The 121,896-nt window shown below is 42.6% G+C and overlaps 1 protein-coding gene across 2 annotated transcripts; it reads left to right on the plus strand.

Moving 5' to 3' along the window:
• The first annotated feature begins 45,860 nt into the window (after positions 1-45,860).
• Positions 45,861-97,524, plus strand: LOC122941334 (zinc finger protein OZF-like). 2 transcript variants are annotated; one of them, XM_044298471.1, is made up of 9 exons: positions 45,861-46,078; positions 68,852-68,967; positions 69,416-69,577; positions 71,662-71,785; positions 72,942-73,039; positions 80,188-80,299; positions 82,239-82,336; positions 82,463-82,574; positions 96,174-97,524. In XM_044298471.1, the coding sequence occupies exons 2-9, from the start codon at positions 68,890-68,892 to the stop codon at positions 97,361-97,363; spliced, it is 1,974 nt and encodes a 657-aa protein (XP_044154406.1). In that variant the 5' UTR covers positions 45,861-46,078; positions 68,852-68,889; the 3' UTR covers positions 97,364-97,524. The 2 variants fall into 2 exon arrangements, with proteins under 2 accessions (XP_044154406.1, XP_044154407.1); XM_044298472.1 differs by lacking the exons at positions 45,861-46,078; positions 68,852-68,967 and adding an exon at positions 69,794-69,863 and having other exon boundaries at positions 69,455-69,577.
• The last annotated feature ends 24,372 nt before the right edge of the window (positions 97,525-121,896 follow it).

Consider the following 121,896-nt stretch of genomic DNA (forward strand, 5'->3'; position numbering starts at 1 on the left):
CCTAAAATAGAACCCTTTGGCCACAATAAGCAAAGGTATGTTTGGAGAAAAGAGGGCACAGAATTTCATGAAAAGAACACCTCTCCAACCATTAATCATGGGGGTGGATCAATCATGCTTTGGGGTTGTGTTGCAGCCACATTTCACAGGGAAAGGATTCAATGAAATTCCAGCGAATTCTATAAGCAAACATAACACCAACTGTAAAAAAGCTAAAGTTGAAAAGAGGATGGCTTCTACAAATGGATAATGATACAAAGAACACCTCAAAATCCACAATAGACAACCTCTGAAGGTTTTAGCATTGGCCCTCACAGTTCCCTGATCTGAACATCATTGAAAATGTGTGGATAAACAACAAAAGGTTTACAAACTGTTATACTTGCCAAAGGGAGTGCCACTAGGTACTAACCATGCAGGGTGCCCAAAGTTTTGATTTAGCATCCATTTTTTTTTGTTATTTTGAAAATGTAAACAATGAAAATAAAAAATAGTTTTGGCTTAAGATACAAAAGGAATGTGTAATTTATGTTTTTTGGAGATCATTTAATCTTCAAATTGTTTAACTGTTGACAGCAACAGTAATTTTGACAGGAGGGGGGGGGGGGATGGTGCGCTGTATGTCTGGTTTTGGTGTAAAAATGTTTCACAACATTCAATTGCAGTTTCTGTGACACTTAGGAGCCATGCAACTTTTCAAAGTGGTCTATGTTTAAAGCTTAAAAGTTAGATTAGATCGGGAGTATAGCACACTTACTATCTGTGACATTTTGAAATGTCGCAACTACACCAAGCAGGCCCTTGGTATGTTTATTAAGACTAAGTCATACAACATACAGCAATTTCACCAAATACATGAAAACGGTGCACCATTTCCTAAATTTGGGGCAACCACACAATATTATGGCATCTGGACACAAGTATTTACAAATCTGCAGGGAAATCACTCAGCTTTTCTAAAATGCTGAATGGCAAATTTGCCTGGTTATGCAGTAATGATTCCCCCTTTCCTATAGTGCTGCATTTATGTACCATAGATGGACATTTTCTGTCTAGTCTGCAGGAAAGTTGGGGTACATTCCTTGTAGAGCTGTAAAAGAAATACCTGAATACTAAATCATCCTTCTTGCACCCATTCTTGCAATAGCTAGGCAGATTTGTCCTTTGGGAACCTAGGAAAGCTGGGTAATTGCACATTATAAGCAAGTTTACATACATTCCACTGTAGATTTTAATTTTAAATTTTAAATGCTGAAAATACTTTTAACAAGGTAAATGAAAACAATAAACATATACAGCTCACCTATCCAAGGTGTATTTCTTGCCTTGGAGCTTCACTGGTTCCCTCTTTCACATCCGTCAGCTCAGTAAAGCTTACAAACGCCATTAGGGCACTTTCACACGTGGTAGATTTTGTTGCTGAAAATTTATGTGACTGAAAATCAGCTCCGTTCATCAGCCCCTTTCCCCAGGCTTCTGGTTTCAGTGATATCATGCTCATGCACCTAGTCAGTCTCCAGTCAAAGATGATGGAGATGAATGAAAGGCTCCTCTCTGCCTCCAATATTGCAGCAAAACTGCTTGCATTTGTAGCTTGATGAAAGTCTTGTAGACATACAGTACAGACCAAAAGTTTGGACACACCTTTTCATTCAAAGAGTTTTCTTTATTTTCATGACTATGAAAATTGTAGATTCACACTGAAGGCATCAAAACTATAAATTAACACATGTGGAATTATATACATAACAAAAAAGTGTGAAACAACTGAAAATATGTCATATTCTAGGTTCTTCAAAGTAGCCACCTTTTGCTTTGATTACTGCTTTGCACACTCTTGGCATTCTCTTGATGAGCTTCAAGAGGTAGTCACCTGAAATGGTCTTCCAACAGTCTTGAAGGAGTTCCCAGAGATGCTTAGCACTTGTTGGCCCTTTTGCCTTCACTCTGCGGTCCAGCTCACCCCAAACCATCTCGATTGGGTTCAGGTCCGGTGACTCTGGAGGCCAGGTCATCTGGCGCAGCACCCCATCACTCTCCTTTATGATCAAGTAGCCCTTACACAGCCTGGAGGTGTGTTTGGGGTCATTCTCCTGTTGAAAAATAAATAATGGTCCAACTAAACGCAAACGAGATGGAATAGCATGCCGCTGCAAGATGCTGTGGTAGCCATGCTGGTTCATGCTGCCTTCAATTTTTAATAAATCCCCAACAGTGTCACCAGCAAAGCACCCCCACACCATCACACCTCCTCCTCCATGCTTCACGGTGGGAACCAGGCATGTAGAGTCCATCCGTTCACCTTTTCTTGCGTCACACAAAGACACAGTGGTTGGAACCAAAGATCTCAAATTTGGACTCATCAGACCAAAGCACAGATTTCCACTGGTCTAATGTCCCTTCCTTGTGTTCTTTAGCCCAAACAAGTCTCTTCTGCTTGTTGCCTGTCCTTAGCAGTAGTTTCCTAGCAGATATTCTACCATGAAGGCCTGATTCACACAGTCTCCTCTCAACAGTTGTTCTAGAGATGTGTCTGCTGCTAGAACTCTGTGTGGCATTGACCTGGTCTCTAATCTGAGCTGCTGTTAACCTGCGATTTCTGAGGCTGGTGACTCGGATGAACTTATCCTCCGCAGCAGAGGTGACTCTTGGCCTTCTTTTCCTGGGGCGGTCCGCATGTGAGCCAGTTTCTTTGTAGCGCTTAATGGTTTTTGTGACTGCACTTGGGGACACTTTCAAAGTTTTCCCAATTTTTGGACTTACTGACCTTCATTTCTTAAAGTAATGATGGCCACTCGTTTTTCTTTACTTAGCTGTTTTTTTCTTGCCATAATACAAATTCTAACAGTCTATTCGGTAGGACTATCAGCTGTGTATCCACCTGACTTCTCCACAACGCAACTGATGGTCCCAACCCCATTTATAAGGCAAGAAATCCCACTTATTAAACCTGACAGGACACACCTGTGAAGTGAAAACCATTTCAGGTGACTACCTCTTGAAGCTCATCAAGAGAATGCCAAGAGTGTGCAAAGCAGTAATCAAAGCAAAAGGTGGCTACTTTGAAGAACCTAGAATATGACATATTTCCAGTTGTTTCACACTTTTTTGTTATGTATATAATTCCTCATGTGTTAATTCATAGTTAGATAAAGAAGATAAATGTTCCAGGGCCAACGGTGCTGCATCCTCTCCACCCGCTTATCAGAAAGTGAGGAGGGCATGCCTAGATGGTGCAAACAGGGGCTTTGTAACTTTTTTACTCTAGAAAACTGGTATAGGGCCATAAGTTCCCTCCTTAGTGTACAGCCACATGTAGAGATTCTGCTGAGGATTTTCCATCATGAAATCCACAGTGGATCTAGCCAAAAACCTCCACCGCAAAAAAAAAAAAAAAAATGCCCAAAATAGGAGGGCTTTTGAAACAGCATTGTTGCCACAATCCCAGTGTTACCAGGGCTGCAGTGCAAGTCATTTACGCTGCAGGTTTACTTTGCAGCGTGTGGAGGGGATGTCGTCCACTTATGCCAAGTGTAGTGGTATATTTACACGTCACTTTTTGATTCAGCCCTGTTTTTCGCACACACTGTGAACAAAACAGATTAGTTTGGATGATAACATAGAAATCCCATCACCTGATGATCTCATATAAACAATGTATTCAGTCACAATTGGGGTCATTTATCAAACTGGTGTATAGTAGAACTGGATTAGTTGCCCATAGCAACCAATCAGATTCCATCTTTCATTTTACAAAGGAGCTGTCAACACTGAAAGGTGGAATCTGATTGGTTGCTATGGGCAACTAAGCCAGTTCTACTTTACACCAGTTTGAAAAATGATCCCAAATGTGTTCATCTTCTGCAGATGAATCCAGTAAGGAAGAAATAGAGGTATGTCCCAATCCATATTCTGAAGAATGCCCAGAAAGTCAGAATGACCCAGTGGATCATCAGGTAGATGGAAATACCAAATGCTGTATATGCATGCCTTCTTAATTGTCCATCATTTGTTTCATATATGGTGTATTAGGTTAAAATTCTGACTGATTTAAAAGTTGAGGACAACACAGAAGAAGAGACATGTGTGGTTAAAAACCAGCTGTGTAAGGCCTCAAGCACACGACCGTTGTGTGCATCCGTGGCCGTTGTGCCGTTTTCCGTTTTTTTTCACGGACCCATTGACTTTCAATGGGTCCGTGGAAAAATCGGAAAATGCACCGTTTGGCAGCCGCATCCGTGATCCGTTTTTCCTGGCCGTGAAAAAAATATGACCTGTCCTATTTTTTTCACGGCCAACGGTTCACGGACCCATTCAAGTCAATGGGTCCGTGAAAAAACACGGATGCACACAAGATTGTCATCCGTGTCCGTGATCCGTGTCCGTTTTTTCCTATCATTTCAATGGCAAACTTGACTTAGATTTTTTTTTCATTTTTCATGTCCGTGGATCACGGATCACTGACCTACGGACTACGTTTTTGCGAACCTTAAAAAAAAACGGTCGTGTGCATGAGGCCTAAGGAGAAGGAAAATTCTACAGATGTCAGCAATGGTACGTGATAGACTTTAAAGCACATTTATCATCTAAAAACAACCTATTTTAAAACATTTTATCATTTACTATTTAACTATCTGTTTGAAAAAATACATACCCCATTGGTTCAGTAAATGAACTCAAGTGAGAGAAAATCTGCATCTCAGGGGCAGCAAACCACTTTCTGGGGAGCTTGACACAGAGCTTCCACTGTAAGGTCAAATAGTTTTTTTTTTTATATCTTATCATACTTACCTACTTTAAAATTATCATCATATAAAGGAAAAAAGGCAAGAAGTGAAAAATTAAACAACTTGTAGGAAGTATCAATGAATTAATAGAAAACGGTGTACAGTAGAAACACACATAAACAACACAAATACATCCATACACAGAAAAGGCAAGGGAGGGATTTTGGAAAGAATAGAAGAAACTGAAAATAAATCAAAGTGAGAAATGTAATGTCTATTCCCACACTCTGGTAGTTAAAATAAAAGTACATAGCCTTTTACCGATACCTCAGAGAAAAGAAGCCAGTAAATTCAGCATTTCTACAGTCATAAACCATAGCAATCTTCCACATAGTGAAGGCATTCCATAAATCCGCCGCCTTAACAGCGACCTCCACAGTCCCCCACCCCTTAACACTGACCCGCCCACAGTGCCCCGTCTCCTTAACCCCTTTAGGACACAGCCATACTTCACCTTAAGGACCAGGCCATTTTTTTGCAAATCTGACCAGTGTCACTTTAAGTGGTGATAACTTTAAAACACTTTGACTTATCCAGGCCATTCTCAGATTGTTTTTTCCGTCACATATTGTACTTTATGACACTAGTAAAATGAAGTAAAAAATAATAATTTTTATTTATAAAAAAAATACCAAATTTACCAAAAATTTGTAAACAATTGCAAATTTCCAAGTTTCAATTTCTCTACTTCTATAATACATAGTAATACCTACAAAAATAGTTATTACTTTACATTCCCCATATGTTTACTTCATGTTTGGATCAATTTGGGAATGATATTTTATTTTTGGGGGATGTTACAAGTTTAGAACCAAATCTTGAAATTTTTCAGAAATTTTCAAAAACCCACCTTTTAGGGACCAGTTCAGATCTGAAGTCACTTTGTGAGGCTTACATAATAGAAACCACCCAAAATGACCCCATTCTAAAAACTTCACCCCTCAAGGTATTAAAAACTGATTTTACAAACTTTGTTAACCCTTTAGGTGTTGCACAAGAGTTATTGGCAAATGGAGATGAAATTTGAGAATTTCAATTTCTTTTCAAATTTTCAATTTTAATCGATTTTTTACAGTAACAAAGCAAGGGTTATTAGCCAAACAAAATGCTATATTTATTGCCCCAATTCTGTAGTTTGCAGAAACACCCCATATGTGGCCGTAAACTACTGTACGGGCACACAGTAGGGCGTAGAGGGAAAGGTGTGCCGTATGGTTTTTGGAAGGCAGATTTTGCTGGACCGTTTTTTTTACACCATGTCTCATTTGAAGCCCCCCTGATGCACCCCTAGAGTAGAAACTCCATAAAAGTGACCCCCATCTAAGAAACTACACCCCTCAGGGTATTCAAAACTGATTTTACAAACTTTGTTAACCCTTTAGGTGTTCCACAAGATTTAATGGAAAATAGAAATACAGTTTTAAAATTTAAATTTTTTGGCAGATTTTCCATTTTAATAATTTTTTTCCAGTTACAAAGCAAGGGTTAACAGCTAAACAAAACTCAATATGTATGGCTCTGATTCTGTAGTTTACAGAAACACCCCATATGTGGTGGTAAACCGCTGTACAGGCACACGGCAGGATGCAGAAGGAAAGGAATGCCATACGGTTTTGGAAGGCAGATTTTGCTGGACCGTTTTTTTTGGACACAATGTCCCATTTGAAGCCCCCCTGATGCACCCCTAGAGTAGAAACTCCAAAAAAGTGACCCCATTTTAGAAACTACGGGATAGGGTGGCAGTATTGTTGGTACTAGTTTAGGGTACATATGACTTTTGGTTGCTCTATATTACACTTTTTGTTAGGCAAGGTAACACGAAATAGCTGCTTTGGCACCGTTTTTATATTTTGTTACTTTCAACATTCATCTGACAGGTTAGATCATGTGATATTTTTATAGACCAGGTTGTCACGGAAGCGGCGATACCTAATATGTATGCAATTTTTATATTTATGTAAGTTTTACACAATGATTTCATTTTTGAAACAAAAAAAAATCATGTTTCAGTGTCTCCATAGTCTGAGAGCCATAGTCTTTTCAGTTTTGGGGCAAATATCTTGGCTAGGGTATGATTTTTGTGGAATGAGATGACGGTTTGATTGGCACTATTTTGGGGTGCATATGACTTTCTGATTGCTTGCTATTACACTCTTTGTGATGTAAGGTGACAAAAAATGGCTTTTTTTACACCGTTTTTTTTGTTTTTTCTACGGTGTTCAGCTGAGGGGTTAGATCATGTGATATTTTTATAGACCAGGTTGTCACGGAAGCGGCGATACCTAATATGTATACAATTTTTTTATTTATGTAGGTTTTACACAATGATTTCATTTTTGAAACAAAAACAAATCATGTTTTAGTGTGTCCATATTCTGAGAGCCATAGTTTTTTCAGTTTTTGGGGCGATTATCTTAGGTAGGGTCTAATTTTTTGCGGGATGATGTGACGGTTTGATTGGTACTATTTTGGCGTACATACGACTTTTTTTTATCACTTTTATTACCTTTTTTGGGAAGTAAGGTGGGCAAAATTTCAATTTCATCATAGTTTTTTATTTTAAATTTTTATGGCGTTCATCGTTTAGGTAAAGTAATATGACCGTTTTATATATCAGGTCGTTACGGACGCGGTGATATCAAACATGTGTAGGGAATTTTTTTTTTTTTCATTTTTAATCAGTGATAAATGTGTTTTTTGATTTAAACTTTTTTTTCACTTTTTTTTCACTTTTGTTTGACCCAGACCCACTTGGTTCTTGAAGATCCAGTGGGTCTGATGTCTGTGTAATACAGTACAGTACCCTATATAGTGTATTGTACTGTATTTTACTTACGCTTTGTCTGAACAGATCTCTGCCTTTAGCACAGATCTGTTCAGCACCATGGACAGCAGGATGCCTGAGAAGGCATCCTGTTGCCATGGGAACCTTCCCTGTCTGCCACAACTGAGCAGATGGGGAAGGGGAAGAAAGGGGGCTCCCTCTCTCTGTGACCCCATCCTGTCTGGGGGCTGCAAAGGCACAGCAACCCCCGATGGGAGAGGGAGGGAGCTCTCTGACTGTTAACCTTTTCCATACAGCGGTCTGTACGGACTGCGGTATAGAAAGGGTTAAACGGCTGACATCACAGCACAGATGTCAGACGTTTATACCAGAATATTCAAGCCTCCCGCACAGACTACAACCCCCCCCCTGCACCACCTGCCGGCATAAAATCATTCAGGGGTGCAGGGGGGGGGGTGAAAAATCTATATTTTCTGCATTTTAAAGTTTCTGATCCCCGATCAGAAACTGCAGAAAGCGCAGCAAACCGCAGGTTTGAATTGACCTGCGGTTTGCTGCGATCACCGACATGGGGGTGTCACAGGAACCCCCAGCGCATCTAGCCAAGGTGCCTGCTCAATGATTTGAGCAGGCATCGGGTTCCGATCACTGCCCGCCGGGCGGCGGTGATTGGAACCATACAAGACGTACCAGTACGTCATGTGTCCTTAAGTACCAGGACAACATGACGTACCGGTACGTCATGTGTCCTGAAGAGGTTAAAATGGGACCTCCACAGCAGCCCACCCCCTTCACTTTGACCTTCACCGCAGCCTGCCGCTTTAACAGGGAGTTTCACAGCACACCACCCTCTTGACAATGACCTCCACAGAGGCCGGCCCCCTTAATAGTGGCCTTTACAGCAATCTGCCCCTTAAGACTGACCTCCATAGTGGACCATCCCCTTAATTGTGACCTCCACAGCAGCCTTCCCCTAGGGTGGCCAGAGGTCCAGTTTTAGGGCGGACAGTCCAGCTTTCAGACTCCCTGTCCTCCGTCTGGCGTAGGGCCTGGACGGACACAGGGATGACTTTTTGAACAGCTCACGCTCAGACAGCAGCAATGTGCTGTCTGAGCATGACCTGAAGGGAGAAAGTCACCCTCACTCCCACCCCTGCAGCTGACAGAAGTTTATTTTTACCTTCATTTTTTCAATCCCTTTCGGCTCAGGGATGGGAGGGGCATGGCCTAACCAAATCGGGGGCGTGGCTTAGAAGGCATGAATTTACTTCAATAGCGATTATCCTGGTGACAGATTTCCTTTAAAGCTCACCTACAGCACTGAAGAAAAATGGCTGGGTTGTTATGGAAACCTGGAGTAAAACTGTGTATGTGGAGGCTAACGGCTTGCAAGATTCTATTGGCTGATAAGGGTCATGTGTCTTCTATTGGCTAATGCTTTTTTTGGGGAATATCTCAGGAACAGTACGTCCTAGAGAGCTGAGACCCGGTCTAAAACCTTCCCGGACACCTGGTGTACCTGTGTGCCAAATTTGCAATAAATGAGATGGTACGGATTACATTAGCAGACATACATACACACACACATACACTCACCTTTATATATTAGAAGTTTAACATTAGCACCAGAATCTTTTCTATAACTATGGCATTATTGTATGTTATTTGTGTTTGCAGAGTGCTGTGGCATTGTGATTTTTCCTTCGTGTTTCTAGCCATGGCAGCCTGCACGTGCGCATTGGGATGTGCTGACTGACCCCCCTTTTTTGTAGTTGTTCTATCCAGAAGATAGATGATCACTATAAAAAACTCAGAAAACCCATTTAACCTGTTTGGGACATAAGACGTACAGGTACGCCCTGATGTCCTGGTCCGTCCTATGTATTTACGATCACCGCTGCTCGGCGGGCGGTGATCGGAACAAGCTGTCTGCTCAAATCATTGAGCAGGCACCCAGGGACAATGCGCGGGGGAGGTCCCGTGACTCCTCATGTCGGTGATCGCTGCAAACTGCAGGTCAATTCAGACTTGCAGTTTGCGGCTTTTACTGGAGGTTGCGGCGGGCGGCGGTGCCATCGGGTCTCCGTCTGGCTGTAGGGGGGACCCGATGGCATGGAAGGCAGCGGCGCTGCCTTCCTGTGATGAGCCTGTGAGATCCAGCCCCCTGGATCTCACAGGCCGGAAGCTGTATGAGTAATACACACTGTATTACTCATACAGCCAATGAATTCCAATACAGAAGTATTTGAATGCATTGTAATTGGGATTGGACCCCAAAAGTTGAAGTCCCAAAGCGGGACAGAAAAAAGTGAAAAAAATTGATGAAAAAATAAAGTTTTCCCCCAAAAAAATTCTGTTTTATTTTCAAGTAAAACATTTTTAAAAAGTATTTAACCTAAATGGTTAACAACGTTTGTAAAATCAGTTTTGAATACCTTGAGGGGTTTAGTTTCTAGAATGGGGTGGTTTCTATTATGTAAGCCTCACAAAGTGACTTCAGACCTGAACTGGTCCTTTAAAAAGTTTAGTTTTTTTCTGAAAAATTTCTAGATTTGCTTCTAAACTTCTAAGCCTTGTAACATCCCTAAAAAATAAAATATCATTCCCAAAATGATCCAGACATGAAGTAGACATATGGGGAATTTAAAGTAATAACTATTTTTGGAGGTATTACTATGCATTCTAAAAGTAGAGAAATTGATGTGTAAATTTGGTATTTAAAAAAATATATATAAATTTTATTCTATTTTACCAGTGTCATGAAGTACAATATGTGACGAAAAAACTATCGCAGAATGGCCTGGATTAGTGAAAGCGTTTTAAAGTTATCACCACATAAAGTGACACTGGTCAGATTTGCAAAAAATGGTCTGGTCCTTAAGGTGAAAATGAGCCCGGTCCCTACGGGGTTAAAGATGTTCTGTGTGGTTACATAAATTACACCCTCAAATTAAAAAATGTTCTCTTATGATCCAATTTCTTTAAAAATACATTTAAAATGAATTTGCACAAATACAGTCACAGGTTTATGGCCTCCTTTAACATGTTGCTGACCTAGGATGAGAATGCTCGTCCTAACTGGCTGGTACTTAACGCACTAGGATGAACATTTTTGTCCTAGGATTAACCGGCTGCCCCACACCTGCTGGCACGATCAGAAGCAGGGGCCTGGCTGATACTGACAGCCAGGCCCCTGCTGTATCTGCCAGCATCGGTGAAATCACAGATGCTGGCGGATTATTAAAAAGTATTTTCCCCAAATAAAGTAAAACAAAATTGGTAAAAAATAAGGGAAAAAAAAGTAGACACATTAGGTATCACCGCATCCGTATTGACCGGCTCTATAAAATATCACATGACCTAACCCCTCAGATGAACACCGTAAAAAATAAAAACTGTGCTAAATAAACCATTTTTTTGTCACCTTAAATCACAAAAAGTACAACAGTAAGCGATCAAAAAGGCGTATGCCCACCATGTCCGTAATAACCTGCTCTATAAAAATATCACATGACCTAACCCCACAGATGAACACCATAAACAATAAAAACAATGTAAAAAAGCAATTTTTTGTCACCTTACATCACAAAAAGTGTAATAGCAAGCAATCAAAAATTCATATGCATCCCAACCGCCATCTCATCCCACAAAAATCATACCATACCCAAGATAATCGCCCAAAAACTGAAAAAAATATGGCTCTCAGACTATGGAAACACTAAAACATGTTTTTTTTTTGTTTCAAAAATGAAATCACTGTGTAAAACTTACATAAATAAAAAAATTATACATATTAGGTATCGCTGCGTTCGTGCCAACCTTCTCTATAAAAATACCACATGATCCAAACTGTCAGATGAATTTAGTAAATAACAAAAAAAGGTGCCAAAACAGCTGTTTCTTATTACCTTGCCTCACAAAAAGTGTACCGTAGAGCAACCAAAAATCATATGTACCCTAAACTAGTACCAACAAAACTGCCACTCTATCCAGTAGTTTCTAAAATGGGGTCACTTATTAGGAGTTTCTACTCTAGGGGTGCATCAGGGGGGTTCAAATGGGACATGGTGTCAAAAAACCAGTCCAGGAAAATCTGCCTTCCAAAAATCGTATGGCATTCCTTTCCTTCTGTGCCTTGCCGTGTTCCCGTACAGCAGTATACGACCACATATGGGGTGTTTCTCTAAACTACAGAATCAGGGCCATAAATATTGAGATTTGTTTGGCTGTTAACCCTTGCTTTGTAACTGGAAAAAATATATAAAAAATTGAAAATCTGCCTAAAAAAATTAAATTTTGAAATTCTATCTCTATTTTCCATTAATTCTTGTGGAACACCTAAATGGTTAACAACGTTTGTAAAATCAGTTTTGAATACCTTGAGGGGTTTAGTTTCTAGAATGGGGTGGTTTCTATTATGTAAACCTCACAAAGTGACTTCAGACCTGAACTGGTCCTTTAAAAAGTTTAGTTTTTTTCTGAAAAACTTCTAGATTTGCTTCTAAACTTCTAAGCCTTGTAACATCCCTAAAAAATAAAATATCATTCCCAAAATGATCCAGACATGAAGTAGACATATGGGGAATTTAAAGTAATAACTATTTTTGGAGGTATTACTATGCATTCTAAAAGTAGAGAAATTGATGTGTAAATTTGGTATTTAAAAAAATATATATAAATTTTATTCTATTTTACCAGTGTCATGAAGTACAATATGTGACGAAAAAACTATCGCAGAATGGCCTGGATTAGTGAAAGCGTTTTAAAGTTATCACCACATAAAGTGACACTGGTCAGATTTGCAAAAAATGGTCTAGTCCTTAAGGTGAAAATGAGCCCGGTCCCTACGGGGTTAAAGATGTTCTGTGTGGTTACATAAATTACACCCTCAAATTAAAAAATGTTCTCTTATGATCCAATTTCTTTAAAAATACATTTAAAATGAATTTGCACAAATACAGTCACAGGTTTATGGCCTCCTTTAACATGTTGCTGACCTAGGATGAGAATGCTCGTCCTAACTGGCTGGTACTTAACGCACTAGGATGAACATTTTTGTCCTAGGATTAACCGGCTGCCCCACACCTGCTGGCACGATCAGAAGCAGGGGCCTGGTTGATACTGACAGCCAGGCCCCTGCTGTATCTGCCAGCATCGGTGAAAACACAGATGCTGGCGGATTAACCCCTTGTATGCCACAGTCACGCTGACCGCGGCATACAGGGGGTTTGCGGCCGCTTGTACATCCCCATCAGGTCCCCATGCTGTGGTGACTGGGACCCGATGTTTGCTATGGCAGCCCCGATGCCTTGAACAGGCATTGGGACTGCCAGCTACGGAAGCCCAGGAGATCCATCCCCAGGGCTGGATCCCCTAGGCAACTGTTAGTGGGACAAAAAATAAAGTGAAAAAAGAAGTAAAAAAGAAAAGTTTTACCAAAAATTTTTAAGTTTCAAGTAAAAAAAAAAAAAAGAACCCTTTACCCAAAATAAAGTAAAATATATATTTTTTAAAATAGGGGGAAAAAGAAAAGTAGACATATTAGATATTGTCGCGTCCATATCAACCAGCTCTATAAAAATATCACATGACCTAACCCCTCAGGTGAACACCGTCAAAAAAATTAAATAAAAACTGTGCTAAAAAAACTTTTTTGTCACCTTACATCACTAAACGTGCAACATCAAGCGATCAAAAAGGCATATGCCCTGGAAAATAAGACCAATCTAACCATCACCTCATCCCGTAAAAAATGACCCCCTACCTAAGACAATCGCCCAAAAAAATTAAAAAAAACTATGGCTCTCACACTATTTGTTTCAAAAATGTTTTTATTAAATGTGTTAAATGTAAAAAAAAAAAAAGGTATGTACATATTTGGTATGTCTGCATCTGTAACAACCTGCTCTATAAAAATACCAGATGACCTAATCCCTCGGGTGAACACAGTAAAAAAAAATATATACTGTTGTCACCTTACATCATAAAAAATGTGTAATGGTAAGCGATCAAAAAGTCATATGCACCCCAAAATAGTGCCAATCAAACCATCATCTCATCCCACAAAAAATGATACCCTACCTAAGACAATCTCCCAAAAAATAAAAAAAACTATGGCTCTCAGACTATGGATACACTAAAACATGATTTTTTTGGTTTAAAAAATGATATAATTGTGTACACCTTAAATAAATAAAAAATATACATACTAGGTATTGACACATTCGTAATGTCCTGCGCTATAAAATATCACATGACCCACGTGAACACCGTAAAAAAAAAACGGTTGTCACCTTACATCATAAAAATTGGAAAAGAAAGTGATCAAAAAGTCATAAACATCCCAAAATCATACCAATCAAACCATCATGTTGTCCCGCCCAAAAAAATGAGACCTTAACGAGGACAATCGAACAAAAAAGAAAAAAGAAATATGGCACTCAGAATATGGAGACACTAAAACATGATTTTTTTAGTTAAAAAAATGCTGTTATTGTCCAAATCGTAATTAAAAAAAAGTATACATATTAGGTATCACCGCGTCTGTAAGAACCCGCTGTATAAAAATATCACATGAACTAACCCCTCAGATGAACACTGTAAAAAAAAGTAAAATAAAAACGGTGTAAAAAGAGCCATTTTTTGTCACCTTGCATCACAAAAAGTCATACGCACCCCAAAATTATACCAATCAAACCGTTATCTCATCCTGCAAAAAATGAGACCCTAGCTAAGACCCTCAAAAAATAAAAATAAAACTATGGCTCTCAGAATATGGAGACACTAAAAAAAAATAAGGTATCGCCACGTCCGTAAGCACCTTCTATATAAAAACATCACATGACCTAACCCCTCAGGTAAACACCGTAAAAAAAATGTGTCAAAAAACCTCACAAAAGGTGTAATAGCAAGCAATCAAAAAGTCATATGCACCCTAAAATAGTTCCAATCAAACCATAATCTTATACTGAAAAAAAAGCCCCTACATAAGACAGTCGCCCAAAAAAACTAAAAACTCTGGCTTTCAGAATATACAGTATTTTGATTGCTTTTAAAATGTAATACATTATCTCTATAATGCATTGCATTTCAATAGCAATGCTATTCAAAGATTGACCAGCAGGCTGTGCAGAGAGGCACAGCCTGCTGGAGATAACTGCAGACAGGCTCGGGGCCCTGATCGGAAGCAAGGTAAGCTTCCCAACACATCAGCACCTCACGATCGCATTTTCGGGGTGCTGATGGCCGCATTTCCCGCTGCTCTATGACATTGTCTGCCTACCTTTAAGTCTTCTGAAATAATGACGCCTAAATCCATTTCCTCAGATACTGAGGTTAGGACTGTATCACTGATTTTATATTCTGCTCTTGGGTTTTTATGCCCCAGGTGCATTATCTTGCACTTATGAACATTACATTTTAGTTGCCAGATGCTTGACCATTCCTCTAGTTTTCCTAAATAATTTTCCATTTGGTGTATCCCTCCAGGAACATTAACCCTGTTACAAATCTTTGTGTCATCAGCAAAAAGACACATCTTACCATCGAGGCCTTCTGCAATTTCGCTGATAAAGATATTAAACAATATGGGTCCCCGAACAGATCCCTGAGGTACCCCACTGGTAACAACACCATGGTCTGAATATACTCCATTGACTACAACCCTCAGCCACTGCCTAATCCATTCAACACTATGGGAGTCCAAGCCCAAAGACTGCAATTTATTGATAAGCAGTCTATGTGGGACAGTATCAAAAGCCTTACTAAAGTCTAGATAAGCTATGTCTACTGCACCTCCGCCATCTATTATTTTAGTCACCCAATCAAAAAAATCAATAAGATTAGTTTGACATGATCTCCCTGAAGTAAACCCATGTTGTTTTTCATCTTTCAATCCATGGGATTTTAGATGTTCCACAATCCTCTCCTTAAGTATGGTTTCCATTAATTTCCCCACTATTGATGTCAGGCTTACTGGCCTATAGTTGCTCGATTCCTCCCTACTACCTTTCTTGTGAATGGGCACAACATTTGCTAATTTCCAATCTTCTGGGACGACTCCTGTTGCCAGTGATAGGTTAAATAAATCTGCTAATGGTTTTGCTAGTTCACCGCTGAGCTCTTTTAATAGCTTTGGGTGTATCCCATCAGGCCCCTGTGACTTATTTGTATTAATTTTAGACAGCTGACTTAGAACCTTTTCCCCTGTAAAGACACATGCATCAAAAGATTCATTAGTCTTCTTTCCTAACTGAGGTCCTTTTCCTTTGTAAAAACTAAACAGAAGTATTCATTGAGGCAGTCAGCTAGTTCTTTATCTTCTTCCATATACCTTCCTTCTTTTGTTTTTAATTTTGTAATTGCTTGTTTTAGTTTCCTTTTTTCATTTATGTATCTGAAGAATGCCTTATCGCCTTTTTTCCCTGACTGAGCTATTTTCTCTTCTGCCTGTGCTTTAGAAGCTCTTATAACTTGTTTGGCCTCTCTCTGCCTAATCTTATAAATTTGCCTGTCATCCTTGTTTTTTTTTTTTATAATTCCTAAATGCTATCTTTTTGTTTTTAATGATTTTGGCCACTTCTGCTGAGTACCACGGTGGTCTTTTCCTTTTTTTGTGTTTACTGACAAGCCTAATGCAATTTTTAAGTAATCCTATTTCTCCTGGACTCCCATGAAACTGTTCCAATCTGATAGGGACTCGTATACCACTAATCTAATCAAAAACTTTTGTTTTTGTGTGGTGTGACTCAGTCACTGTACTTATAGTAAACCACACTGACTGGTGATCACTAGATCCCAAGTTTTCCCCTACAGTAATATCAGATACCAAATTCCCATTTGTGAAAACTAAATCTAAAATGGCCTCCTTCCGGGTTGGCTCCTCAACTACTTGCTGTAGAGATAATCCCAGTAGGGAATTTAGAATATCTGTACTCCTGGCAGAACTAGCTATTTTGGTTTTTCAGTTTACATCAGGAAGATTGAAGTCTCCCATAATGATAACTTCCCCCTTCAATGTCATTTTAGCTATTTCCTCAACTAGTAGATCATCTAATTCTTTGACTTGGCTAGGTGGTCTATATATCACACCTACACGAATTACCTTATGATTATCAAGCTGCAAGGTAACCCAAACTGACTCTAAATTGTTCTCGCTAACTTGTATCAAAATTTCACATACAGGGCCACCCCTCCCCCTTCTTGTCTTCTCTGTCTTTCCTGTATAGAGAGAACCTTGGTATTGAACCTGCTGGATTATCACTCTTTTGCCCCCCTTTCCTAGTTTAAATGCTCCATATCAAATACTTGGAACTGTTCACCGAGGACATTCGTTCCCTTGAGAGAAAGATGCCAACCATCTTTCTTGTACAGTTCTTTTCTATTCCAACAAGGGCTAACATGAGACACAAAGCCGAACCTAATAATTCATAAACTCTTATTCATGAAGTACAGTAGGTCTCAGGAGCCATTGTGGTTGGTATTTTATGTGCTGTTTTGGTCTACGTGCATATGGTGTCCTAATACTCATGCTATTATTGAGACATTTATAACAGGTTGCCCTCCATTACTTCATATGTAGAGATATTTTGACATGGTCTACTGCATTTGTGTGGGTATGGGTCTAATTTTAATTTTCTTTTGTGATTTTTAATATACTATAATACACAAGATTATTGTTTTAATAGTCAAACCATTGTGTGGTGTTGTACTTTTTGGAGGTTTTTGTTATATATATGCAGCATTCTGTTGGTGTATCAAGCCCGTTCTTTATAAGTGTAATCATCTTACCTGATATTGGTAATGTTGGTAGGTGAGGAATATTTGCTAAACTGTACTTTGCTTTATTGATGCAGTGCTTTGATAATTAACTTATTTTCAAATTTTCCATTTAATATTAGTCATTGTATGAGAAGCGTCCAGTGGAAACATTTTAAAGGGGGTTTCTTATCCCAAAAAGTGATGAAATGATTGTGGGTCTGATTTGTGGGGGGCTAACTGCCTGGACAGACCAGCCTTATTGATGATTTAGTATTGTTTCCCTTTAAAGTTTGGCCTAACACAGTAGTCATTCCAGTCACGAGTTCTGTAGGTACAGTAAATGTAGTATAGCCTACTCATTTTTGGTCAGAATTTCGGAGGTAAAATCCCACGCATTGAAAAAGTGATAACATATTGTATCTATATACTAGGGTTGAGCGAAGCAGAATTTCCATGTGCTTCAGGGTAGTGAATCGTTTTTCCCTGAATGGTGGAAGAAATTCTAAAAATATCATACTTGCCTCATCCATTTGAGCGCCGCCGCCATCTTGATCTTACACAAAATACTTTTCTCATCACTACTATACACCATTACTCTCTGTGATAGGAAAAGCCCTTTAATTCCTTAGGGACTTAGGACATGCCGGTAGGTCCTAAGTTTAAAAAAAGATTGCAGCACAGCAGGGGTTAATTGTGACAGGATGCCCGCTGAAATCATTCAGCGGGCATCCTGTCACAACGCCGGGGGGGGTCAGACCTGCAATTTGCGGCTTTACCGTACTCATACAGCCAATGCATTCCAATACAGAAGTATTGGAATGCATTGTAAAGGATTAGACCCCCAAAATTTCAAGTCCCAAAGTGGAACAAAAAAAAAAGTAAAAAAAAAAAGTTGAAAACATAAAGTTTTCCCCCCCAAAAATTAAAAGTTTCAAGTAAAAATAAACCAAAAAGTAATTTTCCCCAAATAAAGTTAAAAAAAAGGTAAAAAAATTGGGGGGAAAAAGTATACATATTAGTTATCGCCGCATCCGTATCGACTGGCTCTATAAACATATCACATGACCAAACCCCTCAGATGAACACCGTAAAAAAATAAAAAATAAAACTGTGCTAAATAAACAATTTTTTTGTCACCTTACATCACAAAAAGTACAACAGCAAGCGATTAAAAAGGCGTTTGCCCGGGGGCGTGGCCGGAAGCTGGCATGAGCAGACACGGTTAGCAGTAGCTCCAGACCTCATACCCTAACTTTCCATTTATCCTGAACTTACCGAACGCCAACATTTCCACACCGAGAGGTAAGAGATCGGGTAGATCTCGTGCACCGAAAATGTCCCGAAACAGGGCTCTGACCGCCACAGAAAAGCTCAAAGAGTTTGCCCGCCTGGATAATCAAGATGGCGGCGGAACGGGAGCGCAGTCACGTGCATCATTGGCCTCTGGGGAATCGCTAGTGGAAGCGGAGGAAGCGAATCAGAGTGAGCCTTCACTTAAGCAGGTGACAGAGCAGTTACTGCTGGCCATCACATCCTGCCGGTCCTCTCTGTCCGGAAAGATGGAAGAGGTAAAAGTGGATATAGGCCTGCTGAGGGCCGATATGCAGAACATGCGCAAGCGCATTAAGGAATCGGGGGTGGAGGATAGAGTGGATCCGATACCGGCGCAAATATCCGACCTGGAAAGGAAGGTTGAATTTTGGCAGCAGAAATGCGATGACTATGAGAATCACACTCGCCGGAATAATCTGCGCATAGTCGGACTTCCAGAAAGAGCAGAAGATACTGACCCCAGTGCTTTTGTTACATCATGGCTGAAGTCCACCTTTCCTGACACAACCTTTTCCAGCGCGTTCATTGTGGAGAGAGCCCATAGAGTTCCCGTCAAAGCACCAGTAGTTGCTGGCGCGACTACTGACTAATAATCGAGATCACATTCTTCAATTGGCAAGGCGTAAACAGAATACCTGCTTTGAAAATGCCACGATCATGATCTTCCCGGATTTTTCCGCGGAGTTACAGAAACTCAGGGCCACATTCGTGGCAGTGAAGAAACGCCTCCGGGAACTGGACATACCATACTCTATGGCGTACCCAGCCCGCCTGAGGATCACTGATGGGGAAAGGAGTTGATTCTTTGGTTCGCTGGCGGAGGTTGTAGCCTGGTTGGAAAGCAGACCCCGTCCTGACAGAGAACAAAAATGACTTTGTCCATGGGGCACGTGTGATATGTAACAGCGATGGGAAGAGGATGTGATAATGGGTTGTATATCCTCAATAATGGGGTTGCAATATCTCTTCCCACATGTCTTGTCGCAGGTAGTGACCTGTCTGGGGGTAATGTTTATGTTCCACCTAGTGTGCTTGATTACCAGTTCCTGAGACGTTTTGAGATGCTGTAAGTGATGGGTTCTGTTGGGTGTACCGGGAGGCCTCCCATCTCCGGATATCGGAGTTTAACAGTTCACTGTTGTAGGTGCACGATGTGTCTGATGTAGGACGCGCGTGTGAATAGGTGGAGGAGGGATGCCTCGCCGGGACCTAAAAGTTGATAATGATGACGCTCTCTTATTACTTGTATGCAGAATTTAGGTTGCGCGTATATGCATTTCCTATATAACTGAGTGAAAGTTAGGGTATGTGTTTTCTGTACATGTTACAGCTACCAACATCAGTGCGATTGGTAAAGTTATACCATTAGTACTCCCCGTTCAAGAGTTGCCACGGGGGTGTTTGACCTTACTTATTCAATCATCACAGGGCTGAAAGATGCCTGTTTGGAATGAATCGCATTCCAAGCCCTGTTTTTGGGTATTGTTTTGTGTAATTTTTTACATGTTCATTGGTCCGTACTATGTTAATATTGCGTCATTAAGTCCACCAAGGCACACCATTGCTAAGATATCTGATAGGGAGGATGGGATTTGTGGGGATATGTGTTGTATCCGAATCATTGTGTTTTACATGCTTAAATGGCAGACATGAGAATAATGTCGTGGAACATCCGGGGTCTAGGGAGCTCTAGGAAAAGAGCTATGGTGTTCTCTGAGATAAGCAAATTTGACCCACACATATTTTGTTTGCAGGAAACCCATCAGACATTAGACACGGTCAGGCGACTGAGAAAACCGTGGCAGCAGTGGGCACAGCATTCATGCTATACAAATATGTCCAGAGGAGTGTCCTTAATGATTCATAAGTCATTGAGATGGGAACTTGAGCAGCTACAGGTTGACCTGGCTGGTCGGTACATATTTGTGGGGCACATATACAGGGCATCCTATATGTGTTGATAGGAGTGTATATACTTCCTCCATCATCTTTGCAAATACTCCATCAGGCTGTTAGCTTTGCCGTTTCTTATCCTTCGGCTAGGGTGATTTGTATGGGTGATTATAATATGACTATGTCTAATATCTTGGATAGGTTTCACCCAGGGGGGACCTCGAGCGACGATGACGGGTATGGCTCCCCTTTAGCTAAATTGCTGGCAGAGGTTGGGTGGATAGACATGTGGCGACTTAAACATCCTAACAATAACGTTTATTCCTGCCACTCTGCCAGTCATAATAGTCTATCAAGAATAGATTATATTATGGGGAATTCTGAAGTGTGTTCAATTGACTACCAGATTGTGTTTGGTGTGAGAGGGGTATCTGACCATTCACCAATACTCTTAACCTTTTTGTCCGGACATAGAAGGGTCGGTCGATCGATGAAGATACACCCCTTTTGGCTCACCCTCTTCTCATCCAATGACCGTATACCGGATCAGTTGGCAGTATTTACAGAGGTACATAATGACAATGTGGATCCCTTGCTGAAATGGGATACACTAAAAGCGTATTTGAGAGGGTGTTTGAAGTCCTCGATATCTTTTGTGAAAAAAGCCTCAGCTAGGTTAGAAGAAGAGATGGCTTCAGATTGTTCTGCTCTGGAGAGGGTATATATTGATGATAAAATGTAAAAATCAGCGGCTCACCCTATATAATGAATGGACAGGGTGCACACCGCTCGGTCCACCCAGACCGCACGGAAGGAAAAAATTGTATAATAAAAGAATGAGGGGCACTCCGTATAAGGGAACAGGAGACAATGGTTCACAGTATAAATTTAATGTCACATCAATTCATTATACATAAAATCAACCAATAAGATCAATAAAATCAAATAAATTCTGTATCACATTAGAAATAAAATCCTGAATCAGTGGTACTAATTCAAAAGGTCCATAGAACAACAGGCATCCGATATTCAATCACCACAGATGGTAAGGGCAGATTGCCGTTTCCAGGATATATCTTTCGGATGTATCACAAAGAGATACAAAAATTCATCATTGTCCAATGTGTAACAGCCGGATTCTGACGATATTATGGTCAGATATTGAACAAGAATGTTCTCTTGTATAGTAACACAGTGACAGCCGAAGTCTCTTACCCTCTGTGTGTCCACACCGCTTACATGAAGACTCGAGGTAATGGCTGGATGAAGTTAACGCGGCGTCCCACGTGGTATAGGGTCTGACGTGACGTCTCACGTGACTCACCAACTTAGATAGTAGTAGCGTATTCCTGTAGCGCTCACCGGCTCTGTGTTAAGCTGGCTGTGTAGATGACCCCGACCGAAGCAATCGCTCAACGGTTCACTCGTAGTGTTTAGGGGAGAAAAGGCTCACTGTCTCGACTTGCCCAAACGTGTTTCGAGGTATACACCTCTTCCTCAGTGGTGGAGACAGTGAGCTCTGAGCAGCCTTTTGTATCCTCCCAGGAAGCCAGCTCAGGTGGAGCTGCTTTAATTGCCACATCCGGAAAACATGGTATCGGAACCTGATTATGTTCTATATCAAATCCTGCAACATTCATATTATAAATACTATAAACATAAAATATAAAATATCGCAACATCATACCATCTGTTCCAGAAAAGCAACTGGCAAAGTGGTATCATCCCACAATCTATTCAATACTTGACATCTGCAATGTCCAGTCAGATGTCAAATGACAGACCGCAGCTATATATGGAATGTTCCCACAGACCTCATAGTTTACCACACTAACATAACATATCTCATTATAATAAAAATATAAATCTGGCCAAATGACATTGCCGATAACACTATCATATCATTTTCAAATAAAACGCACAGAAAACGCATATGCGTCTTCAATGCGTTTCTGATGCGTTTTTTATAAAATTATTAAATAATGCTAAAATCCCTTCAAATATAACAAAATAACCTTCTTATAAAATATACGAAGCATCAAACAGTCAATTTCTTCCGAAATAGAGACCTGGGGGAATCCCCCCAAAGAGGCATAATATCCCTTCCAAAAAAGGGGGATGTAGGTGTCTGTTTGTATGTAGATAAGGGAGGGGAGCTGGGCAGGGAGGCAGGAACAGGGCGCTGAGGAGACAACCAGAACCCTGAATCTACATCTCCACCCAGCTCCCCCCCCCCCCCCCAACCCTCAGAGGAATCCAAATAGTTCCCATTCTGCATTCAAACCCCTAGGAATAAGGGATTCAAACTAAAAAATACGGCGTGATTCCTGTCTGGACATGGCGGCCACATGATTGCCACCTCTCCATGGTTTTCTCACTCGTTCTAGTGCAGTAAATGTCAAGGATGAGGGGTCACAATTATGGACATCTTTAAAATGTTTTGAGAGGGAATGTAGCAAATAGCCCTTTTTAATATTTGCCAGATGTTCTGCCACTCTCTTTTTCAAGGTCCTCTTGGTCCTTCCTATATACTGTTTCTGACAACTGCATTGTAGAAGGTAGATTATATCAGTCGAATCACAGGTCAGACATTCTTTAATGTCGAACCTGAAGGAATTTTGGGTCGAGGTGACACTTGTGGTTTTCCTTGCAAAATTCGTCATCTTGCAGTTACCACACCGCCCACATCTATGGAAACCACCCCTTGTCAACCAATTCTGCCCTTCGGTGGAGCCTTTTTTACTCCTTTTCAATGTGGGTGCTATCTTGGATGCTAATGTGACCGCTTTAGTATATGTGATCCTCGGGTCTCTAGTAAGAGATGAACCTATGATCTTATCATCCAGGAGAAAATGCCAATACTTTCTAATTATTTTTTCTACTTGTCGGTATTGGAAGTTATAGGGCAGGATCATCCTCAAAATCTCATCTGTTGGGGTCGCAATTTTCGGGACAAAAAAGTCTTGTCTATGCATATTCCTGACTTTTTCTAAAGCTTTTTTTACTGTCTGATTAGGATATTCCCTCTCCAGGAACTGCTGACTAAGAGTAGTGGCTTCTTCCTCAAATTGTTTCTGGTCAGTACAATTTCGCTTTAATCGTCTAAATTGGCTAACTGGTATGTTAAGTAGCCATTTTGGCAAGTGGCAGCTAGAAAAGCGGATATAGCTATTCCTAGCTACCTCTTTCACGAAAGTACAGCATTTAATCGTATTTCCTTTTATCGCCACCTTGATATCCAGAAATTCAATCTCTTTGTGGCTGATCTTCGGAGTAAACACTAAGTTCCTATCATTCTCATTGATCTCTATCGATTCCCTCGTGCCTTCCCAAATGAATAGCACGTCATCAATGTACCTACGCCACAGGACCAGATTCCCCCCCCCAGTCTATGCCTGATGGTCTCACACTCCCACTGGGCTAGGAAGAGATTGGCATAGCTGGGGGCGAATCTGGTACCCATGGCGGTACCTGTAAGCTGAAGAAAAAAGTCCTGCTCAAAAGCGAAATAATTGTGTGAAAGAATATATCTTACTCCCTCCAATATGAACATTAACTGGTCATCTTTGAGAGTGTTCGCCTTCTGAAATTGCTTCAACATTGCATCAATTCCCATCTTATGTTCAATCACGGTATAGAGAGAGCTGACATCAAGTGTGCCAAGCAGCCATCCCTCCTTACATTCCAAGGATTCCAGCAGTTTGACATATCCGTCGTATCTTTGATATAGGAGGCTGTGGTCTTAACTAGAGGTTGAAGCCAGCGATCAATATACCGCGACAGATTTGACGAAATTGAATCAATTCCCGATCTTATCGGTCTCTCTGGTGGACAGAACCGAGGATCACATATACTAAAGCGGTCACATTAGCATCCAAGATAGCACCCACATTGAAAAGGACTAAAAAAGGCTCCACCGAAGGGCAGAATTGGTTGACAAGGGGTGGTTTCCATAGATGTGGGCGGTGTGGTAACTGCAAGATGACGAATTTTGCAAGGAAAACCACAAGTGTCACCTCGACTCAAAATTCCTTCAGGTTCGACATTAAAGAATGTCTGACCTGTGATTCGACTGATATAATCTACCTTCTACAATGCAGTTGTCAGAAACAGTATATAGGAAGGACCAAGAGGACCTTGAAAAAGAGAGTGGCAGAACATCTGGCAAATATTAAAAAGGGCTATTTGCTACATTCCCTCTCAAAACATTTTAAAGATGTCCATAATTGTGACCCCTCATCCTTGACATTTACTGCACTAGAACGAGTGAGAAAACCATGGAGAGGTGGCAATCATGTGGCCGCCATGTCCAGACAGGAATCACGCCGTATTTTTGAGTTTGAATCCCTTATTCCTAGGGGTTTGAATGCAGAATGGGAACTATTTGGATTCCTCTGAGGGTTGGGGGGGGGAGCTGGGTGGAGATGTAGATTCAGGGTTCTGGTTGTCTCCTCAGCGCCCTGTTCCTGCCTCCCTGCCCAGCTCCCCTCCTTTATCTACATACAAACAGACACCTACATCCCCCTTTTTTGGAAGGGATATTATGCCTCCTTGGGGGGATTCCCCCAGGTCTCTATTTCGGAAGAATTTGACTGTTTGATGCTTCGTATATTTTATAAGAAGGTTATTTTGTTATATTTGAAGGGATTTTAGCATTATTTAATAATTTTATAAAAAACGCATCAGAAACGCATTGAAGACGCATATGCGTTTTCTGTGCGTTTTATTTGAAAATGATATGATAGTGTTATCGGCAATGTCATTTGGCCAGATTTTTATTTTTATTATAATGAGATATGTTATGTTAGTGTGGTAAACTATGAGGTCTGTGGGAACATTCCATATATAGCTGCGGTCTGTCATTTGACATCTGACTGGACATTGCAGATGTCAAGTATTGAATAGATTGTGGGATGATACCACTTTGCCAGTTGCTTTTCTGACACAGATGGTATGATGTTGCGATATTTTATATTTTATGTTTATAGTATTTATAATATGAATGTTGCAGGATTTGATATAGAACATAATCAGGTTCCGATACCATGTTTTCCGGATGTGGCAATTAAAGCAGCTCCACCTGAGCTGGCTTCCTGGAAGGATACAAAAGGCTGCTCAGAGCTCACTGTCTCCACCACTGAGGAAGAGGTGTATACCTCGAAACGCGTTTGGGCAAGTCGAGACAGTGAGCCTTTTCTCCCCTAAACACTACGAGTGAACCGTTGAGCGATTGCTTCGGTCGGGGTCATCTACACAGCCAGCTTAACACAGAGCCGGTGAGCGCTACAGGAATACGCTACTATCTAAGTTGGTGAGTCACGTGAGACGTCACGTCAGACTCTATACCACGTGGGACGCCGCGTTAACTTCATCCAGCCATTACCTCGAGTCTTCATGTAAGCGGTGTGGACACACAGAGGGTAAGAGACTTCGGCTGTCACTGTGTTACTATACAAGAGAACATTCTTGTTCAATATCTGACCATAATATCGTCAGAATCCGGCTGTTACACATTGGACAATGATGAATTTTTCTATCTCTTTGTGATACATCCGAAAGATATATCCTGGAAACGGCAATCTGCCCTTACCATCTGTGGTGATTGAATATCGGATGCCTGTTGTTCTATGGACCTTTTGAATTAGTACCACTGATTCAGGATTTTATTTCTAATGTGATACAGAATTTATTTGATTTTATTGATCTTATTGGTTGATTTTATGTATAATGAATTGATGTGACATTAAATTTATACTGTGAACCATTGTCTCCTGTTCCCTTATACGGAGTGCCCCTCATTCTTTTATTATATATTGATGATCCCACAGACCAGAACAAACAAAACTGGCTTATGAAAGGGAATCAATATCTGACTCTTCTGAAGGAGAAGGCTCAGCGTAGATTATTTTTCACCAAGCAATTTTATTTTGAAATGGGAAACCAGTCCAGTAAGTTGCTAGCTCATATTATCCGTCAGAATCAGGCCTCCCCAGCTATTCTTAGGATAAAGAGTGCAGGTGGTGATCTACTAACTGAACCTGATGCCATTGTCAACAGATTCAGAGAGTACTACCAGCTGCTATATGCTAAGAGGGCAGACTACACGACAGATGAGGTGAAAGATTACTTAGCAGACATTGAAATCTCCAAGCTATCACAGGAATCAAGGAATGTGTTGGAAGCCCAGATAACAGCTCAGGAGGTCTCAGATGCTATATCAGCACTTGCAAGAGGGAAATCCCCTGGCCCGGATGGGCTGCCTGTGGAAGTATACTCCAAATATGCTGCTTCTATGTCTCAACCTCTGCTGCACATGTTCATTGAATCCTTTCGCCAGGGGCGGTTGCCATCTTCCCTTTATGAGGCATCTATTGTTATCTTGTTGAAACCCGGGAAGGATTCGCTGGAATGTGGCTCTTACAGGCCGATATCCCTGCTGAATCTGGATTACAAAATTTTAGTGAAGATTTTGGCATCGAGGTTGAGCGGAGTGGTTACTCCATTAATTCATCCGGATCAGTTGGGATTTATGCCTGGGAGATCTACATCGGATAATATCCGAAGGGTGCAGGTGATCACGCAGGTAGGCTTAGCTAAACATCAGAGGTGGGCATTGGCTTCACTTGATGCGGCCAAAGTCTTTGACTCTATCGAATGGCCATATCTACGTACCACACTAGAGCAATTTGGGTTTGGCCCTAATTTCATTAAATGGATTTCCATATTATATAAAGAGCCGAAGTCCAATATTTTAGTGAATGGATTATCCTCCAGTAGCTTTCAGCTAGGTAGAGGCACACGGCAGGGCTGCCCACTCTCCCCCCTGCTCTTCGCATTGGCCATAAAGCCTCTGGCTATACGCATTAGAGAGGATACAGTATTTAAGGGAGTGAGTCTAGGTCAGGGGGAAGATAGGGTAGGCTTGTACGCAGACGACATGGTACTCTTCATGTCTGATGTAGATATCACACTCCCTAGAGCGGTAGCGCTGATTGACGGATTCAGCCGCATTTCTGGCCTCCTAATTAATTGGTCCAAGTCCATTCTTTTCCCATTGTATGACATGGAGTGTGTGCAGATTCTTAATGGTGACCTACCTATAGTGACTAGCTTTAAGTATTTGGGGATCACTATCTCAAAGGATGCGAGGTCCTTCCATGTCTCCAACATTGAACCTCTGCTGGAAATCTGTAGGGAAAAGTTTAGGGTTTGGGGTGCTCTGCCACTATCGGTGGCTGGCCGTATCAATTTGGTCAAATTGGTTGTTTTACCCAAGCTCTTGTATGTTCTGGAGCATGCACCATTTATTGTCCCAAATAAGTCTTTCTACAATACAAATCTATGATGGCACCTTTTTTGTGGGGGTCTAACAGACACAAGCTATCAGTAGATACATTGTGCCGACAGAGGGGATGTGGGGGTATGTCCTTACCGGATCTATATATATATTATTTGGCAGGGCAGCTACGATATCTGAGAGCCTGGTTACATATAGATGTCCAATCGCCCAGGTCGGAGTACCTTCTAGCTGAGTTTTTGAATATTAAATCACTGTTGCCTGTTCTGGAGAAACCGAGTCTGTTCACTAGACAACTACTGCCAATCCATAGACTAGGTGTTCAGGTGTGGAAAGCGTGTAAATCCCTACATGACTATTCGGACAACATACCAGAAATCCCTCTTTGGGATAACCCCATGTTCCCATCTTTAACATTACTTCCCGGAATTCAATTCTGGAAATCGCATAATGTGCATCTGTTGGGGGATGTGTACGAAGGTGGTAATTTTTGTACTTATGAAGCGTTATGTAGTAAATATGATTTACCCAGGAGTTCATTTCATAAGTTCCTTCAGATACGCCATGCTCTACAGACACATTTTGGTGCGTCTCAGATCCAGATAGCTAAATTTCCTATGATTGGGGTGATCTGATCTCAGGGCCCCAAAGGATTTATTTCAGGATTATACACTCACTTGCTGAATGCTAAGTGTAAACTAGCCCCATTGCAGGTTATATCAAAATGGCAAGCTTTGATACCAGACCTCGCTGATGAGGACATTGAAGATTTATTAGAATCTCCTGTGTTGGTATCTCCGGCCATTAACAATAAGTTCATACAGTTATGTATAATACACCAAGGGTACTTATCTCCTCTGTGCCTATATAAAATGGGAGTACTTACACACTCGTGCTGTCATAGGTGGGCCATGGACGGTGCTGACTTTTGGCATCTGATATGGTCGTGCTCACATATTCAGAGGTTTGGACGAAGGTTACTGACTTTTTAACTATTATTTTGGGACGTCCTGTACATATGGGTCCCAAAGTATGTCTCTTTGGGATTTTGGATGAGGAGTTGTGGGATCATTATGAGAGAATATTTTTGAGGGAGACTTTATTTTTGGCACAGAAAGCTCTAGCGATTTGGTGGATGGGGGAGAGAGGTCCTACATTGAATCAGTGGAAAGATTTAGTAAATGCCATTATTCCGTATGAAAATATTGTATATAAAAATAGGTGATGCACCTCGAAGTTTACTAAAGTATGGGAAAGACGGTGTTCTTCACCGCAATCGATGTATTCTAGGCAGGATCTTTCTAATTCACTGGCTGAAGTATCGAGACGATTGTGAACTTATGTCTTTATTTGAACGCTCTGACTGTAATCATAATAATGCATGTGGAACTGTGTCTGTGGTGATATAACTGACCAACTTGACATGTACGGACTATGTTTGTGATTTCTGTATGGTACATACCATTGTGTGCACTTTCTATGACTTGTGTATTTTTATGCTCAATAAAAAGAATAAAAAAAAAACTATGTAAAACTTACATAAATAAAAAAAAGTATACATATTAGGTATCGCCGCGTCCGTATCGACCGGCTCTATAAAAATATCACATAACCTAACCCCTCAGATAAACACCGTAAAAAGTAAAAAATAAAAACTGTGCTAAATAAACCATTTTTGGTCACCTTACATCACAAAAAGTGTAATAGCAAGCGATCAAAAAGTCACATGCACCCCAAAATAGTGCCAAAAAAAATTCATCTCATCCTGCAAAAAACAAGGTAATCGCCAAAAAACTGAAAAAATGATAACTCTCAGACTATGGAAACACAAAAACATGATTTTTATTGCTTCAAAAAATAAATCATTGTGTAAAACTTACATAAATAAATTAAAAAGTATACATATTAGGTATCGCCGCATCCGTGACAACCTGGTCTATAAAAATATCACATGATCTAACCTGTCAGATGAATGTTGTAAATAGCAAAAAATAAAAACGGTGCCAAAACAGCTATTTCTTGTTATCGTGCCTCACAAAAAGTGTAATATAGAGCAACCAAAATTCATATGTACCCTAAACTAGTACCAACAATACTGCCACCCTATCCCGTAGTTTCTAAAATGGGGCCACTTTTTTGGAGTTTCTACTCTAGGGTTGCATCAGGGGGGGCTTCAAATGGGACATAGTGTCAAAAAAAACAGTCCAGCAAAATCTGCCTTCCAAAAACTTTTCTATTTTCCATAAATTCTTGTGGAACACCTAAAGGGTTACCGACATTTGTAAAAACAGTTTTGAATACCTTGAGGGGTGTAGTTTCTAGAATAGGATCATTTTTGGGTGGTTTCTATTATGTAAGCCTCGCAAAGTGACTTCAGACCTGAACTGGTCCCTAAAAATTGGGTTTTTGAAAATGTCTGAAAAATTTCAAGATTTGCTTCTAAATTTCTAAGCCTTGTAACATCCCCAAAAAATAAAATATCATTCCCAAAATGATCCAAACATGAAGTAGACATATGGGGAATGTAAAGTAATAACAATTTTTGGAGGTATTACTATGTATTATAGAAGTAGAGAAATTGAAACTTTGAAATTTGCTATTTTGTACAAATTTTTGGTAAATTTGGTATTTAAAAAAAAATATTAAAATGATTTTTTTTAACTTCATTTTACCAGTGTCATGAAGTACAATATGTGATGAACAAAAATCTCAGAATGGCCTGGATAAGTCAAAGCGTTTTAAAGTTATCAGCACTTAAAGTCACACTGGTCAGATTTGCAAACAATGGCCAAGTCCGTTAGGCGAAATAGGACCGAGTCCTTAAGGGGTTAAAATATCTACCTTAATTTGTTTTGCAAAAGATGAAATAAAATCTGTTTCTATTTCCAACAGATGACTACACCAAAAACTTTGTGGGAACTATATTATCTCCTGAAGAAAAATATAAGGATATTCCAGAAGATAATCGTGGACAACATTCAACGGCACTTACTAAAAATATACTGTTTGTCCTTCACAGCAAAGATCTGTCTACTGCCCCCACCAGTCACAAGACACCTTCAGCTGGTCAATCACAAATTATAAAAAAAAAAGTATAGGAGATAAAGGAGTTAAAATATTTCACTGTTCTGAATGTGGGAAACATTTTAAAAAGAAATCTATTCTTTCTATGCATGAAAGAATTCACAGAAACGAAAATCCATTTTCATGTCTGGAATGTGGGAGACGTTTTTACCATAAATCACATCTTATTGTACATCAACGATTTCACACAGGGGAGAAGCCATATTCATGCTCAGAATGTGAGAAATGTTTTAGACAAAAATCAGAACTTGTTCAGCATCTGAGAACTCACACAGGAGAAAAAACATTTTTATGTTCAGAATGTGGGAGATGCTTTTCACAGAAGTCCGACCTTGTTAAACACCAGAGAAGTCACACCGGTGTGAAGCCGTTTTCATGTTTGGAATGTGGAAAATGTTTTACCAGGACATCACACCTTATTGAACATGAGAGAACTCACACAGGAGAGAAACAATTTTCATGCCCAGAATGTGGCAAATGTTTTAGACAGAAATCAAATGCTGTTAAACATCGGCGAACTCACACAGGGTTGAAGCTGTATTCATGTTCTGAATGTGGAAAATGTTTTGCCAGGAAATCACATCTTCTTGAACATCAGATAACTCACACAGGGGAAAAGCCATTTCCATGTTCAGAGTGTGGAAAATGTTTAATTAGGAAATCACATCTTATTGAACATCAGATAAATCACACAGGAGAAAATACTTTCCCATGTCCACTATGTGGGAAATGTTTTAGCCAAAAGTCTAAAGTTGTTAAGCATCAAAGAATGCAAACAGGGGTAAAACGCTTTTCATGTGTAGAATGTGGGAAAAGTTTCACCAGGAGATCCACACTTGATAAACATCTGAAAAATCACACACAAGAGAAGATATTTTCATGTTTAGAGTGTGGGAAATGTTTCACCAGAAAGTGGTACTTCGTTGAACATCAGAAATCTCATACAGGGGAGAAGCCATTTTCATGTTCAGAATGTGGGAAATGCTTTAGCCTTAAAGCAACCCTTGCTCAGCACAAGAAGCAAATGCATGTCAACATTCAGACTGTAGAAAATATTTTACCTCAGATATAGTGCTTTAGGCTAGTTTCACACTAGTGCCTAGTATCCAGCAGGCTAGTCTCTCTGCATTATGGCATTGCCGGAAGCTAAAGTGTCGCCGTCCAGCCCCATTAACTATAATATGGACCAGTGGAGATCTGGCCAGAAGCCCAGAACCCATCAAGTATCCCGAGAATCAACTGGATGAAAACTACTGAACGCGTGGAAAAATAAAAATATAAATTTAGAAATTGAAAACAGATTAGATGTATCTGATTTGATTGCCATGCTAATTGTTTTTCTTATTTCTTCTGCACTATGCACAATTCATGTCTTCCTTTCACTCATAGGAGATGTTACCATTGCTAAAGCCCCTTACTTGCTGGGACAGAAAGAAATCGAACTGCACATGACTGTTAACCCTGGATGCTGCTGACTCAGAAACGCTCTCCTTATTATTGGACTACGTAATTCACTAACCATCTTGGCAGCACTTTCCTTTTCTGTATTAAAGGGAAACTGTCAAATGGAACATAGTGTCTGAGCTGCAGGCATCGTGTTATAGAGCAGGGGGAGCTGAGCAGACTGATATATAGTTTGTGGGAAAAGATTCAGTAAGACTTGTATTTCATTCATTTATTTTTCCTGCTCATTCTGGGCTTTGAAGTCAGGGAAGTGGTCCTATCAGTGACTGACAGCTCTGTGTATGCACAGTCATAGAGGGAATGCTGTCAGTCACTGATAGGACCACTTTCTTGACTCAATGCAATTGGATAAAATACAAGTTAGGGCTCATGCACATGAATGTATTTTCTTTCCATATCCATTCCTTTTTTTTTGTGGACCATATGCGGAAGCATTCATTTCAGTGGGTCTGCAAACAGAAGTTACTCTGTGTGCATTCTGTTTCCTTATGTCCATTCCGCAAAAAAACAGAATATGTCCTATTATTGTCCGCATTATGGACAAATATAGGACTGTTCTATTAGGGGCCAGCTGTTCCGTTCCGCAAAATACGGAATGCACACGGACGTCATCAGTATTTTTGGTGGCTTCATGGCAGGGAGTTGTTAGGTCAAAACATTTGGGGCTTGAGCTCCAGATGTTTTGTCCAGTGCCTCGAATGTTATGCTGGTAGCATTTTTTTGTATTTGGCTATTCCAGGGCCCTTTAACCCCTTAAGGACCAGGCTCATTTTCACCTTAAGGACAAGGCCATTTTTTGCAAATCTGACCAGTGTCACTTTAAGTGCTGATAACTTTAAAACGCTTTTACTTATACAGGCCATTCTGAGATTGTTTTTTCATCACATATTGTACTTCATGACACTGGTAAAATAAAGTCAAAAAAATTAATTTTTTTGCATAATAAAATACCAAATTTACCAAAAATTTTGAAAAATTAGCAAATTTCAAAGTTTCAATTTCTCTACTTCTGTAATACATAGTAATACCCCAAAAATTATGATGACTTAACATTCCCCATATGTCTACTTCATGTTTGTATTATTTTGGGAATGATATTTTATTTTTTGGGGATGTTACAAGGCTTAGAAGTTTAGAAGCAAATCTTGAAATTTTTCAGAAATTTACAAAAACACAATTTTTAGGGACCACTACAGCTCTGAAGTCACTTTGCGCCCAAAAATGACCCCATTCTATAAACTACACCCCTCAAGGTATTCAAAACTGATTTTACAAACTCCGTTAACCCTTTAGGTGTTGCACAAGAGTTATTGGCAAATGGGGATGAAATTTGAGAATTTCATTTTTTTGCCTAATTTTCCATTTTAACCCATTTTTTCCACTAACAAAACAAGGGTTAACAGCCAAACAAGACTGTATCTTTATTGCCCTGACTCTGCCGTTTACAGAAACACCCCATATGTGGCCGTAAATTACTGTACGGCCACACAGCGGGGCGTAGAGTGAAAGGTACGCCGTATGGTTTTTGGAAGCCAGATTTTGCTGGACAGTTTTTTTGACACCATGTCCCATTTGAAGCCCCCTGATGCACCCCTAGAGTAGAAACTCCATAAAAGTGACCCCATCTAAGAAACTACACCCCTCAAGGTATTCAAAACTGATTTTACAAACTTCGTTAACCCTTTAGGTGTTGCACAAGAGTTATTGGCATATGGGGATGAAATTTGAGAATTTCATTTTTTTGCCTAATTTTCCATTTTAACCCATTTTTTCCACTAACAAAGCAAGGGTTAACAGCCAAACAAGACTGTATCTTTATTGCCCTGACTCTGCCGTTTACAGAAACACCCCATATGTGGCCGTAAACTACTGTACGGCCACACAGCGGGGCGTAGAGTGAAAGGTGCGCCGTATGGTTTTTGGAAGCCAGATTTTGCTGGACAGTTTTTTTGACACCATGTCCCATTTGAAGCCCCCCTGATGCACCCCTAAAGTAGAAACTCCATAAAAGTGACCCCATCTAAGAAACTACACCCCTCAAGGTATTCAAAACTGATTTTACAAACTTTGTTAACCCTTTAGGTGTTGCACAAGATTTAATGGAAAATAGAGATACAATTTCAAAATTTCACTTTTTTGGCAGATTTTCCATTTTAATATTTTTTTTCCAGTTACAAAGCAAGGGTTAACAGCCAAACAAAACTCATTATTTATGGCCCTGATTCTGTAGTTTACAGAAACACCTCATATGTGGTTGTAGACCGCTGTATGGGCACACGGCAGGGCGCAGAAGGAAAGGAATGCCACATGGTTTTTGGAAGGCAGATTTTGCTGGACTGGTTTTTTGACACCATGTCCCATTTGAAGCCCCCCTGATACACCCCTAGAGTAGAAAATCCAAAAAAGTGACCCCATTTTAGAAAGTACGGAATAGGGTGGCAGTATTGTTGGTACTAGTTCAGGGTAGATATGATTTTTGGTTGTTCTATATTACACTTTTTGTGCGGCAAGGTAACAAGAAATCGCTTTTTTGGCACGTTTTTTATTTTTTTATTTACAACTTTCATCTGACAGGTTAGATCACGTGGTAATTTTATAGAGCAGGTTGTCACGGACGCAGCGATACCTAATATGTATACAATTTTTTTTTATTTATGTAAGTTTTATACAATAACTTCATTTTTAAAACCAAAAAATTGTTTAGTGTCTCCATAGTCTGAGAGCCATAGTTTTTTCAGTTTTTGGGCGATTATCTTGAGTAGGGTCTAATTTTTTGCGGGATGAGATGACAGTTTGATTGGCACTATTTTGGGGTGCATATGACTTTTTGATCGCTTGCTATTACACTTTTTGTGACGTAAGATGGCAAAAAATAGCTTTTTTTACACCGTTTTTTTTTTTTTTTTTTACGGTGGTCACCTGAGGGGTTAGGTCATGTGATATTTATATAGAGCCAGTCGATACGGACGCGGCAATACCTAATATGTATACTTTATTTTTATTTATGTAGGTTTTACACAATGATTTTATTTTTGAAACAAAAAAAATTATGTTTTAGTGTTTCCATAGTCTAAGAGCCATAGTTTTTTCAGTTTTTGGGCGATTATCTTGAGTAGGGTCTCATTTTTTGCGGGATGAGATGACGGTTTGATTGGTACTATTTTGGCGTACATGCGACTTTTTTGATCACTTTTATTACCTTTTTTGCGAAGTAAGGTGGGCAAAATTTCAATTTTCTCATAGTTTTTATTTTTTTATTTTTATGGCGTTCACTGTGCGGGGAAAGTAACATGACCGTTTTATAGATCAGGTCGTTACGGACGCGGCGATACCTAATATGTGTAGTTTATTTTATTTTTTTAATTTTTATTCAGTGATAAATGTTTTTTTTTTTATCTTAACTTTTTTCACTTATTCTTTTTATTTTTTGACCCAGACCCACTTGGTTCTTGAAGATCCAGTGGGTCTGATGTCTGTAAAATACAGTACAGAACCTATATAGGTTTCTGTACTGTATTTTACTTACACTGAACAGATCTATGCTTTCAGCACAGATCTGTTCAGCACCATGGACAGCAGGACGCCTGAGCAGGCGTCCTGTTGCCATGGGAACCTTCCCCGTCTGCTCAGTTATGGTCAGAACTGCGCAGACGGGGAAGGGTAAGGACGGGGCTCTGGGGGGGCTGTCTGGGGGCTCTCTCCCTCTCCCATCGGGGGGCTGTAAAGGCACAGCAGCCCCCCGATCGGAGAGGGAGGGAGCTCCCTCTTACTGTTAACCTTTTCCATACAGCAGTCCGTACGGACAGCTGTATGGAAAGGGTTAAATGGCTGACATCGCATCAACGATGTCAGCCGTTTATACCAGGGTGCCAGCAATGTGCTGGCACCCTGGTATACCCACTGTACACCAACGATTACGCAATAGGAGGCGGGCGGGGGATCGCGATCCCGCCTGCCGCACCGCCCGCCTCCCGCAACGCCCCCACCGCCTGCGACACCCCCCCTGCACCACCCGCCGCCATCAAATCATGCAGGGGTGCAGGGGGGGTGTACTATATTGATTTTAGGCACTCTAAAGTTTCTGATCCCCGCGGTCAGGGACCGCGGGGATCAGAAACTGCAAAAAGCGCAGCAAACCGCAGGTCTGAATTGACCTGCGGTTTGCTGCGATTGCCGACACGGAGGGGTCACATGACCCCCCCCTGGCGTTTTAACAGGATGCCGGCTGAATGATTTCAGCCGGCATCCTGTTCAAATTAACCCCTGCGGCGCCGGAATGCCGATTTTAAAGTCAGGACGTACCGGTACGTCCTTGGTCCTTAAGGACTCGGGAAATAGGGCGTACCGGTACGTCCTATGTCCTTAAGGGGTTAATATTAATTGGACCTGGGCAACCCACCACAGATCATCCCCCTTGTACTTGTTCCGCTGATCGGCTACTTGCGGGCTGCGTGGGCATGAATTTAATAACTTCAGTGCGCAATCCTGTCCTGAGGCGTGTGATCCTGCAAGCCCCGCAGCGGGAGGTCATGGGTCTCGCGGGATCACGCGCCGCAGAACGAGATTGTGCACCAAAGTGACTGAACTCATGCCCACGCAGCCCGTAAGTAGCGGATCAGCGGAACAAGTACAAGGGGGAGGGGGGATGATCTGTGGGGTTGCCCAGGGTCCACTCATCAATAATAAAGGGGGCAAGCAAAGATTTTTGCAGTGGTGAGGAAATGAAACATAACAGATATTAGAAAGTTACTGAATGTTGTATTATATATTGACTGCAGTCTGCAGTACTGCACTTCATTTGCGTAAACCAGAACACCCCTTTAAGTATGCCTTTAATGTGCAATTTCAACACAGTGGGCTTGTGCCCCAGATGTTTTCAGACCCTAGCAACACCCCTGCTCCGTGGTTTGAGAACCGCTAAATACATACGGTCGTGTGGATAAGCCCTTATACTGAATCTTTTCCTACAAAACTATATATCAATCTGCTCAGCTCCTCCTGCTTTATAACATGCTGCTGGCAGACTACACCACATTTTTTTTTAGTGGTGATAGATTCCTTTGAACAATGGCAACCTGTACACACAATATTGGTCATTGCATTTCTTTCACCTTGCCTTCTTTTCACTTCCTCTTTGCATTGCTGTTTTGGGGGGTTTTCAACATTATTTATTGTATATTAAAAAGGTTTTTTTTTTTTTAATCTACATGTATTTCTTAAGTCTTTAGCAGAACACAGAATATGGGGTCTTACCATACACCTAAAACTGTAACTAGCAAATAAAAAATAAGGTTGCTCTCCTCGTGCCCCTTTGTAACAGATCGTGTCTGCAGGGGGTGCTGCTCACATGAGCTGGGAGAGTCTTTGGAAGTCTTTTTTTGTACTTGCCATGATGTAGTGGGACACTCCAGATGAGACGTGCCTGGCAGCCACATTCTGTTTTGGCCAGTGTATGGTATGGTCAGGTTGTGCGATAGCTTAAGTCATTACAGCACTTAGTCTGTGATGCAATTAAACTTGGTAACTTTATTGTGATCCAGCAAAAGGATATAGCAAATAGTTCAAAAGTAGACGGTCAACGTTTCAGTCCTTCCCAGAGCTTGGTCACTGCCTAAGGTAAATATATACAAAGTAGCATATAAGTGTAAATTTACAAAAAGTCACAAAGTTACATAAAATGTCATATTAATGTATAAGCAGTAAATAACAGCTGGTATAGCTAAATGGCAGATATATGGCTACTGCAGCAGTTAGAATCCACAGGAAACTGAAGAAAGTAAATGGATCCCTCGTAAGAAAATAAAGGCCCATACCTTGTAACACTAATTTAGTTACTGCCATAAATATGAAGATCACTAAGGTAAGTGAATGTCAAGTCAGGAGAGATAAAGGAATGACAGGACCAATATGTAATGAAGAGGCTGGGTATCGGCATTTAGATAATTGACGGCTGAGGAGAAGCGAAGGTACGCACACTAGTCTGGCTGGATATCTAATGGACGATACAGCGTTCTTAAAGGGGTTCTCTGGGATTAAGAAAGTACAGCAGAGAGGAGGCTGAGGCAACTCTTAATTCCTGGAGAACCCCTTTAAATAGACCCTGCACATGTCAAGCGCGAAGAGAGGTTGTCTGGGTGACAAGACACCACAGGGAGACTGTGATTGCTAGAGGCTGTGCTGCAATGAAATACTAGTGTGAAGCAGGGAAATTATATCCCATTGTGCCTATTTAAGGCTGGCTTTACACTCTCTGCATTCCAGCATTGCCGGAAGCTACCACATTACCATCAGGCCCCATTCACTATAATAGCGAGCGGCAGAGATCCGGTCGCAACCCGGGGAATATGCAGAGAATCGACCGGACAAAAACTGTTGGGGGCCAAATGGAACTGGTGGGTGTCAAGCCGGAACAGCCTTAGAACGCTGTATCTGAGCAAGGTCCGGAAAGGGCTGAAAGGTCGGCCATCTGTGTGTGGATTGTTTTCTATATTCTTTTGCTGGATCACAATAAAATGACCATGTTTAATTGCATCACTGACTGAGTGCTGTGGTTTTTACAATTATATGTTGACGGGAAGTGCTACTGTACCACAGTGCGCACACCAAACCTCCTCCTCAGCTCACGTTTCATTTTGATGACATACTGTAGACCACAAACGCAACTGATAATACACAATGCCCATAGATGTACACCTGCTAAAAGAGCATATGTTGTACCTGTTTCCTGTAGTATGGCTTACAAAAAATGCTCCTATTTATGATATTGCCACAAATTATACAGGAGCCACAGGGAAATGTGCCCTTCAATGTATTCTTTAACCAGGTTTCAGGTTTAGGGCGTGTATTTAGACTGTGTACCAGACGATCCCGTAAGTTGGCACTACGGCGATACGTGATTGATGGGCGGTCTGGTATCAGTGGCCCAACATCTGGGTCTGACTGCAAGATAGACCAGTGGCACTGTAAGATGTCACAAATCTGTTAGTGAGCTTTATCATAAGTAGCAATAATTCTAGGTGTAGAATCATCTTCATTGCTAACCTTCGGAACCAGAAGTTTACCACGATCGACACTCATAGAATGATGAAAGGCCCTTCTCAGTGTATACAGGGGGGTACCCACGGTTCATAAACCATCTCAAATCTGATGCAACCGCTCTGAATTCACCCAATTCAGAACAATTCCTCCTAGCCCTGAGGTATTGCCCCTTAGGGATACCTCTTTTCAGTGCCAGTGGGTGGCCACTCTCCCAATTTAGGAGGCTATTCGTGGATGTCTGTTTTCTGAACAGATTAGTGGCAATCCTTCTATCAGTTCCTATCGTGATCATCAGGTCTAAAAAATGCAATCTGACGTTCCTGCATCTCTGATGTGAAAAATAGACCCATCTGATTCACATTTAATGCTGTTACAAATTTGATGAAGCTATCTCATGCCCCCTTCCCTAATATCAGCACATCTTCGATGTATCTGATCCACAACTGTATGTTTGATGTATACTGCTCCATCATATCGCCAAACACAATCTCTTTCTCCCACCAGCCCAGGTACAGATTTGCGAACGTCGGGGCGCAAGGACTGCCCATAACGACGCCCCTGAGCTAGTAGTAGATATGCTGGTCGAACAGAAAGACATTGTGAGGACAAAGTTCAACAATTGCATCAGGAAGATGTTATGGTGGTGACAATTTTCACCTCTCTGTTGAAGGAAGGCCTCGACAGCCCTACACCCAGATTCATGAGTTATAGAGCTGTACAAGGCCTCCACATCTAAACTAGCCAGCCATACATCCTCCTCACAATAAATCCCCTCTAACTGCTGTAGCACATCCATAGTATCTCGGGCATACGAGGGCAGGGCCACAACGAATGGATGCAAAATCCTGTCCAAGTATGTACTAATGTTAGCAGTAAGACTGTCTATGCCTGAGACAATAGGTCTGCCCTTCACTGGTGTCCCTTGCTTATGTAGTTTGGGTAGTCCAGTTAATTTTTGCTGATCAATATGTCCTCACATGCGTCATTTAGTAGTGTCGCAAGCTGGTCCCTAAAAATGGGAGTGGGGTTAGTAGAGAGGCGCCTATAGGTACTAGTGTCCTCCAACAAGTGGAGGCACATTGCACGGTAATTTTCCTGATCCATCATTACAATATTGCCTCCCTTGTCAGAGGGCTTAAAAATAATGGTTATATCCCTCTCTAGCTCCTCCAGTGACTGTCTTTCTTCTGAGGTCAAGTTGTCCCTTCCCACGGGTGTATCCTCTAAGGCCTCTTTCACACGGGCGTCATGTTTTTTGCCCGGATAAGAGGCGGGTGCGTTGCGGGAAAATGCGCGATTTTTCCGCGCGAGTGCAAAACATTGTCATGCGTTTTGCACTCGCGTGAGAAAAATCGCGCATGTTTGGTACCCAGACCCGAACTTCTTCACAGAAGTTCGGGCTTGGGATTGATGTTCTGAAGATTGTATTATTTTCCCTTATAACATGGTTATAAGGGAAAATAATAGCATTCTGAATACAGAATGCTTAGTATAATAGTGCTGGAAGGGTTAAAAATAATAAAAAAGTTAACTCACCTTCTCCTCTTGTTCTCCTCATCCCGGTCTGTTCTTTAGCTGTGGGCTGAATGACCTGAGGTGATGTCAGATCACATGCTCCAATCACATGGTCCATCACCATGGTGATGGAGCATGTGATCTGACATCACCACAGGTCCTTCAGCCCACAGCTAAAGAACAGACCGGGATCTACGCGAACAAGAGGAGAAGGTGAGTTAACTTTTTTATTATTTTTAACCCTTCCAGCACTATTATACTAAGCATTCTGTATTTAGAATGCTATTATTTTCCCTTATAACCATGTTATAAGGGAAAATAATACAGTGAATAGACTGTCACCTAGAACCCATGCGTGAAAATCGCACCGCATCCGCACTTGCTTGCGGATGCATGCGATTTTCACGCAACCCCATTCATTTCTATAGGGCCTGCGTTACGTGAAAAACGCACAAAGAGGAGCATGCTGCGACTTTCACGCAACGCACAAGTGATGCGTGAAAATCACCGCTCGTGTGCACATCCCCATAGAAATGAATGGGTCAGGATTCAGTGCGGGTGCAGTGCGTTCACCGCACGCATCGCACCCGCACGGAAAACTCACCCGTGTGAAAGGGGCCTAATTGTTGGAGGTCCCGTGTCACCACATTCAGGAAAGTGTCAATCGGGGAGCTATCACTTACTGGGGGGAACATTTTGGATGGATTTCTGAGGTCCGTAAAGGGGCCATCCCCAATCAACCTATCTCCCTACTCAGATAGACCTGCCAGTAGATGCACATCCTGGGGGTCCTCTAACTCAATACTTAGCTCTTCACACTTTCTCTTATCATGTATCCTGAAAACCTTTTTCCATTTGAGCCTGCGTACAAACAACTGCAAGTCGTTCACCCAATTAAATAAATTAAACTTCTGAAGGGGTACAAATTAAAGGCCTTTCTTGAAGGAGCCTAATTTGCATAAGGGAGAGTACACGTTTGGACAAGTTGACCACATGAAGTTCCTCTACTTGGGGGCCTCAGGGGCTTTCTTGTGGCGTAATAGGTAGTTGGACACTGGTGGGTAATCTGAAAAAGGTTAGCAATAAAGATGATTCTACACCTAGAATTATTGCTACTTATGATAAAGCTCACTAACAGATTTGTGACATCTTACAGTGCCACTGGTCTATCTTGCAGTCAGACCCAGATGTTGGGGCACTGATACCAGACCGTCCATCAATCACGTATCGACGTAGTTCCAACTTATGGGATCGTCTGGTACACAGTCTATATACATGCCATAAACCTGAAACCTGGTTAAAGAATACATTGAAGGGCACATTTCTCATTAAAGGAGCGTTTTTTTGTAAGCCATACTACGGAAACAGGTACAACATACGCTCTTTTCACAGGTGTACATCTATGGGCATTGTGTACCTTATCAGTTACCGATGTGGTCTACAGTATGTCGGCAAAACGAAACGTGAGCTGAGGAGGAGGTTTTGTGAACATCTGTCAGACATTCGTAATCAGCGTGACACATCTGTGGCACGTCATGTGTGTGAGATGCATGACGACAATCCTGATGTATTGAGAGTGCAGGGGATTGAACAGGTCAATATGTCAGATCTGTGGTGGTGACATTGACATACCCCTGCTTCGCAAGGAAGCAATGTGGACCTTTAGGCTGCAGACTGTTCATCCAAAAGGGTTAAATGAGGCTATTTCGTATTCCTGCTTCATCTGATGTATCTGCTGTGTATCCACTCTGTATGCTAAACCTGAGATGTACATCGTTTATGATGTGTGTATACTGCTTCATCTGCCTTTTTTTAAATCTAGTTCCGTATCTGGTACATGTGGGTCCCCATTGGGTACTGGTTGTATAGATTTAGATATCCTGATATATATATATATACCTCTGTTTTCCTTGTGCAAGCCTGCAGCAGTTTACATTATCACTGACTGATGAGGCAACAACGATGGTTCTCTCGGCCTCCGATTTATTTCAGGGGGGAGATAGATGTGTCATTGCTTAGCTCTCTATTTGAGTTCCCTGGGGGTTCCATACCAATGTACTCACTGTGAACCAGGCTAAGGATATGGGCCGCGAACTGGATTCCCCCATAACACAAGCGCGCATGCGCCAACTCCCGGGAACGTCACAGCTCATCGGAGTACCCGCCAGAGGGCGTGAGTTATGAACACACCTCCAGTTCTGACTGGCGCTTGTACTAGCGCACCCTCCCGGGGGGTGGAGTGTTTGCTACATGTACTCAGCGTGTGTTCGGCCACGTACGGCCATCATAGCGCCGGAGCCCGTGCACACAACAGTGCAGGGCATTTATCTCTTTACAGACGTCTTTGATTTAGCTCCTGAAGATATGTGGCGCATATATGTCACATTGAAACACATAGAGCCGATGTCTGAATTTTCTAACATGGAAGTTTCTGACATGGTTTTTTAGAGTGATAACGTTTAGATTTTTTATTATCATAATAAACAAATTTAACTCACCCCATCCACTTGGTCGCGTCGCTGATCTCCTCTTCTTTCTTCAGGACCTGGCTAAAGGACCTTTGATGATGTCACTGCGCTCATCATATGGTCCATCACCATGGTTATGGATCATGTGATGAGCGCAGTGACATCACCAAAGGTCCTTTTCCTCCCAGGTCATCAAAGAAGAAGACAGAAGACAAGCCGGGCTGCGTGAACAAGTGGATGAGGTGAGTTTAATTATTTTTTAACCCCTCCATCCCTAATTTACTTAGCATTCTGTATTAAGAATGCTATTATTTTCTATTATAACCATGTTATAAGGGAAAATAATAATGATCGGGTCTCCATCCGATCGTCACCTAGCAACCATGCGTGAAAATCGCACCGCATTCGCACTTTCTTGCGGATGCTTACGATTTTCACGCAGCCCCATTCACTTCTATGGGGCCTGTGTTGTGTGAAAATATATAGAGCTTGCTGAGATTTTCATGCAGCGCACAAGTGATGCGTGAAAATCACCGCTCATTTGCACAGCCCCATTGAAGTGAATGGGTCCGGATTCAGTGCGGGTGCAATGCGTTTAGCGCCCGCGTACGGCCATCAGAAAAAACTCGCCCGTCTCAAAGATGTTATGTAGGCCTTCGTATTAACTATTTTTAATTACTGTAACTTTCGTACTCCTCATCGGCTAAAAATACTCCTCGAAAATAGTAAAAGGCAAAAAAAATGCAGCACGACCTCTGATTCTGACATAATAGCCCGTTACAGGGGGAATAAGCCACCATGGTCTATGGAAGACTCAACAGCTCCTGCAGTGTCCAGGCCACGGCGGTCACGTGACCACCAGGCCAGGCCAGGAAGCGGTACATTGCTTTCTTGTTGTGTACACAGCGCTCCTTCAGCTCTGTGTATATTCTCACACAACACAGAACTGATACATGAAAACAAAACTCATGTACACAGACTGATTGAAATGAATGGGTCAGGATTCAGTGCGGGTGCTATGCGTTCACTTCACGCATCGCACCTGCACGAAAAACTTGCTTAGGTGAAAGAGGCCTTACTTCTTTCTTACACCCCTAAGCAGGAGAAAGGGGAAGAAGGTATGTTCAGATCACACATACACACTCTTATCAGAACCTAGGTGTGGAGAGAGACCTCTTCCACTGCTGGGGTCTCCCCTTGCTCTTTTCTTACACCCCCTAAGCGGGGGAAAGAGAGGGGGGGGAGAAAGCACACTAGAGTTGCCCACACACACACTTCTTTCAGGAGTAGTGTAGAAGGAACTTATGTTTTCAAGTTTGGAGTACAAGGTTCGGGTTATCTAAGAATTCTGTTATGGATTCCGCTACCACGGACCAAAAGTCACAAATTATAGTGTTCTCCATGTTTGCGACTTTCTTAGCTTCTCAACACTTTTCTGAAGTGGCAAAAAAGGGATGGGGCTTTCCACTGCCCCCTGGGTTTACTATAACTTGCATCAGAAACTGGCATAAGTTATATAAGCCTCTAGCTGGTGTAGACTTGAGTTTCTGGTGAACTGAGTGCCAGAGATGCAAATTATTTATTAGAAGTCATTTGTTTCATCACATGTTAGGCACATCTTACTCCAGCTCAGGGGGACAAAGACTGGTGTATGGGAACACCAGGCTTGATGAATGTCCTCCACTGTGGGCAAAAAAAAAAAAACGCCTGAAAAAAACACAGGTGGCAAAAAATAAATAAAATAATCACTTTTTTTATAGGTAAAAAGCGCCAGAACTATATTCACATGTGTAAGGAGCTTAAAGTGCTTGTCTGCTTTTTACTATTGACCTATCCTCAATATATGAGACCAGCGGCAGTCCGACTCACGTCACGTCTGCTGATCAGCTGTATGAAGAGAAGGCAGCGCTCCTACAAGTGCTTTCTTCTTTGCTCTGTAGAAAATTTTCCCTGCTCACTACTGCAATCGCTGAGCAGGTAAACAGATCAGAGAAGGCAGCACTTATACCAGCGCTGCCTTCTCTATAAACAGCTGATCGGTGGGGGTGCCAGGAGTCGGACTCCTGCCGATCTGATATTGATGACCTCTCCTGAGGATAGGTCATTAATATCCCAGAAAACCCCTTTAGTCCAATGTACCCCTAAAGGCTACAACTGGAAACTGTAACCTCTATCACAAAAATAAGCTCTCAGAATATAACTCCCCAATTTTTTTTTTTTTCAAACAGTTGACAAAAGTAAAGCTATATGTAGCACAAAACGAGAACTATCACTCGTCCTGCAAAAAACAAACCATCCTACTACTACAGCACCTCGGAGGGGAAATAAAGAGTTGTGAGTTTGTAACCCTCGAAATGCAACAACGGAAAGGCGAAAAAAGTAGCTTCTCCTAAAACCTCTACACAGAGCAGCCCTCAGGAGGGGAAGTGCGAGTCTGTCACACACAAGCGACGCACACAGCTCTGCTGCCTGCACGTACACGCTGCAAAACAAAGAACGTGCGCATGGCCCCGCCCAGGAGTGATCACGTGACTGTGACGTCATCAAAGGTCCTATGCACACAGGACTGTGTACCTGACTGACCACATGACTGTGACATCATCAAAGGTCCTATAGCTGCTAGGATGTAACCGCTGTGGATAAGTTAGTGATCAGGGTATGTGTGATCTGTATTTATTGTTATCATGTACTGGGGTCATTGTGCATAATAATACACGTGTGTGATAGATACTGCGTATATCTGTAGTGCAGCTGTATAGTATAGGAATGTAAATAATATACTGTATGCAAGTTATGCAACTGTATGTATTATATACTGGGTATATGTATGGGCTTGTATATAGTGTAATGCTAGTGTTTTATAAACCTATGTATAATGTAAATATCTGGCTGTAAATATAGCTCTGTAATATATCAGTTCATAGATTTATCACATACATTATTAAATAGCACTAGCAAAATAGTGTGTGTGTATATATATATATATATATATATATATATATATATATATATATGTACAGTGCTCCAGACAAAAAAAAAATATCAAGGAGCCATTGGCTCCTAACCTGAAAAATGTAGGAGCCAAATGATATTTTTAGTCGCCAAATGTAAAGGTGTTCTGCACTTTGTTTTAACTGATGATCTATCCTCTGGATAGATCAACATCTGACCGACGAGGGTCCGACACCCGGGACCCCCGCCGATCAGCAGTTTGAGAAGGCAGCAGCGCTCCAGCAGCGCCGCGACCTTCTCACTGTTTACCGCTGGCCCAGTGACGTCACGACTAGCATCACCTAGCACGGGCGGGGGCTAAGCTCTGTTCCCTTGAATGGAGCTTAGCCCCGCCCACGCTAGTTGATACTAGTCGTGACGTCACTGGGCCACTGGGGTTTATAAAACACTGTCGGACCCCCGCCGATCAGATGCTGACGATCTATCCAGAGAATAGATCATCAGTTAAAACAAAGTGCAGAACCCCTTTAAAATACATATGATATAGCTGGGATGCTTAGGAGCATGGAGTTTTCTAAGCTACAGCCCACGCAGTTAAAGGGGTTGTGCACTCATTTCCATGACCTGTCAGTCTAGCCAGATTCGCGTTGCTAATCCCTAGGTGCTGGGTCCTGGCTCATTCGCTTCCAGGCCTCCGCTTCTTGTCTTGGGTTTCTCCATGAAAACATTTGCCTGCAGTGGCATCAAGACAATCACTGGCCACAGTGTGAGGGCGGATCTTCACCCAGCAGACGTCTGCAGCATATGTCTCCTGGATGAAAGCCTTTTTTTCTTAAAGAGGCAGAGCAGAGGGTCTAGGTGCAAATGGCGACAAGACAATTGCCATTTTGCAATTCTAAGTCTCATTGGTGACCATTTTGGTCGCCATCTGGAGCTCTAATATATATATATATATATATATAAAGTACATATATCTTAGGGAGTAGGTGTTAGGGAAACATCCCTTTACCCTATAATTGTTGAAATCCAAATCTAAAAGGGATCGGGAGCGCTCAGGAAGCTAACAAACATTGGATGCATGTGGATCAGATTTCTCTTTAATTCAAAGACAAGATCTCAATAATATAGGGTTGAAACCGAAAAAAAAAACATCTCATGACAAACATGACATTTGCAGTTAGAAGATATAAATCATAAGACCATACGTATGTTTCCATTCCTCCCCCCCCCCCCCCACACACACACTTCCTGAGACTCATACTATACTATCTGCTAGAGAGGAAACTGTGGGTGGGGGTGGGTTCTATCACACACATAAACTGACTTTTTGACCTTGTTTTTAGACATTATTATTATCTGTCTATTTAACCCTGTAAGCTCCATTTAGGACCTGACCTAAATCTTCTATATGCACAACATGGAGGACATGTTTATAGAAAATTGATTCTCATCCCCCAAAAATCCCCCATTGTGAGATATCTTCAGTTCTACAGCTGGTGCAGGACAGAAGATTTTCTCAATAGTCTCTATAATGTCTTCTCTTGGTACATACTTTGATTGTGCACATAAACAGTAGCCTAAGCAATACATATGCTATGAGGATAACTATTGCGACTTGGACAATCGCTTGAAGAATTCCCATGAACCACCCTCCGAAAGTTTTGAATCAGTTGGCAGGGTTGAGGAAGGAAAAGGTGCCTTCCTACCATCAGTCTTTGCACTATTTTCCTGTAACCAAGAATAAATCAAAAATAGGGTCCGCTCACCTCTGTCCCCTCAGGGCAGGTGCTCTAGTCCAAAAATTGAGACACCCCTCAAAGCAAATTAGTAATAGAAAAATGGGTTGGACTGGCACTCATATAAGGAATAACACGGTTTATTACATATGAATACAATGTGAAATGTAGTTTTCTTCACCTGTCACAAATAAAATACGAATAAAATACAATGAATGCACTATTCAACCTAAAATCTTATTAAATCACAAGAAAATAAAATTATAAAAATTGCAGGAACCGCAGGCACCAACCGTTCACAGAATTCACTGGTTCTGGTTGTATGTCCAATGGTCGATGATGCCACCGGTTACTGCAAACCCATATGGTATTAAAACAAGAGTTACGTTTCTATGTATTATTCCACCTAAACAATTCCACAAGTTAGGAGATCTCAGAAGCGCAAGGTTCAGAGCTTTCAATGAGTTGGTACTAGTATTTTCAAAAGTATAGCAACTTTTCAATATAATAATAGTGTGTCTTTATCCTCAATGTTGCAAGACAACGTTTGATAGTCAGTGTTTAAGATGATAATTCCTGCACAGCAAATTTTCAGGAAGACAGTGTAGCAATTTCCACAGCTGACACTGTTCAAACAAATTGTCCGCTGTTTATAGTTACCCGCAGGGATGTTTTCTTTGGGTTGGAAGCTGTTATTTAATCCACCATGTAATGCGGTCCTATTATTTTCTTATATGATAGCGGCAATGACCGTTGTAGTAAGTCTCAATTCAATGAAAGAGTTGTAAGTTTTCCCACAGGTGTGGGCTTACCTCCGCCTGCGCTCTGCTCAGTGGGACTAGTAGATGGTCTTTTTCGGCCGCTCAATGTGCCGGCGTCCCGGCTGCGGTATTCGCGTCCCTCGTGGCTCTTCACTGCTGCTTCTCACGTGGTGTACTTACGTGAGGTATGCAGTCGCTTGTTTCTGAGCGCTGGCGGGATGACGTAATCACTCTTTTCCGGTGCGTGTCCAGGAAATCTTTCTCTTTGTATAAGTGCACTTATTTTCCAAGATAGGATGCGGGGTCTTTTAGTCTGGGATGTTACCCAGATGCTCACCAGGTGGTGAGCATCTGGGTAACATCCCAGACTAAAAGACCCCGCATCCTATCTTGGAAAAGACCCCGCATCCTATCTTGGAAAATAAGTGCACTTATACAAAGAGAAAGATTTCCTGGACACGCACCGGAAAAGAGTGATTACGTCATCCTGCCAGCGCTCAGAAACAAGCGACTGCATACCTCACGTAAGTACACCACGTGAGAAGCAGCAGTGAAGAGCCACGAGGGACGCGAATACCGCAGCCGGGACGCCGGCACATTGAGCGGCCGAAAAAGACCATCTACTAGTCCCACTGAGCAGAGCGCAGGCGGAGGTAAGCCCACACCTGTGGGAAAACTTACAACTCTTTCATTGAATTGAGACTTACTACAACGGTCATTGCCGCTATCATATAAGAAAATAATAGGACCGCATTACATGGTGGATTAAATAACAGCTTCCAACCCAAAGAAAACATCCCTGCGGGTAACTATAAACAGCGGACAATTTGTTTGAACAGTGTCAGCTGTGGAAATTGCTACACTGTCTTCCTGAAAATTTGCTGTGCAGGAATTATCATCTTAAACACTGACTATCAAACGTTGTCTTGCAACATTGAGGATAAAGACACACTATTATTATATTGAAAAGTTGCTATACTTTTGAAAATACTAGTACCAACTCATTGAAAGCTCTGAACCTTGCGCTTCTGAGATCTCCTAACTTGTGGAATTGTTTAGGTGGAATAATACATAGAAACGTAACTCTTGTTTTAATACCATATGGGTTTGCAGTAACCGGTGGCATCATCGACCATTGGACATACAACCAGAACCAGTGAATTCTGTGAACGGTTGGTGCCTGCGGTTCCTGCAATTTTTATAATTTTATTTTCTTGTGATTTAATAAGATTTTAGGTTGAATAGTGCATTCATTGTATTTTATTCGTATTTTATTTGTGACAGGTGAAGAAAACTACATTTCACATTGTATTCATATGTAATAAACCGTGTTATTCCTTATATGAGTGCCAGTCCAACCCATTTTTCTATTACTATTTTCCTGTAACCATTTGTCTCTCATGGCTTTCACCTTTTCTATTCCATCTTTTACCTTGGGGATCTATATAATGGCAACAAGCAGTTCCTACAACCTGACACATACCTTCTTCCTTTGCTGTCAGTTAGTCTAAAACCAGGGTGTGTTGATTGGTGACAAAGATTATCTGGTTCTGGACAATGTTAGAGGTGTTCATGAGTCTTAACACCTCCCATATCTAATCATCCAAATAATAAGTTGCCACTACTAGCTTGTCCCACATCTGCATTACCATGGGGTACAAGAAAAAGGTACTGAAAATCTTATTGGAGATGCTCATCTCTACTACGTGAGGTTTACCATTTGGTCTGGATGTATTGTCCTTTGCCCTTCGATACGGAGTATGTTTAGGTATAGCATTTATATCTATGTTGGAATGGGGTATTACAAAGGTTACAGGAGTAAGCCGGACAATTGTGCATCAACCAGTGACATTTCTGGGCAACCACTTGTATGCCTTATGCCCACAGACCTGGAGTATATCTTCTGGAACTGCAACCACCATACTATTAAACAACTGAGTTATCAATTTGGCCAGTCGGACACCCTCTGCCAGTTTTGGTCCCTTTTCCTGACCCTCTGAGGAGTTAGAGGTTACGGTACGGTTGTTGCAGGCCAGATTCTTACTCTTTACAGGAGCTATAACAACACACTGCACCAGGCTGTTTGGGTTAGAGTCATTGCAGCCAAATTTGTTATGAGGACTAAAAGACATACCTTTCAACTGTATTTGCAAACAATAACAGTGTGTCCAACTTGGAAAGCATGACGCATTGCACCACATGTTCTCGTTCCAGGGGGTAGAGCTATAATCAACTGGTGGCCCTGATCTGTTTACCATGAACCAAGGGGGCTCATCCAATCCTGCAACGGGTAAGGGTGCTCCCCTGTCTCTAGTTTTAGACTTAACCTGCTTCATGATGAACAGAGACACTTGCGCTGCCGTTAGATATATCTCTGAGGCTGATGTTATCACCTTGTTTGCCGCTACCTAGTATTGGATTGAATGTCCAACCTGTTCTCACCTTTAATAGGTGGCTAATAGCTATATATATATATATATATATATATATATATATAATACCGGCGCTGGCATACAGAGAGGGGAGGGGAGGGTGAGGATTATTACATGTATATGCATAGGACGCTAATTACAAGATCTCTACCTGTTATCTGATGAATAGCCGTTCCGCGATGTGGTGTGATCCCGTTGTTCCAGGAAGTGCTGTATAGATCTGATGAGACGCTTCTTGCTCTAACTCTATATAGCTATTAACCTGCTTCATGCCTGAGAAAAAGATAGTACAGTTGGCCAGTTCAGTCAACTCAGTCCCTCAATTTTTCAACGTCATTCAGTCCTTCAAACAGCACCTGATGGTGCCGTATGAAAGCATTGTCCTATTCATCATTCAGTGGACGAAACACTGCTGACACGCTCAGGGTCAGTACCACTGTCAGCAGGAGGATCTTCATCCTGTGGTTCCAAGACTTTCTTGCAGGGAGAACTGTGTATCCAGTTGGGTTTTCCTTCAACCTTTAAAGCGGTGTGGGTGGTCAACAGTACTTGAAAGGGACCATCGAATCTTGGATCTAGTCCTTTTCTCACATGCCTTTTTATCACCACCCAGGCTCCAGGCTGCAAGCTGTAAGTTCCTTCTACGGATTTAGGATCTGGAAGTGAAGCAAACACTTGTTTATGAGTATGTTCACGCCGTTTTGTGAGGGCCTGGACATACCCACCGAGATTGTCATTGTTCATCTGTAACTTCTGGGGGAAGTACAACCCAAGCCTGGGAGCGCACCCAAACAAAATGTCAAAAGGAGACAGTCCTGTTTTTGGTTGGGAGTGGTCCTAACAGAATATAAGGCGAGAGACAGACATTCTGGCCAAGGTCTTTGGGTTTCCTGCATGGCTTTCTGGATCTTTAATTTCAATGTGCCGTTGAGGCATTTAACTCGGCCACTGCTTTGGGGATGGTAGGCTGTGTGGAATGCTTGAGTGACCCCTAGCGCCTGCATGACCTCCCTCATTACTTCTCCTGTGAAATGGGACCCCCTATCTCTCTCAATGACTTCAGGAACACCGTACCTGCATATCAGTTCACTGACCAATTTCTTTGCTGTATTTTTTGCATTTGCCTTTGCTTATTGTGAAGGCTTCTGGCCATCCTGAAAAGAGATCAACACACACAAGAACAAACTTGTACACACCTACCTTAGGTAGCTGTATATAGTCTGTCTGCAATCTCTGAAATGGGTAAAAATGGCCTCAGGGTGTGCTTGCTTGGAGTCTTCGCAACTTGACCGGGATTATTCATCGCACAAATCATGCACCCTTGTACAAACCGAGCTTCTACTGTGGAAAACCCTGGTGCAATTCAACCAGCATTTACAACACTTGCCATAGCACCTTTAGACAGATGGGTAGGCCCATGGGCCTCCTGTGCCATAGCAGGATACATTGGACAAGGTAAACAAGTCCTTTGCCCAAAGTTCTTTTTCCTCAGGAGGGGCTTGATCAGTCATTTTCTGGAGCATACTTACAGACACGTCTTCTGGATTTTTACTGGGATGGGGACAGTCTTTAAAGGCTGTAGTGCGGCTTGTTGGGCCGCTTTGTCAGCTCGATCGTTACCTTTTGCCTTACACCGTGGTGTGCCTGGTATGTGCCTTGACCTTGCTGATAGCAACTTCCTCTGGTAAAAACAGAGTTCATAAGTTCTAGTATAGAGTCTTTATTCTTTATAGGCTGGCCACCAAATAGGTCCATAGTCATGTGCAATACCAAAAGCATACCTTGAGTCTGTGTAGATGTTCACCTTCTTCCCCTTGGCCATTTTACACGCCTCAATGAGTGCCTTTAACTCCACCTCTTGTGCTGACATGTGAGGTGGGAGTAGTTCTCAGCTGTACCTACCTCGTGCTGTGTGACCACTGCATATCCAGTATGGAACCGGCCATCCTCTCCAATGAACCTGCTTCCATCTACAAAGTACTCAAAGTCAGGATTTGAAAGAGGTTTTTCATGAACATGTTCAAACCCAGACATTTCCTGCTGCATTAATTGTACGCAATCATGAGGGTCATGTTCGACAAGATCAGTTAAAAGTTCTGATACACCTCCCTCCCCCAGTTCTGAATCTGTAATCAGTAACAGAGTAGACGGAGTAGTACAACGTTTGAATGAGATGTTTGCAGGCATGAGGAGTGCACACTGTAGTCTTAGTTGTCTGGTCATGGAGATATGTTTTGGTTGCACTTGAGTGAGAATGCCTTGAATGTCATGAGGAGTTTGAACAGTTACAGGGTAGTCCAGAACAATTTCAGAAGCTTTTTCAGTGATAGCTTGCACTGCCGCTACTGCCCTGACACAAGAGGGGGCCTCTGGCAACAGGATTGAGACTAGCAGAAAAGTAGGCAACGGGGGCGTTGCCGATCTCCGTGTTTCTGAGTCAGTACAGCAGTGTTATGCCCCTGCATTTCAGAACAAAACAAACAGAAAGGTTTGTCATATTTTGGAATGCCGAGAGCATTTCAAAGTATGAAAGTTATTAACAGCTTCTTCTGTAAGATGAAAGGGATCAGAAGACAAACAGTTATAGAGGGGCTGCATTAACATAGATGTGTGCCGTATCCAGGGACGGCAGTATGAGACAAGACCCGAAAATACTCTCAAGTTCTGTGCTCCTTTGGGTACCTGTATCTATTCCACTGCCTCTTTTCGTTCAGGGGTGAGGTGCCAGGCACCGTGTGACAGGCAGTGTCCAAGAAATATCACCTTTCTTTACAAAACTGCAGTTTATGCCTAGAAGCTTTACACCCATTTTCTTGGAGAAACATTAGGAGTGGCAGCTCCGTTTCAGCACACCCATAAGTAAGTCATCAACATATTGCAATAAGAACACAGTTCCAGGAGGGGACCAGTTGGCTAGGGCAGACTGTAAGGCCGGACTGTACATGGTGGGCGAGTTCTAGGCATATGCTGTGAAGATACGAGATGTGCAGCACCTGAAACTACGGATACTGGAAGCCTGTGCTAGCATTTCTCCTGCGGTGTTGCTATCAGTGTGTGAAGAGTGGGAGCAGAGGGTTGCATTGACAATCCAACACAATGGGCAGCACATTGAACACATTTTATAAGTGGTCAGAAACTTGTAAATAACTTATGAAAGAATAAAGTTACGTTAAAACCAAGCACACCATTGTTTTTCTTGTGAAATTCCCAATAAGTTTGATGTGTCACATGACCCTCTTCCTATTGAAAAAACTAAAGTTGGATTCAAAATCGCCAACTTCAAAATGGCCGCCATGGTCACCACCCATCTTGAAAACTTTCCCCCCTCACATATACTAATGTGCCACAAACAGGAAGTTAATGTCATCAACCATTCACATTTTATTAAGGTGTGTCCATATAAATGGCCCACCCTGTAGATTGCCAGGAGGCAAAGCTGAGGCGAAACGCGCGTCGGGGTTCCAGCCTGCCCTGTGTCCGCTGTCTCTGCCCTCCGTCATGTCTCTGGGTATGTTTGTCTTTCCAGCAGGTACCGGGGAGAGTTTCTTCTTTATAGCTTCCATAGTGATAGCTTGGTGTAAGGGGGCGTATTTACTTGAATACTTCAGACAGATACTGTGTCATTATCTTTTCTGTCATTATTGTTATACTATTTTGGGCCCCACACCTATATTGACTCTCCTTAGGGGTATGCAGTGGAGTGAGGACCACAGTTACTTGTATTTGTTTTGTACCAAATAATATCTACTTGTAAATTACCCCACTGCATACGGCACATACACTTTACATGTGTTCCATCTGTTTGGCGGGTTATTGAGACACCGGGGGGGGGGGGGCGGTCTATGGCATCCAGTCTGTTTGCTGATTTTTTCCAAATTAATTCTGTGTAATAATGTCTCATATTTATGAACTTTGATCAATTTATGATATAATAAAGTATTTATATTTTTAAATATACTGGGCATTCTATGGTTGTTTTTAACAACATTTTTTAGGCTTATATGATTGGTTCTCTGTCTGCCCTACCCTACGGCTATTTAGTGAGGCCTTCTTTGTTGGTTCTATATAAACAAATTCAGTCCAGTAGTCAAAGTGTAACGCAGTGTTATAAATTTGTATTCCCAAATTCTTCTAGCTCTTTGGGATTTGAAGTTACCTTTTAATATGAGAACTTTCATGTGTTCTTCATTGTGTCCTTGGCTACAGAAATGCCTAGCCACATTTAGTGCAGAGAATCAGATAAACAACATTAGATGTAGAACATGTGAATGTCCCAGGGATCTTATAGTCCTGTGTGTTAGGGATCCGGATCTCATCTGTTGTCATTATATAGGAACAGGTTTTGCATCTTCTTATATTACAGGGAAGGGTTCCTTTTTCTGCGGTACATGGCGTTGAACTTGATCTGATCAGAATATTCCTTAGATTTGGAGGTTGCCGATAAGCTAGTAAGGGGGGATCTGGGAAGATTGTTTTTAGTCGTTCATCCTTACGTAGGACATGACTTAATATTTTGGCAGTTTTTCTCATTACCTCTAGTAGTGTGTCGTAGGTCACAACCAGAGGTACACGCTGGTTCTGTTTCTTTTCATTGTATTGAAGAAGTTGACTTCTGGGGATCTTGGTGGCTCTTGTGATCTGATCTTCAGTTGAAGCAGGATGATAGCCCTGGTGTAAAAATGTCCTTTTCAGATATTTTAAATGCTCATCCCAGTCTGATGGGCTGGAACAGATTCGGTTATATCTGATGGCTTGACTAAAGATGATGGACTTTTTAATATGTTTAGGGTGGATGCTGTCCCATTTGAGATATGTAGGCCGATCAATAGGTTTTTTTCACCGCCAGTTCTGTGAGAAGGTCTGACAGACGTCCTTCTCTACCTCTTGCATGATGTTCTTTGTTTTGGTTTCACTTTATCATCTCATTTTCTTCTCCCAGGTGTCACCTATTTAGACTAATCCTCTTTCCTTTTATATTCCCTCCCATACTGCCTCACTTTGCGGTTTATACTACTTCCTGGATTGAAGTGTTTACTGCTGGAGGTTTCTGCTGCTGCTTGTTCAGATAAGTCCTTTCATGTATTGTGTTTCCTTGCTGGCTTGATTCTAGGTGACCCTGACTCCCTCCGTATGAAGTGCAGGGAGCCGGTGGTTGTGTCCCCTCACTATTATAGGGTTTTCAGGTGTCACAACGTCTTAGGTACGTGGGCATACAATCTTCTTCCTTTGAGACCCTTGTATGTTCTTAGCAGTCAGAGTGAGCTCTTAGGGTTTTATAGGGGTCACCTATATGCTCGTTAGTTTGGGATCAAGCCAGTCGGACATTTATTCATAACTTCCAGCTATCTGCAACATCTTCCGTGACAGTTTTTAATACAGGGATGTCTGTATTGAGCCGTCTTGAAGTTTTATGGTGGTGTCCAGAAAGCTGACTTCTGTGTGTAAATAGTTGAGGGTCAGTTTTATGGTGGGATGGAATTTGTTGAATTGTTAATGAATTGTTCATGTTCAGAGTCGGTCCAGATTATTAGGATGTCATCAATGAAACGGAAGTAGGCGAACGGTTTTTTGGGGCAGGAAACCAAAAAGTCATTTTCCAGTTTTGCCATGAAGAGATTTTCATATTGCGGTGCCATTTTACTTTCCATGGCGGTCCCAGTGCACTGTAAATATATTTTCTTGTCAAAAGAGAAATAGTTATGGGTGAGGATGAATTTGGTTAGTTGTAGTACAGACTCCGAGACAATCCCATTCGCCTCCAAGTATACTCAGCAAGCAGTTAATCCATCATTGTGCGGGATATTCGAATACAAGGATTCCACATCCATGATTGCCAAGATTGTGCCTTTAGGGAGGGGACCTATGTTTGACAGTTTGTTCAATATGTCAGTGGTGTCCTGTAGCTAACTTGTTGTGTTTATCGCTAATGGTTTGAGGATGCCCTCTATCCAACCTGAGATTTTTTCAGTGAGTGTTCCCACACCTGAAATGATCGGTCTCCCTGGATTCCCTGCTATGTGTATTTGGGAAGCATGTAGAATACTCAAATCCTGGGATTCTCAGGTACCAAGTCTAAAAGTTGCGTGGATCCTGCAGGAAGACCCCTGATGACCTTTTTTTAACTCTCTCAATATTTCTGAGTTGGGTCTCCCTCCATTTTGATATAATATCATGTGTCTGTGAGTTGTCGGTGTGCTTCTTCTACATAGTCCAAAGTGTTCAAAAGGACTATAGCGCCACCTTTATATGCAGGTTTTATGGTGATTCCTTTGTTGCTTTTTAAGGTTTGAATCTACCTCCTTTCCTGTATGTTTATATTGAATGTTTCTTTTATATGTCCAGTATTGCAGACTGTACTACATTTTTAAAGGAGTCAATGTACTGGTCCAAAATGGTAGTTTTTTGTCCACCAGTGCCACTTGTGTTTGGCTGTTTGAGAATTCTCTCTCCTGTTTGTCATGGAAGAACTCTTTTACCTGCAAAACCTGCAATACTTTATTTTGATTCTCTTAACCACTTCAACCCCGCTAGCTAAAACCCCCTTAATGACCAGGCCACTTTTTACACTTCGGCACTACACTACTTTCACCGTTTATCGCTCGGTCATGCAACTTACCACCCAAATGAATTTTACCTCCTTTTCTTCTCACTAATAGAGCTTTCATTTGGTGGTATTTTATTGCTGCTGGCATTTTTACTTTTTTTGTTATTAATCAAAATGTAACGATTTTTTGCAAAAAAATGACATTTTTCACTTTCAGCTGTAAAATTTGTAAAACGACATCCATATATTTTTTATATAATTTTTTGCCAAATTTATTGTTCTACATGTCTTTGATAAAAAAAAAAATGTTTTGGCAAAAAAAATAAAAAAAATGGTTTGGGTAAAAGTTATAGCGTTATATGGTGCAAAAATTTGAATTTCCGCTTTTTGAAGCAGCTCTGACTTTCTGAGCACCTGTCATGTTTCCTGAGGTTCTACAATGCCCAAACAGTAGAAAAACCCCACAAATGACCCAATTTTGGAAAGTAGACACCCTAAGGTATTCGCTGATGGGCATAGTGAATTCCTAGAACTTTTTATTTTTTGTCACAAGTTAGCGGAAAATGATGATTTTATATTTTTTTTCCTTAAAAAGTCTCATATTCCACTAACTTGCAACAAAAAATAAAAAATTCTAGGAACTCGCCATGCCCCTCACGGAATACCTTGGGGTGTCTTCTTTCCAAAATGGGGTCACTTGTGGCGTAGTTATACTGCCCTGGCAATTTAGGAGTAAAAGCCTTAGTTCAGGTATCCACTAAATTAGTTTGGGGACACCATATATATAGTTAGGCTGGTTCAGCTAGTTCAGGGCGGGCTTTTACTGGGCACAGGCAATGTGTTGGGTGGGTGCCTGTTCCCCAGGTTCCAGTCCGGGACCTGAGGCATGCTCATGTCCAGGGATCCTATTTAATCCTGCTACTGGATCTTGGGTGTGTCTCACTCTGGAGTGTTTTGTGAAGCAGAGTCCTGGTGAGGCTCTGTGTGAGTGGTCTGAGAGGCTAGGCGATAGCCTGAACTTTGGGGGACGCGGTGACACCTGTGAAACAAGGATCACGAGGCCAGAGTCGGGAGGACTACTGGGCCACAATCCCCCAAAAGGTATTGAAGTGTCACAGCCTAGAGGTTGCTGGACTTTATGGCTGAGGAAAGCCGCATTTGTGTTCCATGTGTGAACAGGGATCTCTAGGTGAGTCAGGGATACGCTTATGTGTTTAGTTAGAGCCTAGCCGGGCAAGGGTTTGTTATTTTGTGTGGCTGTCAGACGTGATAAGTTGAAGCTGCGACTTCGTATCCTGTGCTTTGCTAAAATGTCTGAAATAAAGCAAGAGTTTTGACATTATAACCGTGTCTGCGAAGATATCTGTGAGCGTGACACCCTGAAAAGAGACGATCCCTACAATAGTAATACCTACAAAAATTATTACTTTACTTTACATTCCCCATATGACATTTTATTTTTGGGGGATGATACAAGGCTTAGAAGTTTAGAAGCAAATCTTTAAATTTTTCTGAAATTTTCAAAAACTCACTTTTTAAGGACCAGTTCAGGTCTGAAGTCACTTTGTGAGGCTTACATAATAGAAACCACCCCAAAATGACCCCATTCTAGAAACTACACCCCTCAAGGTATTCAAAACTGATTTTACAAGCTTTATTAACCCTTTAGGTGTTCCACAAGAATTAATGGAAAATAGAGATACAATTTCAAAATTTCACTTTTTTGGCAGATTTTCCATTTTAATATTGTTTTTTTCCAGTTACAAATCAAGGGTTAACAGCCAAACAAAACTCAATATTTATGGCCCTGATTAAACACCCCATATGTGGTCGTAAACAGATGTACGGGCACACGGCAGGGCGCGGAAAGGATGGGAATGCCATATGGTTTTTGGAAAGCAGATTTTGCTGGACTGTTTTTTTTTTTTACACCATGTCCCATTTGAAGCCCCCCTGATGCACCCCTAGAGTAAAAAAGTCCAAATTTTGGAAACTATGGATAGGTTGGCAGTTTTGTTGGTACTATTTTAGAGTACATATGATTTTTGGTTGCTCTAGATTACACTTTTTTTTGTGAGGCAAGGTAACAAGAAATAGCTTTTTGCTATTTACAACATTCATCTGACAGGTTAGATCATGTGGTATTTTTATAGAGCAGGTTGTCACGGACGCGGCGATACCTAATATGTATACTTTCTTTTTATTTATGTAAGTTTTACCCAATGATTTCATTTTTTAAACAAAAAAAATAATCATGTTTTAGTGTCTCCATAGTCTGAGAACCATAGTTTTTTCAGTTTTTGGGCGATTATCTTGGGTAGGGTATGATTTTTGCGGGATGAGATGACAGTTTGATTGGCACTGTTTTTGGGTGCGTATAACTTTTTGATCACTTGCTATTGCACTTTTTGTGATGTAAGGTGACAAAAAATGGCTTTTTCTCAACTCTTTTCATGTTATAAATTCAGTTTTGAGAAGTCCAAAATTAAACCAAGCATCTGTGATAATATCTTGTAGGCAGAGAAACTACCCAGTAATCTTACAAAAACCTCTGGAAGAGCATGACATTGTGAATGGATTAATGGAATTTTACCAAAAATTTAACATATACAGCCTTTTTTCTACATAATTCAAAAAGTTATCTTTATTTCATAATAAAATCACAACTAATCAGGTTTTCCAACCACCCCATATCTTAGTCCACTTCTCCTCAGCTTCCCTCTGTTTATACATGATTTTCTCATAATTTTTTACCTTATCAATTAGATTTATCCATGTATTTATATCTGGAGTATATCGAGCAAACCAGGTCCGACTGACCAGCACTCTGGCCAACATCAGTATCCTACTCAGGAGGATCTTTTGATACTTATGATTATTTAGTTTGGAAAGATCATTAAGCACGAATACTTGTAGTTCAAAAGGAATTCGTATTTTTAGTTTATACATAATACAATTATTTATAGTATTCCAATAATTTATGAGTTCTGGACAAGTCCATATCATATGAAGAAAATCCGCTCCTGCAGTGTCGCATTTATGGCAGTTAGACGTGACTCTTAATCCACATTTATTCATCCACAAAGGAGTGATATGAAATCTATGGCAAATATAGAATTGTACTAAAACATGGTTGAAGTTCTGGGATAGTGAGCCTAAGTTCCCAAAAATATTCTCCCACCCTTCTAATTGTAAATTCGGACAATCCACCTCCCACGCTCTTTGTCCTGTTGACTGTGTATCACTAAACCGTGCCTTAAGTAGTAACTTATATATATTTGAAATCTTTATTCTAGACAATGTACCCCCTACCCAATCATTCAAAAAAGATGAATTATCTATATCCAACACCAGTTTATCGTCCAGACTGGACAGTACTGAACGCAATTGAAAATACCTAAACCATGAAAGGTTTTCTATATTATGTGTCATCTCTATAAATGGTTTAATATCTCTATCCTTAACTACCTGTGAAATATACAGAATTTTATTCTTCTGCCAAAATGTGTCGGCTGCAATATCATCTAGCCTTTGTAGATACACATTATGCCAGAGGGGCGTAAATGTAAGTGAACCCTTAACCTTCAACCATGTCCTAGTTGTAGCCCACACTTTCAGGAGTAGTTTTATAGTCTCTCTATAGCCTCGCTCATAGCTCTTCAATAGCCCGGATTCCAACAGGGTAAAAATATTATTGTGAGTGTGACTGGTTACCAACTTCCCCAGCAGTGCGCTGTTCTCTGATTCATAGCACATCAATAACTGGGCTGCAATAAAATACCCTTTGAAGTAAGGGAGATTTAAACCCCCGCACTCCACTGATTTATACAAATATTCCAACTTTATTCGAACTCGCTTTCTTCCCCATATTAAATCATTGATTATTCTTTCCATGAGTTTAAAATACTTATCTTGTATCCAAATAGGTGTATTCCTGAGCACATAAAGAAATTGTGGTAATATCACCATTTTAACCAGTGAAACTCGGTCAGCTCTGGATAGGGGAAGTCTCAGCCAGATCCCTATTTTAGCTCTACTCCTTACCATTATGGGGATCAAATTAAGTTGTACAAAATTTTCAACCCGGGGTGATATAGTCAAACCCAAGTATTGAAAAGTGTCAACAATGTCCAACTGTGTCACAAGAACCTCTTTCTGTGGCAGGGGGTCTATTGGCATCAAACTGGTCTTGGCCCAGTTTATAAGAAGACCGGACACCTCACCAAATGCTTTAACCATTTGAATAATCCTAGGAAGAGTAATTTCCGTATGGTCTATAAAAAAAAGAACATCATCCGCATATAAGGAGATATGGTCTTGTGATCCTAGCGTACCAAATCCTTTAACCTGATCGTCCTGCCTGATGGCCATCGCAAGGGGTTCGATATAAATATCGAATAACAAGGGAGATAATGGACAGCCCTGCCGCGTGCCTCTATTTAAATCAATACTACTACTCAGGATTCCATTAAGACTCAGTTTTGCCCTTGGAGATCTATACAATAACTTGAGAGTACCTATAAACTTTTCCCCAAAGCCCATCCTTGCCAGGACCTTGCAGAGGAAGCGCCACTCTACCCTATCAAAGGCCTTGGAGGCATCCAATGACAGGATGGAGCGAGCGGTCCCCCCAGGGGCCTGAATATTAGAAAAGAGCCGATGTAAATTATGATGTGTGCCCTTGTTTTGAATAAAGCCACTCTGATCCGGATGGACAATAGAGGAAATGACCCTAGAAAGCCTTGTAGCCAGGACCCTCGCAAGAAGCTTTACATCTGCATTAAGCAGTGAGATTGGTCTATAAGATTCTAGATCTAAAGGGTCCTTGCCTTTTTTGGGAATTAATGTTATTACAGCTTCCATCATTGAATCTGGCAACTTCCCATCCTCCATTGATTCAGAAAAGACTTCCAACAGTCTAGGGAGAATACAGTCCCCATATTTACTATAGAATTCATATGGGAGTCCATCTGAACCAGGAGTGGAGTTGGCTGAGCATAATTTAATAGCTCCCTCAAGTTCCTGAATTGAGACCTCTAGTTCAAGTACTTTCTCTACCGGACCCTGTCTAGTGACCATCCTACCATCAATCAGTCGAACCTTATCTATATATTTTTTGGATTGTTGGCTTGAGATTACTCTGGACAAAAATTTACCAGGTCGCCCTGACTCCGTGAAGTATTTTTGCCCTTTAAAAAAAGGCTCTGTTGGGCCTTGTCCAATAAAAAATTAGAATATATTTGTGTGGCTCTTTGCATATTTTCCCTGTTCTCCTCCGTCTTATTCACATAGAAGGATTCTGTCGCCAGTGATGCACGTTCTTCTAGATTTTTCTGTTTTTTCCCGTACTCCTTTCTGAGGTTCGCGATGTTACTAACCATCAATCCCCTCATATACGCCTTGAAAGTGTCCCATACCACTTGAATTTTTGCTGAGCCATAGTTATTGCCCCAAAATCGGCCAATTTCATTTTGGATTATTTCATGTGTCTTTATAACTGATAGCCAATAAGGATTTAGTCTAAAAGGAGGTTTTTGTGTGTATCTTTCCTGAGATAAGCAGAGTTCAAGTAGTAACGGAGAATGATCCGATATTGACCTCGTTTCATATTTCATTCGCTTTACCAGTTTCACATGTTTACTACTTATCAGTGCAAGATCTATTCTAGACATCGATTTACCTGCTTTACTAAAACATGAAAAAGCCCTTTTCCCCTGTCCTAGATATTCCCAAACATCTTCAAAATCAGCCTCTGATTTTCTTTTTTATATATTTTTTTAAATAATTGATTTTTATCCACCCTGTATAGGAGATAGAGCAGGAGCACTGCTGGCTCGCAGACTGAACCACAGACGGGCCGAAGCTAGAATTGACAGACTACACTACACTAATTCTGTGTTTACCCACCCACAAGATATAGCTAATGCTTTTGCATCATATTATTCCTAGTTGTACTGTTAGGGTGGCTTACCCCCCAACGACTGTGGATAGGTGTTAAAAACCCTAAAATTGAATCACCCTATTCAATGAATACAAATTAATACAATAGACCTAGATGGGCAAGCATTCAAATAATCATGGGACAGGCAGAATATTTAATATACTACATTGGTATTAAAAGCATACTGAATGAAATAGACAGCAATAAGCAACAAATAATTAAAATAATAATGATAAAATGTCACTCTGAAAGAAAGTGCAAGGAAGGGTAATGGAATATTGCTCACTGAGCACTCACCCCATCTGATGGCAGAGGATCTTCACACTGGCTGGTGTGCGCTCATAAATGCGCACTTTGAGCGGATCGATAACTTGTCGTGGGGTCCGACTTTCATGTACTTGTTCGGACTGCTCTGTGTGTGGCTCCGTGTGTGGTTCTCACGGGAACTTGGGTATGAAGTCACGGTCCAGATCTCTTCTCGCGCTGTGTTCTATAATGTGGCTGAAAGATCGTCTCACAGACCGCTGGATTCGTTCGTAGTTTTTTTAATCGCATGGCCATGCTTAATCTGGTTATGGAATCTTTAAAAGCATCAGTATACGGCACCAGACGCATTTCAAGGTCTTGCTGACCTCTTCCTCAGTGGTTATACTGCATGTGCATAGACTCCAATATTTATACTCTACTCAGTAATGGACAAATCCTGGAGAAGCGGATCTTGAAAAGGACAAAATGGTAATAAGTAAGTCCTGGAACAGCGGATTTCAAAAAGGACAAATTCGATCCAATGCGATTTTGATGATCAGCAGATGCGTTTTTGTGACCAAAACTGCTAGATTGGAATTACACTTCATTTCAATGTTCCGAAAAAGGTAAAATTCATTCCTGTTTCTTAGGAAATTGCAAAATGAATAAACAATGTGATATACATATAAATACTATTAAAATGACAATAATGTACACGTGCACAAATGTGGGAATATAGAATCTCTGTTAGATGATTTGTAGGATACCTTGCAGGTGTATTGGGATGGTGCCCCGCCTCCAAAGGGACATCGCAGTGCCAATAAAGTGCCAAATCTACGATCTCCTGTGAGAGGCAGGCTCCCACCCCTCACTCACAAAAAACAGAAGATCTCTAATTCGGCATTGAGACCTGCTGGAAGTAAACTCCCGAATTCATAAATTCGTCTGGACTCAATCCTAGACATTCTGTGGATGTAATCGCCACACCTCCAGTGTCGATCCACCTTCTCCAGTGCCGCATATGGGGCAATTCCCGACCCAGAATGAGCAAGAGAGCGTTATATCCCTCTCTACGTTTAGAGGGCCTGGACGTCCCTGAATTGTACACATTACTTAGCCAACCTGTTGGATCAGGCCATGGAGTGTTGATCTCCAATTACACCCCATCAGTGTGGCTGCACATAGAAGAACACTTTGTCAAACGACGGTCCCTGAAAACACTATTGGCAGCATACATGTTATAGATATGTAAATGAACCTTAGATGAGTCCTGTCTCCTCCATGCTTGAGAGATGAGTGCAGCGTTCTCTGACTCATCTAGGCTCTGTCTCCTAGGCAACCTGTTAGTGTATGACTCAGTGTCATACACTAACAGGCAATGCATTACAATACAAATGTATTGTAATGCATTGCAGAGAGGATCAGACCCCCAAAAGGCAACATCATAAATAAAGTAAAGAAAAAAAATAGTAAAAAAAAGTGTTTTTAATAAAATTTATAAAGTAATAAAATTAATAAAGTAAAAAGAAAAAAAACGCCCCTTTCCCCTTATTTTATAATAAAAAACTGGAAAAAAAAACAACAAAACCCACATATATTAGGTATCACCACGCCCGTAATGACCGGCTCTAAAAATATAACACATACACCCTGTCCGATAAACACCATAAAAGAATAAAAATAAAAACGGTGTAAAAATAAAAGCCATTTTTGTCACCTTACATCACAAAAAGTGCAACACCAAGCGATCAAAAAGGCGTATTTCACACTAAATTGTACCAATGAAACTGTTACCTCATCCCGCAAAAAATTAGCCCCTACCTAAGACAATCACCTAAAAAATAAAACTATAGCTCTCAGAACATGGAGACACTAAAACATCTTTTTTTTTTTTTTTCAAAATTGCTATTATTGTGCTAAAGTGAAATACATAAAAAAATTTACATATTAAGTTTCACCACGTCCTTAACAACCAGCTGTATAAAAATATGACATGACCTAACCCCTCAGATGAACACCGTAAAAAAAAGCCATTTTTGTCATATTACATCACAAAAATTGCAGCAGCAAGTGATCAAAAAGGCTTATGCCCCCCAAAATAGTACCAATCAGACATCGCCTCATCTGCAAAAAATAAGACCCTAAGAGAATCGGTCAAGAAAATAATAAAGCTATGGCTCTCAGACTGTGGAGACACTAAAATATGATTCTTTTTTGCTTCAAAACTGCTATTATTGTGCTAAAGTGAAAAAAAATAAAAACAAGTATAAATAATATGTATCGCCACATCTGTAACAACTAGTATCACAAAAATTGCAGCAGCATTGATCAAAAAGGCGTATGCCCCCCAAAATAGTACAAATCAGACCGTCACCTCATCCCGCAAAAAAATAGACCCTACCTAAGAGAATAGATCAAAAAATAAAAAAAGCTATGGCTCTCAGACTATGGAGACACTAATATATCAGTTTCAAAAATGCTATTATTGTGTAAAACTTAAATAAAAAATAAAAAGTAGACATATTAGGTATTGCCACGTGCGTAACGATCTGTTCTATAAAAAAATAAAAACGGTGCCAAAACATCCATTTTTTTGGGTTACCTTGCCTCACAAAAAACGTTATATAGAGCAATTAAAAATCATATGTACCCCAAAATATTACCAATAAAACTGGCACTTTATCCCGTAGTTTCCAAAATGTGGTCACTTTTTTGAGTTTCTACTGTAGGGGTGCATCAGGGGGGCTTCAAATGGGACATGGCATCTAAAAACCAGTTCAGCTAAATTTGCCTTTCAAAAACCATATGGCGTTTCTTTCCTACTGCGCCCTGCCGTGTGCCCGTACAGCAGTTTACAATCACATATGGGGTGTTTCTGTAAACCGCAGAATCAGGGTAATAAATATTGAGTTTTATTTGGCTGTTAACCTTTGCTTTGCTACTGGAAAAAATTTGTTAAATGTAGGGGTGGGCGATATAGGCGATGGGCAATATAAATTTGTGCCACGATATGGATTTTGTGCATATCGCCTATATATCGTCGGACCGCGATATGACCACGGAGCGGTAGTGAAGATCGGTTACCATGGCAGCCATTAGTCACGCTACTGAAGTCCTGGCTGCCATGGTATGTTAGTTAGCAGCATTATACTCACTTGCGCCGTGGCCGTCGGTCGCTCCTTCTTCTGTCTGTGCGGCATATTGCCATGCTTACAGCATTAGCAATGCGCCGCACAGACCTATGAGAAGAAGGAGCACCCGGCGGCCACGGCGCACCCGAGTATAATCCCGCTCACTAACATACCATGGCAGCCAGGACTTTAGTAGCGTCCTGGCTACCATGGTAACTGATCGGAGCCCCAGCATTACACTACTGGGACTCCGATCGGAACTGCCCACTGTCACCAATGATGTGGGGGAGGGGGACCCTGTGGCCACTGCCACCAATGATTAATACAGGGGAGGGAGGGGGGGCTTTGAGTTACCAGAGGGGGCTGATAAGAGGGAGAGGCTGGGGGGCGGATCAGGGCCTGGGGGGCTGATCAGAGCCTGGGGGGCACATCAGAGGCTAGGGGGGCGGATCAGAGGCTGGGGGGCTGATCAGAGCCTGGGGGGTACATGAGAGGCTGGCTGCCATGGTCAGCTCCCTGCTGTTGTGTGCACAAAGCACAGGGCAGCATGGAGAGTGTAAAGTCCTATTCACCCTAATAGAGCTCTATTAGGGTGAATATGACAAGGGTTCTAGCCCTTAAGGACGACACCCGGCAACCCCACCGATCAGCTGTAAGAGGAGACGGCGCACAAAGTGTGCACGTCCTGTCTCCCTTCTGTCTTCCTGTCCGCTGCTGCTGTCTATGATGTGATATTTGATGTGATACTATTTGATGTCATCAATAGTGAAACCCTGGAAAACCCCTTTAAGATGCTGGAACCTTTTGGTTTCCTCCCAGCCACTGGTTTCTTATACAGCGGTCATTCTGTACTCTATGAAACTGCTTATCTATAGGACGTTGAATAACTGCAGTTAGTGAATTATTTCATGGGCCAATTTCATGTTTGATTGATATCTGTGGTAGTCCCTAATAGAACACGTGACACAATCAGAATGTCAGGCCATTAAAGGGCTTCTGTCACCCCACTAAAGTCTCTTTTTTTTTTGGGGGGGGGGGGCTAATTAAATTCCTTATACTGCGATATATGAAAATATAATGGTCTTACTTACTTTCCTTCAGCAGTTTCTTCTAAAAGCAAACTTTTATAATATGTAAATTAGGTCTCTACCAGCAAGTAGGGCGTCTACTTGCTGGTAGCCGCCGCAAAAAAACGCCAATTCGTCCTGTTGATTGACAGGGCCAGCCGTGATCTCCTCCTGTCGCCCCTGTCAGCATTTCAAAAATCGCGCACCTGTGTTCATTCGGTGCAGGCGCACTGAGATGAGGAGACTCGACTCCTCAGTGCGCCTGCGCCGATGACATCACCGAAAAAGAAGATGCCCTACTTGCTGGTAGATACCTAATTTACATATTATAAAAGTTCGTTTTTAGAAGGAACTGCTGAAGGAAAGTAAGTAAGACCATTATATTTTCATACATCACAGTATAAGAAATTTAACTAGCCCCCCCAAAAAAATGACTTTAGTGGGGTGACAGAAGCCCTTTAATTTTCCAGATCAGTATGTCAGCTTATTAGTAATTCTGGGGCTGTCATGTTGTGTTTTTTTGTTTCTGCGCTGTATGGTGCTGTTATTTCCTGCGTATGTGAAGAATTATCAAATGTCACTCATAGTGTTATTTGACTCGGTCGCCTTTTCCATTCAGGGTCATCAAGCAAGAAAATAATAATAATCCTACTGAGAATGGACAGGAACAGAAAACAGATGGCTGAGAAAATATTAAACCTTACCCTGGAGATCATCTACCTACTGACTGGAGAGGTAAAAGGTTCTGGAAATCATGTCATATGCCATTTCTTGTTTCCCTTAATAAAGCAAGGACATAACTGGAGATGTTAAGAGATTGTACACAGTGAAGTCAATAGCCCAGATGTACTCCATTTAATTGGCAAAATGTGGGGCAACTACAGTTCTTTCCCTTTTTTTTTTTTTTTTTTTACTTGCGTGACAAGGGTGGGGGCTTATCAGGAAACGGGCAGGGGCCCACAGTCCACCATTTTGCCCCAAAAATCCCCCGCAGTTCTGGTGTAAAATTCTGTCTCTTAAAGTAAGCCAACCAATAGTTGGTATATACCTAGACAAAAGTGGTTATCCCTACACTATATTTATCATCCACCCTGAGCCACTGATGCAGGTCTACACAACCTGTCTAAATACACACCATCTACAGGAATATTAAATCCGGGCCAATGTCTTTCTCCATACACAGGATTACATAGTAGTGAAGAAGACAATGGAAGAGGCTGAAGGAAAGGGCAGGAACCAGGATCCTATCATGGTGTCTCCACCTCATTCACTGATATATGAGAGAAACAGCTATCAGGAGATCCTAGACCTCATCAGCAAGATCACTGAGCTGCTGACTGGAGAGGTGAGCGCTGCTGAGAATGTTGGGAAGCAGTTAAACCAGGGGGGAGGGGGGGGGGGATTTAAGACTGATTGTGTTCCAAATAACCAACATAGATTTATCATTCCGGGGGAGAGAGAGAGGAGTATCAGATAATATATTTGAAATTGCCCATTCAGGGGTTAATGGAAAGGTAATGTTATAAAACCTTCCTAAGTGTGAATGGATTTTCCTCTATAGGTTATGTACTGTTGAACATTCCCAGGATTGGTGAAAGATATCCGCACTTAATACACCACATTTGGAGCAGGTAAATTATGTAGCCTGAGCATACATGGTCATTTAAACTCTGTGGAAAAACAACAGAGCTATATCAGAATAGCTGCTAGCCAGGATAATCTTCTGCAGTCGTAGCGTGACAAATAAAAGTGCACCCACTACATAATCAGAAAAAAAAAATTAACAATTTTTTGGGACCTGATTCTATATTATCCCACAACATATAGGGTTATAAAAATCAATATATACCACTGATGGAGGAAGCTTGTAATCTATCTCTTTTAAGAAATACATTGAGACAGGCCCCCAAGGCCTCTCTAGGGACCCTATTTAAACTTTGCTGTAAGAAACTACAGTCTTGAGAAAAAATGGGAAATATTAAGGATGCATCTTCAAAAATGACAAGTGAATTCTCGTAATAATTTCTATTAATCTCGTCCGAGGTCTGTTCACCAGAAACTAAAACTTATGGTATCTAGGAGCTGGAGTAGATGTCCAGTGTAATTTACTGCAGTTCTCTGGTGTAGGTAATGTGAAAAGTGGTTAGTACATCGTAAAACTGGGAGATTGCACAAAAACATGCAACTTTTTGGTGCCTTTTTTCTGGTGCAGGGGATATAAGTAATTTTTCACAAAGTGAGATGTGAAAAAACACCTCAAGCCTTTCAAGCATGGTCCTTGAACAAACGTAAGGCCATGGGGATCTGAGTTCTATTGAGCACATTAGACACAGGGGGTCATTTACTAAGCATGTTGCGCAAGAATTATGTTTTATGTTTGTGTCACACTATATGTAGTTCTGGTGTCTCATTATTGCAGTAGGAAGGTCATGATTATTTACATGTAACAATTTGTCTTCCGAGGCAGTGAACTTCCTAAGGCTATAAGGGGAACAATGTACATAGGACATGTGAAGGTTTAGAAGTCTCCAACATAAGGAAGTGTTCAGTGAATGTTCAACCAGAAGAAGCCCATAGTTTCTAGCACATACCTGCTGATCACAAAGTGATGGCAAATCCTATGCATTTAATGCATTTAATCTTTTATTTTATCCAGATTAAAAGTAGTAAAACAGGTGACCAGTGTCCACATGTGGTAGAGCCAGAAGCTTGGCACCTTTATAGCAGGTGCAAAGTAAACTAGGAGGGCTATGTTCACTTAGTACTATAATATTCTTGTCCTATATATATAAATCAGATGTTGCACCCTAAAAAAAAATGCACCTCGAGCTGTTGTCTGAATTTAAAAGTTGTCCCCATGATTTAAAGGGGTTGTGTCATTAGATAATAAAACCGACTCAACTGAGACAAGGGCACTTGACAGTTGAACATCATGGTCTTGTCTGATCTTCCTAGGTACCTTTATTGTCATGGAAATTTATATTTTAAAATACAAAAATGAAACAATAGGAGCAATGAGGCAGTGTCATTGCACGTCAGTGCTCTCAGAGGGTCTGCTCACTGCACTTCATGTTGCACCCTCACCACTGACTGACAGGGCAAGGCAGTAAAGGTCTGGCCCTGAAGTTTTGTGGTAGCGTGCAAGTGCTGTGCAGGAATGAAGGCTATCATTGAACTACTTGATAGTGGTCTAAGACACAGCTCTTGGGTTAGAGGAGTTGTCTGGAGTAAGACAACCTCTTTAAAATTGATACCAGAGAAATTGAACAGAGCCTCATAAACTTTTAATATTGAAAGTTTCTAATTTGGACAAGACATCTATGCAAAGTGTGTTTCTACCAACTCTTCACCAAGACAACATGAGTAACAACATGACAACATGTAATTGACCATTTTCCCCTAGTTGAGTTTGTATCTTTGTTGTGTCAGGTCCCTATAAGGAGTCAGAATGTCGCTGTCTATTTCTCTATGGAGGAGTGGGAGTATGTAGAAGAACACAAGGATCTGTATAAGGACATCATGAAGCAGAATCAACAGGCTCTCAAGTCACAAGGTAAAAGGAAACTTTTCTTGTCTTTGACTGTAGGACAGCCAGGCCTCTGCTATAACTGTGGCATTGATAAAAACTCAGATTCCGGTGGTTTAACATCTTAGTTGCAGTGATCAATGCCGACCACTGCATATAAGCTGTTTGCATAGGAGGGGGCTCCCTCTCTCACCCCATTGGTTCCCCCACAATGTTGTCATTGGGTGCAGATGGTTGCTATAGTGTGATAGGCAAATTGTCAGCATAAAAGTATGTATTGTACAGCATTGTACCAGGAATAAGACCCAGAAAAGTCCCCTAGCAGGACTAAAATAAAAAGTAAAAAAGGGAGCATTAATTAAGATTGACATTTTTCCACTGCACTGCCACAGGAAGCACCTGAGTTATGTAGAGGTGCAGGCATAAACCACCAAATTGAGCCTCAAATGCGCATGGTGCTCTTTTACTCCTAAGTACTGTCATACGTTCACGCAAAAGATTAGGGCTACATGTGGGGTCTTTCTAAAACCAAGAAACACAGCATAATAATAAGAGGGCTTGCTTCTCACATTTTTCACTTTGCAACATCTGCTGTTCATTAATTTTTGCAAAGAAAAACTGTGGGTTCACTACACCCCTGGTACAATTTGTGAGTAGGGTGGTTTCCAATGAAGTCACTTTGGGGGCCTCTGCAGTTGTCGGACAGTTCTCTTCTGAACCCTCAATGTGCCCAAACAGCAGTTTATGACCACATAGAGGGTCTTGTTGTACTTGGGAAGAATTATGTAACAAAACTTGGTGTGCTTTTTATCTTATTACAAAAATGAAAATGAAAACCTACCTTCCCTTAATTTATTGGAGGTCAGTTGGCACCAAAAGAGGTGGCATTTAGCATAGGTTCCTGTCCAAAATAAATCACCATGCTGTGTTGAACAGGCACAAATGATTTTGTACTAAAGGTATTTGCCAAGAATCTCACTTTTATATAGTGAGCATAGCATTAGCACCATTATATTTTCTTTAGTGATGACAGCACTATTTTATATATTTTGGTTGTTGTGTTTGCAGAGTGCTGTTGCAATGTGTCTGTTTTGTACCTGCGCATTAGGACGTGTTGACTACTTAGTTTTTATTTTTTTCTAATCCTGTACAACCCCTTCAAATTTGTGTGCATCTTCTACAGATGGATACAATCAGGAAGAAACACCAGAAAGAAGTCTTAGTCCTCTATATTCTGAGGACTATCCGGTGGAAAATCTGAATATCCCAAAAGATTATCAGGTAGATGGAATTACCAAATGCTCTATGTGAAAGTGTTTAATCTCATGTCAATAACTAGATTTTTGTACTCAGGCTTTGACCATGGGTATAGCTGTTGCCGCTAGGAGGCGGACACTAAGCACAAGTGTAAGCCCCTCCTTCTTCAGCTGTACCCTTCTTACAGGGACCAAGCTAAATCAGTTAGTGCAAAAGCAGTAGGAGAAGTCAGACACAAGAAAATAACACTATGTACAAACCCGGAACCACAGGCCCGAAAAGGCCCATAAACAAAAAACTGGGTGGGAGTTGTGTCCCCCAATGAACGGAAGAGAAACAGATTTTCTCATCCGTCTCATTGGGGGACACAGGCATTGACCATGGGATGTTCCAGAGCAGTCGCTGAGGGTTGGGTTAACTACAACCCCCCCTGCCAGAGAACCATTGTTTGCAAAACTCTACACCCCAAAGAAGCGTCAGAAGATACAAATGTGTGCACTCTGTTCTTGTGGCCAAATATGCCGAAACACATTACGTCGGCCTCCCACCTGAACGGAGGGCGCCAGGAGCTGCCCGTAATGCAGTAGAGCTCTTAGGGTTAAAGGACTTGGAGCCCTGTTGACAGGAATGCCAGGAAGGCCGCGGCTTGAAGGAAGGCTTACGCTTCGGCCGACTTATCGGGCACTCCCTTGGGGCCGGAAAAACTCAAAAAGGTACGAAAAAAAGGCTTCCACTTTTTTGCCTTATTAGACCGCCCCCTGTTCTGAGGTAAATGGGTGCTCTTACCAGCTGTAGCGTCCGAAATGATCTCATCCAGGCGCTTACCAAAAAGTCTGATGCTGGTAAATGGGAGAGCCGTCAGGGTCCGCTTTGAAGCATTATCTGCCGCCCAGCATGAAAGCCATAGGGTATGGCGAATAGCCACCAACAGGTTTGACGAGCGAGCCATAAACCTGGCTGCCTCCAAAGATGCTTCACAAATATATGCACTGGCATGCGAGAGCTGCAGGGCCACATCTGCAAGTTCCTCTGAGGGGACTCCCGACTCAAAACCCTGAAGTAATTTATTTGCCCACTCCCCCATAGCCTTGCTCACCCATGTAGAGGCCAACACCGCCTGCAGCGCTGTGCCCACTGCTTCAGGCAGATTTTGCAAACGCTTCTAGCTTTTTATCTTTGATATCAGAAAAAGAAGCCCCATCCGCCATTGACAAGGTAGTATGTTTAGCCAAGCGGGAAACTGGCGGGTCCACTTAAGGTGGAGCCGACAATTTCTTAGTCAAATCCTCCGGGAAAACATAAAGGACGTTCAATCGTTTTGGCAACATGAAATGTCTATCACGAAAATTCCACTCCTTGGAGAGATAGGAATCAAACTCCTGGTGGCTGGGGAAACCCTTGTGCGAATGATCGGACTTCCTAAAGGAGACACCCGCGCTGGCAGATGACGGAGCTGGATCCTCAACCTGCAACGTTTCAATAACTGCCGTAATTAAATTGTCCACTATGGAAGATAGTTTAGACGACTGACCCTCCGGTGAGACAACATCCTCATCTGACCCTCTCTCCTCGGAACATGCCTCTTAAACTGAGGACATGTCGGAGTGAGACTCTCTAGCAGGGGGAGGAGAGGCTGAGGAAACGGGAGACATAGAATGTGGGGTGGCCGCGATGGGCACGAGCCCCATCCCCAATATATCCACAATAGCTTTGTTTGTATTGGAGACATCCCACACCACCCTAGACAGGGAACGAGACCATTTCGGTTCTTCTGTAGCTTGGGCAGCGGGAAGCAATGGGTCCGGAGCCGAGCCACTAGATGGCGGCGCAGCACATGCAAAGCAGAGGGAGTCTGACTGAGGGGATGGAAATTTTGCGTGACATGATGCACAGGCAAAATTACGCACCAAAGGGACTGCTTGATTCTGGACCTGGGGCCTGGGTTCAGACATATTGATACCCCTGGCACCCCAAAAAGGTTAGGCCCTGTAAGAAGGGATAAACACTCACCCAACCTGTGCCCCTCTAAGCAGCAAGCACCATCAGCGTCCGGCCAGGAGCAGAGCCCACTCTCCCTCTGCTCTGCCGCTGGCGTGGTGGCAGGGCAAACACAAGCCACGCACACCCAAAATGACGCCGGCTCTCAGCGCCCATCAGGCTACGCCCGTCGCTCTCAGGCCCTGCCCCCCACGCTCGCCGGAACACATGTCGGCATCCCCGGCTGAACCCAAATGCTGGCCAGGGAAAAGATGGCCCTGCAGGAGTAGGCCGCACAGAAGCTGGGGCCTCAATTAATAATGGCCCCGGCTGCCCCAGCGGAAGTGGCGCTCAGGAGGAAACCCTGCCCCCTCTCCTCTCCCCGGCGCGTTCAGGAGGACGCCGCCGTGGAAATGGATGCCCCCATTAGTAGGCCCCAAATGCAGCCGGGGCCTCAATTACCAATTGCCCCGTGGCCCTATGGAAGCAGCGATTAGGATCAAGGAAGCACCGCGCGGCCACACAGCAGAAGGAGCCCCCTGAGCCCTGGCCAAGTACCATTTAAACATTTACCGGGCTCCCATTACCGCCCATAGTACCTAGGGCGACCACATGGGGACCATCACATGGGGGGAGGAGAGGGTACTGGAGGGGGAGGTTCTGTGGGCAGTCTTCTACTCACCTGTACGAAGTCTTCTGACCCCCTGGCTCCAGCCGGATCACCACCTTCGGTGTGCGGCCCCTTGGTCAGGGACACTACACCGGAAACAGGGGACTTCCGCTGGGGCGGCCGTGGTGATGGGCTTGCTGGCGGGAGGCAGAGGTTTTTACAGGGACCTCTGTTTCTCCTTTTCTTCTAGAGAGCGGGAACAAGCAGGGGGTTTGGGTTACCCCCTGGTCTCCTAGGTGGGAGTGCAGGCAGTTTTTACCCGGACTGCCTGAAGCTTTCTGGCAGGGCGTAGAGGGAAAGGAACGCCGTGTGGTTTTTGGAAGGCAGATTTTGCTGGACTGGTTTATTTACACCATGTCCCATTTGAAGCCCCCTGATGCACCCCTAGAGTAGAAACTCCATAAAAGTGACCCCATCTAAGAAACTACACTCCTCAAGGTATTCAAAACTGATTTTGCAAACTTTGCTAACCCTTTAAGAGTTATTGGAAAATGGAGATGAAATTTAAGAATTTAAATTTTTTGGCAAATCTTCAATTTTAATCAATTTTTTTCCAGTAACAAAGCAAGGGTTAACAGCCAAACAAAACTCAATATTAATTGCCCTGATTCTGTAGTTTGCAGAAACACCCCATATGTGGTCGTAAACTACTGTACGGGCACACGGCAGGGTGTAGAGGGAAAGGAGTGCCGTGTAGTTTTTCGAAGGCAGATTTTGCTGGACTGGTTTATTTACACCATGTCTCATTTGAAGCCCACCTGATCCACCCCTAGAGTAGAAACTCCATAAAAGTGACCCCATTTTGGAAACTACGTGATAAGGTGGCAGTTTTGTTGGGACTATATTTAGGGTACATCAGATTTTTGGTTGCTCTATATTACATTTTTGTGAGGCAAGGTTACCAAAAATAGAAATTCTTAAATTTCATCTCCATTTGCCATAAACTGTTGAGGAATGCCTAAAGGATTAATAAAGTTTGTAAAATCAGTTTTGAATACCTTGAGAGGTTTAGTTTCTTAAATGGGGTCGCTTTTATGTAGTTTCTACTCTAGGGGTGCATCAGGGGTCCTTTAAATGGGACATGGTGCCAAAAAAAAAAAAGGCCATCAAAATCTGCCTTCCAGAAACCATACAGCGTTCCTTTCCTTCTGTGCCCTGCCGTTTGGTCATACAGCAGTTTAGGACCACATATGGGGTGTTTCTGTAAACTGCAGAATCAGGGTGATAAATATTAAGTTTTGTTTGGCTGTTAACCCTTGCTTTGTTACTGGAAAAAAACGAATTAAAATGGAAAATTTGCCAAAAAATAGCTGTTTTGGCACCCTTTTTATTTTATTTTTTTGACCGTGTTCATCTGAGGGGTCATGGGGTATTTTTATAGAGCAGATTCTTACGGGTGCGGCAATACCTAATATGTTTTAGTGTCTCAAGTCTGAGAACCATATTTTTTTTCCGATTGTCAGTGGCTAATCGGAATTCAAATTGGGGAAGGGGATTATAAATGTTGTACTTCATGGAAGTGTGGTACTCCCTAAAGCAACCAATAATGCAGAGGCCCGGATGATCGGGGCACGTATCACACTGAGTGGTGGTGTCCTTCCGTATCCCCCTCCTGTGACACATTCTGCACCTTTTTTGGTACTGTCCCTTCTTTCCAGTATCGGGGACCACACCTGGAAAGTGTTGGCCAGGGACGATCCGGACGCCTCCAGTTCCCGAGGTACTCCGGCCTGCTCTTTCCCGGTCAGATAAGATCAAGGCCCTGAGGACTGCCTCATAGAACTGAAGGAATTTCCCTGTATTGCCAGCACTCTGCGACAGCACAAAAGAGTTGTACAAGGCAACCCGTACCAAGTCAACCGCAACTTTTTGGTTTTGCGCATGGCGTTATATGTCTTGAGGACTTGATCAAAGAGATCAACTCCACCCATATACCGATTGTAGTTGACGGTACCTCGCACAGGGACAGGGGTGATGCCGTTACGGTGAATTGTGGAAAGTACAAGGACATCCCTCTTGTCCTTATATCTGACCAGCAACAGGTTTCCACTGGTAAGGGCATGGGTCTCACCCCTGGGGAGATAGGTACCTGGAGGAGGTGGGTAGGGAGGCCTCGTTGATTTTTCCACACGGTCCCACAAGCGGACGTGGATCTGGCGGCGAGGGACTGGAACAAGGGGATACTAGTATAAAAGTTATCCACGTACAGGTGGTAACCCTTATCTAGCAGTGGGTACATAAGGTCCCACACAAGTATCCCGTTAACACCCAGAATGGGGGACATTCTGGGGGTTCAATACGGGAATCTCGCCCCTCGTACACACAAAACTTGTAAGTGTACCATGAGGTACTCTCACAAAGTTTGTACAGCTTCACGCCATACCTTGCCCGCTTAGAGGGAACATACTGGCGGAAAATGAGTCTCCCCTTGAAAGCAATAAGAGACTCCTCAACCGCGACCTCCCTTCCAGGTACACAGGCCTCCAAAATTTTTGACCCAAAGTGATTGATGACCAGCCTGATTTTGTACAGGCGGTCATAGGCAGGATCAGCTCAGGGGGGTGGGGACATGCTGCATTATCTGCATAATGCAGGCATTTTCTAATGGCCTCAAAACGGGAGTGTGTCATGGCTGTACTGTAAAGTGGGGTCTGGTAGAGGACGTCCCCACTCCATTACAGCCTGACACTAGGTTTTCTGACTAGGCCCATTTGCAGCACGAGGCCCCAAAACTTCCTCATCTCGGCTGCACTTACCGGAGTCCAGCCACCGGCCCTAGCCAAAAAAGGAGCCCGGTTGTTGAGCAATGAACTTTTGGGCGTACAAGTTCGTTTGCTCCAGCATCAGATTCACAAAGTGGTCACTGAAAAAAAGACTAAAATAGTCATATTCAGTGAAGCCCACTGTGGGAATCTAGATTCCTGGTTGGCCAACAAAGTCAGGAATCACGGGCTCGAAATGCTCTGGGGTACACCATGCAAGTTCACCGGTAGGGGGCTCAGATGGACTTGCATGGGCTCAGATAAAACTAGTACGAGCCCCAGAGCTCGGTCCCCTTGCCCCGCCTGGCGGTGTCTCTGCCGCCTTGGAGGCTCATCATCATCGCTAGATGATGAGAAGGACGCGGATGACAAGAGGAAAGTGGGGTCATCCTCGTCCTCACTGGGGCTCTCGGAGTCGGACGCAAGCAGGGCGTATGCCTCCTCGGCTGAGAATGTCTGGCGGGCCATAGGGGAGTGTGTGTGTATGCGTGCGCGTTAAACTTTATTTAGTGTGCTTTTGTGTGGGGGCACGGGTGTTCGCATACTTATCCCTAAACCTAAAAAAAAGCCCAAAAAATGTGATTTAAAAAAAAAGATTCAAACTTACTGATCAGCTGTCTGTTGCTGATCAGCGGTGGGGTGGGCGATGCGCTAACAGTGGCCGGACGCTGAGAGTGACGGCCACTGTCAGCATACGCAAAAAAAAAAAGTTTGCACCCAAAAAAAAGTGTGTTGGGGGGTGCAAGCTGCAGCACCCCTGAGGGGTCTGGGATCACACAGCTGTGCTGTCGACCACAAACACACGATCAGGGTGATGCAACAGTGAACTTTTTTTCCCCCTAAACTTTCCATGAATATCCCTGCCTAAACTAACCTTTTCCTAACCTGTCCCTATGTACCTTTTAGTGCTGTGGAAGATCAGATGGCACTGTCTAGGGGCAAAGATGGAAGTGCTGGGCTCACTGATGGACGACGCTGCTCTCGCTCCCGGACACAGACTGGAGGAGGAGAGGAGAGCTGGGGGGAGTTAACCCCCGCCCGCCCGCGCAGCCAATAGCAAGCAATCCTGAGAGGTGATGTCACCATCACCTCTCAGGCTTGCAGGATGGTGATTGGTGATGTATTATCACACCACCATTCACCATCCTATTCCAGGTTATCGTGTCACTAGAAACCTAAATAACCCAGAAACGCAGCAAACCGCAGGTCTGAATTGACCTGCGGTTTGCTGCGATTGCCGATACGGGGGGGGGGGGGGGGCATTATGACAGAGTGCCTGCCAAATGTTTTCAGCAGGCACTCTGTTCCGATCACCACCTGCCGCGTGGCGGTGATCGTAAATGCACATGGCGTACCGGTACGTCATGTGTCCTTCACTACCAGGACATCATGACGTACCGGTACGTCATATGTCCCTAAGAGGTTAAGCCAATGTCAGGAGTAGATCATATAGAGAGGGACAGAATATAGGAAAAATTCAACTTTTTTTTTTTTTTCTATAATGCCCCTTTCACACGAGCAAGTTTTTGAATCCTGACCCATTGCGTGAAAAACGCAGCATGTTCTATATTCTGCGTTTTTCACGCAGCCCTGGCCCCCCCCATAGAAGTGAATGGGTCTTCAGTGTAAAACACATTCACTTCTATGGGGCTCGTGTGAAAGAATCCTAAATCCACTCCTAGTTTTGGCTCCTAAAACTGTTTAAAAACTGCACACTAACCCCTGTCTCAATTGTTCATCATTTGTTCAATGTGGTAAATTAGGTTACAAATCTGAGTGATATAAAAGATGAAGACATAAGAGAAGAAGAAGAGTTGTATCCCAGGGCAAACCAACTGTGTAAGGAGGAGGAAATTCTTACCAATATCAGCACTGGTGAGTAATAACCATTACATGGAACACCAATTCTGATCATATATAACAAAACAGTAGTAAAATATGAAAAACATAGAGCACATATTATCCATCACTCAATAAGGGATGCTCACAGTCAAATGTAATTACAGTATGCCTCCAGTGCATATGATTTTTAATTTTAATTTTTTATTTTTCTAGTCGCAAAAATCTATGTGGATTGTTGTGCACACGGTGGAAAAAATCTGCAACAATACGTAGCATCCCAGAACTTCTGTTTTAATTTATCCTGCTTCCCAAAAAAGGAAGTAAAAGTGATCAGTCATAAGTACCTCAACATAGTACCAATAGAAATTATAGCTCAACCCATAGACAACAAGCTATTTTACACAGCTGCTTGGACAAAAAAAATATACATTTTATAATTGTTTTTATTCTGCAAAAGTAGTAAAATAGAAAATATATCAAAATATAACATGATGAACACTGTAAGGGATAAAAAATTATTTTCATATTAGCTTCCAGAAAATGGAATAAAAAGTGATCAAGACGTGTATGTATCTCAAAATGGTGCCAATGAAAAGTATTGCTTGTCACACAAAAAACAAGCCCTTGCACAAATAAAAAAACTTCCTCTCAGTATATGGTGACACAAAATATTTTTTGCAAGAGTAAAACATGAAATAACTATATAAAGTTGGTATTGCCATAATCATATTGATCTGCAGAATAAACTTTACGTCTTTCATACCATTATGATGAATGCCAAAACGTTTTTTTTTTATTCTCCTCCAAAAGAAACCGAGAACAATTTTTTAGTACCTTATAAGTATCCCAAAATTGTGTCATTAAAAAGTATGTTACAGTATGTTACTTTTGTGAAATATCTGATCTGCTCAGGACAATGATAAGTGTTATTATTGCTGATTGTTGGATACAGAAGCCTAAGATGCATAGCACTGGGCACTGTCTTCTGTTAGAGTTGTTGAGGTATTTGCTGATGTATATAGAAAGTGTCTATGCCTATTTTTGCCCCATATACCTGTTTTTCAGCACTTTAATTCCCCTTTTATGAAAACTATTGCATTCTACCAGGATGCTGATGACAAAAAACGACATTGATAAGTCAGTAGTGAAGCATATGATCATTCATTTATAACTGGAGGTAACTTTAATTGCTCATGCACATAATCATGATCGGCCAGGAAAACATGTGTGTGCCCAATCTCCTGGGCCAACCATGGCTCCCCTGAACTGAACTGACTGCATCATAGTGTTTTATGATGTAGTCAGTTCATATCTGATCACAAATCCAATATAAATTGACTGTGTCATAATACATTATTATACAGTCAGAACAGTTCAGGGGAGCCTGCTGTTGACCCTTAAGAACCGGCAGACACATGGACCGCTTTTCTTGGGCCCATCAGGATTTTTTATATTGTACATGAACATTAAGGTTTTAAAAAGGCTATGATAATGCAGGGAACCATTACATAACTGAGTATTTTTAACATGCTAGGCCAGTGATAGGCAAACTGCGGCTCTCCAGCTGTTACAAAACTACAACTCCCACCATGCTCTGCTATAGGCTGAAAGCTGTAGGCAGTCTTTGCATGCTGGGAGTTGTAGTTCTGCAACAGCTGGAGAGACGCAGTTTGCCTATCACTGTGCTAGGCAACTGACAGCAAGTAATGCATTGCCAGTTGGTAGTAGAGCTGTGTCTGTATAATTAGAGAAATACGTTATGCCCTATTGATATACCAACAGTAGGGAAGAGTACTCATAGTAATGTGTAATCCCACAGCAAACTCTGGCAACATGAAAACAACTGTGCTATTCAGAGCTGGGAAAGACAATTAAACTGAAAAATAATCAAACTGTAGTACCAAGAAATGTACAGCACTTGATAATCACATGTAAACTATGTATTCATTCCTTGTATGCTTGTTTACTACAGATGGCTCCAGTAAGAGAAATCCACCAGAGACACAACCCAACCAATTGCATTCTCAGGATTATCCAGAGAAAATTCTAATAGTCAGACATGATTATCAGGTAGCTGAATACAGTAGTGAATGTAATACATTTTCTTTGAGTAAGAAATATTGTGTACTTTTAAAGTTCTCAAGGGGAAAATGTTGTCTTAGTTGTATGTTTTTTTTCCCATGTGTCGTGAATTAGGTTAAAAATGTGTCTAATATCAAAGATGAAGTTGTAGTAGAAGAAGAGACGTATGTGGATGTAACCCAGACATGTAAGGAGGAGGGAATCATTTCCTCAGATATCGACGCCGGTAAGTTATACTCAAACTGCTCAAAGATCGCCTATACCACTTTTGTTAGGCATCCAGAGTAATATTTTATCCTATACTTCTGTCAGTAGCTTCTTAGATAAAAATAATCTTCTCAGTGATATACCTGCAACAATATTAGATTGTTGCCTTTTATCTGCCATGCGATAATTAGTTTGTATAATTGGGCCGCCAGTCAGCCTATAAAAGAGCGAAGACTCGTTTGATTTGCATCTTTCACCAGAATGAAAAATGCTGTTATCAATAGCATATTTTCCTGTGTAATCAATAAAACGGAATGAGGGAGGAACAACTGCAGTAGCACCACACATCCTTTTTTTCTAATCTGCTATTTTCTGATTGCAGATTTATTTATTCTGTTTTCTGGCCATTATTATGGGGGCGGGCATCTTACCTGAGCTTTTCTTAACAGCATTTAGAGAGCATTAAGAAAATTGTTTAACACCAGCCCTTCGGGCCTTCAGAGTTATAATGGAGTGGCCAATGGCTAGACATGTTGATCAGTCCCTTCCACTGTGTAGAGAGCCCTGGAGGAGCCGGTGCCAATGATAGGAGTTCCCTGATGAAGTGTTGTGTCACGGTGTGTAGTACTGAAGAATGAGGCCAGAATTAAATATAGCAAAGTCTTTGTTACTAAGTGCAATTTATAACTTGAAATACATACAGCAAATTTCAAGTGCAAATCTCTATGGCAGTAAGGGTTATGGAGGCAGGTTGGATGCTGGTGGCACAGTTAGTACTTAGGTTGTGCTGGCCTAGTAACGTTCTGGGTCAAAGGGTGTCTGCTGTAATCCCTCACCTTGCAGCAAAGTCTTTAAAGCTGGTTGCAGCAGTTCACTCTCTCAAGACTTCACTTGAGGCTTGGAGTAAGTAGATCTCTCTGGAGAATCCTATTTGGGAGCAGGAGCCCAGGCTTGTGCTTCCTCTCCTTCCCCTGTCTTGGCAGGAACTCCCTCTCCTGGCAGGAAGCAGGCCCAGCCCACTCCTACCAACAGGGGAGGAACAGAGTGGTGAGCCCTATTCCTAGCCAACCTTTGCCATCTAAATCTTAACTAGAAGTTATGGCTATAAACATATGAAATATATAACAATAGATAACATCACTATATTCAGAATTACAGTACCTCCAGGTTTGGAGTACTACATGTGGTTTTCAGTGGAGGAAGCTAATGAGTGTATCTGGTCATGTGACCCTCCATTTGCAGCCATGTTCAGGACAGCAGTGCCGTGTGGTTCATGGAGAAGGCTTTAATTACAAGTGGGTGGTGCATTCACATTGTAAGAGCTGAACATGTTTATATTCTTAAGTTGAATGTATTACTGTTTCCAACCCAATAGTTAAAATGAACATAAAGCATCCAGCTACTTTACCAATGCAGTTACGGCAGTTCTTAGGAGATCGGTGCCTTTGGAGGTTTGGTATCATCTGCTTAAACTAGTCTTGTGGAAAGACCTTGCTAGATATTGTTCACATCCCTGAGAAAAGATATCTTACTTTCGCAGAACTATGTCAGAAATATGACCTAGGCAGTTCACATGCTCTCCCCTTCCAACAGATATTCCTCTTTTGTAGAGACAGATTGAGAGATGTGTCCGGTGAATGTACAGGTGATTCCCTGGTGTTTACATTAGGGAGTGGAAACTCCAAACTTTCCATTTCCCGTATATACCAGGAGTTGCGAGAATCAAGTAACAAAGCCTCCGCGCAAGCCCTTTTCAGAAAATGGGAAAAAAAGCTCAACATCACGGTAACTGCTGAGCAAGTCTTACAGGGATGGGCTAGAGTGTGCAAGGCGGTGCCGTGCGAAGTATGGAGGGAAACGCATTTTAGATTGATGCACTCGGCCATTTATCCCCTGAAGACGCTGGTTACACAGCGAAACATGTCGCGATGCAGAGTGTAGGAGTGTATAGGTTTTAGGCAGTGATACAGCGATAGTATGCTCAAATATACGGGCAGATAGACAGACTGAGATAGCAGGCAATAGAAATAGGAAAAATATAGGATAAGAGAACAACAACAGTTGACAGGGAGGAGGCGTATGATGAGTAGTAGCTGAGTAGGAGGAGGTGTATTGGGAGCAGCAGTGGCTGCGATAATAAATAAAAAACGAAAATAAAGCTATTCTACTATGCAATTGATCGATAATGATCAAGACAACTCTCCAAAGAGTATAGGAGCGTTCAGTATCTATACTACAGTTGCATTACCTCTATGTAATCCCTTCACACCCCACAAACCCCCACTACCTTTCCCCTTCCCCCTCCTCCTCCCCCCAGGCACTTACTAATGTATTCATTTTTCAATCGCATTATACCAGGGATGCTCAACCTGCGCCCCTCCAGCTGTTGCAAAAGAGACGATTACTCTTACCGGTAATTGGATTTTCCAATAGCCTCCAGAACGGCACTCCAGGAGGAGGGTGTCCCCGCCTCCCCAGGACAGGAAACAACGTAGAAGCTCAATCTTTAAAAGCCCCCTCCCCTTACCTGCTTCGGTTAATGATATAGAACTCGGTTAGTTAGAACTGTATTGAGATAATGGATAATAACAAAACATAACATAATATATCCCACTATAATTAACACAATTTGGGTAGGGAATCCAGTGCCGTTGTGGAGGCTATTTTTCCCCGGCGTCTCCACAATGGCACTCCAGGAGGATTAATAGAGAAAACAAAACTCTAGGGTGGGACTACTGCAGATAAGACTTTTCTGCCATATAATAAATCACGATGTTGAATTACATCTAATTTATAATGTTTAAAGGGATTCTGTCACCTCCCCTAAGCCAAAAAACGATTTTAAAGCAGCCATGAAGCACAGCTTACCTGGATTAGGCTGTGCTCTTTTATCTTGAAATCCGTCCAGCAGTTACTGCAAAAAACGACTTTGATTGATATGTAAATGTATCCTGAAGGTGCCCAGAGGGGCGTTTTTTTCTTCTTAGAGAGCCCAGTACCGCCCCTCTTACAGTGCCCAGCCCGCCTTCCTTGCACTGTCTAACCGCCCCCAGCCTGCCACAGCCTCTCCTCCCCCTCCCTCACGCCGAATGAACTCTCGCACAGGCGCAGTTCCCACTGAGGGCTGCGCCTGTGCGATCAGCAGGAGACTGAGGGCAGCAGCTTCATCTTCGTCACTGGGCATGCGCCGAGCCCAATGACGTCCGATGCTCGCTCTTCCCTGCTGACTGAGGGAAGAGCGAGCATCGGACGTCACTGGGCTCGGCGCATGCCCAGTGACGAAGATCAAGCTGCTGCCCTCAGTCTCCTGCTGATCGCACAGGCGCAGCCCTCAGTGGGTACTGCGCCTGTGCGAGAGTTCGTTCGGCGTGAGGGAGGGGGAGGAGAGGGAGGAGAGGCTGTGGCAGGCTGGAGGCGGCGGTTAGACAGTACAAGGAAGGCGGGCTGGGCACTGAAAGAGGGGCGGTACTGGGCTCTCTAAGAAGAAAAAAACGCCCCTCTGGGCACCTTCAGGACACATTTACATATCAATCAAAGTCGTTTTTTGCAGTAACTGCTGGACGGATTTCAAGATAAAAGAGCACAGCCTAATCCAGGTAAGCTGTGCTTCATGGCTGCTTTAAAATCGTTTTTTGGCTTAGGGGAGGTGACAGAATCCCTTTAAAGAAGGTATTTGGGTTTTTTCCACGTAGCTGTTTTTCATATTTGCTCTAATGAGGCAGAGGCATGGCTCTGGTAGAGTGTGCTTTGATCCCTTTAGGGGGGGTCAAGCTCTTCTGGAGGTAACAGAACTCGATGGTGCTTCGGCTCCATCTGGATATGGTACTTTTGCTTGCCGCCTATCCCTTATGCTGGCCTTGATACTGAAGGAGATGGTCCGATCTTATGAATACTTCTGAGACTTCCAGGTAAATAATAGGCATCTTCTGACATCCAAATTATGGTATTTCCTTTCTAAGTCAGAAGTTGGCTTCTCACAGAAGGATGGAAGCGACACCTCCTGTTGGCGATGGAATTTTGAGGCCACCTTGGATAGGAATAGCGGGGTGTGTCTAAGGATAATACGCTCCTCCAACACTGTGAGATAGGGTGTTCTGCAGGAAAGAGCCTGAATCTCCCCTACTCTTCTAGCAGATGTTATTGCTAGTAAAAGTTTTTTTTTTTCTAGTAAGGAGTTTAAGAGAGATCTCCTGCAAAGGCTCAAAAGGTGCATCCATTAGAACTTCTAATACTGGATTCAGGTCCCAAGGAGGAATGGTAGAATGGACAAATGGGCATCTTCTAAATGCCCCTTTTATAAATCGCTTTATCAACGGCAAGTCTGCCAGTTTTACTTCAAGAAAGCTACTCAATGCGGAGACCTGCACTTTTATGGTATTTGGACTGAGACCTTTGTCAAGACCTGCCTGCAGAAAGTCCAGTATGAGTGGAATATTGGCTTCTTGACTGTAGTACAGTCTGTCACCTGCAAACTCCAAAAATGCCTTCCATGTTCTCCTATAGATCCGAGAGGTAGAGTCCTTTTTAGTACAAAGCAGAGTGGATATTACAGACTCCGCTAGGCCTCTTTGTTGTAAGTGGGCCAGTACACTTTCCAGGCTTTTAAATGTAGTCTCGCTATATCTAGATGGAACACTGGACCCTGACGTAGTAGTCCCAGATACGATGGGAGAGACCAGAATTGACCTGCCGAAAGATTGTAGAGGAGGGGGAACCAGGATCATTTTGTCCAAAATGGAGCAATCAGTATTAGCTGCGCCTCCTCTTCCATTATCTTTACTCACACCTTTGGAATTATATTGTAAGGGGGAAAAGCATACAGGAGATCCTTCGGCCACGGACATGACAGGGCGTCCACCATTAGTGGGTGATCCCTGCTGGATAGGGAACCGAATAAATAGAGTTGTTTGTTTTTCTGATTTGCGAAGAGATCTACTTTTGGTAACCGCCATCTGAGAGATATTTGTCTGAACATATTGGGATCCAATGACCACTCTCCCACTCTTAGATCTTTTCTGCTGACATAATCCGCCACTCTGTTTTCTTCGCCCTTTAAATGGACAGCTACCAGGGACTTTATATTTTTCTCTGCCCAACTGAAAATATTCCCTGACAGATGTTGTAGTTCTCTGCTTCTTGTACCCCCTTGACAGTTTAAGTAGGCTACTGTTGTAGCGTTGTCGGACAATATCTTTATGTGATGAGATTTTCATACGGCAGAAGGCACATAAGAACCTTTAGGACTGCCGATAATTCTTGCATGTTTGAAGATGCTGCAGACATTCCTGGGCTCCAGGTGCCCTGTACCACCTGATTTCCTGTGTGGCCTCCCCATCCTCTGCTGCTGGCATTTATTGTTATGATGGTCTGATCTGAAATTCTTTTTTATCTTCCACCAGAAGAGAGACATCTTTACTTTTAATGGAACTTTCACTTTCCTGTTTAAGGAACTCTGGTTCCCATCCCAGCATTCCAGAAGGAATCTCTGTAATGTCCTTACTTTTAATGGAACTTTCACTTTCCTGTTTAAGGAACTCTGGTTCCCATCCCAGCATTCCAGAAGGAATCTCTGTAATGTCCTTGTATGATGCTGGGCCCACCGGACTGCAGGAATAGTGGATTTTAGATGTCCAAACAGTCTCATGATATCCCTGATGGCCACTCTTCTGGATTCGCTGAATTGGGAGATCTTTTGACTTATAACCATCTGTTTTTCTGGAGGTAAAAAGGACATAAGGCTGTGTGAATCTAGCAGGATTCCTAAGAATTTATTTTGCTGACTGGGAACTAGGTCGGATTTTTGGGCATTTATTAGCCAGCCTAACTCGATCAGCTTTTCCTGCACCGTCTTCAGATGCCTCTGGAGGTCTTGAAGAGATGAACCTGCTTTTAAAAGGTCGTCTAGATATGGAACCACTATTATACCCTGGAGATGTAAATATCCCGTCACCTCGGCCATAATCTTCGAAAATATTCTTGGGGCTGATGACAGCCCGAAGGGTAGTGCTTGAAACTGAAAGTGATACTCCTGACCTCCTAGGAATATCGCAAACCTGAGATATCTTTGGTATGCTCTGTGTATGGGAGCGTGGTAATATGCGTCCGAGAGGTCTATATTAACCATGTAACAATTGCGAGATAGGAGATTCACTGTGGATCTGATTGATTCCATCTTGAATCTTTTGTAAGTCATGTATTTGTTTAGCTTCCTTAAATTGATTATTAGTCTGAAGGACTTGTTTGGTTTTTGAATAAGGAATATGGGAGAATAAAATCCTCGCCTTTCCTGATAGCGTGGGACTTTTTTTTTAGAAGAGATAATATTTCAATTTCTAAGGCTTGTTGTTTTTTCTGGCCTTCTTAATGGCCTGTTGACAGTGAAAAATTCTGGTGGAGGTGTGTCAAACTCTAGTTTGTACCCTATGCATATGGTGTTTATAACCCATGGGGAGGAAGAAATTTCTCCCCAGGCCGTGGAGAACATCTTTAACCTGCCACCTACTTGAGGCCTGGCGTCATTGGCCAGGTTTAGAAGTGGATTCAGGGTTGACTAGAAACCCCTTCCCTCTTCCTCTGGAGGATTGCTATTTTCCAGTACTGTACTTTCTTTTCTGGTCTGGTCTGTTCCTCTTTTGATTTTGAAAGGATCGACGCTGCTGATAGAATCTTGATTCCGAAATAAAACCCTTTTTTCTTGTCTGATGCTTTATCTAAAATGTCCTCCAGGACTGATCCAAACAGCTTATCTACCTCACACGGAATAGAGCATAGCCGACTCTTAAAAACTGGCATCCCCGGACCAAGATCTGAGCCATCTAGCTCTTCTCATAGAATTAGAGAGGGCTGAGGATCTGTCAGAGAGTCCCACCAGGTCTGCGGACGCATCTGACAAGAAATGACACGCCTGTTTTAAGATGGGTATTGAAGCCAAGATCTCTTCCCTTGGAGTCCCTGCCGCCAAGTGTTCTTCGAGCTGTGATAACCAGACTGACAGGGATCTTAAAGTACAGGTAGCAGCTATGCTGGGCCTAAGCATGGCTATGTTTGTTTTCCATGCGCGTTTTAACAGACCCTCAAATTTTTTATCCATGGGATCTTAGGCCCATGTCTTCAAAAGGGAGAAAAGTCTTCTTAGATATCCGCTCTACAGGCGCATCAATCTTAGACGTTTTGCCCTCCTAAGTAAATGGATATTTCCTCTTAAAGGAGGTGGGAATTACATTATTTTTCTCCGGATCTTTCCATTCCTTTTTAATCAACATTTTAATGTTACTATGTACAGGAAAGACATTACTTTTCTTTTCTCCCAGCCCCTGGAACATTCTGTCCTGAATAGACTGAGGCTCTTTGGTCTCTTCTATTTTCATTGTAGCCCTAATGGTCTTTAATAGTCTTTCTGTATCTTCTGGGCTACAAAGGGGCTTCCCTGATTCATCATCAGAGGATTCAGATTCTCCTAGAGATAATACCTCTCCCTCCTCAGAGTCCGGCTCCAACTGAAAGTCTGACATCTGAGATCTTTGTGAGGTAGAGGCCTGAGGAGAATACGGAGGCAGCCTTGTATCAATCGCTGATTGGACCTCTTCCTTAATCATGCCTCTGATTGATTCAAGAAAAGAGGGTGCTTCCTCTGAAACTATTTTGTCCGTGCATTTTGGACATAATGTTTTCTTTGATTTAGAGGGTAGTGTCTTTTTACAGATTGCACATTTCTTCTTAGCTAATGAATCCTCAGATCTTCTGGTGCTGGTGTCCTTGCCTTGCAAGGTAATATTTAAAATTTTTAGGGCTCTGTCTACAGTGACTCTTATTTAACACCAGCACCACACCAGTGAGGGATATTATAAGGTGTTTCCCACCCACCTTTCTTAGCAGGGCCAGTATCAGACAGGAAGGAGGCTTACCGGGCTCTGGGCAACAGGATCCACAGGTTTGCGGGACTCAGGAGCTTCCATGGAAGCCAACATATTCACCGGACAGCGCTGCTGGACGTCGAACTCCCTGCTCCCGGTCTCATAACCGCCAGTTGTATGACGTCACCCGCTACCGGAAGTGACGCCGAGAACTGGCAACAACAATTCCGGCCTATGCGCATGCCTGTGATCCCTCGTTCCCGCAATGAGCAGGGGAACGGAAGCCCGGGGCTGCCTTAAGCGAAGGACTTATGCCAAAGAAACGGGGACAGAAATCTGCCAAACCCCCGACCTCTTCACGGCCCTCCCAAATGGGGCAACCTTATCCAGGCCACGCGTCCAAGAACCCCTGATCTGGCAGGACCGTCTTCCACGCGATTCCCAGGGACAGGAAACAACAAACTGAAGCAGGTAAGGGGAGGGGGCTTTTAAAGATTGAGCTTCTACGTTGTTTCCTGTCCTGGGGAGGCGGGGACACCCTCCTCCTGAAGTGCCGTTGTGGAGGCTTCGGGGAAAAGTACAACTCCCAGAATGCCCTAATAGCTGTAAGCTGTCCAGGCATGCTAGGAAGCTGTAGTTTTAAAACAGCTGAAGGGCCCGTAGGTTGTGCATCTCTGCATTATACACTGTTCTTTTTCCCTTTAAAGATGAACTACCACAAAAAAAATTATTCTCTGACCTGCTAGAAATATATAATGTAATCTGTAGTGAAGGTAATCTTCTTACCAGTGTCTGTATTTGTGAGTTATCCTCTCACTTCTGCTTCTCAGCTGTCTCATGTGACCAGCAATCAGACTTTCCAAATAACACAGCATCTTATGTGTGGAAAATAAGTCAGTTTCTCTATATATTCCTATGGGAGCCTCAGTCTCATAGGAATGAATAGAGAAGTAACTGACTTTCTGTCCTGTGTCAGTTGGAGATCAGAGAGCTGGTCACATGACACAGCTAAAAATTAGAAGGGTGGGGATAGCTCACCAATACAAACGCTGATAAGAAGATTACATTCACTACAGAATACATCATGTTTCTTTCTAACAGGTCAGAGAATAAACATTTTTGCAGGAGTTCTTCTTTAAGGCTAAAATATTTTATGTCACTAAGGTGTTAAATGCACTTGTGTCGTAGTTATATTCACTTCAGACATAATTTATAAATCTACAATAAAAAAGTGTCATTTTCGGGAGGGTTTAATCAATTTTAACGTGAACGTTAATGGTTTAAACAAATAAAATACAAGTTATACTGAGTCTTTATCACAAAACTTCTGTATTTACCAATTTACTCAACTCTTCCTGCTCTTTAACATGATGCCCAAAGCATATTAAGGAGGCAGATTAACTTTAATGTAAAGGATTGTTTGGCTTACGTGCTGATTGTGTCATTAGAGGGATTCTCTGGGAATTAAGAAAATGAAAATACATTAGGAGAAATAAAATGGCCGCCGTCATATTAGCACTCACAAAACCTGTCCTAATCATCCTCCTTTCTGCCCTACTTGTTAGGGATTATGATCCTGAATACAGCTGAATCTCTGTGAGAATGGAGTTCATGAGGAGACATGAAGTACAGAGGACGGACAACACAGACTGTGTTAATGGAGACTGCATACAAGTGCTACTCATTATCTACATTATCTATCTGTACTTCATGTCTCCTAATGAACTCCATTCCTACAGGGATTCATCTGAAGATCATATTAAACTGTATTCAGGATCATAATCTCTGACAAGTAAGAGAGGAAGATGGTGCAGCTCTTTAACTTGTCCTCCTGTGTAATTAGGACACGTTTTGTGTGGACTAGTAGGATGGCAGCCATTTTATTTTTCCTAATGATTGCTCCCTGGACAAAACGAGCCATTATAACTAATGAAAAGTATTTGGTAATATATTTATAATGAAGTAATATCTAAGTATTTTCATTTTCTTAATTCCCGGAGAACCCCTTTAACATACTACCTTCATAAAGTATGAATTAATAATGTGGAACTAAAGGAAAAACAAACTCAAAGTGTTATTCAGTTACATCAAGTTATGGTGGTATGGGTGTGCACTCCATTTATGAGTGAATGGTCTGCAGTGCTCTTTCAGGGGGATCCTGAGAGTACCGAGGGGGCGCCACAAGGACAGTTTAGGATGAAGATTAGAAAATTATAGTTGTCAACGATTATTGACAATGAAGGGTAAGGCGAGAATCTATAAACGAATCAGGATATTTGGGTATAAATAAAAGGAGGTATATATATATAAAAAATATATATAAAATATATATAAAAACATGCACGTATTTCCTTCCGTATACACCACTATAAAGCGATCGATGATTGTTGGTGTGTAGAAGGATTTTTTATAAAATGGTAAAGGACTTACATTACTGGGAGGGAGGTATAGAATAAACTCAATACACCTATACCTCAGCCTCCCCCGTCGAGGTCGCTTGTAGATGGTAGGTCAGGCTTCTTGGTCCCCAAAAGGATGTTATCGAGGGTCCAAGGTAAATTAGAAGTCTGTTTAATGACAAATAAAAGCTTGATGCATTTTGGGGGTGATATCCCTTTTTCAAGAGCAAAGTGACATAACAGAGATAGGTACAACAACATTTATATAGTAATGAAAAAAGCCCATGGTCAGCAGTTTTGTGATGGGGGGTGGAGAAGGAAGTGACATCAAAGTGTTGATGCAAATAGCTTTTTAGATTACAAAAGCTGCCGTTATTATAAATGGAAACACAACGTACCGTGTGGGCAAATGAGACGAATACCCAAATCTGAAGGATCAGATAGCAATCATCAAGTCCAAGATTTCTGGAAAAAAGATACCCGGAGGGCCTCATCTCTGACTCAATTAATAAACTTGAAAAAGAGACCCAGATAAACTGACTGTTACCAAAACAAAAAAAAAAAAACACCAACCGCAGACCCAGGAAAGTAGTAAACATATCTATAACTTCATAACCAGGTATACACCATCCCACAATAAAATGTAATTAATCTTAAAACAACATTGGTCACTCCTTCTAAAAGACCCGTTCATTGGTTCCGTACCTAAGTCACCCAATATGACGTATCGAAGAGCAAAAACCTTGAAACAAATCTTGACACCCTCTTGCCCACTAAGTTAAAGGGAAACCCAACTAGTGACCCAAAATCCACAAGTGACCAAGAAAAACCAAAGGGATCACACAAATGTGTACATAAACGATGCAAATGTTGTTGCACTATAACTCACAAAACCAAAGAAAGAACTATAAATCTTTCAGGCGAAAAAATCCCCCTATCAAGTTATATGGATTGTAGTACCACAAATGTGGTGTGCATGCTTGAATGCCCATGTGAGCTACAATACGTTGGCCGTACCACCCAGAGTGTCAGAGACCGGCTCAATTTACACCACTTTAACATTAACAAGAAATATGCAAAACATAGCGACTCCAGACATTTTGCGCAGAAACATGGTGGTGGTGACGCATCCCTTCTACGACTTACCCCGATAGAATGGGTCCCCAAATCCTTCCTACAATTATGTAGGAAGGAAATGTATTAGATTTTTCACTTAAATTCTCTGACTCCTTTTGGTCTAAATGAGACACTAGAGCATAACAACTACTAATGGATAACCCAATATTTTCCTTTAAATGTGGTCTGTTTATTGATATTTATTTCTATTTTTATACATTTTTATTGTGGTCTAATTTGATTATATCTCCACCCCATGGTCTGAGCACCTTATTAATTATCTGTAGAAAATACCTTTATTATTTCATCTTGTATTACTATATTTTATTACTTTTTTTATTGCTTTTTATTACTATTGTCACAGCGGAGAGTGGGGGAAACCCCCCCACCGTGCAGTGTCAGATGGTAAAGGGGATCAGCCTGGCCAAAAAGGAGAGATAAGGGAGCAGGTCACCTCCTACCGCGTCCCTAATCCTCTCCCTGACTCCTCACCATATGAGCAGACCCTGATGGTGGGACAGCTCATACACTGGATACCTAATATCCTGAGTCGACCTGGAAATCCCTCACTTAGGAGCAGGGGAGAGACTACCTGTTCATCCACAACACGGAGGAACAGGAGTCTCTAACTAAGGCCAGGCTGCAAGGATGGGAAACACATACAGCTATTGAGATGGCAGGTAAGCGAAACCCATAACACACTTACCTGCCACAGACACACTGACAAGAACCCGTGCACAAGTGCTGGTGTCCACACCAACATTAGAGGACACAGGACACACCACAAACCACACAGGGACCCAGGACACCCATAGCTGCAATAAACATAAGACAGGGGAATATCTAGTAAACATGCACCCAACACCACCAGACATGTAACACCAACTAGACATACAAACACCCATACAAATAGGGACAGAAAGGGAAGGAGACACTGGGATAACATTGATGACCACAAGGTTGGCCCTCACTGGACAGATGGAACACCCTGGACTGGAGCAGAGCTCCAGCACCAACGACAGCTGAAGTACAACTGACTCCAGCCAGGAATCCACAGAAGATAAAAGCCAAGTGACCACACCCAGTCAGGGAGTTAACCCTTACAGCACCAGACAGAGGGAGGCTACAACTTAAAGGGGAAGTGCACACACAAGCATACTAAACCACATGTTACTACCGGCAACAGCATGCGTGGCAACCATGTCACGGCAATCACCCAGAAGGCCAAGACACTGCCACCGCATGCTCTCACAGCAACACATTGCCGCGGGCAACCGCAAGTGTGGCAACAGTGTCACAGCGAAAACAAAAGGCCATGACAACTATCTTATCAATTCTACTATTTTCTATTAGTTTATTCATGCATTTTTATTTTTATAGGCGATTGAACATATTTGTCGGTTCAATGCTGTCAGTTTATATATATATATATATATGTATAACTTTTTTTTTTTTTCAAGTACTCTATTGTTCATAAGCAATTTTGACATTAGCAAACTTTATCCAGGATAAAGATGACAGATAACTACTGACCATGAGCTTTCTCATGCTTTTTTTTTTCCCCCTCAAGCACTTTATTGTTGATGAGCAATCCTGACTTTAGCAAACTTTATCCAGAATAAAGATGACTAGGAAGTGATGTCACTTCCTCTTCCACCCCCCATCAGATAACTACTGACCATGTGCTTTCTCTCCCTTTTTTTTCTCAAGCACTTTATTGTTCATAAGAAATCCTGACATTAGCAAACTTTATCCAGGATAAAGATTACTAGGAAGTGATGTCACTTCCTCCTTCACCCCTCATCAGATAATTGTGTACTGATTCTCTTTTTTTGGGGGCTTGAGGAGCTGCCTCATCACCAACATCAGTGTTTGCTTTGTTTGCTTGTTTTTGTATCTACCTCTTTTATTACTTCCATCAGCAACTACCACCCTCTGGTGCATCTCCTGGTGCCTCCTAATCTTCTTTCCCTCCCACCTTTCTTTCCAAAATTTCTCTACCCCAAAATATTCATCCAGTCACTCCTTTGTTTCCCTTTATTGCCAAATTATTATTTTTTTTCTCTTCACATATGTCCATTTAAACAGAGGATGCTGCTTCCCCATTCTTGTGGTTAGTAGGTATCCCAGCGGTCAGATCTCCAACGTTCTAACAATTATCCCCCATCTACGTTTGATCATTGTAAGGGAAGCTTCTTGTAGGAATCAATTTGAACATTTTTACATAAAATCTGTTTCTTTTTCCAACAGATGACTGCGCCGACGACTTTGTGTGCCATCTCCTTTTATCTCCAAATTATGAAGAAACACATCACAGTATCACAGAAGACAATCAAGAAGAACATTCCCCAACACTTCTTACCACAAATATACCCTCAGTCCTTCACAGCAGAGATCTATCTACTGATCCCGCTAATCACAAGGAACCTTCATCTGATCAATCACAGATTGTTAATCGAAGTAAAGAACATAAAGAATGTAAACTATTTACATGTTTCAAATGTGGGAAACATTTTAAAAGAAAAATTAATCTCTCTAAGCATGAAATAATACACAGAGATGAAAATCCATTCTCGTGCCCAGAATGTGGGAAGTGTTTTCGCCAGAAATCACAACTTTTTAAACATCAAAGAAGGCACAGAGGAGAAAAGCCATTTTCATGTCCAGAATGTGATAAATGTTTTTGTCAGAAATCAGATCTCCTAGTACATCAAAGATCTCACACAGGAGAGAAGCCATTTTCATGTTCTGAATGTGAGAAGCGTTTCATTCAGAAATCAAGTCTTGTTAAACATCTGAGAATTCACACAGGGGAGAAGCCTTTTTCATGTTCAGAGTGTGAGAAATGTTTTACCCAGAAATCCCATCTTTATAAACATCAGAGAACTCACACAGGGGTGAAGCCATTTTCCTGTTCAGAATGTGGAAAATGTTTCACCATGAAAGCTACTCTTATTGAACATCTGAGAACTCACTCAGGGAAGAAGCCATTTTCATGTTCTGAATGTGGAAAATGTTTTACTAGGAAAAAGCATCTTATTGTACATCAGTTAACTCACACAGAGGAGGCACCATTTTCATGTCCAGAATGTGGGAAATGTTTTAGCCAGAAGGCCTATCTTGTTAAACATCAGAAAACCCACATTGTCGAGAAGTCATTTCCATGTTCAGAATGTGGGAAATGCTTTACCAGAAAATGGCATCTTATTGAGCATGAGAGAATTCACACAGGGGAGAGACCATTCTCATGTCCAGAATGTGAGAAGTGTTTTAGGCATAAGTCCGATCTTGTTAACCATCAGAGAACACACACAGGACAAAAGCCATTTTCATGTCCAGAGTGTGGGAAATGTTTCACCAGGAAATCATATCTTGTTATACACCAGAGAGCTCATGCTAGAAAAGACATTTTAACGTCTGGACTGAGTGATATGTTTTAACATAATCAATAAGCAATTTTAATGTTCAGAATGTAGCTGCTATTTTACTTCAGTAGTAGTTCTCCATCAGAATTTGCATTTACTGTTCTATCAGTTTCCTCAAAGTTTTCCCATTCAACCAAAGAAGGTTCACCACATTATTAAAATACTTACTCTATGGATCTCAAATACTGAGACTCAAATACTTTGGCGTTTCTTTTATGCCATAAAATGAAGTCTGTGCCAGCAAGGAACTGGCATAGTTTTCAGGTGTGATGTATGCCAGTGTTCTGCCCCCATTCTGCCAGCTTGGGTCGTAGAGAAGGGGAGAAAGTCTCAAGTTTTGCTGCAAAACAGAACCTGAAATAAAATGTCTGACTTTAGCATGGCACAAAGCTGGCATGCACTAATGATACACCCCCCTTTGTCTTTAATGTTCCAAAATAGATTTTCTGCAACCGATACTCTCCCCTGCCCCATTTGCCTGTGACAATATGAGGGAGATTTATCATCTCAATTGTGCCAAAAAAGTGGCTTTAAAAAGTCGCAAGCTGTGCAGTTGTGACTTTTTAAATGCACTTTTTTGAAAGAAAAATCACAAGTCACTCTTGTAAAGCCGCCCTGGCCACTTTTCCAAAAACGGGGCATGGCATATGTGGGAAAGGGGTGTGGACAACAACAAAGACAAATTTATCTTTATTTACCCCAGTTTTCGGGTGCATATAAAGCCAGAAATCTATGGCAGCTCTGAGCTTTCGAAGATTTCAGTTAAGGCACACAGACTGCCAGAGGATGAGCCTAATTTATGACGGGGAGTGTGCCTCATAATAAATTAGGCACATCCTCTGGCAGCGCAGATGTTATCAGGAAAACACCGGTCTTGAGAAATCTCCCCCATGGTATCTGACAATGGCACTCTTCCCACATTACACAACATCATCTCTGAACGGCATCATTGCTGAATTTTCTCACACATATGACGATACTCCCCGCAACACTGATCATTTAATCCCTCAGAAGCCACTGTCAATAGTGACTGTGGCAACTGTGGAGTTAGAGGGAGAAGACTAATTAGATGCAATGGCATGTACCCAACTAGTACAAAAAATAGTGAAAAGGCCTGCATCTTCTTTCTTTCAGCTTTAGGGGGCATTTACACAAATGTATTTTGTTTTTACGTCCATGCTGCATTTTTTGCGGATAGAATGCGGAACCATTCATTTCAATGGGTCTGCAAATCTATGTGGACAACACACTGTGTTGTTAGTGTCCATATTTCCGCAAGGCCATGCTGCAAAAAAATAGAACATATCTTACTTTTGGCCACAAATTTCGGTCCACAGACCCAATCAAGTCAATGGGTCTGCAATGAAAAAATGTGGATGACGTTCCGAAGAAGTGTTGGATCTAGAACAGACAGGCCACAGCAGAGCATAGTGAAAGAGGAGACATCATGGCCAGGATTGATGTTGAAAAACGTATTATACTGGTACAGGATTGGCCCCAGCTATGAGACAACCGCTCTGACTTGTCCCATGACTGCATCAATAAGGATGCTGGTTGGGAAGAAGTCACCAGGGATCTCAACCCATCTGATTGTGAGAAAGCAAACCAGAACCAGCACGAGAAGCTGGGTATGTATTCGAATCCCCATACACCCTAAAGTAATAATTATAGCTTCATGCAGTATGTATATGGCAAATTGGGTGTATTATATTTATTATACAGTAAAATATTATATTATTATAATATTATATTTGAAATGCACATAAAACTAAGTTTAAAGGGAACCTGTCAGCGGAAAAAGCCATCCCAAACTGCCAGCAGTACCTTCAAGTAGCAGTGAGTTTCTAATGATGATTTTCTTACTACATTCACATGAGGCAGAAGTATGAAAAACATTCTTTTATCCTCTGTTCGTGCTATTTTGCAGTCAGGATTGAAGTCAAGGGGGCAGCGGCCTCCTTGCTTCAAGTCAAGGTAATCGCACCCCCTTCCCTGTCCCTTTGCCTGTGACTGACAGCCAACTGTCAGGCATAAGCGCTGTCAATTACAGGCGAAGGGGCAGAGAATAGGGTTGCGGTGGGGGTACTTGAAGGTATTGCAGGCGGAGTGGGATTGCTTTTGCCGCTGACAGGTTCTCTTTAATGCTTAGCAGTCTGCATTATGTGGTTTCATTTTTAACCCCCTTAGCATCAACAAGAATATGAAGGCTAATTATACAAGTAAGTAAAACACTTAAGCATTGCAAAGTATGTTAGGCAATACAGTACAAAAATACTGTATGTTAATCTTGTTATCAAACATTGGCAAATACAGTAGCTTTGTATTTTGCTTTTACTATATCACCTCTTTAGCTTTTTTTTATTTAATACTTGCATCATATTACACTGTTTTTTTTATTCAGCATTTCTACCGTGTAACAGTGGCATAGGGTTCTATGGGCTCCAGGGCTTTGGATTGGCCCCCCATTATCCCCCTCTCCCACCTCCATTACCCCCATCTTCCACCCTATTATAGGTTTGAATGCATTGTGGTACAATATTAAATAGAAGTACAGTTGTGTTCAAAATAATAGCAGTCAGACATCACTAACCCGATCAATCACTGTTTTTTGTAGAAATGATATTTGTACATGGCAAATAATTTACTAGCAGGTGTAGTAGAGTAATAGAAACCCAACAGTCATGACATGCATGCTGCTGATTCTTTGTAATTCAATCACTTATTAAAAGAGGCATGTTCAAAATAATAGCAGTGTGGAGTTCATTGAGTGAGGTCATTCATTCTTTGAAAAACAGGTGGCAACTATTTCCCTTATTTAAGTAAGGAAGGCAGCAAATGTTGTACATGCTGGTTACAGTGCATTTCTCTCTGAAATTCTGAGGAAAATGGATTGTTCCAGACATTGTTCAGAAGAACAGCGTACCTTGATTAAAAAGTTGATTGGTGAGGGGAGAACATATAAATAAGTGCAGAAAATGATAGGCTGCTCAGCTAAAATGATCGCAAATGCTTTAAAATGGTAACCAAAACCTGAAAGATGTGGAAGAAAGTGAAAAACTACGATTCAAATGGATAGAAGAATAGCCAAAATGGCAAGGACTCAGCCAACAATCAGCTCCAGGAAGATCAAAGAAGGTCTAAAGTTACCTGTGAGTACTGTTACAATTAGAAGACGCCAATATGAAGCCAAGATATCGTCAAGAAACCCTCGTAAAGTCTCACTTTTGAAAAAAAGACGTGCTGAAGAGGTTACAATTTGCCAAAGAGCACTTTTACCTGCCTAAAGAGACATTTTGTGGACTGGTGAAAGTAAGATTGTTCTTTTTGGGTCTAGTGGCCGGAGACAGTTTGTCAGTTGACCCCCAAACACTGAATTCAAGCCACAGTACACTGTGAAGACAGTGAAGCATGGTGGCACAAGCATCATGATATGGGGATGTTTCTCATACTAAGGTGTTGGGCCTATTTATCGCATACCAGGGATCATGGATCAGTTTGAATACATCAGAATACTTGAGGAGGTCATGCTGCCTTATGCTTAAGAGGAAATGCCCTTGAAATGGGTGTTCCAACAAGACAACGACCCCAAACAAACCGGTAAACGTGCAACGTCTTGGTTCCAGACCAAAAAGATTGACGTTATAGAGTGGCCAGCCCAATCCCCGGATCTTAATCCAATAGAAAACTTGTGAGGTGACATCAAAAATGCAGTTTCTGAGGAAAAAACAAAAAATCGAGAAGAACTGTGGAATGTAGTCCAATCATCCTGGGCTGGAATACCTGCCAAAATTTTGTTGACTCTATGCAACACAGATGTACAGCAATTCTCAGAAACAGTGGTTATACAACTAAATATTAGTTAAGTGATTCAAAGGAAAGCAAAATCTTCAAACATTTTTCAGTTTATATAGTGAATGTTTGAGTTTGTAAAGAAGAATACAAACAAAGCAATTTTTGTCTTACTTTTTTTTTAGAGGAACAACACAAATTTGATATATTTTTTCTTCATGTTTTGATTTGGAATAGAATGTGTAGTGTTCCTAATGCATTTGTGTATGGAAATAAAAAGCTATTAGAAGGATTTTGAGCTTTATTCACATTTTAAAACACACTGCTATTATTTTGAACACAACTGTAGGTGTTTAATTTTTTATTGTTACCATATGAAATATATAAAAAGAAAAAGTTTCAAAGTATTCCTGTCACCGCCAGTTCTGTGAGACGTTCTTCTCTACCTCTTGCGTGACGTTTTTTGTTTTTGTTTCACTTTGTCATCTCCTTTCCTTTTCCCAGCTATCACCTATTTACACTAATTGTCTCCCTTTATATTCCCGCCCATACTGCCTCACTTTGCAGTTTATATTTCTTCCTGGATGAGTAGTTCACTGCTGGAGGCTGCTACTGCTGATTCTTCAGATAAGTCTTTTTCCTTTATTTGTGTTTCCTTGCTGGCTTGATTCTAGGTGACCCTGACTCCGTCCATATTAAGTGCAGGGAGCCAGTGGTCGTGTCCCCTCACTATTATAGGGTTTTCAGGTGTCACACAGTATTAGGTACGTGGGCATGCAATCGTCTACCATAAAGACCTTTGCATGGGCATAGCAGTCAGGGAGAGCTCTAGGGGTTTTATAGGGCTCATCCATATGCTCCTTAGTTTGGGATCAAGCCAGTCGGATGTTTATTTATAAGTTCCAGCTTTCTGCAACACCATCCGTGACAATTCTGGAACAAAGATTCCCCACATAAGGCATAAACCTTCTGGACCCGTATGTCACAGACGTTTCCCGCGACAGGTGGCAGGAGATTGGTGAGACTGGCAACACGTGGTTTGATCTGACATGTTTTCTGTTAGGCTCAAATGACGTCTGTGTTGTTTCTGGTGCTTGCCACACCTTCTTTCCCCAGGTGTGGCTATTAGGGTCTGTGATGGACTGGGGCTGCTGGAGAAGCCGGAGGGCTAGCCTCCTTCCTACGGACTATGGACCCAGAACTATGGAGACCCCCTAAGACCTTTTGGGGTTATAATGAACTATAAACCCTGATTTATGTGTGGAATTTATATGACACATATTTCCTATTGCCCATTAAAGGTGCAGGGTGTGAATTCAGCAACACAAAAAGGGGTTCACTCTGCACTGAGACTCCCACTGATTGTTTTAGTGATGGGATTAAGATAGCTGACTCTAGGAGCAGCCGACTCCTAGATGAGTAGATCACCCTATGATACACTCAGGAGATAATCCCATCACGTGTCTCCTCTCTCCCTATTCATTCATTATGGAGTGGGGGGGGGGGAGATGTCTGTTGGCATGTTGTTCATGGTTGATTGCGTTCAGTTGTTAGACTTCTTGAACTGTATATATATTGAGTTGGTCTTCAATAAAGAGAGTTCCTGTTTTGGCCTTCAACATAGAGGCTCGTCTCGTGTGTGGGGATTGCTTTATGCTGTATACTCCCCTGGCTATAACCCCTAGCTCTTGTAAGAGCTGTTCCTGTTCCTTGTTCCTGTGGTGGTTACGGTGTCGAGCGGAGTGCTTGGAGCCCTCAGGAAGCACTTGGAGCATCCATCAACGGAGGTACCCAGTCGGGGTGCCAGGAGATCCGTTACAGTGGTGGCAGCAGTGGGATAGCGTCCTAGTGCGAGGAGCAGCTGCTCGGAGACGCTTGTGTCCGTACAGCGCCCCTTGATACAGCAGGATGGAATCAGCTAGTCTTCGGACAGTGTTCCATGACGAGGAGGCAGCTGTGGACTACAGGGATGCAGACAGAAAGGAAGTCTGGTATGATGCCCTGGAAAATGCCCGAGATGAGAGTCTCCCCAGTTATGAGCAGTGGCTACAGAAGCGTATGGAGATGCGGATGGGTCTCTTGGGAGAGCAGCCCCTGGATGAGTGGGTAACAGACCTCCAGAGCATGGTATGTAAGGAATTTTGGCTAAAGGACACTTACCGGGCCCTAAGGTGGCATGTCATTCAACATACCCCCTGGACGGCCAAGCACAACTTACTGGAAGGGAAGGATTATGATGGACCTGGTTTACTATGGGAGGCATTGGAGGAGGACATTGATCTTGGCAGCATGAAGGAGTCCAGGTTTTGGGATATCTATGACTACCGGATGGGCATGCATGTTTATGCTGACGGATGAGAGGTGAGCAAAGACATGACGCACCTGGTAACAAGGGAGTGGGAGCTGGAGCAGACCTACCAACATCTGCTCAGCTCGATTCAGCCCCAACCTACCCGACAAGCAGAGCTATATCTGCCATCCTACAACTGGGAAGACTGGGCGGCGACAGCCCCTGCTTCCCTACCAGTTGATGAAGTAGGGAACTTCATCAACTGGTTCTGGAAAGATCTCCTGATGGCAGGTAGAGACAGGACTGAAGTCTCTCCACCAGCACTACAGGGATGCTGGGCAGCCGGCCCAGATCCCCAATTATAGCAAGCTTTACCTAGAGTCCAGACAGTCGGTCTGACTCTCCAACGACAGCCAGAGTTTCAGGGAGTAGGAACAGTTGGCCCTGCTCCCCAGTGGCAGTATGTTTTGCAGGGAGAGGAGAGCAGCGTCTCCATTCCCCAGCGGCAGTGTACCTTGCAGGGAGAGGAGACAACTGGTCTCTCTCCGCAACCACAGGGGGACCGCACTCCTAACTCCGATGGTGCAGATGGGACTGCGGTCTCTGCATCAGACCTACAGGGACGCTGGACGGCCATTACAGATCCCCAACCAACTCCGCAGGAATGCCAGGAGGAGGAGGTAAGCAATCCCTCCTCTCCACAGCCGATCCACAACCAGGTCCTGGGGGTAGGATTCCCTGACCCCATACCAGCAGAAGAGCTGGCATCTGGGCAGAGTGCAGTCAGCCTCTGCCCTCCCCTGTCCTCTTGTCTAGAGCCCAACTCCCCACAGGCTACCCCAGCGGAAGAGCTGGCATCTGGGCAGAGCACAGTCAGCCTCTTAGATCCCCTATTCTCTTGTCCAGAGCCTGACTCCCCACAGGCTACCCCAGTGAAAGAGCGGTCATCTGGGCAGAGCGCAGTCGGCCTCTGCCCTCCCCTATCCCCTTCCAGAGCCTGACTCCCCACAGGCTACCCCAGCGGAAGAGCTGGCATCTAGGCAGAGCGCAGTCGGCCTCTGCCCACCAAGTACCCACAGCTCCAAGCTAGAGAGCAACAATGCAGCAAGGAGTAACAGACAAGACGCACACTCAACAGCTGGGGACATACAGAACAGAGCCAGGCCCCAGAGTTCAACAGGACCAGTGTTTGTTTATTGGTGGGCTACTTGACTAACTCAGGCACTGACCGACAGGTCAGGTACCTGGTTAGTCTACTGTTGGGAGGGGACAAATGTGATGAAATGAACCGTCACTGGGGCTGCTGAAGAAGCCTGAGGGCTAGCCTCCTTCCTACGGACTATGGACCCAGAACTATGGAGACCCCCTCAGACCTTTTGCGGTTACAAGGAACTATGAACCCTGATTTATGTGTGTAATTTATATAACACATATTTCCTATTGCCCATTAAAGGTGCAGGGTGTTAATTCAGCAACAGAAACAGGGGTTAACTCTGCACTGAGACTCCCACTGATTGTGTTAGTGATGGGATTAAGATAGCTGACTCTAGGAGCAGCTGACTCCTAGATGAGTAGCTCACCCTATGATACACTCAGGAGATAATCCCATCAAGCGTCTCCTCTCTCCCTATTCATTCATTATGGAGTGGGGGGGGAGATGTCTGTTTGCATGTTGTTCATGGTTGATTGCGTTATGTTAGACTTCTAGAACTGTATATATATTGAGTAGGTCTTCAATAAAGAGAGTTCCTGTTCTGGCCTTCAACATAGAGCCTCGTCTCGTGTGTGGGGATTGTTACACACTGTATTCTCTTGTAAGAGCTGTTCCTGTTCCTTGTTCCTGTGGTGGTTACGGTGTCAAGCAGAGTGCATGGAGCCCTCGGGAAGCACAAGGAGCATCCATCAACGGAGATCTGTTACAGGGTGATTTAACCTTCTCTATTTATAGTTGCTTCTCCCGCAATGCTGTGTGGTTTATAGCTTCTGTCTGGACCTTTGGATAGATTGTGGTTGGATCTTGGCTGAGTTCCTGGTGCTTCCATTGCTCCTTTGAAGTTAAGTCTTTACTTTCCCTTTTGTATTTTGTTTGGGTTCTGTGTGTTGTATTTCCCTATTGTTTGTATTAGGCCTGAAGGAGAGTCCTGTTCGTCCTTTCTTTTGGAGGAACAGGTAGTCTCGTCCCTGCCATTAGTACCAGGGTCCTATAGGGCTAGAGAGGACTGTAGGTATTCCTGCGTATGAACTCGCCTACCTTTGGTGTCTGTTCATACTGGTAGTCAGTCAGTATTTTGGTTAGGGTTCTCACTAGGAGGTGTCCATCTTCTTTCCTTAGTTGTCAGGCCTGATTCCCTGTTCCTCCCTTATGTACAAAAAATCTCTATGCACTAGGTGCGTATGTGCAGAGATATGTCACACCTCTTATAAACTTCTTTAGCACGTGTGGACTTAGTATATATAAAATTTAACTTTTACTATAATTTCACTTAAAAAACGATGGTGGTAGCAGTGAGACAAAGACAAAAAACATACATACATATAAACACTTATTTTACCACCATACAAGACCGCGGTAACGTAATACAGGGTGGGTCTTACCCCGTCCTGTAGATGCACGGTCAGGGTTGGTGGGTGGCGTCAATGCTCCAGTGTGGTCATAGGCACTAGTGTCCAATTGTTTAGTTGATATGGCAATTTGGATACTCCTATAATTCCCTGGTCTAGAGCCCTCCCTATATGGATGGTCAGGGGCTATCCTCATAGACCTGCCTCAACGACACGGAGCACCCGCTCCGACAGGGGCGACCCCATACGGAACCTGTCCCTGAATGGGGCCTATTCCCTGTAGGTCCCTTACTGTATGGCCCTACATGCCATGTTTCGTTCCACAATGAATGGAGCTCATCAGGGGCTCATTGAAAACAGAAGGTTTCTATAAAAAAATGCACAAAGAAAAATATGCATAGTGTGGTCACTATAATGTGCCTATTTAGATAAACATTTAGACAGCATTAGGTATGTAGTCTCAACTTACTGTTTCTGTGGAGAGTTTCTTGTAGATACAAGGTGGTGTGGACGGTCAGTGATACACGTCCCTGCCGGGGTATGGAGAAGTGTCCCCAACAATACCTCACTACTGAACTGCTGAATGTCGGCAATGTGAGAACACAGCCCATTCAGCCTCCTAACCTTTTAAAATCAGCGCCTCCAGCTGTTTCCGCCCTCCTGTTCCGCCTTCCTATGGTGGAACACACGCCATCTCCATGCGCTCCATTCCACCGGAAGTCGGCATCACGTGATCGCTCGGGCTACTGGAAGTTACATGCCGATGTGTCTGAGCGTCACCCGTCGCCCAGCAACCCGATGACGCGCAGACACTGCACGCTGATCAGCCGTCTCAGATGCCAGACGGCAAATTTAAAGAATACAATCATTTGAAAATGGATTTCTTTGGTGGGTTCTCATCCATACATATTCACACATGCAATTGACCATGCGGTGCGGATGAGGGGAGTATATTAGATACAAAGATTTATTTCGGAACGAAGATTATCAGTTTATATCATTATTCTATCATCAGATACATATGACTAGAAAAAGTATTTTTTGCGTTATCCTGATCTTTACTACAACTAGTGGGGGTGTTGTAGGTTCCCATCCATACATATTCCCACATACAATTAACCATGCGGTGAGGGGAGTATATTAGACACAGATTTATTTTGGAACGAAGATTATCAGTTTATATAATTATTCTATCATCAGATACATATGACTAGAAAAAGTATTTTTTGCGTTATCCTGATCTTTACTACAACTAGTGGGGGTGTTTTAGCTTAAAACAATTATGTCACTCAATAGGACGAATTCCCGCACATCTATTAGATCTGAAACAGTTGGATCATATATTTAAATGAACAACGAGTTATCATAGTGTTATGGCCGTCATTGTAGCTGGCCATTCAAATAAAACATGTATAGCTCTGTTGTTCTTTAAGGCCGTTGGGATAAAGTGTCTTCAAATAGAAGATCCACCTTGCCTCACACTGCCACTATGGACATCATTTATGTGCTCACCAACTCTTCTTCTCAACTCCCTTTTGTTTTGCCAACATATTCCTTATTACAGGTGCATGTGATTTTATAGACGACCCCCGTAGTTTTGCAGTTTATCAGATCCCTGATAATATACAAACCGGATTCCAAAAAAGTTGGGACACTATACAAATCTTGAATAAAAACTGAATGCAATGATGTGGAGGTGCCAACTTCTAATATTTTATTCAGAATAGAACATAAATCACGGAACAAAAGTTTAAATTGAGAAAATGTACTATTTTAAGGGAAAAATATGTTGAATCAGAATTTCATGGTGTCAACAAATCCCCAAAAAGTTGGGACAAGGCCATTTTCACCACTGTGTGGCATCTCCCCTTCTTCTTACAACACTCAGCAGACGTCTGGGGACCGAGGAGACCAGTTTCTCAAGTTTAGAAATAGGAATGCTCTCCCATTCTTGTCTAATACAGGCCTCTAACTGTTCAATCGTCTTGGGCCTTCTTTGTTGCACCTTCCTCTTTATGATGCGCCAAATGTTCTCTATAGGTGAAAGATCTGGACTGCAGACTGGCCATTTCAGTACCCGGATCCTTCTCCTACGCAGCCATGATGTTGTGATTAATGCAGAATGTGGTCTGGCATTATCTTGTTGAAAAATGCAGGGTCTTCCCTGAAAGAAATTACATCTGGATGGGAGCATATGTTGTTCTAGAACCTGAATATATTTTTCTGCATTGATGCCTTTCAAGACATGCAAGCTGCCCATGCCACACGCACTCATGCAACCCCATACCATCCGAGATGCAGGCTTCTGAACTGAGCACTGACAACTTGGGTTGTCCTTGTCCTCTTTGGTCCGGATGACATGGCGTCCCAGATTTCCAAAAAGAACTTTGAATCGTGATTCATCTGACCACAGAACAGTCTTCCATTTTTCCACACTCCATTTTAAATGATCCCTGGCCCAGTGAAAACGCCTGAGCTTGTGGATCTTGCTTAGAAATGGCTTCTTCTTTGCACTGTAGAGTTTCAGCTGGCAACGGCGGATGGCACGGTGGATTGTGTTCACTGACAATGGTTTCTGGAAGTATTCCTGAGCCCATTCTGTGATTTCCTTTACAGTAGCATTCCTGTTTGTGGTGCAGTGTCGTTTAAGGGCCCGGAGATCACGGGCATCCAGTATGGTTTTACGGCCTTGACCCTTACGCACAGAGATTGTTCCAGATTCTCTGAATCTTCGGATGATGTTATGCGCAGTTGATGATGATAGATGCAAAGTCTTTGCAATTTTTCGCTGGGTAACACCTTTCTGATATTGCTCCACTATCTTTCTGCGCAACATTGTGGGAATTGGTGATCCTCTACCCATCTTGGCTTCTGAGAGACACTGCCACTCTGAGAAGCTCTTTTTATACCCAATCATGTTGCCAATTGACCTAATTAGTGTTAATTGGTCTTCCAGCTCTTCGTTATGCTCAAATTTACTTTTTCCAGCCTTATTGCTACTTGTCCCAACTTTTTGGGGATTTGTTGACACCGTGAAAATTTGAATCAACGTATTTTTCCTTTAAAATGATACATTTACTTGGATTAAACGTTTGATCTGTCATCTACGTTCTATTACAAATAAAATATTGACATTTGCCATATCCACATCATTGCATTCAGTTTTTATTCACAATTTGTTTAGTGTCCCAACTTTTTGGGAATCCGGTTTGTATGTTTTTCCTGTGTTACAGCTCCTAAATGATTTTCCGCACTGCATGTACTTACAGGCTATGCACCCACCACATCTGTAGTTTCCATGAACACCTTTTTCCAGCCAGGTTTTTTGTGCCGGTTTAGGATAGAAATGACTATTCACCGTCCAGTCTCGTACACTCTTCCCCCTCCTATATGTTATACTTGGGTGTTCTTTTATGGTGGTACAGAGGTCAGGGTCCACCCTGAGTACATGCCTGTGTTTGGCAATTATTTCTCTTATGCCTGCGGAGGCCTCGTTAAATGTGCTAATCAATTGTAAGCTGGTGTTAATGTGCGGACAGGGTAACCCCGATCCATAAAACGTTTTTTTAGGTCTGTTGCCTGTCTCTGGAATTCCGCCTCCTTGGAGCAATTTCTCCTAATTCTCAGGTATTGGCCACGAGGAATTCCCCTCCTGAGGGGGAAAGGGTGGCAACTGTCCCACCTCAGGAGGGAAGATGTACCTCTTCTAATTGTTTCAAAAGGTCTCCTGTGTCCCTAACGTATGAGGGAAGTGATTGTACGAAGGGTGATAAAATTTTGTCTATGTAGATTCCTACATTTTGACTGAGACTATGTATTCCCGAAACTATTGGGCGACCCTTGAGTGGGTCATACCCTCTATGCACTTTCAGCAGACAATAAAATGTTGCTATCTGTGGGAAAAGGAACTCGTATTCAGTTTGACTAATTAATTTATTATTTTTTGCTGTATCCAATATAAGTTCACATTTATATTTGATCGTGGGGTCTCCCTCCAAAATCTCATAACAGTCACGTGAGGCCAGAAGTTTTTCACACATTATTTTGTAGCTGTCTGTGTCCATAATGACAGTATTTCCCCCCCTTATCAGAGGGCTTAACTGTTATGTTCTTATTTTGTGCTAGGCTCTCTAACGCCCGTGATTCTTCCTGTGTACAGTTTTGAGGGGTTAGATATAAGTGTGTGGACTCAAGTTCGGTACTCACTAGATTTAAGAAAACATCAATACAGTTTGTGTCAGTGGCGGGTGCCGTTCTAGTGCTCTTGTTCTTTAGTGGTGTGAATGGCCCCTCCCCTAATGATGTTTCTAGTGGAGTCGCAAGGCTCTGCAGGAGTTTTACATCCGCCACCATATTGGTTGGGACCCCTAGTTCCAAACTCTGTTTCTTTTCAATGTTGCGGAAGTGTTTGAACCACCTTAATTTTCTAACGAATAAGTTAAGATCAACTATTGTCCTAAAGAGGTTAAACTTGGGTGTTGGTACAAACGAAAGTCCTTTTTCCAGAATACTATTTTCGGGTTCAGTCAAATGATGGGAAGACAAATTGATTATTTTTGGGCCTGTGTTGCCATTGGTTGTGGTTGAGACCGGTTTCTTAGGGGGTAGGACAGGTTCTGGTCTAAAAAACCTTGATTATTTTTATTATAGGAATTACCTTTATAATTTCTTCTCCCACGCCCCCTCCCTTTGGCCACAGTCCTTCTGCTACTCGGCTGTTCCCTATCCGACTCGGATAAGTCAGTTTCCGTTGAGGACAGATCGGTGTCTCTTTCTGTTCTCACTTTCTCATTTAAAAAGGACATAAGCTTTATTTTCTTTGAAGTCTGATAAATCACGTGTGAATTGCTTATGCTTTCTCTCCTTTAAGTGATATTGAAATTTTTCCAGGGCTGTCTGTTTCTTGTGAGAATGTCTGGGTGACCTCAATCTGATCCTTCAACTTCTTGCTTGCATTATCTAATGTGAGATGCTTCTGTTCCACTAAAATTTTCATGAGACGCAGGGAGCTGTTCCCCCCTTCCCTCCTATGCTCGGTGGGGTGTTTCTCTCCCACACGAAGCGTGACACCATATCTTGGTAAGTCACCTACAATTAAAAAGATGCTAATCTCAGTGTATTAGCTGTCAGTCTGGTGCATTAGTTTAGATATTATTCATATTTTTTACCTACAGAAATTTGATTGTGAATAAGTATAAGTCGTGCTTCTTAACCAGAACATAAACAAATCCAAATGAAATGTCAAAATTAACTGGTCAAGTCCAATGAGGAGGCATCAAGTAGAAAGGAACCAATTTGTTCTCACTGTAGGAGAGGAAATGGTAGCATGTAGTAATTATACTAAGTATTTTTGATGTTTAAATCAACTGCCTTCTTTTTTATATAAAGCTTTTGTTGTGCAAAAAACAGCGCTACTTTCAAATAGTTCAAAGGAGTTTGTTGTGTTTTAGAGTCAAATGACATCAGAATTATTTATTAATTATAAACTATCTGTATAATTTCTGTATTATTTTAAAATAATAGTGAAACCAAACTAGTTTAGTGTTTAGTATGAATTTTGAAAGTACAACTATACTTATACCCATCAAGCTGCTCACTTATGCAAAATACATATTACTAGAAGTTGCGCCGTCTTGATTTTAGACTCAGCAAATTTGTTAACAATAGCTGGAATGTCACGTTTTCTTCTTTTATTCTAAATGCTTAGAGGCAAGGCCCGGAAGCCATTGTTGTGACATGCTGTTTCTCAAGTCATTTCTAATAATGAGATAATTAGGATAATTATCTTTCTGCAGATGCCACTGTCACTGGTAATGTGAGGAAAAGTATTAAAGCTGTAGATACAGCCGTTAGGATAGATGACAAAGCAGCATTGTCAATTATAAGAAGGTGTGCCTGTCATGGTCTTACCTTCTTGCTGTTCTCCTTCGTTTGACATGTGCTGGCGGCCATCTTGGTTTCTGGGTTTCTTGTAGCCTCCCACCCTGCGGCTTCTCCTTCCCACTGGGAGGAGCTGGATGCCTAGCTCATATATATAGGAGGTCTGTGGCTTCAGTTCCTTGCTTGGTCCTCCTGTGTTGACATGCTTCTAAGACTGCTGCTGCTTCTGGTTCCTGATCCTGGCTTCGTCTGACTACCCTGCTGGTTCCTGATCCAGGCTTCGTCTGACTACCCTGCTGGTTCCTGATCCAGGCTTCGTCTGACTACCCTTCTGGTTCCTGACCTCTGGCTTCGCAAGACCCTGCTTCGGTTTAGCCATCCGTTTGGACTTTTGCCTCACAGCTTGATTTTCAATAAAGCCTTCTTATTTCCACTTATCTCTTGTTGTACGTCTGGTTCATGGTTCCATGACATTAGGACCAAGCCATGAATTCTGACGGTACAGGGCCATCCTCGCTACCTACGCTGGTTGCCAGACTTGATCAGCAGGATCACCTGTTGGGTCGGTTCGCTGTGGCGTTGCAAACCCTGCTTGAACGCACGGCTCATTTAGCTTCCGTTGCCGATGGGTCGGTTGTCGCTCCTGGGCCCGCTCCTACTGCCGCTCCGGTTGTTGCGCCAGAGTCTACCCCGACACCTGTTGCTGCGCCTGCGGTGTTTTGGGGTATGACCGGTTCTGCCCCCCTTCCACAGCGCTTTGGGGGAGAGCCAACTCAGTGCCGAGGTTTCCTTAACCAGGTGGGCATTTATTTCGAGTTGCTGCCACATGCCTTTCCTACTGAGAGATCAAAGGTGGGCTTCTTGATCTCGCTGCTCTCAGACAAGGCCTTGGCCTGGGCCAGCCCTTTATGGGAGAACAACAATCCGGTGGTTGCCGAGTTTTCCGGTTTTGTTGCTTCTCTTCGGAAGGTATTCGATGTGCCGGCTCGTGCTGCCTCTGCTGCGAAGCTCCTTATGTCCATCAGACAGGGTTCACGATCCGTAGCTGAATACGCCATTGAGTTTCGTACCCTGGCAGCAGAGGTGGGCTGGAATAATGAGGCTCTGGTCGCTGCTTTCTCTCATGGTCTCTCGGATGCCTTGAAGGATAAGGTTGCAGCTAAGGACCTACCAGTGGAGCTCGAGTCTCTTATTTCTTTCCTGATTTTGATTGACACCAGACTCAGGGAGAGACCTTCCTTTAAGGAGAGCCTGCGGAGGTCTTCTAACAGATTGGCGCCTACGTTTGCTGTCCCACCCGTGCCTCCCTCTCCTCCCACGCCTCCTGGGGATGACTTGTCTGGGGGTGAACCCATGCAGCTGGGGTTTGCTCGCCTGTCCGAGGGGGAGAGGGCACTCCGGAGACGCGAGGGCCGATGCATGTACTGTGGTCTCGGTGGGCATTTTCGGTTGGCATGCCCGAACCGTCCGGGAAACGCTCGCACCTGAGATCCTGTCGGGGGCAGATCTTGGGTGGAGTCTCCTCGTCCCCGGTTTCCCGTGTTGACAAACCACTGATTACTGTTGTCCTCTCCTGGGTCGGGGGCTCGGTGACGACCCAGGCGTTGGTGGACTCTGGTGCTGGTGGTTTGTTCATTGATAGTGTGTTCGCTGCCGCCAATTCCATTCCTCTGCAGCCTCGAGGTTCCCCACTGGCTCTTGAGGCGATAGACGGCAGACCCCTTCTGCCGCCACACGTGACTCATGAGACCCTTCCAGTGGGGATGGCCATTGGTGCCGTTCACAGAGAGTCGGTCTGTCTCCAGGTTATTTCGTCTCCACACTACTCGGTGGTCTTGGGGTACCCCTGGCTCCAGAAGCATAATCCGACTTTCGATTGGAGATCGGCCGAGATCCTCTCGTGGTCACCGCAGTGTGGGGCTAGTTGCATCCATGGGTCTGTCAAGTTGCTGTGTACTTCCTCTGACTCTCTGTTGCCTCCTGAATACGAGGAGTACCAGGATGTATTCGATAAGGTGCGCGCGGTTGCCCTACCTCTGCACCGCCCATACGATTGTGCCATAGAGTTACAATCTGGTGCCGTTCCTCCTCGTGGCAAAGTCTATCCACTGTCGGTAGCGGAGAATGAGGCCATGGAGGAGTATGTGAGGGAGGCGCTTTCACGCGGACACATTCGCAAATCCTCGTCCCCGGCAGGGGCTGGATTTTTCTTTGTGAAAAAGAAGGGCGGTGAGTTGAGGCCTTGCATCGATTACAGGGGTCTCAATCGCATCACGATCAAGAACGCTTACCCGATACCCTTGATTTCCGAGCTGTTCGATCGCCTCAAAGGGGCCACGGTCTTTACCAAACTCGACCTGAGGGCGGCATATAACCTGGTAAGGATCAAGGCGGGCGATGAGTGGAAGACCGCGTTTAACACCAGGACCGGTCATTATGAATCCTTGGTTATGCCCTTTGGGTTGTGCAATGCGCCCGCAGTCTTCCAGGAATTCATCAACGATGTTTTCCGTGACCTGTTGCAGCAGTGTGTGGTGGTCTATTTGGATGACATCTTGGTATATTCTGAATCCATGGAGGCCCACATTCTGGATGTCAGACGAGTGTTGCAACGGTTACGAGAGAACAAGCTGTTCGGTAAGCTTGAGAAATGCGAATTTCACCGATCCCAGGTAACCTTCTTAGGTTACATCATTTCCGCTGAGGGGTTCTCCATGGATCCTGAGAAGGTTTTGGCTGTCTTACAGTGGCCCCAGCCCAGTGGTCTTCGTGCCCTGCAGCGCTTTTTGGGCTTTGCCAATTATTATCGGAAGTTCATCAGGGACTTTTCCATGCTAGCCAAGCCTCTCACGGATCTGACCAGGAAGGGCAGTAATTTCCAGGTCTGGCCGCTCGAGGCCATCCGAGCTTTTGAGGCTCTAAAGTCCGCCTTTGTGTCGGCTCCGATTCTGTCGCATCCCAACCCTGGGTTGCCTTTTGTCCTCGAGGTGGACGCGTCTGAGACGGGAGTAGGCGCCCTTCTGTCTCAGCGTAGAACACCAGAGGGTCCTCTGCTTCCTTGTGGGTTTTACTCCCGGAAACTGTCTTCCGCGGAGTGCAACTATCAGATTGGTGACAGGGAGTTATTGGCCATCGTGCAGGCCCTTAAAGAATGGAGGCACTTGCTCGAGGGCTCGGTGGTTCCGGTTCTCATCCTGACGGACCACAAGAATCTGACCTACCTCTCTGAGGCCAAGAGATTGACACCACGTCAGGCCAGATGGGCTCTGTTCTTGTCACGTTTTAATTACGTGGTCTCCTACCTACCCGGTTCCAAGAACATCAGAGCGGATGCCTTATCACGGCAGTACTCCGAGCTGTCCGGGGAGGAGTCGATTCCGACTTCGGTCATACCTCCGAATCAGATCCTGGCCGCCATTCGCACCAGCCTGACCTCTCCCCTGGGTGAGCAGATTTTGGCGGCTCAATCTGGTGCTCCCTCTGGGAGACCCAACGGCAGATGTTTTGTGCCTGAGGAGTTGCGCACTCGGTTGTTGCGAACCTACCATAACTCCAAGGCCGCGGGGCATCCTGGAAAGAATCAGCTGTCATGGGCTGTTTCACGTCTGTTCTGGTGGCCTTCTCTACGTTCCGACATCGCCGCATATGTAGCGGCATGCTCCGTTTGTGCCCAGAGTAAATCCCCTCGGCACCGTCCGTTGGGCCTTTTGCAACCCATAGCCACCGGGGAGCGTCCATGGTGTCGGGTATTTATTTCACATAAGATATGAAATCATAAAATATGATTTCATATTTTTATGAAAAAAAAAATAAAAAAAAAAAAATGAAAATTTAATTGGCGGACATATAAACGCCAGTTCTTTTATTGATGAGATCTAAAGTTAATTTGTGCAGCTAATGAAACAGGGTGCAATTAATTATACAAAATATAATTTATTATAAATACAAGCAGTATAAATGGCATACAAATGAATACAAAGATAATATCAAAATTGACCATAAGATGGTGCTCCACCGTTTACAGGCTGACTTAAGTACAATACAATACTACTTTTTCTTTTTACCAAATTATTACCGATTAATATACTGGTAATCAAAATATTATAATGCAACAACAACAAAAAAAACTATAGAAATGAATCTGTGGAAAATCCCTTATGCTCAATCAGAGAATATGGCAGTAAGAGACACCTTATAAATACGCCCGTTGACCTAACTACGGATAATAAAATCCGATCAGAGATTCCACTCTGATAGCAATATTACAGGAATTCTAATGATGTGCACGTTCATTAAAATTTCCCGTAAAATTAATGTTAACACTATTGACCCACTAATAATGGGGTCTCAACTATATGCCAATTGGAGCGATTTATAATTACTGCAAATAAAATGGATTATACATTACCCCTTGCTTTGGGATAAAGAGCTTTTAGAAGGGACCCAGCTTTCCAAGATTCAGATCTATCCCGTCCTAAGGTACGTTCCTGACGTGTGAAGTGATGCTGATGAATGAATTCCCAAGTGTTCTCCCTGAAGAAGTTCCAAGTGATGTTTGGCTCCAGTCCTCTTTGTCTCAAGTGATTTTTCAAGTGATCTTAGTTCTTTCTTGCATCTCCAAAAACTGCCTTAGATATCCTCATCCTTATCTATGCCCATCCCCTCTTGGATTAGGGATTTCCAATTAGATAAGGTGGGTGTTACGTATGGTAATCATGGAGATGATGTCATTTAATTGGCATTCCTTCTGCCCATCTACCACTTGATGGCACTGTTGTATCATATAGCAATTTTTAGAATTAACATATATATCCGGCTTTATTACACCTCTTAACCTTTGGTCTCTCCCAACTTAAATCAATTAGGAGGTATTCTTTCTGACACTTTAGGATCACTTTCCCAGACACCATGGATCCATTTTGACAGTTAACAGACCATCTTATTTATGGTCAGATAAGAGAACCATAAACTTCTAGCTTTTGCCATGGTTTGTATACACCTAATTGTCACAGCTATTTGAGTAATGATGTTTGAAATACCCTCAGCTCCTCTGAATAGACCCTTCTTAAGAGAAGAAAACAACAACTTGCTATATCCCCTCAATGAGATATAATACAAAAAGATACATTAATAATGTTTGGTTATAATACATTAATATTGCATAGTATATATGAATCATTAACAAGTTCAAACGCTAAATAAATGCACACAGGAATATATATATATATATATACGAATAGATATCTATTCCACACCAGATGTGTTTTATGGACGTCTCTTATCAGATGGTTTAGTCATGCAACACCCATTGTTCCTCAGACTGATATGTTTAGAGAAACCAGTGTTTTTAAGCAATAACCTCTCTTGACCCCGGTATTTGAGACAGTCTATGTGAGACCCATTACATTCTCTTAAGATACCACATCTGTTGGCAATAACTTTTAAAACAATATACATTATAGGCCAGTGACCATCATGAATTCCTCTGGCTTATTCCAACAGAGAGTTTGGCCTCTTAAAGGTAATGTGAATCTCCATTTTGGTTCTAATATTGTCAGACCTTAATGTGCAGATATAAATATGCCCGACAATGGTCACACCTGGGGATGGATTTCATTGTGGACCTCCCTGCATCCCGAGGCCATACGGTCATTCTCATGATTGTGGATCGGTTTTCCAAAATGTGCCACTGTGTTCCTCTCAAGAAGTTACCCTCTGCACGAGAGTTGGCCACGATTTTTGCCAGGGAGGTCTTCCGGTTGCACGGTTTGCCCAAGGAGATTGTGTCGGATCGGGGGAGTCAGTTTGTGTCCAGGTTCTGGCGCTCCTTTTGCTCCCAGTTGGGGATTCATCTCTCTTTCTCCTCGGCCTACCACCCTCAGTCCAATGGGGCCGCAGAACGATCCAATCAGGCCTTGGAGCAATTCCTGGCCAATTATGGGTTCCAACCTGCCGTGTTACCGGAGGTATTCTCTCCCCAGGATATTCCGGCTGTGGAGGATCACCTTTCCGTCCTACGTGCTTCTTGGGTACAGATCCAGAGGTCCCTTGAGGTCTCTGCGCAGCGCCAGAGACTCCAGGCTGATCGCAGACGAGCGCCCGCTCCTTCCTACCAGGTCGGAGACCGCGTATGGTTGTCCACCCGCAACCTCAACCTTCGAGTGCCCACTCCCAAGCTGGCGCCTCGCTTTGTTGGTCCTTTCCGAGTGCTTCGCAGGGTAAACCCGGTAGCCTATGTCCTTGCGCTTCCTCCTGGCATGCGGATCTCCAACGTGTTTCATGTCTCCCTGTTGAAGCCACTGGTGTGTAATCGTTTCACTTCCTCGGCCTCGTCCGGTCCAAGTGGGCAATCGTGAGGAGTATGAGGTGAGCAATATCCTGGACTCACGCCTGGTCCGTGGTCGGGTGCAGTTTTTGGTCCATTGGCGTGGTTATGGTCCAGAGGAGCGTTCCTGGGTTCCCTCCGCAGATGTCCATGCTCCTGCCTTGCTCCGAGCCTTCCACGCACGCTTCCCTCAGAAACCGTTCTTTACTCCGCGGAGGAGGGGCCCTTGAGGGGGAGGTACTGTCATGGTCTTACCTTCTTGCTGTTCTCCTTCGTTTGACATGTGCTGGCGGCCATCTTGGTTTCTGGGTTTCTTGTAGCCTTCCACCCTGCGGCTTCTCCTTCCCACTGGGAGGAGCTGGATGCCTAGCTCATATATATAGGAGGTCTGTGGCTTCAGTTCCTTGCTTGGTCCTCCTGTGTTCACATGCTTCTAAGACTGCTGCTGCTTCTGGTTCCTGATCCTGGCTTCGTCTGACTACCCTGCTGGTTCCTGACCTCTGGCTTCGCAAGAACCTGCTTCGGTTTAGCCATCCGTTTGGACTTTTGCCTCACAGCTTGATTTTCAATAAAGCCTTCTTATTTCCACTTATCTCTTGTTGTACGTCTGGTTCATGGTTCCATGACAGTGCCAAATCTTTAACTGTGTGGAGCTGAGGGATATAATTTTGTAGTGTGTCATGAAAACTAACCAGAATGAACTAAATTGACCCCTAAAAGCACAATTTTTATTAAATCAATTTAAAATGACCTGAGAACGCAGGCCACCTGTATAAATCTTCACAAGGTAAGTAAAAAAAAAGAAAAAGAAAAAAGTGCAACATGATTCTGAAAAAGGCCTCCAGTAAATGTTCAGGTAGGATGGGCAGAGAAAACAGTATGGCCCCTAAAGGTGGAGTCTTCCCGTCTGCGTACCTAACCTGGCTGGTCCTAGTAAGGTTTCCCTACTGCCCCAAACGCGTTTCACCCACCTGGTTTCATCGGGGGTGTGGGAAAAAGTACAAACAATAGCAATACCAAAAGATCCTGAAAACAATAAAAATGGTACATTACTGTCACGATCATGGTCATGGTCGTGACTCAGGATCCGCATGCAGTTGCCTGCGGTTTGGTTTTATTGTCAACCACATGGTGAGGGCTGCTGGTATGTTGTCTCACGTGTGGTTGCCGCTGGTAACATGATTGTACTTGGCAGTATAGCAGCCTGAGCTGTTGCTAGGCAGCTTGCTGTCAAGTGCACGAGGTTTATGTAGGTGTGCACTGTGACACTTCCCTTCACTGTGGCTGCCCGTGGCAACGTTTGGTATTGTGTACATGTGGTGGCAGTGTCTCGGCCTTCTGGCTGACTCCCAGGACATGGTTGCCACGCATGTCGTTGCCTGCGGTAACAGCTGCAGTGTGATGTTCATTTGGACACTTCCTCTTTAAGTGGCTTCCATCCCTTGCCTGGTGTAGGAAGGGTTAGCTCCCTCTTTGTGTGAACACTGGGTGTGTCTGTGTGTGGGTGTGGCTACAGGGGCTATAAAGCCTCAGTTAAGACCTGATGTCTGAGGGGGTACTCCAGCCTTGTAGTAAGCTGGAGGCACTCTCCTGGTCCCATATACCATCTGCCAGTGAGGGCCACCCTTGTGGTCATCAATTGTGATACAATATGTTTATGTGATGTTAAGTTTATGTCTATGTGCTGTCTGTTATTATTGCAGCTATGGTTCTGGGTCCCTGTGTGTTTATGTGTGCTGTGTCCTTTTACATTTGTGTGTGGACAGCCAGCACTTGTGTCCAGGGATCCAGTCAGTGTGTCTTTGGCAGGTAGAGGTGGAAGTCTTTCACTCTCCTGCCATATCCATAGTCTGTTTATGGTTATATCCCATTGCAGCTCGGCCAGTTTAGACTCCTGTTTCTCCGCATCCAGGAAGAACAGGTGGTCTACCCAGCTCCTAGTTCAGGGATCGGCGGAGGGTGAGTAGGGATCCAAGGTTCCTGAGCATGGACCCTCCTACCTTCAAGGTTGGCTCATGCAGCTAGGAGTTAGGGTCGGATTAGGGATGCGTTAGGAGGTGACCTGCTTCCTTATTCTGTTGTCCTGGCCGAGCAGCGACTAACATCTCATGGCATCGCACGGCTGAGGGTTTTCCTCATCCTCAGCCGTGAAAATTACATCACAGGAGATTGGCACAGAAGATATGTACTGGGGACAGTCAAAAACAACACATGTGGGCATGATGCAGACACCTGCAAATAGACATGGGAGAAGAAGATCAGATGAACCATAATGACACAAAAGGCAGCTCTAAAATACGTTGCCCCTTCTCACTCACATGTGATGGTCCCAAGATGTGGATATGGCCAAAACTCAGCACATGTGATGATTTCAGCAAGCGCATCGAGGAGGGAGATTTAAATAGTTATGCGCTCCTACACTTCCGCCTGCCAAGGAGGACACTTCCGGAATGTGGAACACAATGCTGTAAATGAGGTGTAAGGTATTCACCCCTTTTTTCCCCCTAGGAGGAACCTCTTCTGGTGGGTGGAACGCATTGCTGCTGCTGCTGCTACTACTGTGGAACGCAAAGCTCCTCCTTACCTAATTGAGGTGCAGCATCATTCACAAGGTAATATGGGCTTGAGCCGGCTGTACTGTGCCAGCTGCCTAAAAAACTTGTGGAACCTAGACAAAGGAAATAGACTTTGTGATGCGCTAATCACACAAAAGTCCCTTATCGCCCTTATTGAGTGTACAGTTCGGATCCACATATTTTGAGGATCCTTTCAGGCAAAAGTTAGGGAGACTGAATTTCTAAGTATCAACTAATCCCCTGATACTTACAGCATCATCCTGCGCATTATTAAACAATACCATAATAAGGCTACACTTAGCCCCACAAAAGCAGTTCCTCCATGACAGGAATGATATGTCATTTTGACAAGATACATGTCACTGAAGTTGACCAGTATAGAGTGTATGTTTACACTAAACTGAACCACACGCAAAAAAAAAGAAGAAGAGAGGAGAACTGCGAGGAAGGGAGGACAGAATAAGGGAAATCTCACAAAAAAACAAGGAAAAAAGTGGCACAAATGGGGAAGGCAAATGTGTGATCACCAAGGAGGGGAACAACAAGGTGCCTCCTTTTCTTCATTGTCGGCATCTTCAGGCAATACCACTGTTCCTTTTTCAACATAAGGCCAGAATGTTTATCGGAACAAGGGAGGAGACAGTCGGATAGCAACAATGGCCTACAAATCATAAACCCGTCCTCACGTACCCTAGACAAGACAGAAACGTGTACTGAAAAAAGGCCTCTCCTTTGTCCGGACAACTGAATTTAGGTTGTTCACTTGGGTAAAAGACCTACACTTATTCTGTAGGAAACTTAAGTGGAAAAAGTTTTTTAACAACACAAAGTGAGATCTCTGATCTAGAAATCCTTTTGGATTTATGGGAAAAGGGCTCGCGGAATCTTGGGGAAGGTCCGTTTACGAACCTGTGCCCAAAAAGCACCAGAATGCCTCCCCCGTCAAACTATGAGTGTATAGACATATTCCAACGGTTAGTGACCTCTGACCTCGAGAAGATCAAGGTCAGATATTCACATCAACTGAATTTGGAAGTGATGGAATTAGAGGCCCTAAAAACCTTTGAAAGAGACACGTCCATCGACCAATAAGGGCGGTAATTTGGTTATAATGGACCACAATGAA

This window comes from Bufo gargarizans, chromosome 6 (genome assembly GCF_014858855.1).
Source record: "Bufo gargarizans isolate SCDJY-AF-19 chromosome 6, ASM1485885v1, whole genome shotgun sequence".
NCBI lineage: Eukaryota > Metazoa > Chordata > Amphibia > Anura > Bufonidae > Bufo > Bufo gargarizans.

Coding starts and splice junctions, on each gene's coding strand:
- LOC122941334 (XM_044298471.1), top strand. CDS start 68,890: ATGGACAGGAACAGAAAACAGATGGCTGAGAAAATATTAAACCTTACC. Junction 82,337..82,462: donor TAGTCAGACATGATTATCAG/GTAGCTGAATAC, acceptor GTCGTGAATTAG/GTTAAAAATGTGTCTAATAT. Junction 82,575..96,173: donor TTCCTCAGATATCGACGCCG/GTAAGTTATACT, acceptor TTTTTCCAACAG/ATGACTGCGCCGACGACTTT.